Genomic DNA, 144179 nt, shown 5'->3' on the forward strand with positions numbered 1-144179 from the left:
TTTTCACAATGCAGATGATTCACTTATCTTTTTAAAATTGAATAAAGTATGAGCACAGAAGAGTAATACTTTAATCACAGAAGCTAGCAAAAAGCTATGGATGCTGGGTGGATGGATGAGGGATTATCAGCCATAGGAAGGTGGTTCAGAGCTAAACTAGGAAAATCACTCAGATAAAGCTGTAGTGTGAATTTTTTCTTGCTGCTCATTTTCATCAAACAAAGACCAGTTTTAGACTCTTTTGTTAGGAACAAAGCACAGGAGTTCCTCTAGTATGCATGGAATAGGGCAAACAGGAAGGGGACATTCATACAAGTTAGCCTTTCCTGTACAGGTACATACATACATATTTTGGGGCTAAATATAAGCATTTGAAATGCTGCAGCAATTATAGGAATGGTTGACAGAGAATTCACAGTGATTTCTTAATGTACCTGTTTGAGATTGTTTTCCCTAACAAAATAGCATAAACTTCTTAAAAGACATAAATATGTCTTTTTGAGCTCTCTGAATATTTTGAAATCACTCTAACACCTTCCATTTTATTTAGGAATTCATTTTTTTCTGTCTCTCCCAGGATCAAAGTAAATAAATTTCCTGACTTTGTAATTGTCATTATGAAAACTTCCTCCATGCCTTAACTTACACAAAACTCAAACAAAACATCTTTACATTATATCTGATAATTATTACATTTTAAAGGTTGGGAAAATATCAAGTAATTTTCAGGAAAAATTAAAGTTTATATTGAAGATTTCAGGTGTTAAACACTGTTGAAATGTGAAAGTCTTTGCTTTCATGTCAGACTTAATGTAGAATTTAGATCTGTGGTCTAAAATATGATAAAATATGGGTGACATATTTTCTTTTGTAGAAAAACTGGAAAAAAACCCACTTGATTTTATTCTCTCTTGTAACTCAGTCATAAATAATGCCTGACTTGCAATTCTTGGCATATTCAGAGAACTTGAAATTGTTTATTGAGACTTTAATATAGAGGTAAGATAATGGGCTTTGGCTCTAGCACGCTTATGTTTCAATCCATCCATCTCTGCCAGGAAGTGATTCTGTGACTTCAAGCTATAACTTATTTTTCTTATCTCGATATCTTTTTCTTTATGGTTACAATTATTATAATGATTGAACAGGAATATACATTATAATTCTGTACCTCATATCTATAAATACTAATTATCATTCTAAAGGGGTGTTATCAGTTTTATATGAGATAATAAATTCAGTGAGCATGCTGCACATTGAAAATGTAAGTACTATTATGACATTAGCTGCATTGAAAATTGTGTTAAACTAGAGCAGTCGGTACCACAGTTTGATAGCTCTGCTGTGCTGCATAAGAACTTCAGATTTCATCCTATCTCAGGAAGTAGGAAATTATTGATAATCTACCCAGGAGAGTACCACAATTTATATTGTCTTTCAGCACAACCACTGCACTTGCTGTGCAGAGGGTGGACTGGAAGTATGATTAGGAAAGTGCTTAATGGATTGTTTCAGTGGTCTCTACAGAGAAAAACTACGAATGAGAAGGGCTGTGAATGATGCATAGCTTTTAAGAGTATGACAGAATAAGAGGGAGAAGACTCAACAATGGCAGGATTCAGAAATATTTTTGTGCTTTGGATATGAAATGTCTCCCTTTGACTTACTGTTCAATTGATCATTTGGTCTCTAGCTGGAGGGCTGGCTATGGATCTCATGTAACTTTTAGAAATTATAGCTTCACTAGAGGATATGGGTCACCAGGGCAGGCTTGAGGCTATAGAACACAGCCCTGCTTTCTGTTTGCTATGTTTCCTAAGTATGTGAGCAGGCAGCCTCCTGTTCCTGCCACCATGCTGTCATTACCTGCAGCCATGTCTTCCACACCATGATGGACTGAACCCCATTGGAATAGTGAGCCAGAACAAGCCTGTTTTCACTTTTTCACGAGTATTTTATCACAGCAGTGGGATGACAATCGATACATCACTGTATTAAATCAGCCAATCCAAGAGGAGGAAAGCTACAGGGAGGCTTAATTATGTAAGATAATGTTGATACTGAAGTAGAGTTTGACTGGTCTGCACAAAAAATCATATTCATACAATTATTTACGTGGGTATCAACTTCGATCTCAGGATTCCTGAATGATCTTGATACAATCATATAATAATTTATATATAATAGATAAAATTATGAGACATACAAGATTGTCTATAAGAATTGGCTGTAATGAGAAGAGAGCTAGGATTGAATGTTGAGAAAAATCAAACTAGAAAATAGAGGTAGAAAAATAGTGTGTAAGGAAATACTGATACCAACCAAACCAGTGCTAAATGCAGAGGACTAAACCCTTTGGTTATAAGTAAGAGGAGAGAACTAAAGCAGCATCTTGAGAGTATCAAGCATATAATCATCAGGACATTTGTGGAGGACTCATAGCATCAATATTGACTGTGATCAGACTGTAGATGTTAATCCCACCGTTTGAGAATAAGACCATTACCACAGTTAAAGATGAATTTGAAGCAAGCTTTAAGTAAATACTGGCCAGGTGGATGGGCTCTGGCCAGGCCCATCTCTGTTTCCCCAGAAAAATGACCCCAAATCAAGTTTTGCAGTGGCTTAATTATTTCCCATACAGTCCAATCAATGGCAAGCATAAATCCTGATATACCTCCAGCCTACATCCAATCAGGGGCTAACATACATCCTGACACATTTCCTGCTTGTGAAACTCCTGCCCACTTGTGATCAAGCATATATGGTAGAGATGGGTCAAAAAAACTTGATTAGGGGAGTGAAAACATGTGTCTTATTTTCTCCCATAAACAATAGCCTCTAGCATTTCAGTAACTATTTGTCCTTGGGCAAGGGGCTTGCAGATCAGAGGCATTTTTGTTTCATAGATCTCTGAGGCATAGTAATTCAAACTTAAAATATAACTTTCGATCTCACACAGAGAGGTGAAAGAGAACAAAAGATACCGGTGGACTCTTTCCTTCAAACATGGAAACCATAATATTCCCAATCTTTATCCTTCTTCCAGAATGTGTTATAGGTCACCACAGGTGGCCATGAGGTCCTTGAGACTTTGGGATTCCATAAGCAGACTGTTGCAGAAGGGGAGGTTCCAAGTTCAGATTATAAAAGGAAATAAAATGATACAAAAGAGAAAAGAAAGTGTCTCTGTCTTTCTCTGTGTTTCTGTCTGTCTCTATTTTAGAGAATTCATTCATACAATGAAATAAGAGTTATCTACCCCATTTCTCCCCTCAAACTCCTTTCTACTCCTAAGTTCATATACTCTTATTTTATCTTATAATTAATTTAATTTTACATATCAGCCACAGTTTCCCCTGTCCTCCCTCCTCCCAACCCCCAGCCTTCCCCTCCCCAGTCCACCCCCATTCCCACCTCCTCCAAGGCAAGGTCTCCCAATGCCAAGGGGATTCAGCTCAGCCTAGTAGATTCAGTTGAGGCAGGTCCAGTCCCCTCCTCCCAAACCAAGGCTGAGCAAAATGTCTCAGCATAGGCACTAGGTTCCAAAAAGCCAGCTCATGCACTAAGGACAGGTCCAGTCCCACTGCCTGGGGGCCTCCTAAATAGGTCAAGCTAATCAACTGTCTCACTTATCCAGAGGGCCTGATCAGTTCCATGGGGGCTCCTCAGCTATTGGTTCAAGAAATATTGAGACCATGATTGGAAAAAGCACAGGGACAAATAGCCAAACTAGGGGAGACATATGAACTATATATTCTTTTTGAAAATCCACTCACTCCAATTAGCACTACCTGTGTGTGCATGAGCGTGGGACCATCTACTTGAGTATGGGAAATCTAGCAATGGCCATACTCTCAAAAATAAATAAATAATAAATAAATAAAGGAAGGAAGGAAGGAAGAAAGAAAGAAAGAAAGAAAGAAAGAAAGAAAGAAAGAAAGAAAAAGAAAGAAAGGCTTTCCTTTCTCCAGCAACCCTGTTTCCAGTAGCTCCTCAGTAACGGTGGGTCTTGAGCAGGTAAGCACAGCTGCTGTGAGTTTATGATTGCAATAGCCACATCTTGAAGATAGCCTCCACAGTACTCCTCTCATCCTGTCTCACATTTCCTAAACCTTTTAAGTTTTGAGGAAGTCCAAAAGACACTCCCTGACCCCTGAGGGCTTCCTCCCTCACCCTGCCCTTGAATTTTTAGTCCCTAACCTTGAGTAGTACAAATGAAGTACCTGAGGTGGAAATAACTTTCTTAATTTCCTTTAATTTTAGTAAATTTATAATTATGTCAAATTTAATCTTTTTGTTTGTTTGTTTTGTCCCACACGGAGTCTATGGAAGAGCCTAGGCTAGAATTGAACTCATAATCCTGCTGTTTCACTCTGCCAAGTGCTGGTATTATCAGCATGTGCGTCCGTACTTGGCTCATTCTTAAATACTCTGTGGTAAATACCTTAATTTATCTAGCTTGTTCCCTGTATGTCTTTTTGTAACAAGTTTCCAAGAGTAAGAAATCTTTTAATGTTTCAAAAGATATGAACAATGAATTGTTCAGCAAAGGTGTTTCTTGATAACCTTTCAGAAGAATCATGCTTGACTCCAATACCACCTACGATGCATAATTGCTAGATTTTATTGTAGCTGTTCTAGCACTGCAAAATTTTATAATATTTAATTTTAGATGATTTAATAATTATAAACAATGCTTCTTACTTCAGTTTCAATTTCTCTTGATAGCTAACAAGGTAAGTCACATTACATTAGGGGAGAAGAAATCAGTTTTAAAATCTTCATAACAAAAGATCTACTGGGAAAATTTCAATAATTACAGTGATATAAGAATCCTTTTTTTCAGTTATTTGTAGCATTTTTCTAATGTGATTTCTAAATGTTTGTATAATACTTCAAGCATAGAATATAGCACATAAACACTTACTAAATTGGTGAGGATTATGTTTTAATATTTTCATGTTTGGGGCAAAATCTTTAAACTGCATTTCAGAGTTTTTAGTTGCACATGGTACAAAATTGTGGCTTACTTGTTGGAATCTCTTTTCATATCTAGCATCTATTCCTCTTCTGAATGCCTTGTTCTGATTCATTTTATCCATGAGCACTAATGGATTCATAAATTATAAATCTGTTATACATGTTAATATTTTTCTCTTTATCTGTAGCAACCTGGCAAAAAAGGGAACAGCTATTTTCCTGGACACTGGGAAGTGAGGGCATTATGTGAGGCTTCTAGATAAAGTGGATCACAGAGTTTGACTGGGAAGCAGGCAGGTTTGCTCAGTCATTCTGTAAGCACCATGTTTCTGTAAGGAAAGATAATGTAGCAAGCTTGTTTTTATTACTCTGGTCTGGAGCTGCTATTCCAGTGGTTGTAATCAATTTACATTGATTTTTTTTCTATATTATAAAATTTTTGGACAAGTTGAATTCATAGCAAAACAGTTTATTGATATGCTCAAGAAGAGAAATTTGTCAAAGTAAAATATACAATATCTTTAAAATTTTTATAGGATCTAAATAATTTAGAAGTATAAAATGTATTGTACACATCTTGAATTTTCTCATAAAGCCACTATGTTTAGCATGTTAAATTTAGAAATTAAGTTTATTCAAGAAAAAGTGTAAATATACCAATTTAATTTGATTTTAATTTAAAAAATAGTAAACCATGAGCTTTATGTATCTAATTTAAATTTACTAAAATTAAGACATAATTTTATACATCTTTTAATGTATTAACTAAACTAAAATTTGCAAACAAGTGTTTATTAAATAAAAAATTTTTAAAAATCCATAAAAGCAAAAGAGCAAACAAATAAACAAACGAACAAACAAACCCCACTTTGCTCATCTGTCTTTCCTGTCTCTCTATTACCTCTTCAGTTGTCTTAGTGGCACTCGGAGATGCTGTGTATCATGCAGTATTCTCTTTTGTACATACAGCTTTACTTGCGAATGTTTGTTGTCTAATGTGTTGTAGGTCAGGTTCAAGGCCTCTGGCTTCTGGTACATCACCAATATTGGACTCTCACCAAAACTCCTCTCAAATATCCCGCTGTTGCCCTAGTCATGGAGATCCTGTGGCTATGGTTTCGTAGGACTAGTCTCTTCATGTGCTTGAAGAGTTCATAGATGGGGTAGATGCTGGGGAGTGTCTATTCAAAGTTCTGGATGTATGCCTGAATGGTAGCAGAGCTGTTTTCTTTGTTGTTGCTTTTTGTTTGTTTGTTTGCTTGTTTTTAACTAATAATCTAATTTGTATTTTTATTATTCTTATTTTATTTTTATAATATTTTTTTAAAGTTTTCCTTGCCAGGGCGCGGGATGATACAAGGGTGAAGGGCAAATATGAAAGGACTGGGAAACGAGTAGGATTGTGGTGCATGATGTGAAATTCCAGGATAATTAATAAAAATTATATTAAAACAATTAAATATGAAAACAAATATTTAATATAGATTTAATTTTTAATAGAGAGATAAGTAAAAAAAATCACTAATTTTAATTAGTACCCCCAAGACAGGAAAATACATCCTTTACCTTTTGAAACAAATTATTTATCTCATTTATTTATCTCATCATTTAATTCATTTTCAGGATGAATATAAAGTGAATGTGGTCTACTCCTAATGTATCTAAATCAATTCCCCTTCTGTCATTTCTCATTGATAGTAATCCACATTTGGGATTTTTATGGCTGAAGAAAAACTGTATTTCAGGAGTACCCAGGGAGGCTAGCACTTTAATAACTCACCCTTTTGTCAAGTTAAAGACAATAAAAGCAGCAACCAACGCTTAGATCTACAAATATTTCCCAAGGGACAAGACTATTTTAACTCCAGAGGAAAAGTAAAGATACGATTTCAAAGTAAAGATGGGTTTGGAAATCACTATAGTCCTTTTATACTTTATTTTGCTTATCATAACTTCCTTGAATAATATTGTATTTCTAGATTTAAGTGTTGGCTATATAGTTATACCCATTTTGCCTCAATAAAGGAAAATCTTTTAAAATTAAAAGCATCATCCATCTTCAGAGAAGCTTCATTCTGCAGCAGATGTAAACAAACACAGAAACTCACATTATGCTGAGAGTGAGAGATCTTGGAATATTCAGCCCTCAAGCATGATGCTTCCATCACATCTCATTCCTCTCAATGATCAGGGACCCCTGTGGAAGAGGAAGCAGAAAAAGTGTAAGAGCCAGAGGGGATAGAGGACACCAGAACCCTCTAAATCAACCTAATTGATAAACATATGAATAAAAAGACTAAGGCAGCATGCACAGAGTCTGCATGGGTCTGCACCAGATGAGCCTCAATCTGAAAGGAGAAGTGGGTACATGCTTCCATCCCTAACCCAGAAGCAATCTCAGATTGATAACCTTTTGCAAATGAAAATTTAGTTTCCTCCAAGGGACGCTCACTTGGGAAACAAACCACTCTTAAGGGTAGGCTGCATGCCCATCAGTAGATGGCCAACAGTGTCTGGCGGTGTAGCCTAGTCTGGAATCAGCATATGACTACCTGTCCAACAGGTTTCCTTGGGGGCAAAGCACCTGTGGAAAGGGACTCTCACTTGACAAGGACCAGTTGTCCATGGGATAGTGTAGGAATTTGCAAAATTCATGCAGATTACAGGCTGTTTTCTCCCTCATTATAATGATGATTCTTTGGGTGGTTTTTAGTTTTCCTTTGTCAGTCACACATGCAAATAGCTGTAATATTTCCTGGAAATTCTGCTCTTTCTCAAATATTTTCCCCTAAGTTTCAGCAAGAGGCTAATACTTCTCTAATCTCTTATCTGGAATTACCAACTAAAAATCCTAATCCTGGGAACATTTCTGACTCAATAGAGACACTTAAGTACATATGAGAAAACAGCGCTCTGAATATTGACCATGTCTCACAGTCCTGGAAGGGAGAGTAAGGCATGCAGTGTAAAAGCTTTAGGAATATACATAGTACCACTGTTGGAAGTAAGTTCCCTGGACACCAAGCATATAGAATCAGTGGTGGGATCTGGTATGTTCCAAGAGGAAAAAATGCAATGTAAAATATGGTATGGGAAGATCAATCTTTTACCATACACAGGAGCTTTTGTTGGTGGAGGAAGTATGGTATAATGAGATGGGAAAAGAGTGCTTTATCAAAGTCTGCCTTTTACAGAGAGATTGAGACATGGGACACTCTTGTAGAAAAGGGAACTGTATAAAAGCATATCATGTAGACAAGAAAAAAAATTTTTGGTTTTAAATATTGTTCCCTTGTCTATTACTTTTTAACTTTGTAGACACAAGTCCGTCCAGCTGACATAAGTGCTGCAAGAGCAGGATGTGTCTGGCTTGATATTCAGTTAAGCCTGCAAAAGTGCTGAACTCTGTCTAGAATAAGGCTATGCAGGGGTGGGAAAGTGAATTTGGGGAAGTATAAAGGGGAACAATGGGAGCTTTCATAATGATTACAGTGTATTCCTTAAAATATGATGTATTTCTTAAAAGTTAAAAATAGGAGCCAATAATAAAACTGTTCATATAACTCTGGTAAGAAAAACTCTAAGTATAAATAAAGATGGCTCCAGCCATTTGGGCCCAGTTGAGTGCAATCAACTTGGTGGCCAGAATTTTTCCTTGTGCCAACATGCCTTTACTGCCTCAGGACCTGAGCTGAAGCCGAGGCTGGACCTTGGCACAACAGAAAATGAACTCAGTGGCATCTTTGGAGGCTCCTTGTCTCACAATGTCATATCAGGGTTTTTTTTTTTTTAATCTTTTAATTCTATTTCTTCTTTCTTTCTAACTACAGGTCTTTTGTGCGCGCGCGCACACACACACACGCACACACACACACACGCATACACAGACACACACGGACACACAGACACAAGACATACACAGACACACACACATACACACACAGATACACACACATACACACACAGACACAGACACAGACACACACACACACACACACACACACACACACGCGCGCGCGCACACACACACAGACACACACGGACACACAGACACACACACATACACACACAGACACACACATGCACACACACACAGACACACACATACACACACAGACACACACACATACACAGACACACATGAACACACAGACACACACACATACACACACAGACACACACACATACACAGACACACAGACACACATACACACACAGATACACACACATACACACACAGACACACACACATACACACACAGACACACACACACAGACAGACAGACAGACACACACACACACACACACACACACACACACACACACATGCTTCTAGTTTTTTATAAGATTCCAAAGTGTGCAAGTGAGTCAGTCTCTGCTTCTTTTGTTTCCCCTCTCTCTTTTTTTCTTCTGTTTGTTTGTTTTGCCCAATTCTGGTATATTAGATTTAGTTTTATATCACATCATCATATCATATCATTTATCATATCACATCATTATCCTTTAGAAGTCTGAAAGGCAGAAAGGGTGGATCCAGATGGGAAGGGAGGTATGGAGAAACTGCCAGGTGTGGTGATATTGTGTTCCCCAAAATATTGTGCACCCTAATAAACTTATCTGGGGTCAGAGAACAAAACAGCCACTAGATATAGAGGCTAGAAAATGGTGGCACACACACCTTTAATCCTAGCATTCCAGAGGTAGAAATCCCTCTGGATCTTTGTGAGTTCAAGGCCACATTGGAAAAGACCAGGTATGGTGACTCATGCCTTTAAACCCAGAAAGTGAGCCTTTAATCCCAAGGAGTGATGGCAGAAAGCAGAAAGGTATATAAGGCATGAAAACCAGGAACTAGAAGCTTTTTAGGTGGTTAAACTTTTAAGCTTTTGAGCAACAGTTCAGCTGAGATCCATTTGGATGAGGACTCAGAAGCTTTGAGTCTGAGGAAACAGGATCAGCTGGGGAATTGGCAAGGTGAGGAAGCTGTGGCTTATTCTGCTTCTCTGATCTTCCAGCATTCACCCCAATAACTGGCCTCAGGTTCGATTTTATCAATAAGACCTTCTAACAATTCTACTACAGCCAGGATTCAAGGGCAGGGAAACTATAGCCAGAATATATTATGTGAAAAAAAATCTATTTTTAATAAAAGGAAAAAGTAAAGCCAGAATATATTATGTGAAAAAATCAATTTTTAATAAAAGGGAAAATAAAGCATAACTTCAGGGGCAGAAGATATAGTCCAATCCATGAAGTGTTATTAGTCTTACAACACAAGGATCTAGGTTTAATCTCCAGCATTTGCATAAAAACAGGAACAAAAGCAAAACCAAATACCAGGCATGGTGGTAGATTTTTGTGAGTTCAGGGCCAACCTGGTGTACATAGTAAGTTCCAGGCAAGGCAGTGATCCACAGTGAAAATCTATCTCCAAAACAAAGAAACAAACAAACAAATAAATGGACTATGAGTAAATCAAAATAGGTAGGAATTGCACTAGTTTTTCCCCAAAATTTCTTCATACCATATTATTTTGGGGTACATATCAAGACTGAATATGTGGAGAATATTTTTTCTCTGGTTTAAGGGACCAATTTTGTCTGAGTTCAGATATGTGGCATCAAAGGTGACATAAAGGAAAACAGTGATCAGTTGGCTGTGATCATCTGAGGCTAGGCTAGGAGACTTTATTTGATTGCATCTAGGATTATATATATAACAGCCACAGGAATATGTAGCTCTTTGCCTTCAGAAAGGCCTTTCTGCTATGAGTCCATGTGCACAATCTGCTTTTCCATCCCCCATGTGCCTTAACAGCACAGCTCTTATCTAATGAGAAGAATCCCAGGAGGCTGACACTTCTAATAGTTGCATTGTTTGTGCTCAGTTGCAGAAATGGTGATGATCTGTTCCTGTGTAGCTTAACATCTTTGTCTTGCAACATTTGTAGGAATCACCCTGGGGGAGCAAAAGCTGAGTCACAGAATCATAACAATTAACCAAAGGGATTTAATTCTAGTATTTCAATCTTATTTTCCATGCTGCTAGCAAAAGTCTGCAGAAATGTTCTTTGCTTTCATGTTATTTTCAGGGTAAAAAGCAGATTGACCCATAGAGGTAGGTCTAGGGATTTTTCTGACCTGACTGCTGCCTACCTTATTAGCATCATCTTTTGCTATGATTGCCACAAGTTAAAACCCCAACCACATAGAATTACTAGCTTCTCAAAGCTAATACTCATTCCTGCTTCATGGCTTCTTACTAGCTCCTAAAATGTACCATGCCACCTCCCATATTCGGCCAAATGGCAAATACTGTAGTATTTATAACCTGGAGTCAGCCACTCTCAATTTCTGCATTTCCATAAGACCCCCAAACTCCTTGTGGAGTCCTACTCCATCACTAACCACACCAACATTGGTGTTTTCACTTCACTTTCTCATACACCAGAAACATCTTGAAAAGAAGATCCACACCCTGACCCTATGCATGCTGCTAGGCACATGATGATTTCCTTGGAGAACTTAGCTTCTTCAGTCTTACACTTTCAAAATTGATAGGTTTCTTCAATGTGCTTTGTAACATGAATCTTAAAAGGTCTTATTAATTAAAAAAACACGGAGCCAGATATTGGGGTAAATTATGAATGATCAGAAACAAAATGAGCCACAGCCAACCGCACCTCACCAGCTCCTCAGCTGATCCTGTTTCCACAAATCCTCAGACTGAGTCCTCACCTCTGAGGGTCTCAGTTGAACTGCCACTAAAAAGCTTCTAGTTCCTGGTCCTCACACTTTACAAGCTTTTCTGCTTCCTGCCATCACTTCCTGGGATTAAAGGCATGTGTGCTTCCTAAGCAAAGACATGAGATCTCAAGTGCTGGGGTTAAAGGTGTGTGCTACCATGCCTGGCTCTGTTCCCAGTGTGGCCTTGAATTCAAAGATCCAGATGGATCTCTGCCTCCCAAATGCTAGGATTAAAGGTGTGTGCTACTATTGCCTGACTTCTATGTTTAATATAGTGGCTGTTCTGTTCTCTGACCCCCAGATAAGTTAATGGTGGTGCATACTATATTAGGAGACACAATATATCACCACAGTGCTTCATTTTATAACTAGTTGTACGTGTTTATAAGACAACTGTTCTATGTCCTTGCATGGTTTTCAAGGATTGACTTGACTAGGGCCAATGAGGAACTGAACAAAATACAGACACAGAGAAACACAAAAATGGCTGGGATTAATAGTCCCAGCTCTCTTATGGAGAAACCACAGAATCATGGGAGCTTTGCTTATTTATTAAATACAGTTGAACTGAGAGACTGGGTTATTGCATATGGTTGAGCAAGGATGTGGGGCTATCAATACAGATAAACAAGATTTAGTTTAATGGTATACATCTTGATCAAGGAGGTAGGTTTATCTAATCTCAGTATGAGCAGTCTCTGTAGGTGAGTAGTCTTTATGCCATAACTATCAGATGGAGAAATCTGTGGGTGGACATTTCCTGTACACACTATCAGTATCTAAGCATGGACCAGGAGAGGAAGCTTTTCCATATCTCTAAATCTAGCTAGGAAAGGCTTTGATGTTTTCTCATGGACCCGAGGCTAGGGTCTTTGACATGGCTGTGTCAAAGTACAAGCTCACTCAGGACTTTACACACACAGGGCTACTTCTGCTCCCAACAAAACTGGCCAGCAGTTGTAATGAAATCAAAAGTCACGAACCTATCTGTCCCAATACACACCCAGACTGTACATTGCCAAATTTTGTTCAGTCATGGAGTAGACATATTATGTGCCTTTTGATTCTCCTTGTCCTACTTGGATTATGGGCTTTTCTGGGGTAATTGATGATATTTGATGTTTTTGTAAATACATCAAATCTTACTCCTAGTGACAACCATAGTTCCTGTGTGACCACTGTATGTAGAAGATCTGACAGCTGTGAAGTCAGGATAACAATGAATTTTTCACGCTCTTTTAAAGTGACAAGTAGAAAACACTGCTGTGTATTTTCAGCTTCCTGGTAAGTACATTTTGTATCTTCTTTCAAATATTTTCTAGTCATCATGCTGGATAGATTGATAAGTCCAAAGTCATTTGCTCACAGGAAAATTTAGCAAGGTACCTCAATCTTTTTCAGGATAGAATGGAGTTTAAGAAAAATAAATGGGCATGGATGAAAGAAAATCCTGATGCACCAGGGCATATGCTACTTAGATTAAGGAGAAAAACCAAATAACGTTCCTGGGCATGAGAGCATTTCACTGTAAGATCACATACACATATTTTTTGGTGACTTTGCAACAAAACGACAAATGCCGCTGACACAGAATTCTGCAAATAATGCAGGCTCTTTCTTAATAGTCTATAGTTCATTGTTCTTTAACTTGATCTTGCCTGAGCCAATAGTGATGCCTGTGGAATGGGAATCTTAGCAGAGATGGTAGTTTTGACCTGACAGACCAAAGAGACCACACCCATGGGGACTTTTCTTTGTCCTGTGCTGGTGAAAGGCAGCCACAGTAATTAAAGGCATTAATATATTCTTGGTAGTGACCATATTAAAAAATGTAGCCATCATATTTGGCCTGTGTTGTTCTTTTTCTCCCTTTGGGTCTATTGAGCTTGGGCTCCCCTGCCATCCTGATGCCTACCATTTGCTCAATCTGCACCTGGTATGCTATCCAAGCAAGATGCCCCATCATGGCCCTTCTTTCAAAAAAAAAAATCTCACTCCATTTTGCACATTATCCTTTTAAGTCTGTGGCTATACCATGCTGGCAACATACAAAGTAATGTGATTTTCTACTTGGAATTTGTATTTTTTTATAGATTTACTTATTGTATATACAGTGTTCTGTCTGCATGTATGTCTGCATGCTAGAAGAGGGCACCAGATATCATTATTGATGGTTTGAACCACCATGTGGTTGCTGGGAATGAACTCAGGACCTCTGGACCTCTGGAATAGCAGCCAATGCTCTTAGTGTCTAAGCCATCTCTCCAGCCCACTGGAATTTCTATTTATGCTGTTTTGTTTGCAGACTCATAAGATTGAAGTGGTTCTTAGTTCTCTGCTATTAACAGTCTTAAATGTTTTAGGAATCTGTCTCACAAGGAAGAAAGATAATGATTCTATCCTATTGTTAAGTATATAAACTATACAGTTTCCCAAAAACATTTATTCAGTATTAACTATATGCAAAACTTCCCCTAGAAAACATAATTAGACCTACAATATCACAATTCTGCTTTCTGCCTTTATAGAATCAGATAGCTTTTGTTGTCATTCTTTCCTTCTTTCTGGTTACTAGTTAAACCTTCCAGTTTTAGATGGCCATATGTAATCCTTTTCTGAGTCTCCTTTGCAGCCAGGTCATGATCCATACTGTGAATAAAAGTGATATGTGAAACTCCTCAGATGAGTCTTTATGGGTTAGTATCACATTCTGACTTCTCCCTCCTTTTCTCAGAAGGCTGAAATGAAACTCCTGCCATCACAATCTTTACAGACTATGACCTAGAAGGCAGACCCTGACCATGGCAATGTTAGTATTGAGACCCACCACTTACAATGTGGATACTTCATACTTTAATTCTTTCAGGGAGTTTCTGTTAATCCAGTGTTAGTGTGTCCTTTGTGAAAGCAAAGATATCCTAAAAAACAGCACTGAGAAGGAGAGTCCGTAGGAAGAAGAGAAACATCAAAGCCAATCAGGTGAAATGAGATTGCTTAGTTTGGGAATTAAGTGGGAATGAATATTTCACTATGATGTTGAAAGAAATAGAAACAAAAGGAAACCCTCACAAAGTTTATATGTTCCCAAGAGCACAAGACGAAAGGGTTTTAAACAACACAGAAAATACAGTCAAGGTAGTTGAGGTTGAAGTTTACATGTGACCTCCTAGTTGAACTGAAAGGACTCCTCTGTGGTATACCACAAAAGTGCATAACATTAAATATAAATTGGGAGAGTTAGAACCAACTACATGTGATCTAATGATTTATAACCAGAGAAGGTCCAGGTTTCAGTAACTAAAGTTGTTATTGAAAGAGATTCAGTTTCAAAAAGAATACTTAATCTGAACCTGTGCTTGACAAATCTGTGAATGTCATATTTGTTTTCTCTATGAATTTTCTGAAAATGGTGTCTATGAGGACATATTTGTTTGCACATCCACATTGTCTTTGGCCTCATAATATTGAACAGTTTCTTTCCCAGAGAAATGATAGGATGTTCTTGGTGATCTAATATGCTCTTCGGAATTCCAGCAAATGTAGAAACTAGTTGCTTGAAGTGTTTTCCTTGCACTTACCTCTATAAACCAGGCCCATCCAGGACAATGGGAGGATAAGAATTTATAAAACACCTCAAGAATTTAAGAAGGACTTCGAAAACACACATTCTGAATCTAACTAAATCCATAATCAAGATAAAATGTCATAATGGAATATTTCCTTCACAACCATAGCAATGAAATTAATCTAAAATACAAATCTTAATTGCATAAGATATTAAATGTCTTTGTTCCTGTCAAATGATGTCCTCATTTTTGTAGGACAATAATAATGAAAAAAATATTACAAAATCTTATTTGGGTAAACAGTTATCATACAGTATTTATATAAAGCTATAAACTTGGATTTGAAAAGGTAAAAAAAATAAATGCTATACATAGGACATGTCATATTACCAAACACCAGGATAAAAGCAGTTTCCTCTCCATAAGGGCTCAGGTAGTTTTTTTTTTCACTTTTTTTATTATTATTATTATTATTTTACAACACCATTCAGTTCAACATAATAGCCACAGATTCCCCTGTTCTCCCCCTCTCGCCCCCCCTCCCCCCAGCCCACCCCCCATTCCCACCTCCTCCAGATCAAGGTCTCCCCTGAGGACCGGGGTCGATCTGGTAGACTCAGTCCAGGCAGGTCCATTCCCCCTCTCCCAGACCGAGCCAAGTGTCCCTGCATAAGTCCCAGGATTCAAACAGCCAACTCATGCAACGAGCCCAGGACCCAGCACCAATGCACAGCTGCCTCCCAAACAGATCAAGCCAAATGACTGTCAAGCTCAGGTAGTTTTTGCTCTGGGCAGTCTTCTCGGTATTCCCATTTTGGTGTCTAGGTGAGGTCCTCCTTTTTGTAACAACTGTAGGTTTTCTAATCTCATTTTTAAAACATTATAAATGTGCCTTTAAACCTTTGAAAACTCATCACCTGATCATTATTGACTGATACACAGTAAATTACTTCACAATTTGTTGCTCAAAAAACAGTCTTTTTTTTTTTTTTCTTTTACATGCACAAAGTTGCTGTTCTGGTGAGACTCATTGAAAACTTGTCTTAATTCTACATGGTAGCAGTTGAGAGGCTGAGAAAATCCACTTCTAAGATGGCTTCTTGATGCCTGTGCATTCATTATCTACCAATATAGAACAATTCAATTCAAATTTAGCAAGTGAAAAAGGAATAAGCATGTGTATTTTGCATATAGTTTCTGTGCTCAAGCAACTGAGGGAGGCTCACCTGGGTTATCCTCCTGGGGTTTTATCAGGACCCCAGTCAAGCCATGGAGGTTGTGATCACTCCAAAATTCTACTGAGCCTAGAGAATGTGCTTTAAAAATGGCACACTCATGTGAGCAGCAAACTAGTACAGACTTTTGGGCTAAAGACCTCAACTCACTTGTGGATCTTTCCAGAAGACTGCTTGAATGGTTTCATGAGGTGTTCCTTGGTGTTCTGAGAGCAGTAAGAAGTTGCAATGGCCTTTAATGCTTACTCTAAGACATTGCATACTGCAGTGTCTCCTATATCCTAATGTTATACAGTTCAGCCCATGTCAGCATAGGACAGAAACAAAGGGTGGCTAATATAATGTCCTAGTTACTGTGATCAATACCCTGATTAAAAAGCAACATAGAAGAAGAAGAGTTTATCTTAGCTCACACTTCCTGGTTATAGTCTATTACTGTAAGGAAGCTACAGAAGCAGGATCTTGAGACAGTTGGTCATACCATATCCATGATCAAGAGCAGAGGGAAAATAATTTGCTCTGCTTCCAACTTGCTCTCACAGCTTCCTTCTTCACTTTTATATAATTCATGATCCAGCCTAAGAAATAGTGTCATTCACAGTAGACTGTGTCAATTAACAATCAAGACAATTCCCTATAAATATATCTATAGGCCAGGCTGTCTTAGATAATTCTTCAGCCAAGACTCCATTCTCAGGTGGATTTAGGTAGTGGTAAGTTGTCATTTAAAACTAGCCATCAAATATCAGAAGTCAGGTTTGACTATGAGCTACTTTAAAGCCTGGGTAGTGGCTGGAGATCACAAATAGGCTTAAGGTATTACTTATCTTTCCTGGTAGATGGTATGTTTAACCTCACATCATGGGACCAAGTCTCAAGAGGAATAAGAGGTAAGAAGGCCAAAAGGTAGGAACTAATTCTGTGGTTGGGTTAGTTAAGGCATGTGCCCAGAAATCAATACAATATGATCTCTATTATTTTATCAATGAAAAGAGACATTTATTCCACATTACACACTCCATAGAGAGAATAACAAAGAGTTATGAACATCTTTAAATATCAATTATGATTTTATATAGGACCATCTTTAAATATGATTATTTTCATAGCCTTTTATATATTTGTATTTGTTTCAAGGCTCAGAATTTCTCTAGGTAATGTGAGGGTCAATGAGTTAATCAGTGGACAAAAGAATGACTAGACTTTGAGTTTAGTTTTAAAAATACTGATGATATTATATATCTCGCATACATTTTTACAATTAATTTTTACATGATGTACTACATTCATAAAAAAGAATAACAACTTGCCAGGCAGCAGTGGCACATACCTTTAATCCCAGCACTTGGAGTGGCAGAGGCAGGTCAATCTTTGTGAGTTAGAGGCCAGAATGATGTACAAAGTGAGTTCCAAGACAACAAGAAACCCTGTTTCAAAAATAAACAGACAAACAAACAAAAAGAGTAACAACACATTCTTATATTCAAGCTAATACTCTTATACTCTTAAATTCATATTATATAATTTAAGATGGTAAGCTATTTAATATTTATCTATCAAAAATAAAAATCAACTCATAGAAGTAGTTTTCTCACAATAGCTTTGTAAAAATGTGTCTTGAGTGGAACCTGAAACTATTAAAGTATGAGTATGTAGTCACAGAAAATAAGAATGAAGTTTATAAAATTCCTGTCAGTGAGACAAGACCCTGTAGGACAGAAAGATCAGAGGGAAGCTGAGGGAAAAGTACATAAAGTCTCTAGGACTTTTATAACATATGGTTCACTTATAACCAGCTGCAGTTGGAATAGGTAGTTCCAAATATTTTTTGCCTTATTAAAGAAAATAGAACTAAACTGATTTAGACAATACTCCTCCAACTGAATGACACTTGAAGCTTTTAATTTCCATGTTGCTTAGACATTTTGACAACTGTTTCTTTGAAAAACAATAAATGTGAAATTGTCTTGCTGAGTCCAGTTTTACCTTTAGATAATTTTTTTCTACCAAGTTATAAAGTTTGATATAAAGGCAAGGCAAGCATTTAATTACTATTACTAGAGTAGAACTATTCTAATATAACAGTCTGTAACACTTGTTATCAATAAAATTGAATTTTTAATACTGCTTTGTGCAGAATACACACTTGATTATCCACTCTGTGTCAGCATTGGTTATGGAAGGACCATAATCCATATTGGCTTTAACCCCATTTGCCTGGAGTTCTCAGCAGCAGTCAATCTGAAGTGAGAAATTGTAATTAATAGATAAGCCCACAGTGAAACATCTCATGGCGGTGAGTAAATCATCTCAAAGATTAGATTCTGTTACCATTTCACAACTAGACACAAGCTGCAACTTGATTATGTCATGAATGACTGGAATTAAATGCCTTACATTAATTATCACCTTGAATAACTTTGCTGAACTTCTGTTTTTTTAAAAATAACTGTCCATAAAGTTTCCTATCCAGTAGCAAGTCTTCAAGGAAATCACTCTGAACTCAGAGAAAATCTGTAATAGTTGCTTGTATTAAACACCAAACACCACAGAAGTTTCATGAACACAGTGAAGGCTGATGGGGATTTGCTTACACACAAAAGTCAATAAATACAAAGAAGTTATTTTCAGAGATGATACTTAAACTTTAGCATAAAATAGAAGAAACCAGATTTCAAGGTGTGCTGGGATATTGGCTCCACAGGAAAAGGAAAAAGCAGAGCCTGTGCTAGTTAGAGCTTGTGAACACAGCTCTCAGGCCCATACCTGAATTGCAACAATGAAGCAAGGACCTTGGCACAAAACGAATGTGCACAGATGGACCAGCAACAGACTACAAAGTCAGTACACACTACAGCTTCTTTCTAGGACTCAGAGAAGAGTGAAAATTTCTTTGGAAGGATTATGGGTCCTTTCCAAATTGCTCATGACTCAAAGCACATTATTATTTATGATCAAGCAAAAGTTTAGTGAATAAGCTGTAAAAATGAAAATGACTGTATGATGACAAATTGGGAGATAATTCTAAGAAGGTTGGAGGTAGGGATGCTTCTTGTCGGGGTCCGCAGAGGCTCCCTAGTAAGGCCTTACTCAAGGTCAGAAAGTCTGAGCTTGCTTTGCCCAGTAGGGCTGCATAATAGGATGATTTGGCCAAAGACCTGAGTACCAGGTATTTTGAAGTGTCTGCACTTGTTAGTACTTTTTAACCTTGACATTGATAGGGGGACGTCTTTAGCCCCTTCCCTTGCTGTATAAAAGGACCATCATGATTAAACTTGGTATTGACCCAGGGACCTCCTGAAGCTATCCTGTGTCTCAGTCTTTCTCATCATCTCTGTCTATATTTCTATCTAATACTTTCTTATTCCTCACTCCTCTGCCCAAGAACCCTTCAACAGTTCGGAGCTGTTCTCCTACAGTTTTTTCCACCAAGGCAGAAGTTGTGATAATGGACCTGGATAGGGAGCCAGGAGAATGACAGTGAACTAGACAAGAGGTTGACATGACATAAAATATCAGAGAGAACTACCAGGTTTCCAAATTGACAACCGAGGCTATCCCGTAGGTCAATCAGAGGAAGTGTGTGTGTGTGTGTGTGTGTGTGTGTGTGTGTGTGTGTGTGTGTGTGTGTGTGTGAATCTTGAGGAAAGTGTAATTGCATCATTTCAGGTTCTATTACAGGATAGTTATGAATTATGTAGCTAAAGTGGATTATTCCTCCCATTATATACATCAAGGTATCAGAAATAGAGGTCTGTGCTGTAAAAGCAGATATGAGAGTAAGTGACTCTCAAAATCATTGAATTGATAAGCTCATCTAGTAACTATATAAAGTCCAGAACCAATGGCTGACTTCCATTCAGAATATAGTAAACACAGAAAAAGAAGCTAAAAGCTCTGGAAGGAAACTATTAGAGCACAGTAGTATAGAAATGAGAAAGTGTTTTTCAAGAAGAGTGGTCAACTATGTAGAAAGATGATTCAAAGTCTGATAAGATCCTTATAAAAAACCTTTTCCACTTGAGAACAACTGTGGTATGAAGAAAAGGAGACAGTAGAAGACCCTTTCCAAAAAGTTTGCTATAGAAAAGCAAGAAATTTGTGGGAAACTGGGAGTCATATATAAGATGTGGGAAGAATTTAAGAAAATGGGAAAAAATCCTATGGCTTTTATGTTCACAGGATGTTACAGAATAGAAAAGAGGAAATGATGGTGCAGGAAGGAAGATTGTTGGCAGAATACTCTGCTGCCTATCAGAAGCAGGGAAAGATGACTAGAAGGCTCAGTCTTTAGTTAAGTGCCACAGAGCCTAAAATCAAAGAAAAAAGAAAGATGTGTTGTCTACCATAGCAAGGGAAAACAAGAACAGATGGTGTAGACAGGCAAGGTGTGAAGTGATGGGTTCCAAGAGTGAGAAGTAAATTTCATAGGAAAACACAGAACTGATGTGAGAATCAGGGCCCCACTTGCAGTTTGTAATTATGAATTTAAAGTCAAACAAGTGCTAAGTATTCATTTCCTAGGGTGCAAGCACTTAAGGAAAATAATTGGTTTCCTCTATAGCTGGATTATAATGGGTAATAAGCCAGACAGAGAAAGGGGTAAATGAGCTATGGCTATTTGCTATAGTTATAATTCATATTTTGAAAGGATATTCTAGTTTGAAACCATAACATTCTGCTTCCCCCACACACCCATCAGACATGCCTGTATTAAAAGCTTAGTCCTCCATTTGGGCACAACTGGGAAGTGGTAGAAATGTTTAAGAAATGTTGCTCCTTATAGAGGATTATGGGGGCTCAGGCCTTTATCATTTTGATCTCTGTACACCTTGAGATCAGTAACTTTCCTTAATGTTAGCTGTTAAGCAATTCAGACACCTTTAGGGCCATATTCATATATTAATACACATACAAAATTTCTTTTTCTTTATTTTTTTTCAAACTAACTAGAAAAGTTTAGCATACCCAAAGGCATCTATATTGGCCATTTTAACTATCAGACCAGATACTTCACAGTTTGAAAGTAGGCATATCCTTCACAAAAGCATGTGCCATCTTTCTCAATCTATGACCTGAAATGCATGCTCAGAAATGTGCTCCTCAACAAAGTATGATCTAGAATGTCCCCTCCTCAGTGCTTTCCTATATGAAAATTTCCATGCTGCCTTTGCTCAGAAAGGGAAACAATGCTACCTTCCCCTCATAATTCATTTTTTTTTTTTACTCATTTATCCTGGCCATGCTTGTTTTGGCTTTGTGCTAGCTAGCAGGATTTAAATCCAATACCACATTCCACATTAGGGTATGCCAACAGCCCGTGGTCCACCCAATCAGTCTGTGCTGACTGCAGATCAATGTTAAGCCATTTCATCCTGGTTTTTCAAAACTCAAAATCCAAGAGTTCCCTGGTTCTGGAAGTTTCCACCTAGATTTCAAAGGAACACTGGGTGGCCAGGGAGGCCAGGAAGTATGCTGTGGGATCAGAATCCCTGAAAGCAGCCCCTAATGTGGCAATGTTGTGACCTATGAAAATGAAATTGAAGCTATAAGGGAGATCTCAAGATGACAGAGAAACCAGAAAGGTGGAGCCTTAGTGGAAAGAACCTGCAGGAAGCATGCAAAGCCAGCCTAGCAGAGGCCTCTTGAGCTTAACTTCCCAAACTGGGAGCTTCATCTTACATCACTGTGGTCTGCATGCTGGACCATCTTTATCATCTTCTAAAAAAAAAAAAAAACCCTCCTATTTGCTGTTTTTTTTCTGTTGCTCTACTACAGTTTTTTTTCTCAATTTTATTGAGTCTAAAACATGGACTCTAACACTTTTAACTGTGTTAGTTAGTTTTCTGTTACTATAACAAAATACCTCAAGTCTGTTGATAAAGGGAAATGTTTATTTTGGCTTACCATTTTGGAGATGGGTTAACCTGTTTGATCTGAGCCCGTTGTGGCAAGAAAACCATGGTTTCATAAAGCTGTGATGAAGAACATTCTCTTAAGATTACAGAGCTGCATGGTTAGACATTGGGATGTTTGCAAACCAGATCTAAGAGTGGCTCCATTTTTGTTGACTCCAGATTCCAATGTGCATTCAGAAGAACAGGTGACTAAGGTGAGGTGCAGAAGCAAACACTAACCGTGGAGAAGGACTGATCTGAGTTTTTGCAGAGCAGAGATATGTGAGTTGCTATGGATGTAGGGTGGAAAGGAAGACACAGTCAGGAGCAGAAATTTGCTATGTGCAGCAAATTAGAGTCCAACCACACACTCCAAGAATATGAGTGCCTTTATTTCAATGATTTGATCCAATCTGATTTACTGCTCTTCAATATCCAGGAATTCAGGACAAATGGATTTTTTCCAATGCATTTTTTTTCAATTACACATTCTAAAATATACATACATTGTAAGTCAGAACACATCATATTGTTCTGGCAAATGCCAAATCCAGGAACAAATCCATGAGCTGCTGAGAGAGCAGAACAAATCCATGGAAGGCACATAATAGTTAGATGCCTAGGAAACCAAGAGTGAAAGGAATTAAAGAGAAAATAACATAGTAATGGCAAGTGGACGTATAATTAGGGGGAAGTCCTATGGGATGTTCTATATGCTGTAAATGTATTGGTCTGATTGATTGATAAATAAAAAGCTAATTGGCCAGGAGCCAGGCAGGAAGTATAGACGTGATAAGCAGACAAGGAGAATTCTGGGAAGAGGAAGGCTGAGTCAGGAGATGCCTGAGCTAATGGCTGAGCAGTTTTAATTAATATAAGCCTCTGTGTGTTTACTTGGGTCTGAGCAGCTGCAGGCCAGGTAGGACACAAGAAAACTTTCAGCTACATTAAAGGTTCTTCAATTATTGACAATATATGAGTTATGTCAAAGACATTTAGGCATCCATATATGAACTGAAGATCTGTGCCTTTCCCAGCCCAACCCATGTCATTAACAATGGCTGACAAATACTCTACTGGCCACTGTATTAGGAAACTCTGGTAATCTTGGCAAGAATAGCTTGGTCAGTGTGGTTATGAAGCAGAGCACATGGTGCTGCTAGGCTGTGATGATCAGATGGCAGATACATACTAAGTGCTTTGGACTGACATGTTTTCAGCATGTGGTGGACAGAACACAAGTACAAGTCCAGACACACTTGTGCAGGTATTTGGTGTAATGATTCATGAAGTCTCTTCATGTGGCAAAAGGACAGCACCATGCATGCTTTATATATATATGAAGAACATTTATTTATTATTTAGTTAGTTATGTTTTTAAAAATAAGATTTCACCATGAAGCCCAGGCTGGCCTGGAACTCTTTACATAGCCAGGATGTCTTCTAATTCATGGTCTTCATGATTCAGTCTTACTAGTACTACTCTTCCAAATTTGAGACAATGAGTCTCCTATTATGACTGAAGCTAGGTGGAGACCAACCTTTTATTTGACTAAGTGTGTGCAGAATCCAATCCAAGTAAAACTACTTATGAGTAACAAGTTAATAAACTAACCATAAATTAAATTCTACTCATCTGCTTTTATGAATGGCCTCATAGTAACACATCATCTCAGCCAGAAAGTAATTTTGTGGTCTCCAGTTTACATACTAAGCATCTTTTTCATTTACAAATACCCCTGGTTGTGCAATGTGTGTCCAGTGAAGCAGGAAAACATTTGCCTCTAATTCTTCTACACACTTGATAATGGGCCATTGTTAAAAAGCAGCGGCTGCACCATGCTGGACATATGTAAATCAGGATGTTAATGAAGAGCTGGGCTCCCACAGTTAAAGAGTTCCCAGGAATCAGCCTCGTGGACATAAAATATGTCATTATGGACTCACAGTCTTTTTCATTAGGGAAATAAAGCACCTGATTTCTATTGGAAAATTAAGAAAATCATAAGAAAGGCTCACAATAATCAATGAAAAAATTATACAATTTATTTCTTTTGAAACAGCTTTTTAGACCTTTCACAGACCTATGCCAAGTCCTTTGTATTCATTTCTAATGATCATCAGAACTACCTTTAAAGTTACTAGTCTTCACAACACCTTCTTTGATTATTTTCCGTGCTACAATTTAGTACAGTAAAATAAATTTAAGTTTTAAAAGACTTGATATATTAGTCTGAAAAACAAAAGCAATTATTAACAAGATGTCATTGTTGATTTTCTAACCTTGCACAAACATAGGTGAGAGCAAAAAACTGATATGCCCTTAGTATGGGATAGGAATATTTCTTTCATGTATTTATTATCATTTAATCCAAAGTAGTCATGTTGAGGTTGAAACTCACATGCCAAAATTCCATAGTCTCACATTTGAATTATCTACTTGCAGTGTTTTGTAACCTTAGTCTCATTTAGTAAGCCTACATTTCCCCTCTTTGATCCTTACAGAACCTCCCAAGTGCTGTCATCAAATGATAAAATGAAGAAATATGTGTAAGCACTTGGTCACTCTGACATGCACTAAACTATAAATAAATATTAACTATTAGTGTTTGTAGAAGTAACCGTCTTATTAAATAAGAAACACAGAGCCAATGCAGAGATGAAAGCCCAAGAGGTCAGAGCTAAGAGCCTTACCCTTCACTGCTGCTGCTGTCCTCTTTAGCCAAGAGACCTACTTCCTGTGTGTTTGTCTTTATATAGACTTTCTGTTCTGCCTTCTCATTGGTTGTAAACCCAACCACATGACCACCTTGTCACTGACTGTTTGTACAGACCTCCAGGTCTTCTATGGTTGGTACTGAGATTAAAGGCGTGTGTCAACATGCTGGCTGTATCCTTGAACACACAGAGATCTGCCTAGCTCTGCCCCCCAAGAGCTGGGATTAAAGTTGTGCACCACCACCGCCCAGCTTCTGCTATGGCTTGCTATTAGCTCTGACCCCCAGGCAACTTTATTTATTAACATACAAATAAAATCACATTTCAGTACAAATAAAATATCACCATAAGTGTTGCTATTACCAACTACAGAGAAACTATAGTTATTATAACCCAACTGTGTAGAAGTCAAGATGAAGCTCCACTTCAGAACCTTGCATAACTTGAAAACATGCAGATTAGAAGCTTAGAACCCAAATAATTGCCAATAGTTCTTTGTGTATATGTGTGTTCTTATTCCAACATCTAAGTCAATCCTTTTGTATTCTGAATGATTGTTTTTTTTCCCCCACCCCACCCCACCCCTCCTGAATGATTGTTAATAGCCCATTTCTAGACAGGAGCAAGGTAGTTATTTTGCATACATAGTGGTTGAAACAGAAAGACAGTAATTTCTCTCACATTTTTGCTCCTAGTGCTTTCTAGGTAACATTTATAGAGTAGATCAGATTTTATTAACCATCTTTTGTTCCACAAGTCCAACTGCTTCCATTTTGTGCCTTGTAGTTGAGGGGAAAAGAAGGAGAAGGATTCAAGATGGTTTAGAACAGAAGCTACATGTTGGCACAGTGATTGTGCATTGCATTGGTTCTGCAAAACTTAGATTGCCTTCTCTCAGACCACAGAGCTCATGTTTTCTGTGTTACTATATTATTACATTTACTACATCCATGAGAAATAAGATATCTTTAAGAAGCAGTGCAGGATGATTTTTTTCTAGTTCCATCCTTTCGCCTACAAATTTTATGACGTCATTGTGACATGATATGGGTAAATAGGAACATAAGGGATCAGGTTGGGCAGGTTGGAGGAGGAACAGACAGGGAGAATAATGAAAGAGATATCTTATGGGGGGCATTTTGGGGCTAGGGAATAATCTGGTGCCAGGAAAACTCCTAGGAATCCATAAGAATGACCCCAGCTAAGAATCCTAGCAATAGCAGAAAGGGTGCTTGAACTGAACTGGCCTTCTCCAGTAATCAGATTGGTGGCTATACTAATTGTCATCAGAGAGCCTTCATCCAGTAACTGATGGAAGCAGATACAGAAATTCACAGCCAAGCACTGGGCTTGGGCTGAGCTTCTGGAGACCTATTGAAGAGAGGGAGTACAAGCCAGGGGAGTTAAGGTTATGATAGGGGAAACCACAGAGACGGCTGACCTGAGCTCCTGAGAGCTCATGTACTCTGGACCTACAAGTAGGGAGCCTGCATGAGACTGACCTAGGCCCTCTGCATGTCACATGCATCAAGGGTTGGATGAGACAACTCAACATGAGGAATGGGTTCCCAAAAGTCCTTATCCAACTGCTAGGAGCTCCACAAACAGATTAAGCTACACGACAGTATGTAAAATAAATGAAAAAAATAATAATTAAAAAAGCAGTGCAGATAGTGAGTTTCAGAAAAAATATATTCGAATATCAGAAAGAATATGGAAATATCTAGCTTAAGAGTTAGCATCAATGGGGGTCTGCTGTGGGATGTTCTGTATGTTCTATGGGAGCCCATTCTTGGGTTCCTCATGGTTTTACCCAGCAGGTCCGCATAGAGGATGATTAGGACCATGGACATGAGTGCAGGTGTCTGAGATGGTCTGCACTTGGCTGTGCTGTGGGATGGTCTTTATGTCAAGTTGCCATGATTGGTCAATAAATAAAACCTGATTGCCGTGACTAGGCAGGAAGTATAGGCAGGACTAACAGAGAGGAGAAATAAAAGAACAGGAAGGCAGAAGGAGTCACTTCCAGCCGCCACCCTGACAAGCAGCATGAAAAGATGCCGGTAAGCCATGAGCCACATGGCAGGGTATAGATTTATAGAAATGGATTAATTTAAGCTATAAGTACAGTTTTTAGCTGTTTGAAACCTGGGACTTATGCAGGGAAGCTTGGCTCAATCTGGGAGGAGGGGACTGGACCTGCCTGGACTGAGTCTATCAGGTCGATCTCAGTCCTTGGGGGAGGCTTTGCCCTGGAAGAGGTGGGAATGGGGGGTGGGCTCGGGGGAAGGGGAGGGGGCAGGAAGGGGGAGAACAAGGGAATCTGTGGCTGTTATGTAGAACTGAATAGTATTAAAAAAAAAAAAGAATAGTTAGTAAGAAGCCTGCCACGGCCATATAGTTTGAAGCAATATAAGTCTCTGTGTTTACTTGGTTGGGTCTGAGTGGCTGTGGGACTGGCAGGTGACAAAGATTTGTCCTGAATGTGGGCAAGGCAGGAAAACTCTAGCTACAGGGGTCTGGAGAGATGGTTCACAGTTAACATCACTTGCTACTCTTGCAGAGAGCTAGGGTTGGATTCCTGAAACCAATGTTGGGATTCTCACAAGTGCCTATATTCCTGTTTCAAGGGATTCAGTTCTCTCTTCTGGTCTTTGTGGGCACTGTGCCCACATGGTGCACATATAGACAAACAGGAACACATACACACACACACACACACACACACACACACACACACACACACACGAGAAGTTAAAAAACAACAAAAAAGCCCAATAAGTCTGCTGTGTGTGGTGATATATTGTGTACACCAATATATTGTGTACCCTAATAAACTTCTCTGGGGATCAGAGGACAGAGCCAGCCACTAGATTAGACATAGAGGTCAGGCAGTGGTAGCACATGCCTTTAATCCTAGCATTTGAGAGGCAGAGATTCATCCAGATCTCTGTGAGTTAAAGGCCACACTGGGAACAGAGCCAGGCATGGTGGCACATGTCTTTGATCCCAGCATTAGTTAACCATAGAGGTCTGGCGGTCTGTATTGACCAACAGGAAGTGATAGAGCTGGGTGGAAAGAGGAAGTGATATAGCTGAGCAGAGAGAGGAAGTGAGATGGCAGGGCACAGAAAGGTATACAAGCCATGCATATACAGGAAGTAGCTCTCTTGGGCTGAGGATTTACTAGTGGTAAGAACTTGTGACTGGCTTCTTCTATTCCTCTGATCTTTCAGCTTTCATCCTAATATCTGGCTTTGGGTTTTTGTTTTATGTTTTGTTTTTATTAATAAGACCACTTAGCAATCTGTGTTACAGCTGTGGGATGGTCTTACTCTACACTATGAATATATGTTGCTACCAATGGTTTATAAAGAAGCTGCTGTGGCCTATGGGAAGGCAGAATAGAGCCAGGTGGGAAATCCAAGCAAAGATACATGAGAAGGAAGGGGGAGTCAGAAGAGATGCTGAGTGCTGCTGGGGGAGCAAGATGTAATGGAACACAGGTAACGCCACAAAGCCACGTGGCAAAACATAGATTAATAGAAATGGGTTGAATTAAGTTGTAAGAGCTAGTTAATGATAAGCCTGAGCCATATGCCAAACAGTTTGTAATTAATATAAGCCTATTATGTTTATTTGGGACCAAACAGCTGTGGGACACAGGAAAACTTCTGGCTACACAGTCAGTATTAGACTCATGAAACTGTTATGTGTTGTGTGTTTTTCATGAAGTCCTTTCCTTTAGGGGCAATCTGCAGCACGGCCATGATTGTGATGGTTGTGTGTGTGCGTGTCTCTCAAATTGAGTCATTAAGATTAGCCATTTAGGGCATCATGGCTTGAGAGAATGATGCCCCTCTTCATCAGTGCCTGAGGCAGGTTGAAGCACTGGCCCTGAGGTCATAAGAGCAGGAAAGCTGTCCTTGCCCCTTATCAGATGCAGCACTTGGGAGAATGGCCCCTACACCTCACAGTAGAACACAGTAGAGCTGGACCTAAAGGTGTAGGTATTGGAGAACTGACCCTAAGGACATGGAAAACTGGGTGGGGGAGCTAGAAAACTGGGCCTGCCCCTTGCTTACCACTATAAGGGGTGAACTAGCCAGGGTAATACTAGAGAGCTCACCCTGATGGTAAGGACAGGGCAGAGCTAGTAGGCTAACCAATCTTTTGACTACCCAGGTCCAAAACCAGGGTTATGTGTTGGCCCACCCCAACATCCACCCCATGTGTGACCTGCTGGAGCACGAGAGTGTGTATAGGTTTGGGTCTTGTGGAACCAGGGCTGCAGGATCTCCAGGACATAGGGCAGCAAAGGGATATCCAGAGTCCCACTGAGTGTCCAGCATTGATGGTGTAGCAGAGACCATTGCCCTTGAACCAGACCAATGATTCTTTTCGATAAATGAATGCAAGTAAAAATATACCACTAGAGGTTTACTGAGTGACTCACTGGGTCACACTGCACCTTCCATGACGAGATTTTTCCTTTCTTTTTCTTTTTCCTCTTAATTTTTATTTTGTTTTATTTGGGGCCAGGGGATGGGTGGGATCTGGAGGCATGATGTAAAAGAAACTAAGAGTAAATAAAAAGAGAGTTAAAAATTAACCACAGTGTTAATTTTATGGGAAATTTATTTAGCTTAAGGAATATGCATTAACAAGGATGTTCCATCTCTACCATTTTAAAGCAAGTTGAATACAATTTGCAGAGGATCTTAGCACTACATGTTCTTAGGGTTACACTAAAAAATTATGCATAGATGTTGTTTTGTTACAAAAGTTGATTTTGAGGGGTGCAGTGGGTAACAAGAAAGGGTTGTAATGCCCTGAGTGACAAGTAGTGAAAAACTGAACCATGTGCAGATGAGCTAGTGGAGAAAGATGTAAAAATTCCTACTTGAAAGTTACACATAAACAAAAGAGGAAGAAGTTTGAAATGGGGCTCAGAACCAGCTTTGATGACAGCTGGACACATTTTTAAAAGGCAAATAATTACTTAGGTATACATTGGCTTTAGAGCTGAGGCCATAAAGATCATTTGAATAATACTGAACTACATGGTGGCACTAAAACTTAAGAAATCTTATTAAAGACATAATCACTTATAACTGTGGCATAAGGACCAGCTGTGTGCTTCTCAGTAGCTCTTCTCAAGCACCATTTAGAAATATAATTATTATTATTTTTTATTTAACCTAGAATAAAATATAGTATTTTGAAGAAATAGAAAAGTGTTAAAATAAATACTTTGAATTCGCCTGAACTTATCTTCACTTAAAATTTGTTTAGCTTTGGTGTAAGATTTTCTGACTCAGTATAAATAGAATTTAGTTGATTATTGCTGAAACACTGGCAGAGTGAAAGTTTTGTGTATGATATAACGGGTTATATTTATTTTAGTAAAAGTCTTGTCCAGAATTGGGGTCTTGGAAAACTTAGTGCACTCCTCTGCTGTCACCCCAATCAAGCAGCATTCATCCCCAACTCTCTGCGCCAGACATCCTAAATGAGGCCACACAAGTATGTAATTTAGATGAGCCAAGATTTTGCAGGTTCTATCTCAAATCAACAGCTCTACTTCAGCATGTTTTTTATAAAAACAAGCAAATTTTACTCTGATTTTAATATTTCAGAACACTAATTGTTCAGCTACTCTGTTCTGTCTGTCTCCTTACCAAGATTCAAATGGGCAATTTCAATTACAAATGTAAATAAAGTGCACATTTTGATTTTTTTTTTTTTAGTGGCACAATCATAGATAAAGCAACCTTATGCTAATCAATACTTCAACTCTGTATTTATATCACAGAGATATTTTCAACTTTAATCCCATGGTTTGGGACTGGAAAACAAGAATAATCACACTTCTCCACACCACTGTTCACTTTTCATGTAGAGGTTTGTCAGCATGTCAAGGAAGGAATCTAATAAAATGAGTTTTCTAACTGGTGTGATTCTCACATTTTCTTTTTAATGAAAAATTTTAAAAGTGTATATATTACCCTCCCGCTTTACAAAGCACATATAAATATAAGGCCTTATTTTTTCTGATTGAGAAATCAGGGCATGTTCAAGAATTTGTGACAACATGAAATTAAAATTCTCAGTTCTCTTGTCTATAAAGTTAGAGTGAATCATCTGATTCCAAGGATTCTTTTTAACACAGCAATTCTCAACCTGTTGGTCATAATGCCTTGGGGCAGGGGGGCATCAAACAGCCCTTTCACAGGAGCAGCATATCAGATATCCTGCATATTAGTTATGTGCATTACAATTCATAATATTAGCAACATTATAGTTATGAAGTAGCAACAAAATAATTTTATTGTTAAGGGTCACCACAACATGAGGAACTGTATTAAAGGGTCACAGCATTAGGAAGGTCATTGCTCTAACATGACAGATGCAATAGTTAGAAGAATGTCTACTGAGGTAAAAAATAGGAAGCGTTTTTCTAATACTGTGAAGCTCTATCAATTGCAAGGAATATTCAGGAAACATCAGACACATTCGTTGTGCCAGTTATTAGAGGTATGAAAATAAATAGGGCTGAAATCTTTATCCTGAGTCTCTCTTGCCATGCACTGTGGTGAACACCCATAATCCCAGTACTCAAAAAGGTGAGATAGGAGGATTGTGAGTTCCAGGCCAGCTTGAGTTACTATATAGCTAGACCTCTCTCAAAAAATATAAGAAAAAAATAAATCTCTCATACAATAGCATAGGAAATAATATCAATATAATATCATAAATAAATTGATTGGAAATACATACGATATTCACAGGGCATTGTGAGTACACAGAGAATTGTACATCCTATATCTGCCTTTGCCCAGTTACTTGCTCATGAGATCCTTAGGATGAGTAGGATCTCTTCATGGAGTTAACATTGTGAGAGAAGCAGTTTTGCCTAAGCAAGGCAATGTCTAGAAGTAAAGACACTTAGGAGAGAAGTGAGACCATTGGTTCCCCCAAGGTTGAGTAGGCCTCATTTCTCTCAGGCCCTCACAACTATACTGATAAAAACTTGAACCTAGCACAATAAACAGGGTCTAGGAATTTATAAAGGTAGAAAGAAAGTGGAAAACATAGGACCCCTCCAAGATTTAGGGGTGACTTAGTGCTGAATTACTGTAATGTCTATAATTACTTCTCAGACATTACAGAAAACATGCTGTGACACTTCACACATAGGGCCACCAATAGACACAGACAGGAAGGCTTGAAAATCAGCTCCCTTGATGTGTATGGTCATCAGGGAAACTTTCTGTGTTATACTTGCCCTTCTTGAGTCTGTCACCAATTTCATCCATCTCCCATATCCTCTTTGGTTTGAATAGGGTTCCATGCTTACTGGGAAAAAAGTAATATTGCCTTGAAAATGGATTCTACAGGACAGTGGGAAGCTGGACCAGAGAGAACTCAGTTTCCTAAGGGACTGATTTCCTTGGTATCACTGTCCTTTCCCATGAAGATACCATGAAGCTAAAAGCAGGGCTAAAATGGAACAACCAAGAGGCTGTCCACTGCTCTCTTCCCTGAGGCTTGTGAGACTTACCAAGCACAATGCTTTGCAGGCTTGGAATCCACTATAGAACCAATATGGAAGCTGAATCATCACCCACTCATGTGGTCACACAGTATCAAATAAAAAGATAAGTTCTTTTTCATGAGGTTCCATTTGTTAATTGCTCATCTTAGTGTCTATGCTATTGATGTTCTGTTCAGGAAGTTGTTTTCGGTGCTAACGCATCCAAGGCTATTTCTCATTTTTCTGTCTGGTTCAGTGCAACTAGATTTATGTTGAGGTCTATTTCCACTTGGACTTGAGTTTTGTGCAGGGTGATAGATATGGATCTATTTGCATTCTTCTACATGTTGACATTCAGTTATACTAGCAATGTTTATTGAAGATGCTTTCTTTTCTGCATTGTATAATTTTGGCTTCTTTGTCAAAAATCAGGTATCTATAGGTGTGTGAATTTATGTCTGGGTCTTCAATTCAATTCCAATGATCCACCTGTCTGGTTTTATGCCAGCACCATGTGGTTCTTACTACTATAGCCCTGTAGTACAGCTTGAAATCTGGGATGGTGATACCTCCAACAGTTCTTTTATTGTACAGGATTATTTTAGCTATCCTGGGTTTTTGTTTTTCCATATGAAGTTGAGTATTGTTCTTTCAAGGTCTGTAAAGAATTGTGTTGGTATTTTAATGGTAATTGCATTAAATCCATAGATTTCTTTTGGTAAGATGGCCATTTTTACTATGTTAATCTTACTGATTTATGAACATGGGAGATCTTTCATCCTCTGATATCTTCTCCAATTTCTTTCTTCAAAGATTTGAAGTTCTTGTCATAGAGGCCTTTCACTTGCTTGGTTAGAGTTACAGCTAGATATTATATTACTTGTGGCTATTGTGAAAGATGTTGTTTCTCTGATTTCTTTCTCATCCTCTTTATTGTTTGTATATAGAAAGGCTTCTGTAATGCAAAGTGCACAATCAATATGACAAAACAGTACTAACAGACTGGGAAAAGATTTTCACCATCTCCACATCTGGCAGAGGGCTTTTTTCCAAAATATATGAAGAACTCAAGAAACTAGACATAAAAAAGAATAATCCATTTTAAAAAATGGGGTACAGATGTAGATGAATTTCTAAACAGTCTTATTAAATAAGAAACAGAGTCAAATACAGGGATAAAAGATGTAGAGATCAGAGAAATAGTGAGAGCCACCAGCTAACCTTAGCTCACCACCCTCACATAGTTTCCCAAGAGAGCGAAATTGTTCCTATTTAACCTATACCTTTATTGCCTTGCTGTCCTGCCTTCTCATTGGCTCTTAGTACAGCTACCTTCCTTCCTTGTCACTGCCTGTCTGTACAGACCTCCAGGTCTCTATGGTTGGTACTGGGATTAAAGGCATGTGTCACCACGCTTGGTTGTTCCCTAGTGTGTCCTTGAACACACAGAGACTCTGCTTGCCATGTGATAGGATTAAGGGCTTGTGTTACCACTGTCTGACTTTTGTTTATAGCTGGCTATGTCCTCTGGTCTCCAGGGAAACTTTATTAATTAAGATACAAATAAAATATCACCACATTTCAGCACAAATAAAATATCACCACATTTCCCTGTTTTTTTCTAATAAAAAGAAAAAGAATAAAATAGTTATAACTAATATAAAAAACTATATATAATAAGTACAATAATGATATACAATGTATATATAAGCAATAAATACATCAACAATGTCTAGTCTATTTGCAATTGACAAACTCAGAGAAAGTATTCCATTATCTATCCCATTTTGGTAAGTCCAAAATATCCTTGATTCACTTTCTATGCTAACTTATATTGCTAACAGAGAACTATCTTATAATATCTTTCAAATTTATATACTTTACACCTCTTCAGTGAGTTTCTTTTCTGAAATTTCTTAACAAGGAAAAATATAACTATATCTAATCTTCAACTCCCTCAGAGATCCAAGAAGGAAATAATATTACCTAAGAAAGCAGGAAGTGTAAAATGTGACTTCCAAAAAAAAATGTGAGCGACAGAAACAGTCAGCTGCCTGGACAGTCACTCGAGGTTTCTCTGCAACATTGGGGCATCATCTTCCACCTATAGGCTTAGTGTATCTGACAGGTTCATTTGTGAAGTAGGATGTACATTTGGTGAGAGTAGTCCACATACCAGAAACACCTGAATTCCACTAGTGTCCTGTCATGATTTAGGATTTTACATTCTGGAAATTGCTGGTGTTTTTAGAACTTGGCTGTCTATTCTTCTTGGCTTGTGGGTGGCTTCATCTATTTTATTAAATGCCAGTCTACCATTGAGAGATTAGACTCTGTTAGCCTAGTTATTCTTTCAAGAATAACTATTTCAGCTACTGTTCCACTGCACACCAGAAGCCATTGTCCATTCCCTGTTCAGCTGTCTTTGAAGAAAGGGGCTCTGTACCTTTTCTGGATTGCAAAGCCACTTCAGCGATGGTGCCATATTGTTCTGGCCTCAGGGAATGCCTATTGCTAAAGCTGCAACCACACTTGTCTTGGCAAGGATTGGTAGTCTGTAGCTCAAGAATTGTTTTGTTATCTGCAATTTTACTATGTGAAAGTTAAAACCTTCCTTTAAAAAAAAAAGAAAAGGGGAAGTGCTGTGGATATCATTCTGTATAAATAATGCACTGATTGACCATTAGCCAGACAGGAAGTATAGGTGGGACAAAGAGAGAGGAGAATTCTGGGAAGCAGAAGACTGAGTGGGGGAGACACTGCCAGCTGCCGCTGTGACAAGCAGCATGTGAAGATGCCGGTAAGCCACGAGCCACATGGCAAAGAATGGATTAATAGAAATGGGCTGAATATAAGAGTAAGAGCTAGACAATGATAGGCCTGAGCTAATGGCCAAGCAGTTTAAAAAATATAAGCATTTGTGTGTTTATTTTATAAGTGGGTTCTGGGATTGGCAGGGTTTGGCGGGAGCTGGAGAGAAATTCTCCAGCTACAGTGGTCCTTTGTTTTGTGTCCTATCTGTCCATTTTGGGTAGCATACTGTCAGCAGTTGATTTGAAGTCACTTTGTTGTCCAGTGGCTAACTTGCAACAATGAAAGTTAACTCCATATACAATTTCTTCGATGCCCATATAGGCTCTGAAGTAGATTGGTCCTGCCAGGAGCCAACATGTCTCATAGTCATAAAAAAAGAAAAACAATTAAGTTAATAAAGCATTTTAAATGCCATATTCTGTAGATCTCTGAAGGGTTTGAAGATGACCTGTCTAACTAAAATATCTCTGCTTGACCTTGAAAAAATACCTAATATGACTCCAAGTTCAATTGTAATGTCTAACTACTAACTTTCATTTCTTTATATCCTAATAGTTGGTAATAATAACATTCAAGGATTAGAAAATTGTATTACATTGTTAAATGAACTAAGTACAATATCCTTAACAAGATTAGAAATATACATATAGAATTTTCTAATATCAATCTCAATATATATAATTTATATACAACATATAATAATCCAATCCAATGTAAAATATTTAAAAGTAGCAGTTGTCTTTTAAAATTAGATTCAATAATCTACCTTTTTATTTATATCATATATATATTCTCTCTTTACTTCTTAGAGTAGATTCAATAATGTACCCTCTATTCTATCATTTCTATATATCCTTTTTGGAATGTCCCTAATTTTTTTTCATTTTTTTCTGTCCCATATCAGAAGATAGCTCTTTCTTCTGGCATGATACAGAAATTTTTGCATTTTTCTTTTAACAACATGCTTGTGTTTAGAGAAGGACAGAGCCATTCTCTAACTCCAAAGCCAGCTTTAGTTTGTTTAAACTGGGACTACAAAAAGACCATTTGTGTTAAGTGTCTATAGAGAAGAGCAGAAATATTTAGGAAGACTTAAGAAATTTTATAGATGATACACCAATAGGCCAACTTACTCTTTTTCTTGGGACATTTTTTTCTAGATGATTTGTACTTTTTCTTCAGATGTCTCATTTGTCCAGTGTTCTTCAGATTCCTTAGTTTTTATTCTCCTGGAAGACAAAAACAAAAACCTTAACCCAAGACTAACTTTGGGGAGGTTCCCTTTGGCAAGTTATATCTGATTAAATGAAAAGCATTTGTTAGTGGTATAAGCTGGTTTAAATTGAATGGTCATCCTGGTTGATGAACTATCACCTCTTCTAATTAAGAGTTCTCTCTTGTGCAAATCAAACTTTTATCAATTTTGATGGTATCCACAGCTTATCTTCTCCTATAGAAACAAAGCAAAACCTTGTCCCCAATGTAACATATATCCTGGTTTCCATTCTGAGGTCAGCACGTCCTTAAAGTATATAGGCTAATTTAATTCTGTAGTTCTTTTCTACTATCCAGTGTCCCTCTGCATCTGTTGTTCCTTTCCCATTAGCACTGAGAAAATTCAAAGTTAATAGGGCATTATGTAATCTATTTCTGAGGGTTTATTAACATACAAATAAAATATCACCACATACAGATCTAAACAGAGAGTCTCAGAATATCTAAACAGATCTCACCAGAAGAATCTGAAATGGCCAAGAAACATGTTAAGAAATATTCAACAACCTTATCCATCAGAGAAATGCAAATCAAAACAACTATGAGATTCCTCCTTACATCTGTCAGAATGGCAAAGATCAGAAACACTAGTAACAACTCATGATGGAGAGGATGGAGAGCAAGGAAACAACTTCCCCATTGATGGTGGGAGTGCAAACTTGTATAGCCACTTTGGAAATCAATATGATGGTTTCTCAGAAAATTAGGAATTGATCTACTTCAAGACCCAGCTATGCCACTGTAGTTAGAGTTTTTTCTCCAGGTCCCGCCAAGCCCGGCAGTCTGACAGCCCACTTATAAAATAAACACACAGATGCTTATGTTATTTAAATTGTTTGGCCTAATGGCTCAGGCTTCTTGTTATCTAGTTCTTATATCTTAAATTAACCCATTTTTATTAGTTTATAAGTTGCCACATGGCCCGTGGCTTACCAGTACCTTACATCTCACTTGTCATGACGGTGACTGGCAGTATCTCTCTGACTCAGCCTTTCATTTTCCAGAATTCTCTTTTCTGTTTGTCCCGCCTATACTTCCTGTCTGGCTACTGGCCAATCAGTGTTTTATTTATTAACCAATCAGAACAACACATTTGACATATAGAACATCTCACAGCATACCACTCTTGGGCACATTCCAAAAGTAACACAATCAAACCATAAGAACATTTGTTCAACTATGTTCATAGCACCTTTATTCATAATAGCCAGAACCTGAAAACAGCCTAGATGGCCCTCAACTGAATAATAAATAACAAAAATGTGGTACATTTGCACAGTGGAGTATTACTCAGCTGTTAAAAACAGTGACATTGGCTGGGCGGTGGTGGCACACGCCGTTAATCCTAGCACTTGGGAGGCAGAGCCAGGTGGACCTCTGAGTTTGAGGCCAGCCTGGTCTACAGAGCAAGATCCAGGGCAGGCACTAAAACTACACAGAGAAACCCTGTGTCGAACCGCCCCCCCCCCCCCAAAAAAAAAAGCAAAACAAAACAGTGACATTAGGAAAGTTGAAGGCAAACAAATGGAGATAGAAAAAAATTCATCCCAAGTGAGGTAACTCAGATCCAGAAAGACAAACATGGTATGTACAGAGAGACTAGATAACAAAGAGGGGCCAAGGGGGAGGATTCATTATCTCCCTGGGAAGAGAAAATAGAAGCAATTTCCTGGTTGGATTTTTGGCAGATGGGAATGGGAACATAAGGGATTGGGTAGGGGTGTGTTGCAGGGGAGAGTGCTGAAGGAGCTGACTGGAAAATTGGGGCATTTTGGGGTCATGTAGAAATCTGCAAGGGAAACTCCCGGGAATCTATTAAGGATGACCCAGCTAAGACTTCCAACAATTGCGGATATGTAGCCTGAACTAGTTATAGTCTGCGATCAGGCAAGACTTCCAGTGGAGGAATTGGGACACCAACCCAGCCACATAACTTTTGACCTAGAGTCTGTCCTGCCTATGCGATTTGCTAGGGTAAGGATGTAGCAAAGATTGTGGGAGTGGCCAACCAATGACTGGCCCAGCCTGAGACCCATACCATGAGAGTGAGGCCACCACCAATACTGCCTGGAGCACCAGGTCCCAGGGGCTGGATGGCCTAGAGACGTAGGATAGAACCAAACACAACTGGAGGAGAAAAAAAATGTCAATGTAGTGGTGCCTAATGATATTCTGCTATACTCATAGATTGGTGCCTCGCCCAATAATCATTAGAGAGGCTTCATCCAGCAACTGGTGAAAACAGATGCAGAGACCCTCAGTCACACATTAGTATGAGCTTGGGGAATCTGCTGAGAGAGGGAGGAAGGACTGTAGGAGCCAGAGGGGTCAAGGACATCACAAGAAAACTCACAGAATCAACTAACCTGGGCCTATAGGAGGTCATAGAGACTGAACCAACAACCAGGGAGCCTGCATGAGACTGACCTAGGCTCTCTGCATATATGTGACAGTTATGTAACTTAGTCTTTTTTGTGGGACTCCTAACAATGGGAGCAGGGACTGTCTTTGACTCCTCTACTGGCTTTTGGGACCCCATTCCTCATACTGGGTTGCCTTGCCCAGCCTTAATATAAGGTGATTGCTTAGTCTTACTATAACTTGATATGCCTTGTTTTGTCAATATCCATAGGATACCTGCCCTTTTCTGAATAGAAATGGAAGAGGAGTGGATAGGGGTGGGTGGAAAGGGAAATGGTAGGGAGGGGCTGGAGGAAAGAAGGGAGGGGAAACTGCTGTCAGTCTGTAAAATAAATAATAATTAATTAATTAAAATATGTAAGTTCTTTACTTAAATAATGAGACAATAAAAGCAAGACAAATCAAAACAACAGAATAAAGAAGAATTAAAGAAAAGAGCAGTAAGTAGGCTGGTGAGATGGCTCAGCAAGAAGGTGCTTGTTTTCCATGGGTAACAGTCTGAGTTTGACTCCTAGGACCCACATGTTGAGAGGAGAGAACTGACATCTGTGAATTGGCCTATGACCTCCATGGATGGGTTGGTGCACTTGTGTCCTCACAAATATGTGCATTATATGAAATAATTAAATAACAAAGGAGAGTAATCAGTAAATTGAAACCAGAAAAACCACAGGGAAAATCAACAAAACACATATTTGATCATTTTAGAACATCATTTTTATTAATAAATATAACAAAAATCGAAAGAAAAACTAGACAAAATACATAAATCACCAATATTAATAACTAAACTGGAACTATCACCAATATATGGCCATTATAAGATTAAGAAAGATATAATAATATGAACCATTTCAGGTCTATGGTATGACAATATAGAAGGATGAACCCAAGCACTTATGAATCATAAACCACCAACACTCAACCAAGTTTGAACAAATAGCCTGAATATCCCAGGGCTGTGAAAGAAAGCAAAATTTAATTTTAAAGTTCCTTTTAATGTTTGATAGCTTTTGAAATATAAATCTCCAGAGTCAGATGGTTTTGTAGTTGACTTTTAAAACTTCTGAGAATAACTAATGTCTCTTCCAGAAAATATAAAAGTGGCAGATGCTTTCCAATTCACCTTATAATATCCTCATCACCTAGGCATCAATCAGACAAAGATTAAACAGCAAAGGCTAAAAAGATTCCCCAAAAGTTTATTGGAAGAAATCTAACAAAATGTGAAAACTAATATACCACAACCAATGATTTATTATTCATCCCAGGAATGCAAGGCTGGTTGAATGCTTGAAAATCTATCAATTTTCATAATTAACTCATGTAGAGAAAAGCAATTTACAAGATCTTATACCCACTAATAATAGAAAAGAATGTTTAGCAAATTAAAAATAGAAGAGATCCTCTTCATGGGGTTAAACAACATTTTTGAAAGTCCTATAATTAAAACCCTATTTAGTGATGACAAACAAAATTTTCCCTTTATGATTGTGAACATAGCAGTATTGTCTACCCTTTTAAAGACAGTGCTAGATTCTTTGCTCACTATAGTAAGAAAATAAAAGTCCCAGAATAGATAACAAGGGTGGATGTCATCTATTACAGCATTAGTCACTGTATGCTCTATACTCTAGAAATATCTCTGTACTATTAAGAGTGGGAACAGGACTTCTTTTGGAGACAGGAGGAATTCAAAGAATTTTGGTGTCTACTTTTTGCTGACCTATGCAGACCTGTCTTTGAGACCTGGGATTTGAGGACTTGAAAGAATGGGGAGGACTACAGTCTAATTCTGTAGACAACCTTACTTCAGTTTCAGTGTGTTTTATACCTTTTATAACAAAGAAAGCAATGATCCAAGGAGGGTCTCTTGAGTTCAGAAAAACATGCAAATAAATACCAGTAAGCACATATTAAATAGTGACAGAGCAGCCCTTTCTCAGAACTTTCTCTAGACATACCAATTTAAACAGGATGCCTGGCATATACTATAGATTACATCTGAGAAAGCACAAAATCAAGAAATAAGCCACATGTAGATTCAGGGTGTCCCAATAGATTGGGTTCTATAGGTATGATCTGACATCCAACAAGAATAAACATGTCCTATAAATTGAATGTAAATATAACAGGGGAGCAATGAAATCAAGTCCAAGAATAATCCAGAGAACAAAATTCACTTGAGGTAAATGGCTCTATGCCTTTTTCCCTGGAACTTCTCTCACAGTTCAAGGTTTTGTTCACTGTGCATCATTTTGACCATGTTCTGACATCTTGGGTTTGCTAATTATATTTAAAATAGATGCATTAAATTTTGTAATGTAGAGTACAGAAAAAAATTTAAAGTCTTCAAAAATCTTTCTATCTAACTTTCTATTACACTTAAGAAGTGGTAGTTGAGAATTGTAACTTTCTGAGTGTGTATGTATGTGTGAGCTTCTGTATTCAGTGCTGATGACAAATGAAAGAATATTATACCAAATATTTATTATACAATGCCCCTTGTGTCTTTCAAAGTCTATAAAAAACAACTTATAACAATCTCTGAGACTTTTCATAAAGTGGTAACAATATTGTCATGTTATATATCTCCTGAGTAAAAAATTAAAATTTTATGTAATATATATACATATATACATACACACACACACACACACAATCAGCAGTTATTTCAAGTACATAATGAAGAACACTAAGAAGAAAGAATTTCAACAAATTAGGAATTTTTAGAATGAGAACATTGTACACCTTCCTTCCAAAACCAAAGATTTGAAAAATGACACAAATGTTTAAAGGAAAATAAAAATATTACCTACTCCAAATTCAGTAAGAAAGTCTATTTCCTCACTTTGTACTTAAGAAAACCCAACAGACACAAAATTGTTTAGACTAGCTATGGGAAGTTGCTGATTGCCACTGTTGTGCCCATGTAATGAGAACCCCCTGCCCCACAAGACCATCACAGAGCCGATATCCGATGCAAAACACACAGGGGTTTATTGATAACAAGCAAGCCCAAGCTTGGTCCTTGTCTAACATGCAACACAGTGGGTGGAGGAGGATAAGCTTGAGCTCTCAGGGTGAGAGGTTTTTAAAGGGAAAAACCACAAGCAGGGTGGTACAAGTCTTTGCATCATATGATTGGGTGAGAGTGTGTAACCTTTGAATTTACTGGTTGGGGGTTACAGTTATCATTTTGGGCAGGCCTGGACAAGTTCCAGGCTCAGTATTGAGTGGCCATGTAGGCTGACTGGCCTAGCACATACTGATTGTGGGGGCTGACTCAGTGGCCCAGGCTCTGTTCTTGAGCTGCCATGGAGGCTGGCTGGCCTCACATGTTCACATTGACCCATACACATAGCTTTATGTTGGTGAGGGGTCCCAGACAGTAAACAATTGGCTGAACCTTGAGCAGTCAGAGTATGAGTACAGGTAGAAATGGAGCTTCTGCAAGGACTATGTTTTTTTGTCCATGGCCCTCCCAGAAACTGCTTGCTCAAGTCTCAGGAAACTGAAATTGAGGACTCTTCTCTGAAAGAAGACTGAGCAGCCTGTTATGGCATCTGCTTGGTCCTCTCACCTCCAGAGTCTGGGACAGTGATGGAGGAGAATGTGAGGAAGTCCCACCTATGCCCCTCAACTGGAATCCACTGACACCAAACATAAGAGTAGTCTCTTGGATTATGAGAAAGGCAGTGATTCTTTCAAACCCAAGTATAGGAAGGACTGGAATTCAAGCTTGGGACATCTCATCACAACCAATGAGTAGTAGAAGTAAACTGACTAGAACTCACACAGAAACAAATTATATTCAAGACTTGCTTTTAAAGCTTTAGCAATCATGTGACATTGTTCTTAAATAGTCAACAAGGTAAATGGTTCTTTCACAAGAGAAGGAAAGTAAACTCAGTCCAAGTCACCATTATTGGCAAACAATGTACTAGCTCATCAGAACAAGATCATGAAGGAAGGATACAAGGAGGTAATCCAGACATCCCTGCTCAGAAACAGCTCCTTCTATCACCAACAGACAGCCCAAGCACTCAACACACATCCTTAGTTTCTGGAATTCTCAAGAAAGCCTTTCCTTGAATGCACTAAACACAAATTTACTCATCATTAGTCTCTACCATGGGCCTCTGTTTTATCTGTTTCTGCCATCTAGAGTCATCCTGGGTATTTGTCTTCCTGCCTTCATTACCACATTAGGATGTGATCTCCTTGATGGCTAATTTATTTCTGTCATGTTAAGCTCCAAACTGCCAGAACTCAAATCACTGTCTGGCACAGTGGTGAAGGTTGGTTTTCACTGATGGCACAAATGAACAGGTGAGTAAGGTAGACTACCTGTAAGATTTTGTGACAAATAGACTTAAACAGTATTTTACCATACTTGAAACTTCAACAGAAAAAATTGGTACTTTAGCAAAAAATTAACAAGTTGTGTAATATTAAGATATTGACAACAGATTTTATAAAGCAGAGACTATAATGAACTAAATGATGGAGACTGAAATACAGAGAGGAAATAAAGAGAAATAATTCAATGTGGGACTTACATCCAAATCAAAAGAAGTAGAGAACAGTCAAAATTTAAGTAGAGCAAATCAATGGCCTGGAGACCTATATGTACACACACTGGGAAGTACCTGAGTAAGAGCAATATTGAGAGCAGACATAGGGACTATCACATGCAGTTCTAGTTTGCTTCTCTGTTGCTGTGATACAGCAGTGACCAGAAGCAACTGGAAGCAGAAAGGTGATATTTGGCTTACAGGTTATCTTCATCATTCAGGGATGCCAGAGCAAGAACTGAAGGAGAGACTATAGAGGGATGCTTACTGGCTTGCATCCAGGCACATATTCAGCAACCTTTTTTATACACCTCAGGCCCAGCTGCCTAAGATTGGTTCTGCCTACAATGGGCTGAGCCTTCCTACATAATTAACAATCAAGCAAATACCTACAAGCCAATCTGAGTGAGGCAATTTTCAGTTGATGTTCCCTCTTCCCAGATGTGTCAAGTTGACAACCAAGTTAGTCTTCGCATATGTCCAGACAGGAGAATGCATTAATAAGCAAGAATAAATCAAAATACGATAAAAAAATCATTCATAGAATAAGCTTCCATTTATAGAGGACTCAATCCTTTTACCAGAAAAAAAGTGATAATTATCTCTTCTGTACCTTACAAATTTCACATTTATAAAATCAACATTTTGAACTTCATTATTTAAGATTTATTTAAAATTAGTCTGTCCATATGGCACCTCTTTTGATGCCACTGAGAATCCTGCTGATATCAGAGTCATCTCTTCTAGGAACTCTGGTCAGTGAGCCTTACTGAAGTTTGCTGCTGCCACTGCAGCAAAATCCAAGTGCTGGCTACCTCATGCCCAGGACCTTCACTAACTAACCAGATTCAAGCAGCCTTCAGGGAGCCATAGCTTCTACTGGTGACTTAGGTGGAAGTTTCTGTCCCTCCAGCAACTCTCAAATATCCAGTAGCTGCTTCCCAAATTACCACACAGAGGCTTATATTAATTACAAATGCCAGTAGCTCAGGCTTATTACTAACTAGCTCTTACACTTAAGTTAACCCATAATTCTTATCTATGTTTAACCACATGGCTTGGTGCCTTTTTTTAGTATGGCATTCTCATCTTGCTTCCTTAGCATCTGGCTGGTGACCCCCGACTCCACACTGCTCCTTCTCATCATTCTCAGTTTGGCTTTCTCACCTAACTTCCTGCCCAGCTACTGGCCTGTCAGCTTTTTATTAACCAATAAGATTAATACATATTCATAGTGTGGAAAAGGATTGTTCCACAGCATGACTGATGCCAGAGCTGACTACCAGCCCCTCACATAAGTGTTTTATGTCAACCTATCCACTATTGCTCTGTGTAACACAGACTCTGCTTGGCGCTATGTGGACATTGCCATCTCAACAACAAGGAAACTCACTTGGTGGATCTGTTGTGGTATATGCTGGATCAGGAAGTTCTCCCTGATGTCTACTTATACAAAGACCTGGAGACTGAGAAGGAGGATCAGCCTGCCGCAGAAAAGGCTGTGACTAAAGAGAATTCCATGGTGAATGGACAGTGCCAGCTTCTGTGTATACTGCTGTTTACCTAGAGGTGACAGACTGATCTGAGGATGTGCAGGGGCCCTCTGTGCCCATCCAGCAGTTCCCTATTGAAGACTGGAGTGCCCAGTCAACCACCAGGGACTGGTCAACAGTTCCCACAAAGCATGCCAATGAATAGGTTGGAGCAACCACTGAGTTGCTCTGCAAACATATAAGCAAAGGGAAAGGTGGAAGAAATATGAAGTTCCTAAAGGTGTTTTTTAAAAGTTGAATTTACTTATGTTTCTTATCTAAGATGCATTTAGCTTCAACAGCATGTACTCACCTCAAGGGGGAAAAAAAGTAGTCCTACTTAGAGTTATTATCAGCAACTTTTGTATTGAGCTATTTGGAGAAGCCAAGTGTGTATGTAACTATTTGGAAATCAGGTCTTCAATCAGCCTTGTGCATATTGGAGATCATAGATCACCTGAAAGAGCTGGTGTATGTTTTTTAAGATGTCACTTTTTTCCCCCATGGATACATTTTAACATAGATTTTCAAAAAGGGAGTTGAAAAATGGAATGGGATGTCAATCACAAATCTGGGCAAGTAGCCATGATCAAATTGGGTGTCATTGAATTTGCTCCTAGGAAATTTCACAGGAAACTTTAACCTTTAAAACAAAATATAATTTTCATAGGCAGATAGCTAAGATAATTTAAAGAAATTTCTCTTAAATTGATGTTAGCCTAATGGAAAAGCTCTTCTCTACCCAGTTGCGAATTGATGTGAAGGTAAAGCTAACACAATGCCAATAATTGTGTGTAGGTAACTTGCTTCTCAGAGTGTTTAAATGTTGAATGTGTTGGAAAGCCCACATTAGAAATTATAAGGGCCAATCCCAGCTGCTAGAGTACAGTCTCTAGCACTTATTCTCTTTATAGTTAAATTGTGCTTATTATTTTCTCTCTTTTTTCTCCTTGTATTATTATTTCTGGGAGTCATATCAATTGCTACAATGGTGGAATTTGTAAACTTTCATTTCCTAGATTTATTTTCAATTTTTATTGTGTGTTCTATCTTTGCTGCTATAACAGTAGCTTGCTCCATTAAGACAACACTAATTAAAATAGAAAATTATGAGCACACATATTACCAGCCATAAATATCACTTTTGAAAGTCATTGTGTTACCTGTAACAGTGAAGTGTTTCTAATCACATCAATATATCTTAGGAATATGATTTCACTATGTGCACCAAAAAATAATTTTCTTAATATACATAGAATTGGAACATAATAAAACCTTCAATTTGTAAACTTAAAGAACCTCAATATTCTACTCGTACATAATATAAGTTCAAGCCAAAGAACAATAAACTTTTAAAGCTAAGCTTGAAAAATGAATACATAGCTTGCTGACTTGTAGTGTTACAATTAACAAATACTCTAGAAGAATCACTTTTTATTAAGAACTTTCCATTTGAAAAGGAGTCAGCCATGCTATGTGGAGTTGCCTGACACTCTAACATTCATACAGAACTCTCAGCATTGATGTCTGCACATCATAGCCCAGGAGAAGGTGAATAGAGCAATTTTTAAAAAGCCACTATGAAATTTCTAATAAAATTCTTATTTACAATAATTTTTCTCCCTATAATCTCTATGAGACTATTCTTAAAAATTAATCTGCCTAATGAGTTGTGCCTAATGTATGTTAAGAAAGACCAGATAATCAGTGATCTGCAACATTACTTCCCATAACTGAATTACAGCACAATGCAGTTACCTTATTTAGACAAAAAAAAAAATATTCAGAGGTAATTTTGACTTCATTTCTCTTCCAGTATTGTTTTTCCTTCTGGTTCTGGAACTGAACCCAAGGCTTTGTGAATACAGGTGAGCAGTTTACCATTGAGGCCTTGGTGCTCTTCAGCATTTTAAGATTCTACCATATCTGGGGCTCACATAGAAACCATAATTAATGGCAGGTACTATGTTCCTAAATTCTGCCATGTCTCTGTACTTAATAAATTGTCTTAAAGACTAATTCTGGGATGGTTCTGAAAGGAACTATTGCACTGAGTCACTGTTTGAAAGGAAGAGTGTCTTTCTACTTCTACTGAGAGGCTCTAGCATGACTGTGGAAAGGAAGCAGGAGTAAGGGGCAGACTTAACTGGAGAACTGACCAGAATGTGTCCTCATTTTAACCTACAAAATCTTGGGAGCAACTTTTCTTTGGGTTTTGTTTGCATTCCAGCCTCTGTGTAAAGTGCACTGCTGACTGCTTTGGTTTGGATATCAAAACTCCTTCCCAAGGCTCAGATGTATCAGTCATTAACCTAGGGTGGTAACACTATTCAGAGGTGTTTGGATCCTGAAGATTCCAACTTTGCCTTGATGGGCAATTCGAAGTGGGTATGCATTGGTGGAAGTATCTCAGTGGAGGCACACCTTTGAAAGACATATTTTGTTCTTAGATCCTTGCTGTCTCTATATCTCTCAGTCAGCATGAAAGATACACCTTTGCTTCACCACACACACCTTGATTCGAATTCTGCCTCAACAACAGCCTATAGCAATGGGAACAACTGGGTATGGAATGAAAACACCTGTCTTAGTTAGGGTTTCTACTGCTGCGAAAAGACACCATGTCCACAGCAATTCTTAAAGAAAAAATATTTAATTGGGGTGGCTTACATTCTCAGAGGTTTAGTACATTTCATCATGGTGCAACATGGTGGTCTGCAGGCAGACATGGTGCTAGAGAAGTAGCTGAGAGTCCCACATCTTGACTCAAAGGCAACAGAAAGTGGTCTAAGACATTGGGCATGGCTTGAGCATATATGGGACCTCATAGTCTGCCTCCACAGTGATATACTTCCTCCAAGGCAATCCAAGTTTCAACTTCATAGCTTCATGAAATGGCCTCTTTAGGAGTCCATTCAGGGACACCCTTGACACATGCCCTTTCCTCAGTGGCTTTCCTTAGTTGCAGAGGCAAATTTGATAGCCCTTTCTTCTGTTCTTAACTCCAGAACCATGTGTCCAAAGCTGCCAAGTTCTGTTGCTTATTGGGGCTGGAACATGGCCGCATTGTTCAATTACACCTTCACTAACTTTCTGTTTTCAATGGTTTTTCCACTACTGCCTAGGCTTCCTGGTTTTTGGTCTTGCTTTGGTTCAGTATTTCTTCCCTGTCACTCTGCCATCCCATATTATTCTGAATCTTTACTCTGTCAGAACAAATGCTTTGTGTATACAACAGCTTTCAAAAGTTTCTGAGTAAATAAGGAAATGGCACCATGCTTTGTAAATGAAGCACTATACAATAGAAAGTATATCACAATGTAACAAGTTATTGTGATTTGTAACTGCTAAGAACTTAAAGTGGAAGAAAATAAATTAAGTAGCATAAGAAATGTACTAAGAATTTCTAGAAGTCAAAAGCTTGCCATGTTTTTTTCAGTTGAGCATCATAATAAAATCACAGAGGAAAGTGTATAGATAAATTGGGAGTAAAAAGGAGAGTGAAAGATATTCCATCACAGGATAATTGAAGTGGGAGAAAGCCACAGACATGGGGGTTATGAGAAGATACAATAGTTTTGATGGCATAATGAACTACTTCTCTTCAAAATTTTTATTAAGAGAATCAAATACAGCAGTTAGGAAGCCCCCAAATGATCCTGAATGTCTTCTGGTGTTCAAGTGTGGAACATGCTTTTCTCAGTTTTTCTTAATTCTAGCGTTTTACTACAACACATGTCATACATTTGAGGTCCATTTGAGCAAGATAGGAAAGCTAAAGAGAATCAGAAGCCATACCATTCTTTTCTCTGGCAGTGGCCACTGATTGCCTGGGCTTCAGTGGATGGGAAACTTTATAGTAGTTTGGCTGTAATCATTGAGAATAGCTTCCTGTGGCTGCTTGTCCTGTTTGGCAGAACCTGGTGGGGGCTGGTAAAGTTTCCCCTGATGTTTGTATCTTGAGTCCTTCCAGTGATTGTGTAACCAATTTTTCCCCTCTAGTGAAACCTTCTTTGATTAAAAATAGAGTGATTTCTGTGCTCTAAATAGAAACTTGATTTGGGACTGATGGTGCTGACATTATTTAATTATTAGTATTTTTCTAAAAGGGGAGGTTATGAATACTTCCATCTGTTTCACAAGCTCTTGCTCTTGTATATTCTAAGAAAAGTGGTTCTGATTTCTTTCCCATGGCTCCCATAAAATTATAGATAACTCCATCTCATAAATAACCCTGGGACTTTACTATTTTGCACTATCTTGTGAAGCATGAATCTATTTAGTCTTATTAATAAAAACAAGGAATCAGATATTGGGGTAAAGCTGAAAGGTCAGAGAAGCAAAGGAGCAGCCACAGTCACTTCTTAACTCTCCGAATCCTCAGACCAAAGGGGCTGAGATACTGCCTCCACCCACTTTATATTCCTGTCCCCACCTTCCGATTGTGCTGGGATTAAAGGCATGAGCCTCCCAAGTGCTAGGATCAAAGGTGTGAACCATCCAAGTGCTGGGAATAAAAGTGTGAGCCATCAATGCCTGCCCTCTATTGCTAACTAGTGGCTAGCTCTGCCCTCTTATTTCCAAGCAAGCTTTATTGGTCAGAACGCAAACAAAATATCACACAACCATCTTCCTCATACGCATGAGGAAAATTTCCAAGACTTCAGATGTCACAATGAGTTAAAATGGAATCATAGTTAAGAAGTAGAGCATTGTGTTTTATCTATCTCTATCTCTATCTCTATGCTTGTTTTTTGTTTTTTTAAGAGAAGGTTTCTCCGTGTAACCCTGGATGTTCTGGAACTCACTCTGTAGATCAGGCTGGCCTCGAACTTAGAGATCTACTTGTCTCTGCCTCCCAAGTGCTAGAATTAAATATGTGAGCCAATGCATGGGGCATATGAATGTTTGATAGGTAAATGAATGAATGGACTGTCTAATTCCCATGTCTGGGTTTGTTCCTACATAATTTCAGTGTAGGACTTGTGTCATATTTTTATCTCTGTTAAAAAAGAAAAGATGAAGATCAGCCTAAAAAGAGGAAAGGTCTGTTTTGGCCACATTTTCAGGGTCAGGTGTTATTGTATTGCTTTGAACCAGTGGTAAGGTGGACATTGTGGCAAACAGGTGCTAAAAGAAGCTGACCAACTTCATGGTAGCTTGAAAGCAAAGAGAGGAGGGACTGAATTTGTAATACTACCTCCAAAAGGACACCCCCGGAAACATCACTTCTTTGCACTAATTTCTACTTCTTCAAGGTTGCAGAGTCTCCCAAGAGCAACACTGACTAGTGACTAAGGCTATAGGACATGGCCTCTGGGAATATTTAAGATCTGAACCACAGCAAGCAACTTTTTCTAGAATAAGATTCCTGCTGTGACCTTCAAAAGAAAATGGTTATTACGTTAAATTGCTTTAGTCCCATCAGAAAGCAGATTGTTAATATAAAAGTCATTTTAAAACCAAGTGGGCTTTTATTGCTTGAATTTGTGTTTTAAAGTAGCTTGCTCATTTTTAAAATTTAAGTCTTCTAAAACATGAAAATAATTCATTGAAATTTTAGATAACGTGATACACTTAATATACTTCTTTGGAAAGGGATGATAATTAATGTATATTAATATAAATTTTCTTTATAAACATTATCTTTCGATAAAAATCCAAATCTTTATCTTCAACACAGAATCATTTACCTTTATAATCATATCCTAAATCCAAACTTTTAAATTAGTTTCATTTATCATCTTGTCTTTATTTTACTAATAATTCTCAAAAACAACTGTATGTGTCTATAGGACTTTAAGGCTAAAGTGTTCTGTTCACAGCACTCTACATTTAAAATGAGGTAAATCCTTTGCTTCTTTACAAAAGAAATTTGTCCTATTTTATCCCTATATTTTTTATTAAGTAAACCTATATCCAGTTTACAATTAATAATGATGCCCATCAATGAGTCTCTGTTCCTTTCATGTGTGCATAAATTATGGTGGATATTCTAAACAAGAAGAGAATCAAGTATGCTGTAAGACCTGTAAGCAAAGAAAAGAGATGATGGGAAATCTGGATCACTACACATTTTTGGGTTTTCTATATGATAAAGAGAGTGAATTCACTGAGTTGCAATAGATTAGTTTATGTTATAATAAATGATTCCCATTTCAGTGTCTTGTGCTTGTGGTTTTATACTTTGTCCATGATATGTGTCCCTTTCATTCAGCAAAGAACTCTCTTCTTCACTCCTCTCTGGATCTGCCAGGGCAGAATAATGGAGAAGGAACTGTGCTGGCCTGAAGAGGGGACTCTCAAAGTTTTATAGAGGAAGTTAAATACAGAGGCTTTGGAATAACTGACATCATTAAGCAAGATGGCCTTATGATCCCTCTCAGGCCCAAGTATTCCTGGAAGATAAGTAGAATAAGGCCTTAACTTAAATATTTTTCTATATTGTTTTAATGAGTAACATTATTTAGGATACTCAATCCTTTAGAGTCATACATATATAGAGAGTATGAGTTTACTTTCATAAAGAAATTAAGAAAACCTGATATTTTTTATTGTGAGATGATTATTATGAGATAAGGTCATCTTCAATCCAATTTTTATTTATATTTTTATTCATTGTAAGATCAGTGTGTGTGTGTGTGTGAGAGAGAGAGAGAGAGAGAGATGCATAAATCATGAAGATAAATCAGTCATCAGCAACTCTGTGAATTTATATTATACTTAAAATATATAATATTTGTACCACGACATAAATTATAATATTATATCTTGGGTTGGACAGGTAAATGTTAAGGAAGACATCATATTTTGGGGATATCATGAAGAATATGTAGCATTTGGAAATTGTACACAGAGAAAGTGCTTATTTGAGACAAAGGAATGCTAACATGGGCTATTCTACATAGGGTGTCTTGATGGTCCACATTAGAAACAACAAAGAATACATGAAGGAAGCAGAGAGAATATATAGATACAAAATAAAAATATATCAACAAAACAGAAGCATTTAACTATAAATGTTTCATTACAGAGGTTCAGGAGATGGTTCAGTGGTCAAGAGGTCTTACTCTGCAAGCATGAGGACCTGAGTTCAAATCCTCAGCACCTACATAAAAAGCCAGACATGGATACTTGTGCCTGTAACCCAAATATTGGTAGGTGCATCCCGAGAGTTTCTGAGATAATTCTAGCTGAAACATCATGCTCTTTGTTCAGTGAGAGATCTTGTCTCAGGGAAGGGGGGAGGAAGGTCTAATATAGGAATATATCTGGAAGCCCTGTTCTGGCCTCTACACGCATGTGCACATGCTTAGCACCTGCACTTTGTGTGAATCGCTATAGTCTCTCTCTCTCTCTCTCTCTCTCTCTCTCTCTCTCTCTCTCTCTCTCTCTCTCTCTCTCTCTCAGTCTCTCTCTCTCTCTCTCTCTCATACACACACAGACAAAAATAATCTCATCTCATAAAGCATCACTTCCATCAAGTTGTGAACATTATTTAGGGGATTTCAATATTTTAACACCACATAACTGGCAAAATTAAAACATTTAGCAGTGAATGAATTTTGAAACCAATACACTCAGGATGAAATTTCAAAAAGATGCAAGGGAATGTAAACTCTAGCAATTTTGACACAAATAGACATGGGTAAGAAAGCAGACACAGACACTCTGTCTTCACTCACTGTCTTATTCACTTATTATCTTTGCAAGTATTTAAGAAACTACACACACACACTGTTGTTGGAGGGCTTCTCTCCAGGTTCCACCAAGCCCCGCAGTCCCACAATCCATTTATAAAATAATCACTCAGACGCTTATATCACTTATAAACTATATGGCCGTGGCAGGCTTCTTGCTAACTGTTCTTTTATCTTAAATTAACCCATTTTTATAAATCTATACCTTGCCATGTGGCTGGTGGCTTACCAGAGTCTTTACATGCTGCTTGTCCTGGCGGTGGCTGCAGTGTCTCTCTCCTCAGCCTTCAGCTTCCCAGAATTCTCCTCTCTCCTTGTCCCACCTACTTCCTGCCTGCCAACCTACTTCCTGCCTGGTCACTGGCCATCAGTGTTTTATTTATATAGAGCAATATCCACAGCACTTCCCCCTTTTTTTTTGTTCTTTTAAAAAGGAAGGTTTTAACTTTAACATGGTAAAATTACATATAACAAAACAATTATCAAGCAAGAATTAGTTACAATATTAAAGAAGATGTCCTATCTATCTTATATTTGTGAGTTTAAGGTTTTATATCTAACTTATCTTTTATCATAACTGAGGAATTTACAACTATCTAGTCTTTAACAACACACACACACACACACACACACACACACACACACAGGTAACAGATATACAGATAGATAGCCATAAGTGGACATGATAGATTACTTTGCATGTAGTTGGGGGATTTTTATTTTATTTTAAAAAATGAGTCTTAGAACATAATCATTGTCTGAGGGAGAGATACTCTAGAAGTCTGTGGCTGGAGCCCTTAGCCTAATAAGGAGTCAGAGGTATTTCTGGAGGGAAAATAAATATTTTATGTCCCATATGCTATTTTTTGCATCCAAGTTGAATGATTTTAATCCTGCCTCTATTGTCAATAATGTGGAAGACAGGATAGGTGTCACTCACTGGATAGAATCCTAGAAAACAACTTTTGTTTTCTAAGTATCGGTCAGGGTTCTTGGTTATGTCCAATAAAAAGCCAAGTCTAGTTGATTACAGATTATAATTTATTTGTTGGAAAGTATTCAGGTGGCTAGGAGAGTCATCACAAATCTTAAACCAAGAAGTGCATTAAATAATAAATAATATGGAAGGGTTTTAGCCAAAATCTCAGTCTAAATTTGCTGTAGCATTGCTTTAGTAAGAACCCATTAAGCACTACCCATGAACTGAAGCACCATACTTCAGTTTCCAGATAACCCTTGCCCACAGCTTTCATGTTTGCCTCTGCAGATAAGACATTCCTTATGGGCTCCACACCTTGCTGGTTCACTGCCATCATGCAGGGGTGCATCTGTCCAGTTATGATGTGGACATCCTCTAGAGTCATCCATAATTCTCTGCACCTGTATTTACATCTATGTATAATCCCTTCCTCACAGAGCAGAAACTCAGATTTACTAGAGAGATGAAAAGCGCAAGATATATGCAAGTTTGTGTGCATGATTATATTCCCTGGGATTATAACAGCCGTCTTTAGGGGAAAGACATCCTTAAGAAATGAGTCCTGCCTAAATGCATGTAGCATGATGGCCGATCCTTTTGCAGGATCCTTATGACAGCCCTGGATAGCAGCAAGGTAAGCACCAACTAGATTTCAGACCCTAACAGTGACATCATATGCCTGCCTTATGTTAATCCTCTGAGTATGAAATCACTGTTACACAGCCATAGAAAGTGAATTCCCCATGTATTACTTGACTTTGGTCCCATTTCTCAGCTATGAGAGATGTTGAGAACTGAATATCTGGACTCAGATTCTCAAATATAAGACATTTCAGGTTGGGTGTTCACTTGTTGTTTCCTAGCATTACCTTAATAAAGTACTACAAAAAGTGCAAAATATATATACTCTTAACAATTCTGGATATCAAAAGCCCCGATTTCAAGCAGTTGGTACAGCCAGGCTCCATCCAAAGGCCCAATGGGATATTTTTAATCTAACTTTTCCATTTTTTAGTGTTTCTTAGTATACATCTCTACCTCTGTCTTCACACTGATTTTGTTTGATGCCTTTCTTGCTTTATCTGTTTCTTCTAAGACTACTCCTGTAATTTAGGCCCCACCCCAATACAGTAGGTCATTTTCTCAACCTGACCTTTGTTGTCCTTAAGTTTAATTTCTATCAGCACAATTGAGTTTTTTGACCCTAAATATGAAAAACGTATACATTAAAGTCTATAGAAATATAGAAGGGAGTCACTTTAGATACTCCAAGTAATTACACAAAGACCCAGAAAACCTGCTCTGAGTAGGAGAAGGCAATAGAAAACTGCATGTTAAATATAAAATTGAACTCTGAGAGTTTCTCCACTAATCTTTTATTTAACTTCAAATTATGAAGTTTGCTCAGAGCTTTTCTAAACTAAATGATAGTTGTGACAACATGGGCTGCAGGTTTAACCCAGGTTCTGACAGGAGCTCCAATAAGGAGCCTCCAGACATTTTCTTCTGAGGTTCTACTTGTTCAGAAGAATTGAATCCTGAAATGGAGGTGTTTATAAATGAAAAATCACTTGGGCTGTAACTAAACATGAGGCAAAACAAGCAATGGGACTGTCAATGTGCTTGCTGTCTAAGCTTGACAAACGGGAGTTCAATTCCTAGAACCCAACAAAATTAGGAGAGAACGAACTTCATTGAATTGCTCTCTGATTTCCACACTATGTGCACTGTGACACACACATGCATCCATCACACACACACACACACACACACACACACACACACACACACACACACACACACAAATAATGCATCAAATCAAATTAAAATAAAAAAGCATAGTTGTCAATATTTTGATTCAAAATTTTCAGGATATTGAAGGCAAGCATGAACAAATTCGAGTTGATTAGTATGTACCCTTATATGTCTATATTTTCATCTGACTTTTTAATTGTTGACCACATCTCTCTTGAACAAGAAGCTGGGTATTATCTTTTACTTATTTAGCAAATGCTTGAGAGTAATATTGACTTGGGAGTGATTAAATGTCCGTCTCTGTTATTCTTAGGGTAGCTGATTTTCTGTTTTTTGAGCATTAAATTTAGAAATATTTTGTACTGTCACTGAACATGATGTAAAGTTCAATGGTATTGACCAGATTCACAACACAACATGGACCCTTGACAAACAGCGTTGAGAATTCCTAGTCTGCCTGACTGTCCATACAGTATGAAAAGAATACACAATAAAAGAAGAAATTTAGTCTTTGGCAACAGAAAACTGCCTCAGAATCTAACAAGTATTGTAGAATCCTACCAGCATTCAGCTTGAATGCATTTTTTTTGTCTGTATATTGCTAAGGCTGATTTAATACCAAATTCTACTTTGAGGTAGAGAATCTAAAATATCATCTCAATTTTGGTTTGAATATAAATATAATACTGATCTCCATATATATTTTTGGACTGGGCCCAAATTGTTTCTAATATTCACTTACTCTACCTCTCCTCCCAGCTACTTCTCTTCCACTGTTTCTCTTCAAATACAGGTGGGCCTTGCATGGACGTCAGCCAGTCAAGGTACATCAAATTGCAGTGAGACGAGGCTCCTCCTCTCTACTAAGACTGGATGAGGCAATCCAGTAAGAGGAATGGGTACCAAAAGTAGGCATCAGAGTCAGGGACAGCCCCTTCTCCCATTGTTAGGAGTCACACAAGAAGACCAAGCTACACAACTGTCACATGTATGTAGATGACCTAGGTTCCATGCAGACTCTCTGGTTGTTGGTTCAGCCTCTGTGAGTTTCTATGAGGCCAGGTTAGTTATTTCTATGTGTTTTCTTGTGCTGTCCTTGACCCCTCTGGCTTCTATTATCCTTCCTCCCTCTCTTTAGCAGGGTTCTTTGAGCTCAGCCAAATGTTTGGCTGTGGATCTCTCAGCCAATAAATATTTAACTTTATTCAAATATAGTCTGTCAGTGTAAATAAAGTCAAGATTTGCATAAGAGAAGCACTTATACTGAAAGAGGAAAGGTTTGGGCAACGAGTGAACTGAGAGAGAGTCACCAATTTGACAATTATGTTCCTCACACAACCAGGTATTTGGAAAGTAGTCAGCTGATATTGACTCAATAATTACAGATAACAGATGTGTATTTCTTCTGTCTTTTTAAAAATCTGTTCTCAACTCCCAGCTACATGCCTCCTTTCCACATTTCTAGGAGAATAAGGGCAATGTTCAATTCTTTTAGCCTGGATCCTGCACCCTCTCCTGTGGGCTGTCCTGAAGACTCAGATCTGTACCCCAAAGTCTGTACACATCACTGTTCTTACTCTAAACATCTGTGACTAAATCAGAAAAGGAGCCAAGGGATGGAAATCATGCTGGATTTTGCTCTTGATGAAACTAGAAACCATTACCATGTTATCTACAAGTGTTTTGTACAGGGCCTCTTTGGCTTCAGATGAGGCTCTGTGCTTGCTTGCCAAAACCACTGAGATTAAAAAATGTTATAAGGTGCAATGTTCCTAACATTAAATATTATGCTGGGACCTGACCTATTTGGGGCATATTAGGATGCTGATAGATGAAAAATCCACCCAGTACAGAGCCTGTTTCACAGTAAAGTATTGACTGATTTATGCACTTTATTGAAAATCTGTGTCCAAAGAACTCTTGCCACCCAATCAATTTTATTGTAGCAGCAGTCTACACAGTGTTCAAAGACTTTGGAATTTGTGGCTCACTGTCCCTGCTTAGCATCACCAGAGTGTTTCATTGCATACATGGAAGCCCAAAAAAGATCCAAATTCAAAATGTGAAGTTAAGTTTCTATGGAATATTTTCATGCCATCGTAAAGTTGGAAAATGCTTAACTGAACTCATAAACTCGGTTCTATGTGATTTTTCTTAGTGGTAACAAACAGGTATTAGCAAAAAATCCATAGGTAAGTCAGCCTGGAGAAAGACTGCAGTTGTGTGTGTGCACATGATATTTTGTATGTGTGGAGCAGGCACTGGTGAGGTAAATGCAAGGACCGATATCTGGAACCTATATAAAAGACATACCCCAGTAAATGGGGGTAAGGAAGAAAAAGAAGAGTTTGTGTTTATATATGACAGCTTATTCATGACCTGGTGAAAGCTACAGAAGGTCACTAAGCACAGCTTCTGGAGCTTCTCACCGACTGGTAACTTTAGAAGACCCTCTTGTCTAAATATTTAGGGCCCATTAGTATCTCATGCCAGACATATTTTGATGAGTTTCTATTCTTAAAAGCCCTAGACTCTAATCTCCTGTGCTAAGCTTACTCCTGATGCATCTCATATTTTATATGTTACTCATGTACTCTGTCTTTTGAATTTTAATACATTTTTTCTTTCATTCATGACATCTGCTATTCAAAACCCTAGGCATCTGTTAAGACTCATCTTAGATGATGACACCTGTGAAGACCTTTAAATTCTCCAACTAGATATGAGCACTCAGATAATTCACTTTTCATGACACTTAAAACTTACTCTTTTTATGATGTTATTATGTTTAAAGTACATTTTAATTCTATACATGCTAACTGTCCTAATATATTTTTTCTAATTAGATAAATGTTTTGTTGAAATTTTGGGATACATCTGTTCTAAAAGATAAAATATTCCAGCTTAATTAATGACTTGAGGTCAATCTCACATGAGATTTATGCCTCATAGGCACAGCATCCATAGTCCTTCTGTTTCATGAAGCTCTTGTAGAAAAGCCAGGCCCTGTCCTCTAGAACAAGATTGAGACAATGTCAATGACTCATTAACATGCTATTCTGATGCAGCATAGCATTGACATCTGCTCTGTGCTCAATAGAAGAGTCAATTACTGTAATACTGTTGTTATTGAACACTGCACATGACCCTTTTCAAAAGCAGCAGTTCAAATTGGATCTCATCCTATAAGGCAGCTCATCCTCTGCTCTGCATTGGTGATGTGACATGAAGCCTATCAGTAGCACTTTAGAGTTCATCATATGCTTCTGAAGCTCATACAATATTGAACATAGTTTTATTACATGATTATTTTGCTGTGCCACCAAAGACAGCAAGCTGGAGGTGTGGCAAAGTGGAGCCTGTTTAATGACATGACTCAGTGTGTGGCATGACATGCATATTTCTTCCCGGTGGGGGGGCACTAATGTCATAAGCAGAAAGTTAAAAATCAGCTCTTTTGTAGGAAAGTAAAGCCCCCTCCTGTTGTTGTAATTTGCATAGAAGACAGAGGCAACTAGAAAATTGGTGCACATCTAAAACTATGCTGCAAGGCCCAGCAGGGCATTTGTACAGTACACTAAAGGAGATCAAATACCTGGGTGGGTGTTGGAAATACATACCAACATATTTTCTTCTGATTTTTGTACATTTTTGTGGAGGGACAGTACAGCACAAAAACATTTTAAAAAGTGATTAACTGGCCCTTTCCTGTGATCAGGAAAGACTTCTAGTGGAAGGATTGAGACACCATTCCAGCTACCTTTGACCTACAGCCTGTCCTGTCTATAGTATGTGGAGCAGGGAGTAAGGGTGAGAGATTCTGGGAGTGGCCAATCAATGACTGGTCCAGCCTCATACCCATACCTCAAGAGTGAGCCCACCCTTGACATTTCCTGGAGTGCCAGGACCCAGAGGCTGGAAGTCCCAGAGTCTCAGAATAGAACCCAATACACCTGGATAAAAATGCCAATGTAATGATGCCTAACAATATTCTGCTACACTCATAGATTGGTGACTACGCCAATTGTCAACAGAGATGCCTGGCAATATTCTGCTATACTCACAGATTGGTGACTATCCCAGTTGTTCATCCAGCCAGTAACTTATGAAGACAGATGCAGAGAACCACAACCACATATTAGGCTAAGCTTGGAGAATCTGCTGAAGAGAGGGAGGAAGGATTGTAGGACCCAGAAGGGTCAAGGACATCACAAGAAAACCCACAGAAACAACTAACATGGGCTCATAGAAACTCACAGAGGCTGAACCAACAACCAGGGAGCCTGCATGGGACCAACCTAGGCCTTCTACATATATGTGACAGTTGTGTAGCTTGGTCTTCTTGTGAGACTCCTAACAATGGGAGCATGGGCTATCGCTAAAGCTTTGGCTGGCTCTTGGGAATCTATTTGTCATACTGGGTGGCCTTGCCCAGACTTAATACAAGGGAGATGCTTAGTCTTACTTACTGCAACTTGATATGCCATGCTTTATTGATAATTATGGGAGGCCTGACCCTTTCTGAGTAGGAGTGGATGGGGGTGGAATTGGAAGGGAGGTAGGGGAAGGGAATAGGAAGAAAGGAGGGAGGGGAAACTGTGCTCAGATGTAAAATAAATAAACAAAAACATAAAAAGTAAATTATTTAGAATTATAAAAATGGAATCCCCCAATTTTCAAAAGTCTAAGCCCTTAAGAATTCAGCTATAATATACCACAGATGATCACAAAAAATGATGAAGACATCCCACTTCACCTCTCCCCAGACTAGAGGGAGGCTTTCTGGAAAGAAATGTGAAGGATAAGAGATCAAATAACTCAATTCATGGTATTCAAAAGGCATAGGTGTGTCTACCTCTGCCCCTTGTTAGGATGTGTTACAACAGCAGTGAGGTCCATTAAATAAAAACTTTGGTTAAGAGAATAAAATCTCTAGCTTAGATAGAAATTAAAAATCCAGTTGGGGTGGCTCAAACTTTGCCAACAGATGACCTTTAAAAAGATAGATTCACTTTAAGCATTTCTAATGAGCATGGGAGAGTAATTTTCCTTTAATGAGATAATGTACTTCTTCCAAGAATCCCTTCTACCCCAGCACTGTTCACATGCACAATGACAAGGTGCTACCGGACCTACCTACCTTTCTGAGGCTGGAATCAAAAGGCTCAACATTTTCTTTTTCTTTTTTCTTTTTTCCTGTCTAATTCTTTCTGATGCTGGCCAGAACCAAAGAATGCTTTTTTCCCCCTGACACTTTGGGCTTCTTTACTTTTTCTTTGAAATTCCAGTCTCCACCATGTACTGGGTGTCCACTCAAATACCATGTTTTCATTTTCTCTTTCTCTCCTCCATTCTTCTCATCTGGGAAGCTGCTGGAATTTATAGCTTGCCTACTCTGAAGTGTTTTCTTTTTAAAGTTAAATAAAAATTTCCTTGGACTTCCATTTGAATCAATTCTTAAATTATTTTATTAATGAGATTAAGAACCCCTTCAAATGACCCTGATTTCCCCTGTATCATCAAGAGATGGACTATTCTGAAAACATTAATACCCCAAAGCACAGAGGACTTGTAGCTATATTCTCAGCTTGTAACTTGGAGTAAGTAACCATGCACCAAACAAACTTATACAGAGAAAGCAAAGACAAGAAACATGACAGCACCCTTCAGAGGTACAGATGCAAGAAGTGTCATGACAGGGTAGGATGGAGTACACAGCATGTGTCTTGCATGCAAGCAATAGTTTTGCTAGAGTTTTCCCCAGTCCTGCTTGGCCCACAGTCAGGACAAATCTCTCTCATCCACCAGGCCTGCAGCTGTTCAAACCCAACCAAGTAAACACACAGAGACTTATATTACTTACAAACTGTATGGCTATGGCAGGCTTTTTGTTATCTAATTCTTCTATCTTAAATTAACCCATGTCTATTAGTCTATAAGTTGCCACATGGCTTGTGGCCTTCCTGTACCTTATATCTTGCTTGTCATGGTGGCAGCTGGCAGCATCTCTGTGGTGGTATTGTGTTCCCCAAAATATTGTGTACCTTAATAAACTTATCTGGGGTCAGAGAACAGAAAAGCCACTAGTTAGGCAGTGATAGCACACGCCTTTAATCCTAGCATTCCAGAGACAGAAATCCCTCTGGATCTCTGTGAGTTCAAGGCCACATTGGAAACAGCCAGGCATGGTGACTCACACCTTTAATCCCAGGAAGCCAGCCTTTAATCCCAGAGAGTGGTGGTAGAAAGCAGAAAGATATATAAGGCGTGAGGACGAGAAACTAGAAGCTTTTGGCTGGTTAAGCATGTGGCTGGTTAAGCTTCAGGCTTTCCAGCAGCAGTTCAGCTGAGAGCCATTGGGATGAAGATACAGAAGCTTCCAGTCAGAGGAAACAAGACCAGCTGAGAAGTTGACCAGGTGAGGTTAGCTGTGGCTTGTTCTGTCTCTCTGATCTACCAGCATGGACCCCAATAACTGGCCTCGGGTTTGATCTTATTAATAAGACTCTTTAAGATTCCTGCCACACATCTCCTTCTCTGTCTTTCTGTTCTCTCAATTCTCCTTTCTGTTAGTCCCGCATATACTTCTTGCCTGGCAACTGGCCAATCAGTGTTTTATTTATCAATCAAGTGTTAATGGCTAGTAGCTAGGCAGAAAGTATAGGCGGGACTAACAGAGAAAAGAATTGAGAGAACAGGAAGGTGAGAGGAGGAGACACCAGCCTGCCATCCAGGGAACATCATGTAGAGACAACAGGTAAAGCCACAGAACACATGGTGACATATAGATTAACAAAAATGGGCTGAGTATAAGAGTAAGAGCTAGACAATGGTAGGCCTGAGCTAATGGCTGAGCAGTTTGAATAATATAAACATCTGTATGTTTATTTTATAAATAGGCTAAGGGACTGCCAGGGCTTGGCAGGACCCAGAGAAAAAAACTAGCTACACAATAGTGTGGCTGGGACACAAATATCAGTGCCTGGAGTTTGTGGAGGGAGGAAAAGTAGTGACCTGGTCAACCTGTGACCATAGTTTCATGAGGACAAACTGGTGCCAGTGGTTGTAGAGTGGACAAGTAGCATAGACTTTCTTGTGTTATTCTCTTCCAGCATGGTATGATGTTTTGAGATATTTGATTACATTGTGTAAAGATATGTCACTCTGATTGGTTTAATAAAAAGCTGAATGGCCAATAGCTAAGCAGGATTTCCAGACTCAGAAGATGTTGGGAAGAAGGGTGGAGATGCCAGGGGATGCAGAACAAGCAGCATGGGCTTTGCAATGTAAAGGTAACTGAGCCATGTAAAAGAATGCAGATTAAAAGATATGGGTTAATTTTAGTTATAAGAAATAGTTAGAAACAAGCCTAAGCAATAGGCCAAGCTTTCATAACTAAGTCTCTGTGTCATTATTTGGAAGCTGGCTAGTACGACAGAGCAAGACTCACTACAGTAAGCAAGACTGCCTTCTTCTAATAGAATTCTTTTTTCATTCAGTTTCTAGAAGACTGTGCATTAAAATAGATCGAGGTCATTAACAAGTTTATAGTAATGTTGTAACATTACTCTCAACTTACATATATGGAACTGTGAGTGAAATAACCCTTTCCTCTCAAGTTGCTTTTGATCATGGTGTTTCATCATAGTAATAGTAACTCTAAGATAAATTGGTACCATGAGTGGAATTTGACTGTGATAGACCTTATCATAGTGTTTTGGGAGGATTGTGGAAGGAATTTGGAACTTTGGGAAAGAAAAGCTATTGAGTGCTCAAAGTTTGATAAGCTGTTCTGTGGGAGCTTGAAGATAAGACTATTCAGAGAAATGTAGAAGACAGAGATCTGGCTTGTGAAGTTTCAGAGGTATGTTTGAGGGTCACTTAAAGGCTCTATTGGGGTTGTTACATATTTTGAATTAAGAATCTGTGGCTATGGTTGGCTAAGGATGAAGAATCAGCTGTGATTAACAAGAAACCAGAAACATTAAAGTGAAAACTTTGCTTTATTGTTTAATCCTGGTAAGCTGGAGCTGAGAAATTAGCAGTGATTAAGAAGAGACAGGCATCACTGAGGTAAAATCTTCTGGTAAGTGTTTTATGAACCAGCATACATAAACTGTGTTTCAGAGGCAGAAAAGGGTGAGCCTAATGCTGGGAGCCCAACTTGGTAGTACAAAAGTCACCCAGAAGGCATTGGTTTTGAAGGCATGAAGGGGTCATAGAGCTTGGGCTTGGCACTGTGAGAAACTAGGAGAGACAATGGTGAAGGTGCAGCTTCAGTAGCAGTTGAAGTCCCAGGATTAAAGGAATCATGCAGAGAAGTTGAAGCTTGGCACCTCAAAGACAGCCCAAGAGAGGTTACTGGTGAAAGTCCAGCCCAATTGCGGCAGGAACACCCAGCATTTTGGAGATGCCAATCATGGGATGACCAACAAGAACAACAGCAGCAGTGGAGTGGAGCCAACACATTCAGAAAATTACACAATCCACAGTAAGGCTGAAAGATTGCTTCATCATAGGTCCCCGAGACACTATTATCAGTTACACCACAAGAGATTAGGTCCAAAACAACTAATACACATGTGGGAATTTAAAATCATACAACCCTGGATTTTGTTGAACAAAGGATAAAGTGGCCTTATTACTATTGAATGTGTGATACAATAAAACCCCAGGGGAAGTGACATTCATTGCAGTTAAAGGGTTATTAGAGAGAAAATGCTTTCCTCATTTGTGTTTTAAAATGCTGTCATGTACACAGTACTGATTAAACACTTGCCTCAAATCTACAAGACAGGAGTAAATACAAACTCAAAGCCATTAGCACATCCCTTGCCATAGAGGAGAGAGATTATGATTTCTGCAGCATCAAAGAGCTCTTGATGAAGACTGCCACCAAGATGCCAGCCCCAAAATTATCACCAAAGAAAGATCTTTGTATCTCTGGTGTAGAACCTTTGAATCCACAGGATAATAATCTATGACAGGTGAGATTTGCCTGTGAGATCTCCAAGAACACTTTCATTTTTCTGAAGGATTCTTCTTTCAAATGTGTTTCCAAAAAGAAAAAAAGCCTGTATTAGAGAGGCAGAAATTTTTAATGAATGCATTTCTTGGGTGTTTTCTTTTAAAAAAATTTTAAGTTCTCTGTGAGCACACCTCATTACCTACAGGGCACTTTATTCTCATTCTGGTTTATTTCTTCCCCTCCATCTCCCAAGCTAAGAGTCACATTTAGATGATAATCAACTCAAAGTTCCAAACATTATTTTCTGTTTTCAACACTCCCAAATTATATTCATGAGATTGACATAGGGAAGTTATAGGCATTCCTGTAGAATGATAGAAAGACAATGAAAAGCAATAAGTAGTGTAAAGTCATTTTGGAGTCCAGGTGGATAGAACCACTCAGAGTCCCTTGACTTAGCCTCCGAACCTGGGAGTAAGCCTTCCTGACTCCTTGCTCTGCTACGGGATGTCTTTCTGTATGCTGTGAATATATGTTGTTCCCATTGGTTAATAAATAAGCTGCTTTGGCCTTTGGCAAGGAAACTTAGAGGCAGGTGTGCTGTGGGATGTTCTATATGGCACATGTGTTTCTCTAATTGGTCAATAAATAAAACACTGATTGGCCAGTGGCTAGGCAGGAAGTATAGGTGGGACTAACAGAGAGGAGAAAAGAAAGAACAGGAAGGCAGAAGGAGTCACTGCCAGCTACCTCCATGACAAGCAGCATGTGAAGATGCTGGTAAGACACAAGCCATGTGGCAAGGTATAGATTTATGGAAATGGATTAATTTAAGCTATAAGAACAGTTAGCAAGAAGCCTGCCATGACCATACAGTTTGTAAGCAATATAAGTCTCTGTGTTTACTTGGTTGGGTTTGAGCAGCTGTGGAACTGGAGGGTGACAAAGATTTGTCCTGACTGTGGGCAAGGCAGGAAAACTCTAGCTACACAGGTGAGAAATCCAAGGAGAGAGACAGGAAAGAGAAAAGTGGAGTGGGGGAGATGCCAGACTGCCACCCTGGGAGCAACATGTAATGAGATGGAGGTAAAGCCACAGAACATGTGGTGATACATAGATTAATAGTTATGAGTTGAGTTAAACTATAAGAGCTAGCTTGCAAGAGGTATGACATAAGAAATGGGTTAATTTAAGATATAAGAGCTAGCTAGCAAGAGGTCTGCCATAGACCATACAGTTTGTAAATAATATTAAGCCTCTGAATGATTATTTTATAAGTGGTTGCAGGACCTGAGGGCCAGGTGGGATCAGAGAAAACTTTTGACTACATTGCTTTGTCTCCTGGCCACCTTGTATTCTCAGGGTTGCAGGGCTTTCCTGCCAATCATGAGAAATTGCAGCTTTTGTAGCTGAGATTTTTGTATGTATTCAGTAGAATTTTAGGGGCTCAGAAACTTCTTTAGTTTTTCAGTCTTTCAAATCTTGTCTATGCTAGAAGTGTTTCCACTAACATAATTTTAAGGACCATGTGTGGATGATATAGAAGTTTCATTCTGCTAGACAAAAGCTATAGCCACAGATTTTTGAAATAATAATTTTCCAATCCTAGTTCTGGTTGGTGGTTAAAAGACAGCCCTTGAAAGCTCCCCAGAGGATGTGATTTGATTGAGAGGATCTTCTTGACACACCCTTAATCACTTTTGGATGGACATTCTGACCTTGTGATCTTTCCAGGTCTCATCACAGAACTGTAGGGTCAGAGCACGGGCCTTTTTTCTAGAATAGAGTATAAAGCATACCTCCAGCAAAACTCTTCTTAACCAGCCTCACATTTCTCTCTCCCTGTCCTCATTTACATCTATCCCATCACATTTTATTATAACCAGCAAAAAGAACCACATTGAATCTTGTCTGTACATTTTGCTTGAATATCCCTTTAGCTCTCTAGTCATTGTATCCATGTTTATAAATTACATAATTTCTGTTTTCCCTTACAGCATGGACACACACACACACACACACACACACACACACACACACACACACACACACACATGCAAACTGCAGGCACAATTTCACAATTTGCATTACCCCACACTAAGCATTTAGCACTTTTTCTCCACTTTGCAACAGTGTCAGTGGCATTTTGAGTATTCACACTTCTACTAAAAATATTTGAGGCAACATAAGATTTTTCTAGTATAGTACTCACCATTCTTCTCCAAAAATCATCTTACTCCTGCTCAGTTCCCAGGTTAGTCCTCAGTTTTAGATATTTGTGACAGTCATGTTCTACTCCTAGGCACTGAAATTTGTTCACTTTTTATTGCAGTATAACACGTGGTCATAGTTTAGCAGTTTGAAACACAAGACCCATCCTCCCACTCATTTTTATCAGTCACAAGTCTGGGTATGGCACAGTGAGGTTTTCTACTCAAGGCACACATATTGATGTCCAACTAACTGTCTGCTGGGACTGAGGCATGTGGGCTGTGGGAAGAAGTCAGCTCCTAGGGATTGTGGTGCTATGGCCTCATTTCCTTGTTGGCCATCAGCTGGGGACCACTCTGAATTCCTTCAAGACTCCCCTTTCTATTGGCAGTTTATGAAATGAATGCTGACTCTCACTCTGTTTAGATAGACTCATCTCTTGGATACTTGGTACCAACTGAAAAACAAAACACTAAAGGTTTAAAGGCTCATCTGAATGATCTCTCTTTCTTAAGGTCAACTACCTGTGAACCTAATGACAACTATTATCAATCAAAATTATTGTCCCTAAGGTTAAACAGTGCTTCTTAGGATACAATTTACAATTCCACATACTGTGGCAATAATACTGCAATATGCACACTGTCTAATTCTGAAAACTCATGTAAACTGAGTGAAATTCTTATTTCCAGATATAAGAGCAAGGAGATAATAATAGTTACAAAGTTACTAGAATAATTTTATTCAAAGTTTTACTATTTTAACTAATTTTTTCATGAATCCCAGTGAAATTTTTATTGAAATAACAAAATTCTGTATCCTAAATATAACAGAAATTCATTTTATATGTAATGATTTTATGAAGAAAACTTTTTTTAAACACAAGAAACTCAATTTTACTCAAATATCAGTCACCTTTCATTGTATAAGTAAGCTTATGGAAATATTTACGGAAATGAGAACAACAATGCATGTTCTACCTTGACTGCATGCTTTATATTAATGAATACAAATAGGACACAACAGTGGTAAAACAATTGTGTGTTTATAGCTTCAGAAGAAGACTTGCAGACCCAGTGAAGTGCTTTTCATTGTTGGTTGCCACAAAGTACCTAGTTATATAGAAAAACAAAACAAAAACCAAAAAGCTCCTGGGTCCCAGTCCTAATGCTTCTCATTCAGTGAAGACCATGGCTGTAATTAATCTTGCAGCTGACATGAGCCAGGGTGCTCAAGGAGCTGTGATCTAAAATAAATGAGAAAAATATTAAAAATCAACTGCTGGCAAGAAAGATGCAATGTTAATTTTTAATGTTAACGTTCAGCTATCTGTATCAAACTTAAGGTTTATAATAGAGAAAAATATCTAGGTACTCCATGAATGATCAGAAGGGAAAACAACCATGTAACTCCTTCTCATGTCAAGAAATAGAATAATAGCAAGAAACAGATCCCTCAATGTCCCCTCCAGAGTTTTGAATACTCCCTTCCCAATAATCTTTGTTCTTTGACGGGTGATGTTGTTCTGTATGCTGTGAATATGTATTGCTCTGATTGGTTGATAAATAAAGCTGTTTGGCCAATGGTGAGCCAGAATAAGGTTAGATGGGACATTCTAACTAGAGAGAGAGGAAGGAGAAAAGAGAGCAGAGGAGACGCTGCTAGCCACCGCCCGAAGAAGCATGATGTAAAGTACCAGTAGGCCACAGGCCACATGGCAAGTATATATTTATAGAAATGGGTTAATTTAAGATATAAGAGCTAGCTAGCAAAAAGCCTCAGACATTAGGCCATACAGTTCGTAATTAACTAAGCCTCTGTGTGTTTATTTGTGTCTGAGTGGCTGCAGACAGGGTGGGACACAGGAAAACTTTCAGCTACACCTCTTGAACTTTAACACTAAAGTCTAGTTTTCTCCTTTTTTATGTTTTATATAAATTAAAAAGGGTTTTTATTATTGGGATTATCTTCTATTTTGTCCTCCACCCTCCTTTTCTTTCTTCTCCCCTCCCTTACTTTAGTTCTTCATTCCTTCTGACTTAGTTACTGTTCTACTGCTGTGAAGAGACACTATAACCAAGACAACTCTTGTGAAAGAAAAAATTTAATTTGGGACTAACTTATAGTTTCCATGGTTTCGTTCATTATCATCATGGTTGGGAGCATGGTAACATGCAGGCAGGTACTGGGAGCAGTAACTGCTATCCTCATCTGTAAGCAGAGAGAGCCTAGGGCTTTTGGAATCTCAAAATCCACCCCTACTGACATACCTCCTCCAACAAGTTTTTGCCCACTCCAATAAAGGCACATCTTCTAATGCTCTAATCCTTTCAAATAGTTCCACTTCCTGAGGACAAAGCATTTAAATATACGAGCCTTCAGGAGCCATTCTTATTCAAACCACCACAGCTTCTTTTCTCTCCTTTGTTTTTCAGAAATAAAACTCAAAACTAAGGCCTTTTGGGTGGTTGTTAAGTGCTCATCTCCAACATTAAGGCTGGGATTCTTTGTTCTTTTTGTATGTATGCATAACTTTCTTGAGTGTGGGTGCACTTGTACATGTACAGACATACGTGGGGAAGACTGAAATTGTAATCGGATGTGTTCCTTTACCATTCTCCACATTTTTTTTTTTTTTTTTGATATAGGGTCTTTGCTGGACCTGGATTCATTGATTCTGGTTAGTCTGTTTAGATAGCCAGCTTGCCCAGGAGATCCCTTGTTTCTCTCTCAAGTTTAAAGGTGACCATCATATTTACCCACTTTTATACAAATTCCTAGAGATCTGCACTACAGTTCTCACACTTGTACTGCAAGAGCTTATCCACTGAGAATTTTCCCAGCCCAAACCTGGGATTATTTTTCACTCAAAATTTTGTATGCAAGATTAACCCCAGCCATTGTATGTAACAATGGTCTGTATTTTTTTATGCTATATATTTCCTTAGATGTTTAAATATGACAACTTTCTTGTCTGTTTGTGAACATTTAAAAACTTTCCCAGTTAGAAGCAATTATGGATAATGGCACTGCAAGTATGCTCCCCTATGAGTCTGTCTTTTGGTATATATCAATGTATGGTTTTAGGCAAAGTCTCATATAGCCAGTATGTTTATTTCATAGTACATGCACATGGTTTTCCACTGTTTTCTCATTCCTCAGCTTTTGCCAATTCATTTGTCATTTTTTTTCTTTCTTTTCAGTTTTGCTATTCAGGGGTCTGATGATGGCTTGTAGCATATTTAATTTTCATTTCATTCTGTTGTCCTCATAATAGCAATTCAGATATCTTCACACACACACACACACACACACACACACACACACACACACACACACACACATACACACACTGTGTATCCTCAGCTCCTGGCTCATAACTTCATACCCAGGGCACATCATTGAAAGTAGGATTTTCTTCCCCAAGGTGCATCAGAGAAAGTGTAGTTCTACCTATTTTTCTGTTTTGTGCTGATGTTAAAGAAATTCTCTGATTTGGTATCATCTGATCCTACATTACTGAGTGCCTTTCTTTAAGGGGGTCCTGCCCCATGTCCTGGAGGGAAGAATGCTGCACCCAGAGGCAGGGAGAGTTTGTGTAGGAAAAAAAAATGCCTTGATTAGGTGTCTTGGTCTATTAGCTATCATGGCTGATGATGATTTTATTTAAATATATATTTTATTCTGTATTAGCAGAAGTCAGAGAAATATGAACTGACTTTTTTCTTAAATCTCTTTCAGAATTTTTGGTAGGCAATATGAGTATTAAAGTATATTCTGAAAGTTTTATTTCAGGTGATGCAGACCAGCTTGAACTTTTTCTTAGGATGGACAGAACATTTCAGACAATATAGTAAAACATCCTTTTGTAAATATATGAAGGACAGCATCTGTTCAATTCTTTTGTCTATTTTTTTTCTGCTTGTTTGCCTGAGCTTTGCTTACTGATTTGTGGAAACTCTATAACGTACCGCAAATCCCCTTGGAATATCCTAGCTTTTAGGTAAGTGGTGTTAGTCATTTTGGGGTTTCATTTCTTAAAGTAATATTAATTTCAATACATCCAATGTTGTCTGCTAGTACTTAGAAGCTTTGATCATTTGTCTTTTGTTTTTAGTTTTATTGAATACTGGGACTATTGTGTATATGGGAGTGAAGTAAATTCTCAGCCATTGTTTTCTTTAAATCCAATTAGCCTGATGCCACTTGTTGGAAAGATTGCATGAAAAATATATAGTGATAAATTAGGTGATAAATCTTATCACATAGTGTGGACTTGCTTCTGATATGTGCTCAGTGAAGCTGATTATCTTAGCAGATACAGGCCATGAAGAGCTGAAACCCTACAGGGGCTGGTTTATTTTGGTTGGCTTTCATTCTCAAAGTATCATAACTTTGAGAAGTATAAAACATTCCAGTTTGAGCCTTCTCACTTTTTATGGACTCTGATCTTTAGTTTTTGTTCTTCTCACTTGATCTTTCTAGAAGTTCTACTCATTATCTTAGTTTCTCAGCAACCACTTTCAAATTAAGAAATTAAAGTTGTTCAAAGTGTAAGCATCTTATTTCTGAACTTCCTTCCTCACTGGGATCTTAGTGTGCTAATCTTGTCTGCTGAGAAGCAGTGCACACATGCAGGTCTCATTTTAGTGTTTTTTGTTGTTGTTGTTGCTGTTTTGTTTTTTCCTGAATTTTATGGTCCATTCTAGGCAAAAAGAGTTTTTTTCAAACTGGTCTGCATACTTGAAACAAAACTTTGAGAAAGTAATACAATGCTTCTATTGCCACCGAACTTCCTGAAAGAGATAAGAACCCAGTCAATTCCTGTTTTATGGAATAAACCATATATTAAACCTAATTCTCCAGCAGTAGTAACTCCCCCATATCTATTTAATATTGGTTACTCAGAATCAATTGGTGATGGACAGAGAGATGAAGATTCCGGGCTTCCATGTGGACCTTTGTGGACCTTCCCAACAACAACCTAGTTATCAACTATGCAGCTGTCTTTTCTGGTGCTGGCATGAGAAAGATCAGATGAGTTTGTGTTTGTGGTGAGTGGTAACCAATCCTATTATCAGCTTCTGGTGTATAAACTATGAAAACACCTATGGCTCACAGCCTGGCAAGAAGACTCAAAAAACTTTTCCTTGTTTACTTGATACAAGGCCTGCAGTACTGTTTAAGAGACATGCAGATTTTTCTTATGGCTTCAGTTCTGCAGCTGAGGAGAAACTACATGTCAGCTATGCTCTGCAGCTCACTCAATACAAAAGAAAGACCAACCTGATTCCATCACTTCCATTCCCTCTAACTGTCTTCCTCCTGATAGTCAGCCTTGGTTGTGTTTAAGTAACAAGGTAATATGAGGCGGTGGAAGGAATGAGGGTATATCTTTACTTGTTGGTATGCCAAAAATAGCAAGGAAGAAAAAGATATTGTGAATCCATGTAATATTCATATCTGATATTTTCAAATACTAGAGAAAATTTAGTACATTTATTATTTTATGACCATTGATGGGACTCCAAGTATATAATACATAAAAATTACGCAAGTTGTAAAAGTGCTATCTGCATATTGCTTGAAGATCTCTAAACATATAATCAATATTTAGATTTGTAGGTCTAAGTGCATACTTCCAGAAGAGGCCCCATCATGAGCATTTTAATGCTTTCCAGGCAAATATGATTCATATACACACTAATATTTACAGTTAGAAGTTTGGTCATAGCATTACCCACCTGAGACTTCTCTAGTCACATCAGTTAAAGCAAGTAAAGACTTCTTGATTTTCCTTTCTAATTTTCCAGTGTGAATATTGAGGCACAAATACATAGGAGCAAAAATATTTTCAAATGGAAATGAGTGTCCTGGTGCCAAGGTCAATGTTTGTCTCATTATATCAGCCTGATCCTTTAAACAGAATCTCTGCTTAGAAATATGTTAAGTTCACATGTATCTTTAAGTTACTGAGACCAGAGAGTTGGAAATTTGCTTTGTGAGATCTACCTAAGATGTGTATCACAGCAACATCCAGCACACACTGGCTTTTAGTTTCCAGAGGACCTCATTTTGTGCAGGCACCACAGAGCTTACTTAGAGGCTCTGTGTATAAAAGCTAAGCCATGAAGAAAATATGTGGAAGAGCAATGTGTGAGGCTTACCAGGATCAAAGCAACCGCCTCTCCTTGTAACAGCCTTTAATAGATGATTTGACCACAGAAACCCAGAGGCAAAGTTCATCAAATCCACTCCAGAGTTACCCTCCATAAGGAAAGAGACAAAGAGGCATTTCATATCTGAGATTTACTGATCATTGTGGAATTTAGGGTATCTTTTCTGGTTGTATTGGTACCTTTGAAGAAACATGTGAAGACAACCACCACCATTAATCACTCACTGTATTTTACAAATTTGACTTTACTCATAAGATGTTCACAATTTCATTTCCATCAAGCAATCAAAAAAATGAAGACAGTCATATAACTTACCCATAGTATCCTGGCAGTTTAAAACCCTTGTTTATTTGAATCTAGATTAATTTAATCCTTTTGCTATCATTTCCTTAATATACCGAGACCCTATTTTATAAAACATGGTTATAGGATCTTTTAAAACAAGTAAAGAGAAAAGACTACAGGGGAGAGTTTTCTAGTATAAGTACCAAGATAATGCTGTATTTTCTCTATCCCCCAGGGGATTGGGGTGGGAAGGAGGAGGATCAAGTAAAAATTCTGTTCATCTTTAAAAGTCATATTTTGAAATTAGACTAAAGAGCCAGGGTGACCAGTAATTGGCCTGCCCATTTGTTGAATCATCTAGCTTTTAGGGTAGCTGAGTCTATTAATATGGTAGAAAATGCAAGGAACATTAGAGGTCTAAAGAGAAAGTGTAACTTGAGAATATGTGCTGATAAACTTAGGATAGTAGAAACACATGGAACGAGGACACTAGCCCTGATTAGCTGAATTTAATCCAGAAGCATCAGGGCCAGAGAGATATGGTGAACATGATCCAGAAAACAAAGGCTGCCATATCCCATGTATACATATGGAAGGTTTGCAGGCCTATATTATTTATATCTTGGGACATGATTTAAGTACACAAGTATCAAGTACAACTTTATAGTGTATTGGGCACCACAAACTATTCTTTTTAGTATTCTGAAATTCTATAAAATCACCTGTGTAAGAATCTTATTGTGATCTATCCTTCATTTTCCTTAAGTGTGCAATGATTATAGTTTTGCTTTTTCTATGATAATTGTTTTATTCAATTTGTATTCTGTCCCACATAAAACATTAACTTAAAAGCATTTACATTCTAGCCATTATAAATCCCAAAATGAACAGCCTAGAAAATGTTCTCTTAAAAATCAAAAGAACAAAAATGGGTACATGGAGGAATTGAAGGGAGGAAACTAAAAGTAGAAATCATTTAATTGTATTATTATTATTTCAAAAATGGCAGAAAATATGCATGCACACACACACAAAAGAAATCAAAATGCAGTGTTGTAGAGTCCCTTCCCAATATGCATACATCAATAAAACAATTCCCACCACCTACGGCTCAAGAATCATTGCAGAAGAGGAGACAGAAAGATTGTAACAACCAGTGTCTCCTAGTGATGTCAGAAGCTACACTCATAAAGTCTCTCTAATACCTAAACATGAGCTGAACAAAGACACAGCAGACATGCCAAAGTGGGTAAGACAAAGCCCACAAGACCTCAGCTGTAGCATGAATCTAAAGAGTCTTATTAATAAAATAAAACCTGAGCCATGTATTGGGGTGAATACTGGAAGGTCAGAGAGACAGAACAAGTCACAGCTAACCTCACCTGGCCAACTGATCTTGTTTCTCAGCTGATCTTGTTTCCTCAGACTGAAAGCCTCTGTGTCCTCATATCCGAATGGCTCTCAGCTGAACTGTGCTGCTCAAAAACCTAAAAGCTTAACCAGCCAAATGCTTAACTAGCCAGATGCCTAACCAGTCAAATGCTTCTAGTTTCTGGTTCTCACGCCTTATATAACTTTCTGTTTTTGCCATCATTCCCTGGGATTAAAGGCTCCCTTCTTGGGATTAAAGGTATGAGTCACCATGCCTAGCTGTTCCCAATGTGGCCTTGATTTCACAAAGATCCAGAGGGATTTCTACCTCTGGAATGCTAGGATTAAAGGTGTGAGTGACACCATTTTCTAGCCTTTGTATCTAGTGGCTGTTCTGTCTCTGACCCCAGAAAAGTTTATTAGGGTGCACAATATTTTGGGGAACATAATACCACCACACTCAACCCTACACAAAGAACTATAGATAAATAAGGAGTACAGAAAGTGGGAGAAACATTCTTCTCTGCAGAAGAGCACACAAACTGTCAAATACCAGATGGTCAGCCTTAAAACTCACATATGAGTAACATTATTCAGACAGAACAGATTATATTTAGAATATATGTAGATACACACATATTGTATATAAAATCAATTAGAGAAAAAAGAGGCCATAGATTTGAAAGTGTGTAGCTAGAGTTTTCCTGCCATGCCCACAGTCAGGACAAATCTTTGTCACCCACCAGTCCCACAGCCACTCAGACCCAACCAAGTAAACACAGAGACTTATATTGCTTACAAACTGTATGGCCGTGGCAGGCTTCTTGCTAACTGTTCTTAAAGCTTAAATTAATCCATTTCCATAAATCTATACCTTGCCACATGGCTGGTGGCTTACCGGCGTCTTCACATGCTGCTGGTCATGGCGGCGGCTGGCTGTGTCTCTCTGCCTCAGCCTTCTGCTTCCCAGAATTCTCCTCTCTCCTTGTCCCAACTACTTCCTGCCTGGCCACCTACTTCCTGCCTCGCCACTGGCCAATCACTGTTTTATTTATTGACCAATCAGAACAATTTGACATACAGACCATCCCACAGCAAAAGTGAGCAAGGATAGTTATCTGGGGAGGTTTGGAAGAGAACAGGGAAAGGACAAATAATCTAATTATATTATAATCTCAAAAATAAAAGATTTAATAAAAAATTATATGGATAAACATTCCATATTGGCACTACATCATTCCTACTCAGAAGGTTTTTCTTCAGAGATAGGTGAGTTAACTACCAGTTAACTTAGATTATCAGTTAACTATCACTAATCACCCAGAATTCAGTAGATTTGAAAACAAACCTTTTGTTTATTTGTTCAGTTTCAAGGCTTGGGATGATAATTTCTCCTATGTGTTTTCACTTGTGTGAATGTGTTAGCTGATGGGTAGCTAATGGCTGGTTTAGCAGGTTAGGCAGAAAGTTAGGTCTCTCTTCATCCTCACATTGGTTCAATGAATCCAAACTAGGAAAAGCATGTAACAAATCTAGCATTTACTGTGCTCAGTTTGCCTCACTGACCAAGGTAAGTTTCATGGCCAGATTTAATATCAACTCACTCATGGAGAGGACAAAGATATCACCTGTAGTTTATCTGTGGCTATCAATATATCACTCTGTCAAAGTCAAAGCTCCCATTCTCTGTGAGTTTGTATTAACCTGGTGTTTTCTCCCTAGAGGAATACTCTGGGAGACCCGCAGTAAGTCAAGCTTAAGGCATGGCTGATATCCAAGCAAATCTTCACCTCGCCATTGATGTCCCTACCACATTGCTCTCCCTTTCTCACACCCCTCTTCCCACCACCTGGTAACTGCTATCACCTTTCTCTGTAGTTTCTACCGTATCAGCCAGGGATCAGACAGCAAAGAGAAAAGGTCTGTTCCAGTTCTCACACTGGTTGCTTGAAATGGATGGCTTGGCAAATCCGGCATTCACAGGATGGCCAGAGGAAGGACAGGCTGTAACTCTGAACTGAATTGAATCTGGCACAGGCTCTTCCACAGGGAAATGGCCCTCTGTTTTCAGAGACTTAAATTTTCTTTCTCTATTTTTTACTTTAGACAGATAGACAGAATTTTCAGACTTACACCTGCTTGAATCAGGCCCATCCAAATATCTAAGAAAATCTCCCTGTGCGGTTATAAATGTTAATTGCTTCTTTGAAATACCTCCCAACTAGACTTAGACCAATGATCAATGGGGTCATCATGCAGATGAACTGCAAAAACAGCACAGCTCTTTGGGATGTATTTCATCAATATATCTGAAATGTGTTGGGCCTTACTTATTCCCCCATTCTCCTTAAAACTGTAATTATAGCTGTAACTTACTCTTTACATAAAACATAGTCTATGCAAATGCTGACATAGTTTGTTTATCCAATGGGGCTCTGACGAAGGCTGCAAATACACATCAGTTATTTTAACAATGCTTGAGTATCCACAGTTGGGTTCCCTTTGTGATAAATTACATTTTGTTTTATATTATATAGCCACAGCTCTTTCTGTAAATACAGCTATCTGTATTCTCATGATTGTATGTTTCCCAAGGGGTAGCCCTGACCTAGTTCCAACTGTAGCTAGAGTTTTCCTGCCTTGCCCACAGTCAGGACAAATCTTTGTCACCCGCCAGTCCCACAGCCGCTCAGACCCAACCAAGTAAACACAGAGACTTATATTGCATACAAACTGTATGGCCGTGGCAGGCTTCTTGCTAACTGTTCTTATAGCTTAAATTAATCCATTTCCATAAATCTATACCTTGCCACGTGGCTGGTGGCTTACCGGCGTCTTCACATGCTGCTGGTCATGGCGGCAGCTGGCAGTGTCTCTCTCTCAGCCTTCTGCTTCCCAGAATTCTCCTCTCTCCTTGTCCCACCTACTTCCTGCCTGGCCACTGGCCAATCAGTGTTTTATTTATTGACCAATCAGCGCAATTTGACATACAGACCGTCCCACAGCATCCAACCTTACTGTCTCTGTTACTGGCCACTCCCATTGGCCTCTATTTAGGTAAGAATGCTGAGATCAGTCTTGATCCCAGTTTACTCTCTCACAACTTACCTCATATGTCAGTAAACCCAGCTGCTTTTCCCTTACGAGCATTTGCAGCTCTCAGCAGCATCTGCTCTACCACCCATGATCCTATTCACCTTTGCTTTAGTTCTTTACTGGATTTTGCTAACAGTCTTTGTGATAATCCTTAAAGATGTGAAGAAAAATCAGGTAAAATTTACTTAAAAGTGTAATTATTTTTAGTGCTTCTGAGGTTTGCTTTTTGCTGCCTAGAATTTTTTTTTCTGGAGCATGTACAATTTGTTCTGCCAATTCCTTTGAGGTCATTATCTCTCATCTACATACACACATGAATAAAACTTCTACAGATCAATGTGTAGCTCACAGGTAAATGAGATAACATATACTATGTGCTAACAAATTAGTTAATAATTACCCAAAATGAAAAAAAATATGGATTAGGTAAATTGCCTCATAGAAGAGATTATTCCAGTGTCGATATTCAACTTTAAAGAAAGGACCCTCAGTTAGTGGTGGGATGGTGCATCGGCATTCCTGCCCACCCTGCTTGGTTTTTTTCTGGGTGAAGCTTGCAGATCTTATGCATGCTGTTTTAATTTATGAATTCACATGGACATCTGCCCTCTGGTGTCTGGAAAACACTGCTCCCTTGAAGTTATCCAGAGAAAAAAAGTCAGATTGTTTTTATATTTCTATTTTTAAGATGTGGCTCCTGGTAGCCTGACTACAGACCAAGCAGTCTCCAATTTCAAGACTATCTGGGCAACACACACTAAATTTGATTGGGAAAGAAAAAAAAGAGTAATATCAAAATTAGGAGGGAAAGGATTGGGGGCAGTGAGTGGGCAATAAGGTAATAGCTGAGGAGGGGATTATGTTCCAAATACATTGTATGAAATTCTCAAATATTTAAGAGAAAAGAAAGTATACCTTACAAAGTACTTGGTCTATTACATTTCCTCAGCTGCAGTATTCTGATTTTGTTTATGTATTGCTATATGAGGGATAAATACGGGGGTGTGACAACAACAAAGACTTTCTAATAATCAGCTCACTATTTGGCTTTGGGGTATGTCACAGTTTGAACCTGTGTTACCTCCTAAGGCACAAGTGTTAATTGCTTGATCTTCAGTTTGTTGCTAAAGTGATATGGTGGCAGTTTTAAGAGGTGTTTCATTGGACATATGCTTTTGAAAGAAACATTAAGACCCTGGACTGCATTTTCTCCTCTTGATTCTTGGATATCTTGGGTTAAGCAGCTTCCTAGGCACATGTTCCTTCATGATGCTTTGCCTTACCAGAGCTCCTAAAGTAATGATCCCAGATGATCAAACTGAGCCAAATAGTGTTTCTGTGTTTAAGTTGATCATCTCAGGAATGTTGTCAACCAACACGGAAAATTGGTATAGGGATGTGTCCTTGTTGCTATGAGCTATAAGATATAAAAGTCTTTAAGATTGTCTTGTTGGGGGAGTTTGGAAAGGATTGTACAAGGAGACTAGAATGCTATAAGAAGAGATGAATGGGAGATTTTGGTAGTATCCAACAATAAAATTATGAAGATAATGCAGATATTAAATGCCATACTTACAAGGATTCATGAAAAAATGAACTTCATTGGAAATTTATCATAGGCTACCCTATGATATTCCAGCAAAAATATGAACTCATTAAATTAATGCCCTGAGACAAGATGCTGTACTAATTTTTCTGCTGAGGGAATTTCAAAATATCACAGCATTAAACAGGAATAGCTGTTACTTGCTGCTTTTATCTGAACTATCAGAATATAGAATGAATACAAGAAGAATAGAAACATTTAGAAAAACTTAAAGTTTGGTCAGGAAAAAAGTCTCTTTTAAAAGTGTCTCCAAGGAGAGTACAGTTGCTAAAGAGATTAACCATTTAAAAACTGATCAAGTATTTTCACTCTGACAATATAAAAATTCCTCAACAGGAACTCAGAAATGGCAAGACAGCATACATACCAGACTCAAAGATACCAAAATATAAACTTTCCATTTGAGAATAGGGCCCCAGGGAACATGTTTGCACAGGATCACCTAAGGGGCTTCTTTCCATGGGAATCATTCCCTGTGTTAGTAATCGAAGCACCCACAAGCTACTGCACTAATGGCTCAAGCAGTCCAGGAACAGCTCAGAAAATCAGTTTAACTTGGCATTGCCACAGTGATACTGGTTTTTCAGGAATGAAGAATGCAAGAATTAGAGGGTCTTGGAAGCTTCCATCTAGATTTCAAAGAAGCCTGTGGTGACAGGATGAACGTTGTATGTTCGTAGCTCCTATAAGAAACCCCCCAATGGTGATGCTTGAATTACTTAGTGTGAATTGGAGCTTCATCAAAGACTCCAGAAAGTTAGATTTGCCAGAGTGTAGAATATCTACTGAGCAAAACTGTAAATGATGGGCAGAGAGAGTTTATGAAGTGACCAGGGTTACCAAAGTACTGTGTGCAAGAAGGTCCTGGCAGCAGGGATGCCCAAGCATCTAGGAGCCCACGTTCTGCCTTGTGTCTCAGGTAAGACATGGGGATGGTTTTCAGTGTTTGCCTTGCTAGGACTTTTGCTTTGGTCCCCATTTTCTTTGGTAAAACAAACCATTCTTCTCTTACCATTGTATGCTGGGACAGGTATGTGACTTCCAGTTTTATTTTTACAGTCTGCCTTGAGTCTTTGAGGAAACATTAAATTTGTACTTTTCAGCAGCTCAGGAATGGTGAAGACATTGGAGAGTCTTGGCAGTGGACAGAATACATATTGCATTGTGAGGTGAACATTAGTCTTTGACAGTTGATGTGGGATGCCTCCAAAAGGCCTGTATGCACATTGGCACTCCTTGGGAAGTGATAGAAGAGGCACAGCCTTATGGAAGGAAGTTAAGTAACTAGAACTATGTTCTTACGTTGGGACCTTAGTTCCTATTGTCTTTGCTTCCCAGCCACCACGTGATGAGCAGTATTGCTCTAAAACACACACCCCAACATGATTTGCTAGTTCACTCTCACCTCAAGAGTCTTGGGACCAGTTGTCCATGGACTGAAACCTTTGAAATCATTTGTACATTTATTGAAAGCATTTTGTTATAGGAAATCTGAGTTAAAATGTTGTTATTCACAGTGAAAATAATGTGCAATTGAAAAAAGTTTTAAATATCTTTCATCATTTATTAAAGAAGTTTTCTTGAGAAAGTCTTATATTACCTGTATCCCTATACATAATATGGGCATCTTTGGTATATTTATTATTATGTAAAAGTTTCTCTAAACCTCATGGCTTTAAATAATAACCACTAATGAGAACTATGTCTCATTCTTTTGTGAGTTATTGATTTGGACAGGGTTCAGTTGGGCCATTTCCCTCTTCTGCAAATTGTCAGCTGAGGTTACTTGGTGGAATTCCTTTGAGAGTTGGAGCTAGTTGGAATCATGCTGTTTGACTTAACTTCCTGGTCTGACACCTGTCTGGAGTGAGTTTTGGCTCAGCTGGCTCTAGCAGATGGGCAAGGCAGGCTCAGGTACCTGCTGTAGGATGATCTGCATGTTAAATGTTTTGCTCTGATTGGTTAATAAATAAAACACTGATTGGCCAGTAGCCAGGCAGGAAGTATAGGCGGGACAAGCGGACAAGAGAATTCTGGGAACAGGAAGGCTGAGTCAGGAGACGCTGCCAGCCGCTGCCATGAGTACCAACATGTAAGATACTGGTAAGGCATGAGCCCTGTGGCAAGGTATAGATTAATAGAAATGGGTTAATTTAAGATATAAAAACAGCTAGCTAGAGGCCTGAGCCATTAGGCCAAACAGTTTAAATAATATAAGGGTCTCTGTGTTTATTTTATAAGTGGGCTGTCAGACTGCCCAGGTTTGGCAGGACCTGGAGAGAAAACTCCAGCTACAGGTAACTGAACTTCACTGTAGATCCAGATCTTGGAGAAGGTTTCCTAAGACAAAGGACTTTGTAAGATTGTCACTGTCATGGCCTGGAATCACACAGGTGACCCGCATACAATTGCAGGATGCAGAGACACTGGGACTTACTGCAAGAATGTCACAGATGAAGCCTTACTTTATCTGCTTCATGGAGTAATATTTTCTATGTCTATAATCATTAAGAAAAAAATTAATGTGCATGAGTTGTGTTTATTTGAAATATTTGGCAAAGTTAGAAAGCAAGCATACTTGATACTTTCCCAATGACTGCTATTCCTTAGAGTTTTAAAATCTCTAAACATGAATTAAAATCTCTGACAGATACCATGTAATATTAGTCATTCTCAGGGATTCTGAGATTCTTTCCCCAGGTTTTAATGGCACATTAGTCCACAGGCATTCTAAGCCCTGGATTCTCATTCAATTAAAGTTTGTTTTTCCATATCCTCTAGTGGATTGGATTTCCATTTTCATAAGGCATTTTCCTCCAGATAGTTATTTTGTGACACAATGGGAGGGAAAGAAGTTTGGAGACTGAGGAGTACTTATTTGTAATCTTGTGTTGATGTGGTCTAGGTATGGTAAATACCACAGATATTTATTTATTTGCTTAGTATATCTTTGATATCAAATCCTTGACAACAGTGACAGTATACATCTGATTTATCCAATTCCCTTCAACTTTTCCCTCTAACATTTCTGCCTCATTTATGCCAAGGCCTCTTTAGTTCTGAATGTAGGATTTTATTGCAATAATTTCCAAGACAACTCATAGCTGGTCCTTCCTGATGGCATAAATGTCCTTACCCAGCTTAGCTCTGGAAAGTAGCTTGCTTCAAACTTCTTTGGACTGTGTAGGCTACTTTGGCTAGTTAACAACTCAGCTTTAGACTTCATAGCTATGAGTCTGATCCCATTCACTCTATCCTACAAATTTCAAGAGGTGTCCATCCAAGCAGGTTCTCCAAACTTTTCAAGTATCTTCCTGTCAATGAGAACAAAGTAAGCTTCTCCCATCTCCCTTTATAATTCTTTTTCAGAGTTAAGGAATAGAGTCACAGTGACCATTTCTCCATAAGCTGCTACTCAACCCATGTACTTCCTTCATCATCCTGAGTGGTAAAAACATACCACCACCTGTTTTTAGTTTTTTTTTTTTTTTTTTCCGAGACAAGGTTTCTCTGTATAGCTTTGTGCCTTTCCTAGAACTCACTCTGTATCCCAGGCTGGCCTTGAACTCACAGAGATCAGCCTGCCTCTGCCTCCCGAGTGCTGAGATTAAAGGCGTACGCCACCACCGCCTGGCTGTTTTTAGTTTTTAATGCACACTCCATTATGGACTAGATACCTGTGTCTCTCTAAAATCTATATGTTGAAATATTAACCATTGTGCAGTGTGTCTAGGAGGTGGAAACTTTGGGAGATAATTAGATCATTGGGTTAAAAGCCCATGAATGGGCTTACTACCCTTAGAAGATCTCATACCAAGCTCTTGTCCGTCTATTGTGGGTTTTATACTTGAGGTGAGAATACAATACAACTTTTGAAGTGTGTAACCCAGAGAAGTGTCCTCACTAGGCATTGGATCTGCAGAATCTCATATTCCAGAATTTCAAGAAATAAATGATTACTGTTTAAACCACCTAGTCTGTGGTGTTCTCTTATTTCAACTAAAACTAGCATTTTTTCTTCTATATACAGATGCTTTGACAAAACAAAATAAGCAAAACAAAAACATGGCATCAACTTTTGGGTGTCCATTAATAGGACAGCTTATATTGCCTTAAAGTGGGTAGGCTTCAACAAAATGAGAGGAAGTTACCCTGTGTGACTTATAGAAGTCACATCAAAGTGGTATAGCTGTGTCTTATTTTCTGAAACATTTTGTTCTGGAATCCAAGAACCCATATATTGGAAGAAAATATGAAAGATGACCATACTGTGGGGAGCCAAACCAAGTAGAGAAGATGCATGGAAAACTCCAGAAGTCAGTTTCAAGCTTTAGGTTTGTTTCTCACAGGGCCAGAAAAATAAATAAATGAGCAGTTATTTGGGCCTACATTTTTAGTTACTCCTTGACCTTGGAGACACCTGCAGCCACAGAAAGTATACCTAATTTCTTTGCCCATGAAATTTGTCAACATAATAGACACTTTTCTTATTTTGTTTTGGTTTGCTATTTTTAGATAGGATCTCACTATGTAGGCCAGTGTGATTTCAAACATTTGATCATCCTGATTCAGCCTCTTGAGCATTGGAATTATAAGTATACACTGCAATACCCAATACAAATACTGTTTGAAGCTTCAAAGTTTTTGCTCAGTAGTAATTGGAAACTATTATAAGCTCCTTCCAAATCCTATCTTTAAGATCCCAACCAAAGCTGAGTAGGAAAGACACTCACATAAATGCAGCATTATATAAAGCACCAAAGATACAATGGGCATTTAATCAAAGGTATTATACTATTCTAATTTATGATAGTATGATGAAAAATTCCTTTTGCTTCTTAATATTATAAGAGCCAGCCTATATAATTCCACACTTTGCAAACATTTGATTTATTGGCATGTCAGCACACAGCATGATCTGTGATGTGATCTGCTCCATGACCAAGATTAACCCTCATTGAGTTATCTGTGAGATTCAGATAATGATGCCTGATACAGAAAAAAAAAAGACTACATCCAAAATAAACATAGGAAAATCTCATTATATAAGAATCCAAATGCCAAAGTAAATACTGGAACATCATCTGTTCCCACCCACCACTGTCACTCATATTGTCTGTGAAGAATGGGAAGCTCACAGGGAGCCCTGTGGAGACCAGTGTGGTTCTTGGTGATAGTTTCTTGTTTTCAGATACAGTAGCAGGAGCTCCAGAGCATGTAGGGGACTCAGCCATGGTGAGCTTCACCTTCAGTCGTGATTGCCTTTGCTCCTGCTGAGTTGTAAGCACATGGAAAACTTGCAAATCCTAGAGACACTGGAAAAAACTAGTTCAAGAATATCTTGTTTTAGAAAAATGAAGAATGTTATCAGTTTGAGGAATCCAATTTATATACTGAAACCTGACTCACAATCCTATTTTCTGTATTTATTGGATACCCATGCATGTGTTTACTCAACCCCTTTTTGAGTCTGAAGAGCACTCTATAAACAGACATTTCCTGTCCCTACTGCCCAGTCCCAAATAATTATTCAGAGGCTTATATTAATTACAAATGCTTGGTCAATAGCTGAGGTTTGTTACTGGATAACTCTTACATTTAAATCAACCAATTTCTATTAATCTATGTATTGCCACGTGGCACATGACTTTCCTGTCCTCTAGTACGTCTTGCTTCCTGGGCAGCTGGCTGGTGTTTCTCCTGACTTTGCCCTCCTTCCCATCATTCTCAGTTTAGCTTTCCTGCCTAACTTCCTACCCAGTTACCAGGCTGTCAGCTTTTAATTAACCAATGAGAGTAATACATATTCATAGTGTAGAGAAGGATTGTTCCACAGTAGCACTCAATTCAATGCTCCGTGATATATTGGTCCTTTATTATCTAAGCTTCATTTGTCTCTGTTTAAGCTGCTAACCAGGAAAATGTCTTCTCATTATCTTATCTTAGGTTAGGTGCCCATCTTTAATTTCGTGTTTTAATTTTTATTAGCACATGATTGTTGTACATATTTCTGAGGTAGCTATAGGTTTCGGTATGTATACATGTAAGATAGTAAGCACATCAGGGTATTTATCAAATGTGTTGTCTCAAACGTTTGTGTTTCATATCAGAACATTCAAAATCTTCCTTTCTAGCTCTTTTTTTAAATTTTAATTATTTCTTTTATTTTTTGATATTTTTTAAATTTAATTTAATTTTATTTTACAATACAAGTCAGTTCTACATATCAGCCATGGATTTTCTCGCTCTCCCCACTCCCGCTGCCCTCCCCTTCCTCCCAGCCTACCTCTCATTCCTACCTCCTCCAGGGCAAAGTCTCGCCCAAGGACTGAGATCAACCTGGTGGACTCAGTCCAGGCAGGTTCAGTCCCCTCCTCCCAGGCTAAGCCAAGCGACCCTGCATAAGCCCCAGGTTTCAAACAGCCAGCTCATGCACTGAGCACAGGACCTGTTCCTACTGCCTGGATGCCTCCCAAACAGATCAAGCCAATCGACTATCTCACTCATTCAAAGGGCCTGATCCAGTTGGGGGGGGGCCCTCAGCCATTGGTTCATAGTTCATGTGTTTCCATTTGTTTGGCTATTTGTCCCTGTGCTTTATCCAACCTTGGTCTCAACAATTCTTGCTCATATAAACCCCCTTTCTCGCTAACTGGACTCCTGGAGCTCCACCCAGGGCCTGGCCATGGATTTCTGCATCCAGTTCCCTCAGTCATTGGACGGGGTTTCTAGCACGACAATTAGGATATTTGGCCATCCCATCACCAGAGTAGGTCAGTTCGGGCTGTCTCTTGACCATTGCCAGCAGTCTATTATGGGAGTATTTTTGTGGATTTCTGTGGGCCTCTCTAGCACTTTGCTTCTTCCTATTCTTATGTGGTCTTCATTTACCATGGTCTTCTATTCCTTGTTCTCCCTCTCTGTTCTTGATCCAGCTGGAATCTCCTGCTCCCCCAAGCTCTCTTTCCCTCGACCCTTGCCCTTTATTACCCCCACTCATGTCCAGGCTGTTCATGTAGAACTCATCCATTTTTCCATCATTGGGTGATCCCCGTGTCTTTCTTGGTGTCCTGTTTTCCAGGTAGTCTCCCTGGTGATGTGAATAGCAGTCCAGTCATCCTTGTTCCACATCTAGTATCCTCCTATGAGTGAGTAAACACCATGTTTGTCTTTCTGAGTCTGCGTTACCTCACTCAGGATGATTTTTTTCTAGATTCATCCATTTGCCTGCAAACCTCATGATATCATTGTTTTTCTCTGCTGAGTAGTATTCCATTGTGTATATGTACCACAAAGTTTTTATCCATTCTTCAGTTGAAGGGCATCTGAGCTGTTTCCAGGTTCTGGCTATTACAAACAATGCTGCTATGAACATAGCTGAGCAAGTGCTCTTGTGGTATGATTGAGCATTCCTTGGGTATATGCCCAAGCCTTCCACTTCCCAGAATTCTCCTCCCTCCTTGTCCTGCCTATACTTTCTGCCTGGCCACTGGCTAATCAGCGTTTTATTTATTGATCAATCAGAGCAATTTGACATACAGACCATCCCACAGCACTTCCCCTTTTCTTTCTTTCTTTCTTTCTTTTTTTTTCTTTTTCTTTTTTTTTTTTTAAAGAGGAAGGTTTTAACTTTTACACATCTCCAAAGCCAGCTTGGTATATTTGGGAATTTGGGTGTAGCTTCTCTTACTACTTCCTGATGGAGAGGGGTGCTGTATCTTATGTGGACACAAAGAAAATTTTAGGATTATGGAGTAGTCTGTGAGAGTGTATCGTTTGAGCCAGTTGCCTTGAAATGGTTCTGGATGTTGGATCATCTGGGCCTTGGTGTCATCTGAGACCTTTCACGGGGTCTTGGCTGGTCAAACCTGATGTATCTTAATCTGGAACAAATCCATAGCCTCGGGCTTTCTGTGGGAACAAAAGCAGAGCCTCCTGTCCAAAACAACATATCCTTACATCCAAATTTTGAAGTCAAGGTACCTTTAAAATATACATTTTGGCATAACTCAACAGCTTTTGCAATCAAATGTTTTTCTTCAGTTACGAATATTAGAGAGAACATAATCCAGATTCTCTGTGTCGTAGCCATCTTTATGTGGCTTATTTTTTATATTACCTTGAGCCTATTGCTTTAAACTGCAGCATTCTAAGACTGAAATGGAGCTGTGGATGATGGCTCTGCCCACCTCAGCTTCCCAACATGGTGGTGGTAAGTTTACTGCCAGTTCTGGGAGCCATCGTGGGTCTATGCTTTTATCCAGCAGCATGTAGCCCAGAAACCACTTTTTTTTTTAATATTTGCAAAGGCTAAATCCACCCCACATCAGGAGTGTAATGTGCCACTTGTAGATTCCTCATTCCCGCCAAGCGCAAATGCCAGGAACCAGCCAGTAGCTCAAACCTGAGTTTTGCGGTGTCTAACTGCCTGCATGAGACATGAAGCAGGAACCTGGTTTTGGCTCTGTTTAGAACTGCTTATTAAATATTCTCAGGTTTAAGGTGGAAATGCTTGCTAACATGTTGGGCACCATTTGTAGCTAGAGTTTTCCTGCCTGGCCCACAGTCAGGACAAATCTCTGTTACCCACCAGTCCCATAGACACTCAGACCCAACCGAGTAAACACAGAGACTTATATTGTTTAAACTGTTTGGCCTAATGGCTCAAGCTTCTAACTATCTAGCTATCTAGTTCTTACATATTAATCCATTTCTATAAATCTATACATGTGGCTCATGGCTTATGCTCATCTTCACATGCTGCTTGTCATGGTGGCAGCTGGCAGTGTCTCTCTGACTCAGGTTCCATTTCCCAGAATTCTCCTCTCTCCTTGTCCTGCCTATGCTTTCTGCCTAGCCACTGGCCAATCAGTGTTTTATTTATTGACCAATCAGAGCAATTTGACATACAGACCATCCCACAGTCCTGGCACCTGCAGTGATGGGTGGTTAAGAGATCTTTCATTACAAAGGCCAGGCTAAACCGAAAGCTTCCTGTTTGTCCACTATGAGAAGCAAGGAAGGATAGAGTTGAAGTGTGCTGAGTTGAGAGATTGTCAGCAGTGATGTCAGGGAGTATAGCCAGATTAGAGAGTGGAGACCAGTGAGCAGTGAACAGGAAATTGGAAGTCACCATTATTCTTTCTGGAAGCCAAAGGAAATCCTGCATTCACATGCCATCACACCATGCTTATCACACACCCTCCCTTTATTTGTAACAGTTTAGAAATAATGTGTTCCTATGTCTTGTTTCAAAAGCTTCCAAGACCTACACACTGCCAGCATTTCCTCTTTATACTCTGAGCTATAGAGACAGCATCACCTGTATCCCTGAATCTGATGTTCCCCTTGCTTTTGCTAAGTGTCTACACAAGTTTCTCTGAATTCTTATCTTTCCTTATTGGTTCCTTCACTGCTTATCTTGGCTTAGAAATCAGTTACGGGAAGCCATTCTCAACATTTCACCTTAGGGAACCCATTTCACATGAACTTTACTTCAGTGAGTAGTTGATATCCTCTCACACAATTTTATCAATTTACCTATGTCTCCCAGTCAACTGTAAGCTCTTTTGGGTTCAGAGATCTGTATTCTTACATCATTCTCCATAAAATGCTGTCTGGAAAATACAGTAGTCTTTCAAGTTGATATTTAAGCTTATTTAAATGTAGACTAAAATTACATGAATTGTGTCATTAGGATGATAGTTACAATGAAACACACTGGGTTAATACAATGGCTTTAGTATCTCTGTTATCTGAACTTGGTATCTTTCTTCTAAAGGAAGATATGTTTCTTAATTTCCCAAAATGTTTCTCATACTTAGAGCCATTCTCTTTCCCCTCTTTTCTAGGAAGAAAAACTATCAAATATGATCTTGTTCCTTCATATCCTTCTTAGCACACAGCACCAATTGACATATTACTACGTAAGCCATCACCAGCCTGCCAGTGAGCCTTCCTTTCCAGTAAGAGCATGTGCACAGTATCAGTGACTTTCAGAAGAAATGACTTAATTAAGAAATGTGGCTGGTATCTTAAGAAACTTCACAAAGGCATGCCAGTAGAATGCGATATTTTTTTAATCAGGTAAAACCTGATTAAAGATAAAGTCTTCAAATAAATAGCCACCCTTGTTCATAGAGTCCACCCTGTATTCATAATTATCAAATGAATCTCACACAGGAAGGAGATAATGAGTTGGGCACTTGAACCCATTTAGTTTACAAGAATTAATCATCCCCTTGTAGATGATCACACACAATAACAGGCATCACAGATATTTATTATGGCAGACAATAGTCAGTAGGGCCTGATCCATCCTTTAGTTCTGATTCGATGCTACCTGGTGGCTTTCTTTTTCTCCCCAACACAATCTTATAGATATCACATGTAGTCAACTGCAGGGTAGAAAAAACAAACAAACAAAGAAACAAAAAACCAAAAAAACCACTCCTCACCAGCTGCTGAGAAAGGAAGATTTGGAAGTTCCTCCTCCTTGGTCTCTTCACCAAACAATGAGAGTTTTCTTCTGTGAGTTTTGAGACTTTCTTCCCAGTAATGTTATATTCAGAATTCTTATAGCACATCACCAAGTTATTTTTATTTTCATGTCATACATGGAATTGTTAACTTCTCAAGGATTAATACTTATATTGATTTTGTATATCAGAACCTGGCACTACTTACGCACTCAATAGGGCTGCATGTAAAACAAAGAAAGCACATTCTCCATCTTCTACTTCTATGGGTGCTTTAATTACATGTAAAGGTACCTAGCATATTAACAGGAGTGCTGACACACACTTCCAGGAAGGAACAAGTTAGTGTACCTCACATGTTTATGGGAAGGTTCAAACACTGCTCCTGTGACTTCTCACTCATATGCTGTAAGCATGTTTGCTGCTGTGATACTGTTTTATTGTTTTGTGGCTCCCTAGAGATCACAACTCACAGTTAAACAAATATGAAAATAACTTAAGAGTGCTACTTCAATATTTAAAATTATCAGATTCTGGTAGCAATCTGAAATTGAAAATTCTTTATCTTGTTCTCTTATTTAATCTTACTTTGTTCAGGTGTGGTTTAAAACTTGTGTTTTATCATACTCATCTTAAATTTATCTGTTTTCTGTACATTTTATGTATAGTGGCTTTTAATTTGAATTTCTAAATAAATTAGCTTCAATAAAATTCTTGGTCATATCCTACAGATACATTTGTTCACTCTTTGTTGGTTCATTCCATAAGCATTTATTAAATATCTGTTTTCTAGAAATCATTGCTATTTAGAGATATGGAGATCAAGATGGAAATTATACTTGGAAAAAAAGTGCTGTAATAATAATAAGACTGTTAGAAGTATTTTTATTTAAAAGTTAAACAAAAATAACTTCTGAGCTATGAGTAGCCTGTGCTGGGTCATGTGTCTGGCTAGAATGATGGACTATGTCCCAATGATACCAAAGAGGATGAGCCTGTCAATGGCCTGAATTAGGCTATGAACTACATTAACTGACTGTGGCTAAGGGTAGCGTCAGTGTATAAAACAGTAGCTTTCAAGATGATTGTGAAAGTGTGCAAGAAATAACCAAAAAGGCCGAAGCATAGCTGGAAAATACATTTTCCTAGCAAAGGTTGTCATGACAAATCCATTCAGTCAGTGGACACAGAATGGATGTTTTCTATAAACGAGTTTCAGATGTATTTTTTTCTGTGATTGAAAGTTTACACAAAGTCTATGTACTTTTCTATTATCTTCTTGGACAGTAGTTTCAGGTTCTTTATAGTTTTGTTATGTGTTTTTGTGTCTAGAAGACTGTTATGGAAGTGGATGATGGAGTCAGGGAAACTGCTGCTCCATTTTCTGGTTTGAGAATGATCCAGGCTCTACTGATAGTAGAGGTATGTTAGTGCTAACTTCCTACCATCTCATCTCTGAGTTTGTATAGGGAATACAGCATCCCAACTACCAGCTTCAGGAGCTCATCTTTGCTGGGAGTTTAATGGCAACAGAGCTGATATCTGTGGTTTCTTTGCATTATCTCTTGATGACTAGAAATATGTGGATCAATCAATCATTGAAACCTCTGGCAAAGTTGATAAGAACAAAATTGGAAGATGTCCTAAATTTAATGACAAATAGTGAAGACTGACAGATGGGGATGTTAACCAGTTAATAGCCATGGACTAAACACAACTAAAGTCTATTTTAAACCCTTTAATGTACCCTGAAATCCTCAATTAAATTCCAACATGCCCCACACCCACCTTAGCATCCTGTTTACACCTCAGCAACTCCAGAATTAGCTGTTTCTTTACCTGTAGACCACCTCCAAGTCATTGCTTCATGTTACTTGCTCATACTTATATCTAGTAGATGGCAGGACTAGCTTTCCTCTAGTCTTTACTTCCTTACATCTGGGTAGAACAGGTAGCCCCACCTGTGCTCTAGTTGCTGTTGTTAGTTTCAGGAATTTGTCTCAGAACCTCACACTTAAAAAAAGACATTTGTTGTTTATTTGCCAAGTTCTACATACAGGGCCAGAGTATGAATACCTTCTTTCCAGGTCTCTCTGGTCTAAGATCTCACTAAGTTTGGGCCATCAGTGGAACCTTTGGGAAATCTGAGGAGGAGAATTTTCAGCTTCTTCTATAGAGTGAGCTGGAAGGAACTTGACAAGACAGCCTTTAGTCTTAGCTGGGTTTACTTTGTATCTGCTCAATATCCACTCTGCTCTTCTTTCTCTGTGTGGGGAAACTGCAGCATCAAGCCAGCATCACCCAAAGGTGCTATTGTGTTTTGTCTACCATAGTGAAATTTCTCTATGAGAAGTGAAAATTCATTCACTTTTCTCCATTTAAAATAAAAACAATGCTATTGCTTAGAATCTTCTATAGAATCTTCTTAGAATATCTATACAAGCTCATAAAGCAAAATTCATAACATCCAGTAATGTGTTTGTTATTTCATCTTTTGTTCAAGGATCTTAGTAGCCATAGAAACATAGCTGTAGTCAATCTGTTCCACATTAAAAATAACTTTTGCTACTCTACATCATTTTAACCAGGAAAGGAACTATGTTATCCTATAATTGAGACAGTCATTATTTATAAGAAGAAATACATAAAAAATACAAAACAAAACTAAAACTCCAATTTAGCTATTGTTCTTAGTGGGCAAACACACACACAATCAGTAGGAAATGTCACCCCACAAGGCTGGAGATACATAATTCTGGGCTTGTGCATTGTGGTGATATATTGTGTACCCTAATAAAATTTGCCTGAAGTTCAGAGAACAGAACAAGCCACTACACTAAACATAGAGGTCAGACAGTGATGGCACACACTGTTAATCCTAGCACTCAGGATCTCTGTGAGTTCAAGGCCACACTGGACTACATGAGATTGACTCAGTCTAGGAAAGAAAACAGAGCCAGACAGTGGTGGCACATACCTTTAATCCCAGCACTGGGAAGCACACATGTCCTTAATCCCAGGAAGTGATGGCTGGGCAGAGAAAGGTATATAAGGAGTGAGGAAACAGGAACTAAAGCAGTTCAGCTGACATCCTTTTCAGTGAGGACTCTGAGGATTTCAGTCAGAGGATTTGTGGAGTTGGTGAGGTGAGATGTGGCAGTGGCTTGTTCCTTTCTCTCTCTGATCTTTCAGCATTTACCCCCAGTATCAGGCCTTGGGTTTTTTTTTTCATTAAAAGACTGTTTAGAATTAAAACAACAGTAGATATCAGTTCAAGGTGTCTTCATGCAGTTTTTCTTTCTGATAAAGAATAATCAGTATTTGTAGGTTACACTGAAAGTTTAATGGAAGAAACAAAATGGTGTCTATTTGTCTCCTAGGCATATTCTCAGTTGATTTATTTGTGAAGGTATAAATGAATACTCAAAAGAAAATTTTCCTTAATGGGGCACTAACAATATAAAAATGTATCACACAGTAACAGTAAGTTGAAACGACAAATTGAAAGTGAGGAGGGAAATGGAAGGTATCGAGGTGAGAGTGAAGAGAGTGATTTTGGCACATCTTAGGAATGAGACTTTCTACTAATGGCCCAAAGCCTGGAAATGTGGTAGCCCTGAAGATATCTGGAGGAGACAACATGAGACACCTTATGATGAGACAGATACATGTCTGGAGCACGAAGAAGTCAAGAGGGTCCAATGTGACGGAAGCTGAGGGTAAAAGTGGGTTAGGAAATGTCATAGCACGGGATATAAGGGGTCACACAGGGCAATGGCCTTTTCTAAGGACTAGGGATTTTAAAATACCAAGTGAAGAACTTTACAAAACAATACAGATTAAAAATGAAAGGAAATATCTAAACTATGGATGTCCAAACACCTGTCTACAACACACACTGCATATAAAGTAAAAGGTTGACATAATTTTGTATTCTATCAAGGATAAGTCAAGGACACACAGTCTTTACCACTTCAGTATTGTGCTGAAGGTCTGCCTGGTAAGCCTCAAAGAAATAGCAATCAGTTAATGATGAGAGAAAGAATTAAAAATTAAACAGCCTGCCAGGATAGAGGATGAGATGATTGCTAATAACAATCACCTCTGTGTGTGTATGCAACAATAACAATAAAAGAAAAAAAAGGCTATCAATTTGATAGTGCAGGAAAGCATAGGAAGAGTTAGAAGGAAGAAACCTAGAAGGGGCTATAAAGAAGAAAGGGAAAGTAGGTAAGAAATGTAATTCTAAAGCTGGGCAGTGGTGGCGTATGCCTTTGATCCCAGCACTCAGGAGGCAGAGGCAGGTGGATTGCTGTGAGTTCAAGGCCAGCCTGGGCTACAGAGTGAGTTCCAGGAAAGGCTCCAAAGCTACACAGAGAAATTCTGTCTCAAAAACAAACAAACAACAACAACGAGATATAATTCTATTTTAATTTAAATTGTATAAAAATAAAAACTAAAGTTGTAAATTATGAAATACAATTTTATGTAAACTATAGTATAAATGGGAAGGGGTAAAGACATGATATCCAATAATAAAGCCAAAAAGTAAGTTTATAACCTCTGTGAAAAATATTGTAATATTTATTTAAGAGTGTAATAGAGGAATAAAATATATAGAATGTTCATGTTCTTAGCTAGTAATGTTAATTTTAAAAACATCTCCCTAGAATAGTTCTAAACTCTAGCCCCACTGAATCTCTGTGAATTTTTACAAACTCGTTTTTAAGATTATTTGAGGTAATACAGAGCCAAAATAGCCATAAAGAATAATATTCCTTTACTATGGTAAAAAGTACTATGAAGCTATAAAGATTTTAATGGACTGGAATTGGACCAAGAATAGAATTTTGGGAAAGAGAACAGAGTTGAGACAGTGTGCAATGAAGAGAAGCGATGATGTTGGCCCCGTGGATCATTACACAGGAATAGATTTTCAGCGCATGGTTTGGGATCATTGTTTGCTCACTTAAGAAAAAATATGTTAAATGAACTCGTATCACTGTAAGACTTAACCATAAGTCAATAAAATAGAAATGGAGACCTATTGATACTATAAGATTTTTTTTTTAACGTCAGGGAAAAGAAGAGTTTTAACAAAACATGCAAATCAGAAAGCAAATTATTGATGAAAATATTATTGAAGCAAAATTAAGAACTTCAAAAGACAACATAAAAAACATACATTCAGGCTAATAATTTCATAAATGTCACAACATGTCTAACCAACATGGGTAATGGCCTCCCAACCAATCAACAGCAGCAACAAAAGAAGTCAGCAAACTGAAGCAGAACAAGCACACGAAGGACTTTGAATGTATATTGAAGATGTTCCAGCCTAGTAGCATCACAGAGGCACACTAATGCCTCAGGAGTTACGGCTTAGGACCCAATGAATATCATGCACATTGGGCAATCACAAAGCTCATCCTTGGATCATGACTTGACAAATGTTGCTGTTTTTATGAAGAGATTCTACTGGTTCCTGAAAGTGGCGCAATTCCACTCCCACCTATGCACATTGGGTGATTCTGCAGAGGGCAATTGAAGTCAGTAGTGCTTGTGATGGAAAATAAGCTAATGTTTTAGATGCTGATTGATTGTAGGATAAATACCTGTGTTATTATCATGGACTAAAACTGTACTCTGCAGTGGAAATGAATTACTTCGACTATTGATTAGATAAATCCAATTCTCAGAAGCATAATGTTGCTAAGAATACATCCTGTGAACACACATGTTATCTGGTAGAACGAATATCAAATAAAAATAATTCTGTTGCACAGATTTCATGTTTTTTGTGAGCTATTTTATTCTGCACCCCTCCTCACTCCTGAAGAACTTCTAAGTCTTCACCAGAGACCCTACCAGGTGATTTATGGATAATATCTCAGCTAATGTTCCAGGGATAGTGATGCATTCTTCATCCTTTTTATTTGGGATGCAATCTCAAGATGATTAAATAATTTATGAACAATAATCCACTAATATGAGGGAGTACATAAGAGAATTTAGCACCTCATCTATACAGTCAGTCACTTGAGCTCTTCCCACAACACACAGCCAGTCCACAAGGACTCTGGGGTCATTAGGCTCCACTGATGTCTCCCAGACACAGTGGCCCTGACTGAAAATGCCAGATCAGGTATTTGTTGTATTGAGGAACAAACAAGATTTCTAAAAAATGTTACCTGACATAAACATTGTAGGTTTTTTTTCTTGTTTTTAATTGATGTTTAGTTTTCTGCTTCTATTGAGTTTTCTGAAACTTCAGTTATAGCCATGGATGGCCTGAATCTCAAAAATCCATTTGATAATGGCCAGTAGCCAGACAGGAAGTATAGGCAGGACTAATAGAGAGGAGAATTGAGGGAACAGGAAGGCAGAGAGAGAGACTGCTGGAGCCTCTGCCAGGACAAGGAAGATGTAAGGTGCTGATAAACCACGAGCCACGTGGAAAAGTATAGATTAATAGAAATGGGCTAATTATAAGAGTAAGAGCTAGACAATGATAGGCCTGAGCTAATGACCAAGCAGTTTAAATAATGTAAGAGTCTGTGTGTTTATTTTATATGTGGGCTCCGGGACTGGTGAGTCTTGGCGGGAGCTGGAGAGAAATTCTCCAGCTACAGGAAACCACACTTTTTTATGAATGGAAAAACTTTAAACAATGTCCTAAACAATGGTAATGTTGGTACATGTGTGATGACTAGTGACAATAAGGGATGTTGCAGTTACTTCTCTGTATTACCAGTTCACTGATATAGAAGATGATTTGGATGAAAGTCCTGTTGCTTTCTGGGGGAAGCATTTTCTTTTTAAGATGGTTTATTTAAACACAGACTGTGCTTGGTTTAAGGCTTTAAAGCATTATCTCTCCTGTTCTTTCGAGCATCTGTGCATGTTAAATAATCACTGTGCTTTAATAGCATCTTAATTTATAAGCAAGAATAATTTGATAAGCAAGCCCCTGCACTATCCCCTGAGCCCTCTATCCACTAGATCAGTGATGTTTTGCTTATAGAATCACAAGGCTTTTATTGTAGAATTAGTGAACATTTATTGGCATGTCATACATGCGGTTTATTTTTGAACCTATAAATAATGAAATGAAGTGCTTTGATCTTATTTGAAAATGATTTCTAGGTGGCATGAAGGAACTGATGCCCAGAAAGAGCTAGATGTAAGGCCTGCTGATGGTTTTCATGGCAATTGTCAGAAAATGGTACAAGTTAGTCCACTAGTCTACAGTAAAGGAGAAGCAGGCTTTCTATTTTCTAGACCATTCAATTAATATTGCTGAAATAAAAAATTTAAATAATTTTATAATCCTCCCCTCTCACTTTTTTCCATTCTTCATTATCTTCTTTTCTCTCTCCTCTCATTCTCTTTTCTTGTAATTCCAAGGGCACATTAACAAAGCTGAACTTTTGAACCCAATTATTGCAATATATATATAACTTCTTGTTTTGGATTGAGGGAAATAACTTTACAATGGTTGATGCTGACAATATACTATTGTATTGAGTTACCACAAATCTTATAATATCCAAATATCAAATCCAAATAATAGAGAAACTTCTATATAGCAGAAGGCCTGAAGAATAGGAAGTGAACAACTTACATAGCAGTTCTAGATCGAGCCCAGCACAGCTGCTGTTCAGTTTCCTCTCCTACAAAATGGGTTTTAAAATCTCAAATGAGAGTGTGCTGAAACGTGTCAAACCTTGTGTCCAAATGAAGTTTCACCATGTAAGAACAGAGACTGCTTTTTTCCACTTTGTGATGCTTATGATTATATGCCTATGTATTTGTGATTCTTTTTGCCTATTTGCAGAAGAAGAGTAATTTGAAACAAGAAGTCTTCCAAATTGACTTTTGATGACAAATTGTTTTCCTTGGTGCTGGAGATGCTTATGAGTGTATCTTCTGATCCAGGACTAGCAGGCAGAGTACTTAGCCTTTGAATGGTGATCTTGCTCAGTGTTTCTCTTTTCAGCTACAGGGCAGTCAGGAATATCTTAAACTGATGTTGTATTAAACTCAAATGACCAATGCAGGTGATTTAATTATTTATCTGAGCTATCAAATGAACCATATGTTCAGAGAGATGGTAAATCTATATATGTCTATGTTTTTAAAGACTGGCTCTCTTTGGCTTTATTTTTACTATTTTATATCCACTCCCACATTATGATCTATATTCACAGATGAGGGAAATCTTTCATTCCTTGATCTTTGGACCTTCCACAATGTGGATATAACCAAGGAAAAATCTGTCTAGATGCCATATTGTTTTCCCTCAGTGGGAAAAAGTGAAGAAGATCCTGTACTGCAGTGGATGAGCTTGTGGGCATCAGCATCTTCAATGTGCAAATTTTTGATAAATTATGCAGATTGAAAGAAAAAGTAAAAGATTAGGAAATAATCTCAGAAAGGATATGAAGACTTTGAATATTGTTGAGCAAACTCAAATTTACTGTTTGTAGACTGAAAGTAAGAAAATTCTTCCATCTTTGTATTTGTATCTATTAACATACTACATATCATTCCCCCAGCTATGCATTAACCTGTTCTGACCACATGATATAGAGTTTCAAGAGGAGAGGACAGTAGTCCATGTCTATGTTAGTGTTTTATTTGCTTTGAAATCCTTCTCAACAAAACAGCCCTTGAATTTCATCAATGCTAAGTTCTCCTAGTAGGTTTGTCTGTTTGTATTCCAGACACATTCCTGGATTTCTGAAAGTAAGGGAAGGACAGGGACAAATATTCTTTAGCAGTTATTTTCTCCTAGTAATCACCTGTTTCTTATATATGGCTAAAATTTTTGAAGATGTCTCCATATTCTTAATTTTCATGATCTTGTATGTTTTCTCATTCTAAAACTTGCTTTTGTGTAGATGGCATTAAAATGTATAGTCAGACTGTGTTTCCTTTAACTTTCAGACTTTTATATGAAAATTTCTATTTTTACTTGTATGTTCAATATCATACCTAAAGAGACATTTTGGTTTTTTCCAGCTTTTCATACTGTCTACACTTAGAAATGGGCAAACGATTAGTCATTCTTTCCTACCTGTTAACCATGTTGATTCTACGTTAGAACTCTGCCATGTCCATTTGATTTTTATTTGATGGATAGGCCACTGGAGGAAATGCCATCCTCATTTACTACTTATATATGTATAACCCAACCCCAGTACTGATCATTCATTTTCCTTAACTTGATATGCACTCACATTTGCTAAATCTAGTGATCAGAATCATCCTCACCTATATTTTGTGTGTGTGTGTGTGTGTGTGTGTGTGTGTGATTAATTGTGGGGATTGAACAAACCAACGCACAATGCAGAGGACTTTACCTCTGAGTGACACCTCATCCCTTCTCACTTGTTTCCAATCTTGAAGGAATCCCGTTTGTTCTTTGGGATCTCAGTCCAAGCGTCACATTTTCTCTGAATTGGTCCTGAAGTGGCCTATAAAGATGCTGCCTCCTCCTGTTGTTCTATCACGTTCTGACAATTTCTGCTTGAGCCATTATCACTTGGACTCTCCATGTGAACCCATGTTTCTCTCTTATCCTGCTAGTAGACTGTGAAATCTTCCAGGCAGGATATTTTTTTTCCCATTTATCTTTCTTATCTTTAAATCAACCAGAGTTTTCCATGAATTGGTAAAAGCTGTTCCTTCATCAGTATTATTTCTTGCAGGAATAAATTTCACTGCACAGAGGAGTCAATTTTTTTTCAATTTAATATGTTCCATCAAATAATTCTTTAACATTTTAAGGCAACTATTAATTTTAGTTATAATTTTCTATCAATGATACCCTCATCAATATTAACTGATAGGAGTATCAACCACCTAAAATATTTTCTTAGCTGTTACTCTGCAGATATGAAATAATTTAAAAAGTGAGCTATTAAGCCCTTGATGTAGTTTCAAGGCTTGATCCTTATGTTTGTGCACTGAGTTTGAAGAATTTTCATCAGAGAGGATTTGTAGCTTGAGTTTACGGGGTATTCCAAGGGGCAGCCCCACAAGCAGTGAGATGTTTTAATCATCTAATGCAGACAAGAAAAACCCTGAGGGCTGAAAGTAAGCAGGGTAAGAAACTATGATTGCAAGTACAAAGATCAAGATCCCTCACAAAATTGAAGTTTTTTAAACTTTAATCAGGACAGAGACCATACAGTAAAGAAACACTATAAAGTATAAGTAAGGAACAGTTAACGTTGAAATAGAAACATAAGGCTGAAGGTCAGCAGACCTGAACTTCACAATTTGCTTAATGGGAGGCCTTACTCAAGCACCCATATACTCTGTGACCACTGCAGAGTAGAATAAGCAATGAAAATGCTTTCCCCTACTAGCTCATAAGAGCAGAGGATAAGGGAGGTAAATGAGTCTTAGCAGTTTCAAGAAGCAAAAACATCATTTATGTGAACAGCTGTCCTTATTTGCAATCATGTTGTTTTCGTGCATGTGTGAATATTTGTGTGTGTGTGTGTGTGTTTTCGTGCATGTGTGAATGTTTGTGTGTGTGTGTGTGTGTGTGTGCGCGCACATGCGTATGCATTCCTCTGAAGTAGAAGAACTTCAGGTACTATCTTCAGGAAAGACAGGACTGTGGTAATATGTTGTGTACCCCAATATATTGTGTACCCTAATAAACTTTTCTGGGGATAAGAGGACAGAGTCAGCCACTAGATTAGACATAGAGGCCAGAGAGTGGTGGCACACACCCTTAATCTTCTCACTTGGGAGGCACAGATCTGTCTGGGTCTCTGTGAGTTCAAGGCTACACTGGGAACAGAGTCAGGCAGTGGTGGCATATGCCTTTAAACTCAGCACTTGAAATCTCATGCCTTTACTTGGAAAGCACACATACATTTGACCTTCCAAACTTAGGAAATCCTTTTAAGAATGATAAATCCTTTAATCTCAGGAAGTGACATGGCTGGGTGGGGAATGGTATATAAGGTGTGAGGAGACAGGAACTAAGCAGCAGTTTAACTGAGACTCTCAGGGATGAGGACTCAGAGGCTTTCATTCTGAGGATTCATGGAAACAGGATCAGCTGAGGAATTGGCGAGGTGAGGTTGGCTATGGCTTGTTCTGTTTCTCTGATCTTTCAGCTTTCACCCCAATATCTGGCTCCAGTTTTGTTTTCTTAATAAAACCGTTTAGCAATTTGTGCTACACAGGATCTCTCACTAACCTTGCACTTGCCAAGTCAGCAAGAATGGCTGGCCAGGCAGTAAGCACCAGATATGTTGTTTGTTATCTCTACTTCCCCAGTGCTAGGATGGCAATCCTGTACCACCATGCCTAACATTGTTATGTGGGTTCTAGGGGCTGAATTCAGGTACTGCTACTTGCAAGGCAAATATTTTATGGACTAACCCATGTACCTGGCTGTAAAATAGTATTTAATAATATTAGCAATAACAAACAATAATAAAAACTATTTTATTATAATAATGTAATAATGTAGTGATTCTGAAATGAAATAATTATAAAAAAGCTGACTGGCAATAATTTATCATTCTTAGAAGGATTTCCTGAGTTTGGAAGGTCAAATTCATCCTTAAGTATATGGAGCTACCATGTATTCATTTTCCTTACTAAAATATATTTTGTCATTTTGTAATATTTAATGTATGTGTACAAGCACACATACATACACAGATGTTTATCATGGAAAGTATGTGGAGGTCAGATGACAACTAGTTGATTCTATAGCCTTCTTAAGCCATGAAACAATCTTGGGAATAAAATCCTCATCAATGCAGCAATACACTTGTCTGAGCTCCTAGCTGAAGTGCCTCTTAGTGCCTACACTGACAATGACAAGAAAACAAGCCTTTATTTTGTTTTATCCACTGTTAGTGCTTGTTTGCCTGTTTCTTGGTATTGTTATTTTCAACTGAATTGAACTTGCAGATACTGATATATTTAGAGTTTAAGGAAGTCAAGATTAAATTAAACAGAATTGAGACTCAACACTGTGATAATTACTTTTCATATGACCTTTAACCATTTCCAAATATTAACCTTATTTAATTATTGCATATATAAAATCAATCAATCATCATCAACAACAGAAAAACAAAACTGCACTTCAAAGGGCTCTGTTGAAGACTAAATTCACAACATGTACCTACACTATGTACTACAGACTGACACTTGGAGGGAGTTGCTCAGTGTTAGCATTTAGTACCTTAAAATGATCCTCCAAGGATGAATAAGAAAAGAACAATTCATTTGTTTCTCCTTATACAGCATTGATCCCCTTCTATACCTAGCTTCAAGGCAGGCAATGTAGTTTTCTGTTAAAAGACTACCATTCCCAGACTGCCTTGAAGTCAGTAAAGAAGGATTATGGGAGGATGTATGCTGCCAAAGGATGGTTGCAGCCATCTTTTTCCTTAGGCATTCTCTCATTCACTGGCATGGCATGGGATATATGACTCTACTATTCATGTGGATAAGATTAAGCCTCCTTGCTGTGTGTCCACCAATAAGCATGGTCCTGCCTAATGTCAGATGTGCCTATCTTTTTCTGCCTTTCTATCTCTTTAAGATGCCTCAGAAATCTAACTTAATGGTACAGAAACCCAGGATGGAATCTGGAGCACTAGATCCTAGCCGGTGACTCTAAGAATTTTCTCCAGGACCTTTGGACTGCTTTCCATACTTGCATAATCCTAGGATATGTCTGTTTGGGAGCATAGATGCTGCCAAGCTTTCCCCAGTCTGGGCCCCGAGTGAGCCTTGCAGGGCCTCCTGTTTCTCCTAGGCAGCCATTTCTTTAAACTCTCTATCTCAGTCTCTATCTCATGTTCCTCTGTTGTTCCATGATAGTTTGACTTAGGTGGGAGGCCACACTACATTCAACTAAAACAAGCACGCAACAGAGCAAAACACCAGGACAAGTTAATCTGTTACACCTAAGTTGAAGATATCCTGGTTAGGTCTGGAATTCACAGGAACTCTGTCTTTGGGCTTGATCAGTCAAAGGTTCCAGGAGCATTCCACTGGCTAAAAGTGACTGAAAATCCTGGCATTCTCCATGGCCCCATAGCTGAAAGTTCTGAGAAACTTTTGTTGGCACTGTGGCCTCCTTGAACCTGGGGTGATAGGAGATACAGACTGTCTTATTTAGGGTTTCCATTGCTGTGAAGAGACACCATGAGCAAGGCAACTCTCATAAAGGAAACCATGTAATTGGGGCTATCTTATTGTTTCAGAGGCTAACTCCATTATCATCACAGCAGGACATAGTGGCATTTGGCAGACATGGTGCTGAAGAAGAATCTCAGAGTTCTACATCTTGATTCATAGGCAGTAGAAGGAGTCTGTGTCCCACTAGCCATTCTTGAGCTTATGCAATCTCAAAGCCCACCTCCACAGTGGAATAATTCCTTGAACAAGATCACACTTACTCTACAAGGCTACTCTCTATGGAAAAAGCATTCAAACACATAAGGCGCTGACGGCCATACCTATTCAAACCACCACAGAGAACTGACCTCTCATACACACACTTTTCAGGCCTGTTTGGTCAGTCCAAGATCAGAGGGGTACCCCAGGTGGGTAGATTTGACCCCTGCTTTTGCCTTGGCCCTCACTCACTATAGGTTGTGGTGGTATAATCACCTGAACCTGAGAAAGAATTGGCCTTGGTAGAAAAGAAAGTACATGAAGGGCACGTGGATCATATTGATCCAAAGCTGGATTGCATTTTTGTTATTTTACCTTCTAGGCATTCTCCTACTGGAATATTAATGCAGAGGAAAGATATTATATTGGAATGGATATTTTACCAAAGAAACCAAATAAAAAATTAAAAACGTATGTGGAAAAAATCTCTGACTTGATTTGGAAAGGAAAATTGAGACTTTGTCAATTAGCAGGAATAGACCCAGCAGAAATTGTCATACCTTTAACTAAGGAAAATACTGAAAAATTATGGACAGAAAGTGAACCTTGGCAAAGAGCTTGCAGTAATTTTTTGGGAGAAATTAACAGCAAATATCCCAAAAGCGATAGAATTTATCTTATAAAGAGAGCTGATTGGATCTTGACTCGAATTGTGAGGGGGAAAAAACCATATGGAAAAAACCAAATGGAGTTCCTACATTTTATACGGATGCCAACAAACAAGGAAAGGCAGGTTACTAATCAGAAAATTTAAGTAAAGTGGTTCAAAGTCCTTATAATTCAGTTCAAAAATCAGAATTATATGCTATTCTGTTGGTATTAATGGATTTTTCAGAACCTCTCAACATAGTAACTGACTCACAGTATGCTGAAAGAGTAGTATTACATATTGAGACTGCAGAATTCATCCCTGATGCTTCAGAATTAACTTCACTATTTATTCAATTACAAGATACAATCAGGAAAAGGTATCATCCTTTATATATAACTCACATTCGATCCCATACTGGTCTGCTAGGCCCTCTAACAAAAGGCAATGATGAGATTTATAAATTATTGATAGGAAATGTGGTGGAAGCCTCAGAATTTTATAAAAAACATCATGTCAATAGTAAAGGTTTAAAAAAGGATTTTTCCACAACCTGGCAACAAGCCAAAGAAATAGTAAAGAAATGTCCTACTTATTCCTTCTACAATCAAACGCAGGATGTAACCCAAAGGGTACTCAGAGGAATGAAATCTGGCAGATGGACGTGTTTCTCTTTGCAGAATTTGGAAAATTGAAATATGTACACCACACCATCGATACTTATTCAGGATTTCAATGGGCAACTGCTTTGAGTTCTGAAAAAGCTGATTCTGTAATCACTCATTTGCTAGAAGTTATGGGCTTCATGGGTATACCTGCACAAATCAAAACTAACAATGCTCCATCATATGTCTCTGTTAAAATGAAACAGTTTTTTGCTTATTATAATATAAAGCATATTACAGGTATACCACATAATCATACAGCTCAAGCAGTTATAGAAAGATCAAACAGAACTCTAAAGGATATGCTAAATAAACAGAAAGGGGTAACAAAACCCCCCAGAAATAGACTGAATAATGCTCTATTAACTTTGAATTTTCTCAATGCCAATGAGAAAGGAACAACAGCTGCAGAGAGACATTGGATAATAGAAAAAACTACAGTGTTAAATCAGCCTATATACTTTCAGGATGTGCTGACCTCAGAATGGAAACCAGGGTATGTATTACGTTGGGGACAAGGTTTTGCTTTTGTTTCTATAGGAGAAGATAAGCTATGGGTACCATCAAAATTGATAAAGGTTCAATTTGAACAAGAGAGACCTCTTAATTAGAGGAGGTGATACTTCATCAACCAGTATGAGCATCCAATTTAAACTAACTTGTACCAGTAACACATGCCTTTTCATTTAATCAGATAATAACTTGCCAAAAAGGAACATCCACAAAATTAGGCTTGGGGAAAAGTTTTTGTTTGTTGTCTTTTAGGAGAATGAAGGTTAAGGAATCTAAAGAACACTGCACAAATGAGACAACTGAAGAAAAGGAACAAATTATCTATCCCAGGAAACAGAGTGAAACAGCATATGGGTATATATTATCTAAACAATTTCATGTCTTCCTAAATGTTTGTTTCTGCTTTTCTCTAAAGTTTTAACACTATTGGTCTTCTAATAGTCCCAGTTCAATTAAAATTTAAAGCTGACTTTGGAGTTGGAGAATGGCTCTCTCCTTCTTTAAACTCAAGCATGTTGTTAAAAGGAAAATGCAAACTCTCTGTATCATGCCAGAATAAAAGAGCCAAATTCTGCTATGGGACAGGACAAAAGCCAAATTAATTAAGGGACTATTCTATTATTAATCTCAACTCTTTGATTCTATTCTGATTATTTAAACTTTTCTTAAAGTATGAATTTTATATCAAAATTTATAAGATTTATATATATATATATATATATATATATATATATATATATATATATATATATATATACACACACATTTTAAACTTTGTTAATATATGAATGGTCATATAGAGTACTAACTAATTCTAGAAAAAAAGGCTTCAATTAGCTACATATATATGTCTTTGTGTTTGAGTCTCATCAGTTTTCTGCAGGAAATCAAGGCCAGGCCTAACATCAACTGAAGTCTCCAGGAAGAAGATGGGGCCCCACAACAACAACAATTCCACATGGACAATAATAATATCACTAAGCTGACAAACATCATCTACAGATCAACTTTGAACTACAAGGTGCTCAGAGCAATTTTGAGATGACTAGCTGAGATGATCCAGTCTCAAAGACTACTTGAATAAGGACTTGAGATAAACCCTGAACTTTGGCATTATACACAGTCTGGATAATGAAGGATATAGTTACCTTTCCTAGAATTTGACAATTAACCTAAAATTTTTCTTTCAGGATAAAGATAACTTCGCCCATACCCAGCAGGAAGCAATTTTAAGAATACAACGCCCACATTCCCAAAGAGGTGGTGTGGGGCGGGTGGTTTTTTTGGTCTTTTTAATAGGTTTTGGGCCTGGAATAATTTTCATTGTTTAGGGGCGTTGGTTACAAGTCCTTGTCAAGGGTTAGGAAAAAGGCTAAGCAAAGCAGATTAGATTTAAGGTTCTTGTTTAAAAAAAGAAAGAAAGAAAGAAAAAAGACAATTACTAGTTTTAAATACTTTACATTGAATTGGATTGCTTTATATTGTATACAGATTTGAAATTGATATTGTTAGAAAATGCTATATGTATATTTCTAATTATATTTATACCATTCACTTAACAATGTAATGCAATTTTCTGATCCTTGAATGTTATTATTACCAACTATTAGGATATAAAGAAATGAAAGTTAGTAGTTAGACATTACAATAGAATTTGTAGTCATATTAGATATGTTTTAAAAATTGATCAGAGATATTTAAACAGGTTATCTTTAAACCCTTCAGGTCTTGATAGACAAAAATCTCTGAACAGGTACAGTATACTTGAAACTGTGTTTAGTTGCTAATAAAAATAAAGAAGAAAATGAGTATAAAAAGTTATAGGAAAAATAGTTTTAAAACAATAAAGTCTTTAAAGAGAGAATAAATTAATATAAAAAGAACAAATGAAATAAAGATGGGAAATATCAACACAAAGTATCTGGATCCTACATAGTGCTTTATTAACTAATTTTTTATCTGCTAATGAACAAAAACCAACAGTTGCTGATAGATATTGGATAGTAGAAAAAAGAAACTACTAAATCAAATCATCCAATATATTTTAAGAACATCTTAAATTCAGAATGGAAGCCAGGAAGTGTGTTCCATTAGGGGAGAGGTCATACCTTTGTTTCAACAGGAAATGAAAAACTATGGATTTCTTCAAAATTAATAAATACTAGATTTGAATGGGGGAGATCTCCTGAAAATCTTGGATTCAGACATAAAAAAATGTTTATCATTGTTTAGGGGGGGTTAGTTGAAAGTTGTAATTGGTCATGGTCAGTGAGGAAGCTAAACAAAGGAGATTAGATTAAGGGATTTCTTTCTTTCTCTTTATTTTCTCATCTGTCTTTCTCTTTTATTTAATGTTAAAGAATAGGGGTGTAGGATGAAAAGAAAGAAAAGGGGGGGTATAGGAATGATAGGATAAAGGGGTAGATTACTGAATTAACTAAGAATCAACTATTAGTCTCAAATATTTCACATTAGTATGGATTGTTGTATATTGACACAAACTTAAGATTATTTTTATTATAACATACTGTATATATGTTTCTAATTTTGTTTGAGGTATTGTACCTATACAGCTCATTTAGAAATGTAATATAAAGTTCTAGTCCTTGAAAGCTATTATTAGAAACTGTTTAGAATAATTGAGAAATGCAGGTTAGTGGTCAGTCATCTGTAGCAATCAAAATTATAGTCATGTTAGGTATTTTTTATAATGTTAAACATATATATTTTAGATGATAGGTGGTCTTCAAACACTTTAGAGATCTACAGAATAAGGAATTTAATAACATAAAAAATTTCATGACAGTGAGATATATCTGTTCCTGGCACCATCAAACTACTTCAGAGATGATGTGCATCAAAGAACCTCCATATGGAATTTACTTTCAATGTGGCAAGTCTAGTAACTGGGCAAAAAACAGCCCTTGCCTCAACTACTGACAGTGTGCTGTGCAAATTGGACAAGCAGGACTCAAAAAAGTTGACTCCTGAGCTTTGCCAAGACAAAGTAGGGCAGTCCTTCAAAATTCTTGCTTCACAGAAAAGTCTGTCAGATATTCTAGGCCTCTAAGCCAAAAATGGATGTTCTAACATTGCAGAGAAACTTTAGGTGACTGTCTAGGCAGCCAGCTCATTTCTATAGTTTTGGAAATTGCTTGCTTCGCACTACCTGTTTACTCAGATAATATTTTATCCTTCTCAGGTCTCTGATAGGGGTGAAGAGTAAATTAGTTATATTCTTACAGTTTCCTTTGTTACCAAATTCAGAAAAGAAATTGGCAAGGGAGATATAAAGTTTCTAAAGGTTGAGAAACATAAAAGCTTAAGTTGTTTATCTAAGAAAATGTTTTTAGGTCTAAAAGGATATTTTTAGGCTGGTAATACAAGTTATGATAGAAAGTGGTTTAGATACAAAACTTTGGACTTACCAAAATAGAATAAATAATAGAGTACTTTTTCCAGAGTTGCCAAATACCAATGGACTGGACATTGTGAATGTAATTTTTACCTGATAATTGTTCTTATTGCATATAGTTTTACTGTGTTAGAGTTAAAGCCTTTCCTTTTTATTGAGACAAAAGGGGGAAATGTTGTAGGGCAATCTTTTTGTATACTGTGAAGATGTGTTTCTTCCAAGGAACCTTCTGATTTGTTTAATAAAGAGCTGAACAGCCAATAGCTAGGCAGGAGAGGAGAGGTGGGACTTCTGGGCAGAGATAGGAACTCTGGGAAGAATCTGAGTCATGGAGGATTCACCAGGAACATGTGGAAGAAGTCAAATGTATAATACGGAGGAGAGGTAACAAGCCATGTGGCAGAATATAGATTAATATAAACAGGCTAATTCAAGTTTTAAGAGCTAGTTGGGAGCAAGCCTAAGCTAACACCAATATTTCATACTTAATAATAAGCCTCTATGTTTTTATTTGGGATCTGGCTGTCCAAAGAAAGTCTGACTACACACTGCTGACACAAATTTAGAACTTTTGAATATCTAAACTGGTTTAGATGACCCCATAAGACAGAATGGTAGCATGGTCAGAGACCTCTCTACTGTTGTGGAATAATATTTTTGTACATTGTAAATATGTATTGCTCTCATTGCTAATAAAAAGCTAATTGGCTGATGGCTAGGCAGGAAGAGATTGGACAAGACAGCCTGAGACAAACAGAATGCTGAAATGAGGAAGGGTTTAGTCAGAAGAGTTGACAGCAGACACAGAGGGAGCAAGATATGCTGGAAGACAGGTAAAGCTATGTGCCAAATGGCAATACACAGATTAATAAATATGGGTTAATTTAAATTGTAAGAGCTATTTAGTAATAAGCCTGAGCTATCATCCAAACATTTATAATTAATATTGATCTCTCTATTGGTTACTTGTGAGCAGATGCTGGGACAAGAAAACTGCCAACAAATGGCACCCAAATATTCAGCAACTATATCCACATAAAATCTGAGACAGTTTAAAAAAGGATTCTAGAAACTAGACATCAAAATACCAAATAAATCAATTAAAAATAGGGTAAAGAGCTAAACAGAATTCTCAACAGAAGAATCTCAAATGGCCAAAAGACATTTAAGGAGTTGCTCAACATCTTTAGCTCTCACAGAAATGAAAAAGACTCTGAGATACCATCTTACACCTTTAGAATGGCTAAAATAAAAAAATGCTAACAACAGCATATGTTGGAGAGAATGTGGAGTAAGAGGAATACTCCTCTACTGATGGTGGGAGTGTAAACTTGTACAGCTACTCTAGAAATTAGTATGGGAGTTTATCAGAAATTGGTAATCAACCTTCCTCAAGACCCAGCAATACTACTATTGGGCATACACCCAAAAGATGCTCAATCATTCCACAATGACACTTGCTCAACCATATTCATAGGAGCATTATTTGTAATAGCTAGAACCTGGAAACAACCTAGATGACCCTCAACCAAAGAATGGGTAAGGAAAATATGGTACATTTACACAATGGAGTATTACTCAGAGGTAAAAAACAATGATATCATGAAATTTGTAGGCAAATGGATAAAACTAGGAAGAATCATCCTGAGTGAGGTAACTGAGACTCAGAAAGACAAGCACAGTATGTACTCCCTCTTAAATGGATGTTAGATGCAAAACAAAGGATAGCCAGGCTATAATCCACAACCCCAGAGAAACTAGGTAAAAAGGATCACCCTAAGAGGGACACAATGGAGGGCCCCAGGAAGGGAAAATAGTTAAGCTCTCCTGGGTAAACTGGGAGTAGGTATAGAAGGGAAGGGATGGGGGATGGGGACAGGATGGACTGAGATGGCTGAGTAGAGGGAGTGACAGTGAGGGAGAACAATGAAAGAGACATCTTGGTAGAGGGAAACTTTAGGGGTTTAGGGATAAACCTGGTGCTGTGGAAATCCCCAGGAAGCCACAAGGATGATACTAAGACTCCCAGCAATAATGAAGAGGGTTTCTGAATTTACCTTCCCCTTTAATCAGATTAGTGAGTACCCTAAATGTCATCATAGAACCTACATCTAGTAACTGATGGAAGCAGATGCAGTGATTCACAACCAATCACTGGGCTGAACTCCTAGACTTCAGCTGAAGAGAGGGAGGAGGGATCACAGGAGCGAGGTCAAGATCATGATGGGGAAAACCACAGAGACAGCTGACTCAAGCTGGTGGGAGCTCATGGACTCTGGCCTCTCAGCTGGGGAACATGCATGGAATTGAACTAGGCCCTCTGAATTTGGGTGACAGTTACGTGGCTAGATATGTTTGGGGAGCCCCTGGCAGTGGGAGCAGGACTTATACCAGATACATGAAATGGCTTTTTGGAACACGTTTCTTAGGGTGGGGTACCCTACTCAGTCTTTACAAAGGGGGAAGGGCTTGGTCCTCTCTCAACTTAGCATGCCATATTTTGTTGACTCCCCAAGGGAGGCCTTACCCCTCTGAGAAGTGGGTTGGGGATGGAATTGGGGAAGTGGGGGGCAGTAGAGGAGGAAGGAGGATGAAATGGGATTGGTATGTAAAAATGAAAAAAAAAAAAAAAAACTCTTAAAAAAAGGATCCTAATCACACATAGTTGCCAGCCAGAGCCTTGAGAAAAACTAAAGTGAACTGGGAAATTGTAGTCAGAAGTTTCTGTTCAACCCATTATTTCCCAAGTAATGTCTCACATGATGGTGGGATGGATTCTCTTGCCTGGTGGAGGATCTTAGAGTCTTAACCTATATCCTAAATATCTCAAACAACAGAGAGGCAACAATAGCAGTTACTCTGTCCTCAATGTCTTCTTAAGTGATACATGAAGACACTATGAACAGGGAAACCTTGAACCTAAGCTACCACCTGACTGGTATGGGGCGTGCATGCTAATTCAATTGGCCATGTCCTTTACCTTGGCTTTCAATTCTTCCTCTTAGCATAACCAAGTCAAGGGTCCATGACCTAGTCACCCACATTCTCTGATTAAAAGAGGCTTCTTGATACTCTGTCATCAAAGTCACGAACTTTGAAAAGTTATTCAGAATATCTAAGCAGTATTGTTGACTATTTTGTATTTGTAGAATCAACAAATGATTCTATTAAGTGATATCCAAAGCCATCATATTCTTCAGCAGGAGATGGCTTGGGTGAGGAAGCTTCTCTTCTACTTGGGCTCACCTGTGATGCTTTGAGAATATAATCTAGTCTCTACCCAGAGAGAGAACTCTAGGACCAGTGCCTGCACTCTTTCCTTAAAGCCTACAAGAAGTATATAGGCTTTGACAGTGAGGCTTTTAGATGTTTTCTAAGCAATTCCAAAAGCTAGTATTTGCTAAAGTTCATCTAATTTGCTTATCTTGCTTTATAAATTTTGCCTCTAAACAATCAATCTAGCTTTAAGTATAATGATATTAATAAATATGCTTACTGATGTCAGGATGTGATGGGCTGGTGATTTGTCCATTAACAGAAGAAATAAAGAATTGGCTTTAGCCTTCTTTGTTAATTCAATCTGTGTTCATTGTAAATTATTTATTACAGATTTGAAATGACTTACTTCCTTCATCTTTCTTTTGTTGGTTGAACATATGGAATAAAAACATGGTAAAGAAAAACTTTAAATATTCTGTTAATAGGATTATTTTAGAAAAACATTCTGGTTGTTCAGTATAAACTTTGTAAAATAAATCATTTATTCTCAACATGGTTGTTACTGACTCATGTAGTAATTTTGAGTGTTTTGGAGTGTTCTAGAGAAGTGCCCTTGAGGAGTAAGTCATTCACCATCTTTGGCAGTACACTTTTTTTTGAATTGGATATAGAGAACAAAAAATTGTTTCTTAGCCGGGCGTGGTGGCGCACGCCTTTAATCCCAGCACTCGGGAGGCAGAGGCAGGCGGATCTTTGTGAGTTCGAGGCCAGCCTGGGCTACCAAGTGAGCTCCAGGAAAAGGCGCAAAGCTACACAGAGAAACCCTGTCTCGAAAAAACCAAAAAAAAAAAAAAAAAAAAAAAATTGTTTCTTTTGGGGGAATACAACTTAAAATTAAATAGTCTTTTTACATAGCCAGATAACATAAAATATATTTACTGTATAGTCTTAGAATTTAAGTATAACAACCTAATGTTAACAAAATATGTATTGTCATGTTTTAAATTATTAGACATGGTGATTTAAGGCAATACTCCAAATTTTTAGAATTTTGGAGTGATATCCCCCTCTCTGCTCATCTGGAGCCTTACAGTTTTGTCTGTGAGCTCAGAATTGTGGCACATGCCTCTTTGTGTAGATTCTACAGGTGAGTCCAGCTCCTCATTATTAGGTAGAGGCAAGGTTTCCCACTGTCTTTTTCATCCCAGTCTAGTTCCTTTTTCTGCAATTGTGTCTGACCCTCTCTGCAGAATATTCTCCACAATAGGGAACAGTCCCTAACAGTATAAGAACATTGTCTTAGGAAAATGGTCAGACTTGAGGCTTTAAATTAACCTTCTGAAGATTTATTTTATAGATGAACATTTTAGATAAGGAAATTCAACTGGAAGAAATGAGCAATCTCTGAAATGAGTTTTACAAATAATAATAAGTAACAGAAATTACTGAAGCTCCCTGAGTTCTATTTGCAGCATTCTTGTAGGAGTCCAATTCACTGCTGTTACTTAGAGTTCTACATTAATTTTCAGAAATGTTTCATCTATAACAAAGAAAGAATAATCTTACTTTCAGTAAATACTTCACATTTCCATTTCAGGTGAAAAGAAATAGAATGGAAACACAGTTCCTAAAAAAAAAAATGTAAGCTGAAAATAAGTAAGCTCTTGATGTTCAGTAGAAATGGCAGCTCAGATGGAAAGCAAAATTTTTGTTTATATCCAACATCAAATTTTATCTGAAAAATTACCGAAGTAATGAAAAATTTCCTCCAGAAGTCATGAAAAGACTATGACTAAAGGAGTTTTCAAATTCTGCTGTGGAGACACACCCTTTAGTGCATGTTTCAAAAAATACATGGTAATCACCTTGGCTGTATTTTGTTAGCCTAATGTCATGTCACATAGTTTGACAACATTGTGTAATACTGCAAGGAAGATTCATTTAGAGAAGGTAGAAGAGTTATATTCTTGTTATACAGCATACAGAAATGAAGGGGAATCACTATATTAAATGAATGCTTATGATTATGGATTAGGCATATTATCTATGCTTTAATGATAATTGTGATACAATGTGTGCACATGTGAGTATCTGCACATAGAAGTGATTCATCGTCTTTTAAGTGTAAAAAGTTCACATGCAACTAATAAGAGAAAAAGGTAGAATGATAACCTTAATCAGTTTTCCCAAAGTCAATAGTATTTAAAACAATGTAGCTTACCTTTCAAGGACAATTCAGATAAAATAGTTTATATAAATATCATATAAGTTGATGAATACATAGTCATAAAATTGGTAAACACAAGAATATTCATGAACATAAAACAAGGGAATCCAGAATCCGTGGCTAATGTGTAAAATTAAATTAAATTATAAACTTAAAAAAATAAAAGGAATATAAAAATGTATAAACTTGACAGTATTTTATGAAAAAGAGAATTTAGAATTTACTCTAAGTCAATAGTTCTCATTTTTATTAGACCCCAAACCCCCTTTATACATGAATGTCATTCATTCCTCCTTTGTTTATCTTGAAATGAAAAATCTAGATATCAAGAAAATGAGCATAACCTTTTAAATATGAAAGAAACAAATTAATAAAAATATAGCAATATTCAACCCAGTACATAAACCCTCAGAATAATTACAACAGGAATGGGAGAGTTGATATGTCTTCCATGAATGAATGAGTGAATGAGTGAAGTGAATCCCTGTTATTTCATACAAAAACCTATAGCAGCTGTGACTGCAGACCTATGGGGACAGTGTAACTCAAACACTGAGCTACATTGTCAATGATGACATAATTTTCTGTAATGTGGGAAAAAAAATTGAGGAAAAAAAAAAGAGACAATTTGCACAATGCTTGAATTTCTGGAAATTCAATATACAGTAAAACTTTGCCAAAATTTCTTCACGTTTCATGCTAAGTTAGATTCTAAGCTAAAGGAATTTGAATAAAAAGGGATTTAATCCATCTAGATGACTGGTGGACATTTACAAGTCATTCAAGAGGCACAAAAATTCTTTGGGGAGAAACAAAGCCCAAACACTAGGACAGGAAACAAATCCACTCCCAACACTGACTGTGTCTTGCCATTCTGCTCAGAGAAGCAGTCACATCTGAAAAGTCCTTTAAATGTCAAAGTGCTTCTTTAGAAGATCACCTCTCTTCTGGAGAACTGCTTTATGATCTGGAGTCCACGGTTGGAAATAAAGCCATCTTTTTAATGATGGTGTGTACATGTGAGAATAGCTAACTTCCAGAGAAAGAGATGACACCAGTTCCAGGTGCATTATTATGGAAATGAGGGGTATGGGATATCCATACCAAGTTTTCTATCACAAGGGAAAAATGGGCATTAGCTTAAGCTGAGGGCATGGGTTAGATGTTTAAGAGGAGGAATTTAGATATCAAAAGAAAAATATGAAGACAGAGCCATCATAAGTTGTTTAGAAAAACGTATACACACCCTATAATTACTGATATATGTGTAGAAGCTGATAAGGGCAATATATATGCTAATATGAAAATCTCAGCAATAACTAAAATGTCCAGCAATGGATAATTTGCCAAATTAATTATAATGATGTATGACATTATAGTCATGTTATTAAAATGTTTATCACTACATAAAGTAGAATTTTGAATTAAAAATGAAATTGGTTCTTGAGATATGATTCAGATGTTAAAAATACTTGATGCACAATCCTGAGGACCAGTGATTAGATATAAACATTCATGTAATGGGCTGAAAAATCTCACAATGCCTGTAACTGTAGCTGTGAAGGATCCTACAACCTCTTCTGTCCTTCATGTGCTCATTGGTGTACATTCCTGCACATACACATGTACATGCACTCACTCAGACACATACACAGATAAATAAATCTTCAAAAATGTGATATAGATACAATCAAAGTATTTACCTTATAGTATTTATATGAAAACACACACATTGATCTGTTCTTACCAATTTCATATACAAAACCCAGTGGTGCAATGAGTTATTGGAATAGAATATATATTAACTTTACATCTATAAAAGATTTCTAAATGAATTAAGATATGTGTATAGAAGGAAACACAATTCATGTTATAAGAACAATAAGGATAGCAATTGTGAGATAATAATTACAGGAAAAAAAGAAATCAATATAAACTATTTTCCCTATGATGGATTCAATGAGTACTAATGGCTCTGAAGAAGATAGAAATTTTGAAGCAAACTATTAAGTAGATGATTACTGGTGAACATTATCCATGTTAATGAACTTAATTTTGATTTGATTATTCACAACAAAGGAAGATATAATTGTAAACAAACCATTATGTGGGTTTAATTGTATACTGAGAACACTGATATTCATCTCATTACAGGAAATTTCTCTTTTAAAGATGTGAATGAGGGACTAGAGAGATGTCTCAGCAGTTAAGAACACTTGCTGCATTTTTGGAGGACCCTAGTTTAGTTCCTAGCATCAGTGGTGAGCAGTTGGCAGCCACTTACAACTTTATTTCCAGGGGTACAATGTCCTCTTCTGGCATAACTGTGTACATATGGCATACAAACCTAGACACACATGTGCATAAAATAAAAATGTTTTAAAATGAAAGAAAAATCATGTGAACAGTATATAACTTTTAAGTTTAATGATTCATTTGTTTACAAAAACATTCAACAAAATATTAGTAAACTGTTAGTCTTTGATTCAACAATGGACTAGAGAAATGAATTGTGTCATTCCTGTTCTATAAACAAGTTATACAAGTTCTAATTCAGATTGTCGTACATAGCATTTTGTACAAGTGATTATGTTTAAGTGACCCATGGTTTCTGGTGTCAACTCTTGAAATAAAATGTGTCACTCTGCATACAGAATTTAAACTTGCATCCTTAGAATTAAAAGTTCAGACTTACCAATTCAATAGTGTCCTCCAAATAAACACCTATGAAATGCCACATCACAAATTCCATATACAGTAATCCTTAAAACCTCAAAGTCAAATATGTTTTTCATTCTTAGCTAACTTCATCAACATTAGCATAAACTTACTTTAGTGTCATTAATCATTATGAATAGGTAAAGTGCCCCTAAAGTGACAAAATAAACCTGAAATTCAAGGACTGGTAAGAAGCCATAATAATAGCCGGGCGGTAGTGGCGCACGCCTTTAATCCCAGCACTCGGGAGGCAGAGCCAGGCGGATCTCTGTGAGTTCGAGGCCAGCCTGGGCTACCAAGTGAGCTCCAGGAAAGGCGCAAAGCTACACAGAGAAACCCTGTCTCGAAAAACCAAAAAAAAAAAGAAAGAAGCCATAATAATTTTCCAAGCATTTTAAAACTCAAGCTCTTCACTTAGCAATAGATGTCCAAGGGCTTGACATAATCAAGATGAAACTCTGTTAGACATTCAAGAATGGATATATTCGGATTCTTATGTCATTAACAATTCCTAGGCTGAGATTCATCAGCCAGTCATGACTCTAAATTACAAAGAATTTTGTGATTCAAATCAGAAAAATATCCTGAATCATCATAAATACAGAAGTGATTTTTGACTTTGATGGCACTCACTGTTAGTTGGAAAAATAACATCTCAAAATCAAGAGGCAACATCACAATATTAGTACAGAATCAGCAGGCTGTCGCTTCTTCCAGAACAGATTTTGTTTCCTGTTGCAGAATACTAAGCCTTTGTTTGCCTCATGCACAGTTTAAACCTTTCTACATCCCCTTTGATCTTTATGTGTTTGGGGGGGGGTGCTTATTAGTTTCCCTGGAAGTTGTCATCAGACCATCTCAAGAGCAGCTCTACCACCATGAACACAGCTGCAACACTCTGCAAAAGTTGTGGAAGTCGACAAAATGGATAGAAGTAGGAATTATTGGTCATTAATACACAGAAATACTGTCAGTGAATAGTAACACAATTATCTTAATAGCCAGATCATTTTGGCTATAGCCGACTTCTTTCCACATCAAATCAAGTGTCTGTATCTACTTCATAAATGAACTTATGGCCAGAACAAAATGGCAGGAAGATTTAAAAAACTAATCAAGGAAGCTTCTTGGAGGAAAAATTCCATAGCTTTCTGAGATAGAGTGATTACCTTCAAATGACAACTGGCTTAAACCTAGAGGCTGTAGATTAGAGATAGTGGAGGAAGCAGAGAAAAACAAAAGAAGGGATAAAAGAGGAGGAGTGGCTGAGGAGAAATAGCAGAAAACAAGCACATACAGACTCATCAGTTTTACATTTAGTTATTTCATTGCAGCAGGAATCTTAGAAGGTCCTGCCAGGTTATCGCCTCCAAGGCTCACCACTAGTGCCTACCTGCCAGGCAGGTCTCATGTCTTGAAGTTTGACAGCTTCTTAAAATAGCAAACCCATGAGCCTGTGAGGGAACACTTTCATTCAAACCATAATAATCAAAGTTTTACTTTTATGTGCCAAAGAAGGATAGCCTGTGTGTTTGGTTAGTAAAAGACACTTCCTGGATGCCTTTAAGCAAAGAAAACGGTGTGAGGATCTTAGAGGGGAGAAGAGCATGTTGCTAAACAATAGAATCTATACATTTCTTTATGGTTTTCTTTTTCTTGAACTTACTTAAGTTTGTTTTGTTCACATCTAAAAGAATTCTGAACAATATATCAATAAGTATTTTATGATTATTCTGAAAGGAAAGACTTTAAGCAGAAAAAAGTAGAATTTCAAAGGGAAAGACACAGAGATGATGTTACTGGCATCTGAAGGTGAACTTATGTTTTTCATAAAACCCTTGAAATCAGAAAATAATGTTATTAAAAAATTAAACCTAGCTATCAATATGTAAGGAATAAGAATTAAACATAGGAATCCATAATAACTTTAGAACATGGACTTCATTCTTGCATGCAATCTTCTTAATTACAGAGAATGTTTATGGTCATATATATGCCTGGACAGACATAGTAAAGGGCTCAGTTGAAATGCTATACTAAGCAGCATCATGTATTATCTTTTGAGGGGGGTTGATTACTTGATTCAAGGAATCAGACTCAAGTCCTTTGGTTTAAGTACCATGGACTATGCACATCTTGCCCTCTTTTCTCCCAGGCTTTCCATTAGCAAATGTGGATGATACAGAAGCCCAGAATATCAAGGCACAGATGTGTTACTATAACTTGTTTCAAGTCTGCTGGGGATAAAACCCAGATGAAATGAATGAGACAGTTTTCAGGAATCTGAAAGCATTGTACTTTAATTACAAAATTTCAGGTTAAATAAGCTAACAAAAAGGAGGACAGGAAATTAAGACAGAAGCAGGCTAGGAACTCAGGGACTTCTGTTGCCACTGAGCAGATGCTGGGATGGAAGTCATGTTCCCTTAGAGAGATGATTGCATTTGCTAAAGCCATATTACCTGAATAAGCTTCGGAATTCCATCATATGGGCTTGTTTTTTATACATGCAGTATTTATATAATGATTCAAGTGTATTATGAAGAAACAAATTAACTACCTCTGTTTCATGATGGAAAGATATAAAATGGAACGTAGTATTACACAGATAACATAAGAGAATGATTTATTTCTATTCTATGTAAATTATTGCTCTGTAGTTCTACAAAGCACATTGAGATTTTGATTTTAGGACTTAACACAGCCACTTTAGCATTCCTCAAACCCTCAGGGTTTCTCTGTGTAGCTTTGTGCCTTTCCTAGATCTCACTTTGTAGACCAGGCTGGCCTCAAACTCACAGAGATCTGCCTGCCTCTTGCTTCCCAAGTGCTGGGATTAAAGGTGTGTGCCAGCACCGCCCAGCCCATGGGAACCTTTTTAATGATGATGTTGGCCCTTTGATTTATAGTCAAACATTTTTTTTTAATTTTAGAAGTAGTAATAAATACATCTGCTTACTTCTAAAACTATTTCCACCACTCACTTGTATTCACCTGTTATTTCTTTCCTTAAATGACTTTGTTTTGTTTCTATTGAATTCTTTCTATTCACAAAATAGAATCTCACAACCGTGTTATAGTATTTTGAGTTTCACTTGGAACCCGAGTTAATTGGCCAACAGTGACAGCAAAGTGTTTGTGCAGAGGGAACTAATATAAATCCCAGAATATAAAATCAAAGTGTCTGCTTAGGAAAGAAATGTTAACAAAACAGTATTCAAAATAGCATACTCAAATAAAAGCAGCAGGAAGCTGGTGGTCAGAGGCAGCCTGGAAATCACATTAATCATCATTCCATTTGAACCTTCCAAGGTCATGTCAGCCCACTGCCTTCATCTGTTCTGTGTAGGTGACATTTCTATGAGGGAGCCCAGAAGAACAGATTAGATCAGTGTCCACACTGGAATAAAGAGCACCCACAGTTCACAGATGGGGATCTTCCTTCCCCATTTTGAAGAACTCTTTCAGTTACAACAACTGCAGAAAATTAATGATCTAAGTTTGCAGAGGCATTTTCATAGAAACTTAAGATCACTTGCAAAAGAGGTCTAGAATCCACGAAAAATTTACATTCACAAAGAATGGTCCTCAGAAGGTGCCAATCCTGAGCCTCATAGGAACAATGTATCTAGCTTGCCTATGAGGAAATAGATCAGTTATAGCACCTCTTATGATTCAATGCATAGGTCCAGCATGAAGGCACATGCTTTTAAGCACTTAGGAGGCAAAGGCAGGAGGATTTCGAATTATAGGCCAAACTGAACTGTTAAATGTGATCCTGCCTCAAAAAAACAACAGCAATTTTTTAAGCTAAGAAAAAATATTGGATGGATTTAAGAAATAGTTATATTCTAGAGTCAACTTTGACTTTGCTTTTCTATGGAAGAAATTATTTGAACCTCTTCCAATAAAATTTCTTAAGTTTACATGTAAATTTATAGTCTTAACTCTGTTTTAAATAACAGAACATGGTACATTCTCCTAAAAAAAAAATAAGTATTTGTTCTGTGATTCTGTTAAACAATACCTATGTGTGAAAAGACATTAGCAGCTTTTCACCTCATTTCAGAGTTTCAGTCCTTTCTCTTGACAGTATTAAGAAGAAAGGCAGGAAATGATTTTGTGTTTATAACCAAAACTATACTCTTAATGCCAGGGTGTAATAATCATGACAGTTATTTAAAACAACTGCTCCCATTTCTTACCTAAAATGTTTTACAGGTTCTTGAGAAAAACTCAGGCATCTATATTTATAATATTTGAAATATAAAGGATATGGATGTAGACTAGGAGATAACTCAGTTGGTAACACTGTATATTCAGAGGTGTGAGTGCCTGAGTCTAATCCACAGGAGTCATATTAAAATCAAACAACAACAACAAAAGAAAGCAACAATGAACATCCTTGCTCTGGGATGGTAGGGGAAAGGAGGATCCCTTGTTTAGCCAAATCAGTGAGTTCCAGGTTCAGTGAGAAGAGAGATGCTGCCTCAAAATCTAAGGTGGAGAGCGACTAAGGAAAATGCCCTGTATTAACCTCTGGCTTTTACATGCGTACAAAGATAAGCACATCATATATCTCCTCCTTCATATGTGTAACCACACACATACACACTCAACTCCACATCACATCACATGTTGTGATGTGCACAGCCCCTTAAACCTGTCCTCCAGCACATGGCTAGACTTGGTACTAGAGTATATGAAATTGACCATGTGATTATAATTATGGCTAGAAGGCAGGACCAGACAGACTTTGGTATTTTCTCTTCAGGTATAGTGGACATCACAGGGAAAAAACAAATGAAAGGAATGCTGTAACGAAACTCTAATACTAAAACCAAACTATGTAATGATGTCTCTTCCTACAAGTTAGGTTTGAATTGGGACATTATAACTTCCAATCGCTCAAAAATTTCCTAAGTGCCTGTGAACCAACCAGACTCTGCTCTTACTAATTTTCCGTTAATTTCTATGAGAATATGAATAGCACAGAGAAAAACCTGGGGGCCATTTATGTTCAGAGACTGATTGGTCTCATGAAGCTGATCAGTTTAGAAATTTGTCTCAAATTATCAATATTACTCTAGATCCTCATGGGGATTCAACATGATAATAGACTTGACTTGATCTCCACCTGCTGTGGGAGTTCTTTTTAGATGCTATGAATATGTGTTGCTCTGATTGGTTCATAAATAAAGCTGTTTGGCCTATGGCAAGGCAGCTTAGAGGCAGGTGGGAAATCCAGGCAGACAGATAGAAAGAGAAAGGAGAGACAGAGAGACGCCAGCCTGCCGCCCAAGGAACTACATGCCAGCAGACCGGTAAGCCACGGAACATGTGGTAAAACATAGACTAATAGAAATGGATTAATTTAAGGTATAAGAGCTAGCTAGCAAGAAGCCTGCCATATGCCATACAATTGGTAATTAATATCAGACTCTGAGTAACTATTTTATAAGTGGTTGTGGGACCACGGGCCAGGCAGGACCAGAGAGAAACTTCTAGCTACATCCAACTTATTTAAAAATATTTAGTAAGTCTTGTCCTCATGCTTTTGAAAGTCATATGAAAAGACATTATTTCTACCTTTATAAAGTTCGTTTCTTTGGTAGCCAGTGACAAGCAAAAAAAAAAAATTGAGGCCCAAAATGCTAATGAGTTAGAATGCTGCATATTGTATATAAAGTGACTTTTTTGTTTGTTTTTTTCAAGATAAAGTGACTTTTTAATGAAAAAAATATACATTCATCATTTTCCTACATGCAACAATATTTAGTGCCCCCAAAGCAACTTACCTATCTCATTCTAAGTGTCTCTGTGTGAGATTATATATGTGAAATATTTATGTGAGACAGCAACAATCAGGAACGCCAGGAGGATATGGGAGAGGCCCCGAGTCTGTGACCTTATAATCAAGAGGAGAGCACCATGGGACTGAATGATAATGTCTATTGATTAGGAGTGTCAGTTATTGAAAATCAGATGTTAAAAACATAAGGATAAAAAACTTATATTGTATGGCTAGGTGGCTACTATAATTGGAAGCTGAGTCCAACTGAATATCCAGTGTGAGTGTTCAGAAACAGAAAGAAGGCTTTCAGTAGTAATACAGTACATAGCCTTGCTGAAATCATTATTTTTTCACATTGTGCTTTTGAAAATGCACACTTATCTGAGTAACTGTGATAGGAAGGATGATTCTATACACTTCACAGCTGATCTTCACAGTGATTGTTACTGTGATAGCAATCATGGGTGAAGAGAAGTGTTGCAAACAGTTGGCGACTGGGCTATCAGTGACCAGCAAGAAGAACAAGCCAGTAGGTCAAAAGGATATGAGGAAACTTACAATGGTAAGTAAGGTAACATGGTGTCAAAAGAACCAGAGAAGGATTTGCCTTGGGAGGAGAATGGATAGATTCTAAAATTACTTATCAGAGATCCAGTTTAAAACCAAGATTGCAGTCTTGCATGGGCTGACTACATGTTCGCACACTGGAGGAAGAGGTACAAGCTGGAACCAAGCATTCTGGAAAAGGCTCATCACTACAAAAGCTCATCATTGAGATTTTGAAATTACTAAGACTTTAAATTGAGTAGGGGAATTGCTATGAAACAATGAATATTAAGAACATAATGAAAATTAATTCATATATATGAAAAGCAATTGACTTGATAAATTACAAATACATTTAAAAGAAAATAGAAAGTATAACTTTTCTCTGTTCTATTACACATTTCTTTATATGTATATCATTAGGATTGAAACAGAAGCTGAAGATGTTGTCTTAGTAAAAGGATGCTCTTCAGAGGTAAGAATTGTTCATCCAATGCAAACAATAACAAAAATCCCAAACACTTTTAATTTGATTGTTAAGTGCATATGCCAGAAGATGGAGTCATTAAGACACATGCACAGAAGGGGAGACTTGACCTGGGCGACTTCACCAACACTGGTCATGGAAAATGTCCATTGAGGTCACCCTCCCTTACCACCACAGAACTGTCCCTTCCTTCAGTTTATTAAGACCTTTATAAACTGCTAAGGCAGCCTTAAAGATGATAAAATTAATCTTTTTTAATTCCCAATGATACTGAGGAAAACACTTAGCAAAACCATGAGAAATCCATTATGAGGTTCTTAAGCATGTGGTGAAAAATAAGTTTTCTGGAGTAAAAGCCCAAGTAAAATGCTTGAATCTATCAAGTTGATTAAATGGAGAAAAATACTTCATGAAATATTAGTTTTTGAAGAGATTAAATATTGAGAATTAAGGCTAGCAGAATGAATTTTAATCCTCAAATTATGCACATATTAATGACAAAAGGAACAAACAATTTATGACCCTGGCATGGCCACTTTCCTAACAGGGAACTTATCAGGCTGATTAGAAACAGACTAATTTTTGGGTAAGGAATTTCTACTATCTACTGACTGGCTTCTAAATATCATGATTTTTCAATCAGACAAAGTGGGTATTTGCTTTTAAGCTTTTTTTTTTTTAATTTGTGAGATAAATGAAATGACACAGACAGCAACACTTTGTAATTATAATTTTCAAATCCATAATAAAAGCATAGCCATCTTATATTCTTAAATATCATATTATGGAAATGTTGAAAGTCAAGCCTTTAAGAAGTGCATAAGAAGCAGTGAGAAATCAACACAGAAATGCATTTCTTTGGTCCATGCTATGGTGTACAAATAAAGATAAGTAAAACAGAATAGATTTCTGTTGGGGTATATTTGATCACACTGTGTGAAGATGTCTCTGTTTTACCTCATCTGCCTAAGGTATTTTCTGATTGGTTTAATAAAGAGCTGAATAGTCAACAGCTAGGCAGGAGAAGATAGTCGGTGTAGCTAGAGTTTTCTCCAGTCCTGCCTGGCCCACGGTCAGGACAAATGTCTTTCATCTGCCAGTCCCGCAGCTGCTCAAACCCAACCAAGTAAACACACAGAGACTTATATTACTTATAAACTGTATGGCTGTGGCAGGCTTCATGTTAACTGTTCTTATATCTTAAATCAACCCATTTCTATTAATCTATAAGTTGCCACGTGGCTCGTGGCTTACCAGTATCTTAACATCTTCTCGTGGTGGCAGCTCGTAGCATCTCTCTGCCTCAGCCTTCCACTTCCTAGAATTCTCCTCTCTCCTTGTCCTGCCTATACTTCCTGCCTGGCTACTGGCCAATCGGTGTTTTATTTATTAACCAATCAGAGCAACACATTTAACATACAGATCATCCCACAGCAAGTAGGACTTCTGGAAAGAGGGAGGAACACAGGAGAAGAATCTGAGAGGAGAGGGATTTGCTAGCCAGAACAGGAGGAAGTCGGGTGTACTATACTGAGAAGAGGTAATGAGCCATGTGGCAGAATGTAGATTAATATAAACAGGTTTATTCAAGTTTTAAGAGCTAGTTGGGAACAAACCTAAGCTAAGTCTAAGATTTCATAATTAATAAGAAGTCTCCATGTCATTATTTAGGAGCTGGCAATCTAAAGAAAGACTTGTACAGATTCCAACCATCTTTAATGAAGGCAAATAAATATATATCTATGAGTAAATGTAGTAAAGAAAGGAAATCACTGTTATAAATAGTTATGAAGATGGACTATAAGTTAAAGTGCAAAGGAAAATCATTTAATTCCAAATTTGAAATAGTACAAAAAGGCTGCTTTATTAGATGATAATCTAACTGGAGTAAAAATAGCAGAAAAAAAGTGGTATTTTACAAAATTAACTTACAAAAGATAGCAGCATGTCTATACACCAACAACAGACTAAAAATGTGAACAGGGACACACTCCCATTTATTTTATTTTTGTTTATTTTTGAGATTTTATTTTAATTATAACAATTTTTCACTCACTTTCCTCCCTTCAAGCCCTCCTTTATACTCTGCCTAATTATCCTTTAAATTCATGACCACTTTTTCACCACTGTTTATTTTGTGCATATGTATATTTATAGGTCTTTTGTAAGCAAATTTTGTAGAATATCACTTTTTTTTTAAATTGTTGATTGTTTCTAGATTTTTCTAGTAGAATATTTAGGATTTCCTATGTATAATATGATATCTTCTGCAAATACTGATAATTTGACATCTTCCTTTTTAATTTATATCCCTTTAATTTCCTTTTCTTGCAATATTATTCCAGATAGTGATTCTAACACTATGTTGAAAAGGAGTGGGGATAGTGGGAAGTCCTGTCTCATTTCTGATTTTAATGGTTTGCTTCAAGTTTTTCTACATTTAGGATAATGTTGGCTGTGAGTTTGTCATATAGTCTTTATCATGTTGAGGTGTTTTATCAAGTCTTATTCTCCCCAGGATTTTATCACGAAAGCATGTTGAATTCTGTCAAAGGTTTTTTTCTGAATCTACTGAAATGATTTTTGTCTTTAAGTCCATGTTATTATCCATATTTATTGACTAATTTATTTAGAACTAGCCCTGGATTTCAGGGATAAAGCAAACTTGATTGTGATAGATGATCTTATTTTTTTTTTCAAGTTATTTTGTAGATATGTATTAGGTCCGTTTATGTTACCTGTAATTACCTCATGTTAAATGTAATTTAAATATAAGGTTTCTCAATTCTTTTCTGTGTGTGACGATTGTGAATCTATTGGAGGAAGTGGCATGTTGAAATTGTGTGCTATTATTGGGTTTGTGTTAATCTGTCTTTAATTCCATTAGTACATGTATCCCATTACATACATTAGTATTGTGTAAACCAGTAAAGCTTACCTGGGGATCAGAGAACAGAGTCAGCCACTGAATTAGACAGAGAGGTCAGGCAGTGGTGGTACACACCTTTAATCCTATCACTGGGGGGTGGGGTGTGGAAACAGAGATCTATCTGGATCTCTTTGAGTTCAAGGCTACACTGGGCTACATGAGAGAAACAGAGCCCGGCAGTGGTGACACATACCTTTAATCCCAGGAAGTAATATGGCAGGACACAGAAAGGTATACAAGGCATGAGGAAACAGGAACTCACTCTCTTGATGCTGAGGATTTTGTAGAGATAAAAACTAGTAGCTGGCTGTTCTGCTTCTCTGATCTTTTAGCTTTTACTGCCTCCCCTCTCCCCTACCTCCCCCCCCAAAAAAAAATAGAAGGCAGAGAAAAATTCAACATTATATCAATAAGGGCTATAGTGTGAACATTTGTCTTTGTTGACATGCTGATGGAAATATTCCCCATTATGACACAGAAAGATGTGGAAACAGTGCTAGAGTCACCATAACTTGGTCAGTAAAGTGCCTTTCTTGCAAAAACGTGGACATACGTTTGACCATCAGAGCCCATGTAAGGAGCCGATCATGACAGTTACTTACTGCCATGAAAATTCAAGGAAGGTGAAGATTTTGAAGCTTGCTGATCAGCCAGCACAGCCTACTTGGTAAATTCTGGCCAGCAAGAGACCATGTCTTAAAACATGTGCATACAAATGTACATGTACACCACCCCTCACAAGTGTGTGTGTGTGTGTGTGTGTGAGAGAGAGAGAGAGAGAGAGAGAGAGAGAGAGAGAGAGAGAGAGAGAGAGAGAGAGAGAGAGAGAACCTGAAAGATCTGGTTGGAATTCTAGTTGGAGTTCTTCCTCATTATTCATGTGAGTTAACATGTAGATGGGTGAATGTTGGCTGTATATTCACTATGGTCATGTTTCTTTTGCTTTCTTTCTCTCACCACATAGCACCCTGTGTCACCTTAGGACTAAACCAGGGAGATATTGTGATCAGATATAGGCACTCAGCCTCCAGCTAGAACTGAGCAAACATACATCTTTTTTTTTATTGTAACCTACACAGTGTGTTCTGACCCTTCTGAGGAGTGCCTGGCATGCACTCCTTTTCTGTGGTGCCCTTGAGGAACCTGGATTATTATTTTTTTTTTTGTAGATGGAATCATCATAGGTGTTTCCTGGCAAGGATTTTGGCAAGAATTTTTTTGTAAAGTCCAACACAGCATAAAAACTATTTGATTCATGTAAACTCCATAAAGAGCAACAACATACTAAAACAAAAATCGTAAACCTGAGAAGCTTTATCTGTGAACCAATGGCCCTTTCTCTACTCATTTGACAAATATAATTTTAAAATATATCTTTTAATCCAGAAAAAGGGTTTTGGGAAACTTTTTGGAATTCCAGTGTTACCAACTTGTCTTGATAATTTATTTCATTGTTTCAGTATTTCATAAGATAGGTTAGTATCTTAGTTTCATTTCTATTCCTTCAACAAAATATTGACAAAGAACAGCTGATGAAAAATGGCTTTCTTTTTGTTTGTTCGTGTATAATACTAGGTTGCCATCTATTATTGTGGGGGAAGTTAGAGCATTAAGGCAGAAACTTAAAGCATTGCATCCACAGACAAGAGCAGGGAGAGGAATGCAGCCTTGCTTGTGTTCTTGTCTTACAAGATTCAGGAGCTATAGCCTAGCGAATGACATTGTCCACAGTTGGCTGGGTTTTTCTATATCAATTAACAACCAAGACAATGTCCTTCAGTCATACCCACAACCCAACATGATCTAAATAACTCTTCATTAAAATTCTTTCCAAGTTATTGAAGGCTGTGAGAAATTGAAAGTTGGAACTAATCAGCATAGTTAGTGTTCCTGTTACAAAAATTACACTAGCCAGATAGAGTAGAAGAGAATTTAACAGAGGGTAATTGGTGTTGACAAAAATTATTAGAAGACCTGGAACTCCTATTGACTTAAGATTGGACTTTGGGGAAGACTCACAGAACAACATGGAAGAATTGTCTCTCTCAAAGCCATCATACCTGTGGACAGAAATTCAAAGACCACAGAAATCATATCAGCAGATAGCCAGAACATCCCACCACTTTTTCCACAAATGGAACCAGCCCTCTGGATAGGCCCCCTCTTTTTTTGTAAGAGGCCATCAAAACTTCATCATGGTTTGTTTTGATAGGTAGTGGTTAGAATGTGAGTAATCTAACATTCCCCACCCCATAGTCACAGGATTTTACTCTGGTAGTCACCATTTAACCTTTCCAAGAGCACTGAACTTTTTCAATAACAGGAATTAAAACAACATTGCTTTCATTTATTTATTTTACATTTATTTCCTTGTTTGATATGTGGTACAGGTTTGTGATTAGGCAAGCATACAACTTCAGTGTAAGGATATGTGGGTCCAAGCTCTGATATTAACTGTAAAGGACTGGGAAAAACTAAACATGTTAGATTTTAATTTCTTCATCTGTAAAATTGGCATATTAATAATGGTGACTATTCATAAAATTATTTTGCAAATTGTCCTGAGTGCTTAGATTGGCACATGCCTCTTCACAAACTCAGTGCTCTTTCCTTTTCCTACAATGCACCATCTACTTATCTCAGATCTACCATTTCTCTCAGAGAAAAACTAACTAACCAAAGCCATGATTTCTGGTCAGGCACATCTATCTTCATCTCTGACATGGTGCTTACAGGTTATCATTTTTCTGAGTTCTCACTACCATTGATGCTGACAGCTCACACCATGTTTATTCTTCCCTGAATTATCTCTGTGCTCTTAGAGTAATTCTGAAAATACATGTGGTCATCTCCTCTTTTCCATCTATCATCCTAATGCTAACCACATTATCCCCTGCCTATGATAGTTCTTCACTCATATACCAAATATTCATGTCTTTTTTATTATATATTTGTTTCAATTCATTTTGTACACCTGTGACAAATGAATACCTTAAGCACAATTAAAATGTTATTTTCATGCTCAGAAAATGTGAGTCACTTTCTCTTACACATCTCATTCAGTAAATCACCTGGTCTGAATCTCAAAGCACTTTTCCATGTAGTACCTTCCATGTTTCCCAGCTTTACATACAAGAGCTTTCCTAAGTTGTTCATTTTATCTGCTATACTTTACTAGGTTCTCTTCATGAAGAACTTGGCCTGGTACACCTTTCCAACAGTGTCCTCTCCAGAACTTTGTTTTTTTAATTTTGTCACTGGTGATGGTTTATTGAGACAGGATCTTACTGTGTATTCCAGTGTGGACTAGAACATGACACTCCTCTTCCTCAGCTTTCTAAGTTCTGGAATCGCAGTTGTGCCCCATAATGTCTAGCAAAAACTCTTCTGGGTCTGTGTATAGTGATTTCTTCCAAGGAGAGCACCTTCCTTTCTAAGATAGAAGCTTTTTGCCCATCTATGGATGAACCAAATATGTGACTGATCCAAGGTAAAAAGGTGACCACTGGTCAGGAAACTTCCTTAAAGATTAGATAGCAAAGTCATTGGAAGCATGTAGCCTGTGCTGTAACTGCTCAGTTTCCTTCCTTTGATGTAAGAAAGTGTCTATAAAACTGTTAACAAATAGGTAGGACTAGTTTACAATAAAAATTCATTATACAATCTTTATTTTGAACAACACTTTATTTGAAAACAAAACCAAATTTTTAAAAAAAAAACACCCACAAGTAGTTCACCATCCCTAAGGTTTTATATTGAACTTGATATGGAGACCAGTGGCTACTGGGATTCTGAGACATGTCATATTTGAATTTGTTGATAAACTACCGATAATAATTTGCTACATTTCATGGCAGCAACATGTTTGTATGTATATCTTCTCTTTCATTGTTATAGGTTTGAAATGTGTATGTTGTAAACTTCTACATCCAAAGAATTTACTGCAAAACATTATTTCTATTTTTTGTATTATCTGCTTATAATTTTCTCTCCTTATAAAAATGATTCTTGAGGCCAGGCAGTGGTGGTGGTGCATGCCTTTCATCCCGGCACTTTTGGAGGTAGAGGCAGGCAAATCTCTGTGAGTTCAAGTCCAGGACAGGTTATAAAGCTACACAGACTTTTTTTTTTATTAATCATAGAAAAAGGTGCTCAGCAAGTATCTATCATCTATTTCTCTATCATCTATCTATCTATCTATCTATCTATCTATCTGTCTGTCTGTCTGTCTGTCTGTCTGTCTGTCTGTCTGTCTGCCTGCCAGTCTGTCTGTCAGTCTTTCTGTTTGTCTGTTAGTCTGTCTGTCTATCTAGCTATCCATCCATCTATCTATGTAATCTATCTATCAACAATCCCTCTATATATCAACTCCCTACCCTCCCAAATGCTGGGATAACAGGTGTTCATAACCAAGCCTAACTAACTTTTTGATAAATAAAAAGTGGAGTGCAGAGATATCAACACACTGATTTGGAACTTGTAAAAAATAAGATTCTAATTTCATTTGCCCTTTTCAGCCTTATTTCATTTCTTTGCAGCAAATACTTTCTGAGAACCAAGAATGTAACATGGGCTATGAGATTTTTACTGTATGAAGCTACCTGTCACATTGCTGGTAGTGATCTGAAATAACCAGAATATTCACTTTGTGTGAGGCTTTGTTTCAAGTAATTTACATATATTAATAAACATGGAAAGTAGGAATTATTATTTTTATTTTGCTCATAAAACTTAGTCACACAAACTTCCTCTAGGATCAGCATCTAGGAAGCCATGTGTCTGTGTCTAATTCTTTATTGCCATTCAATAAATATTTTCTAAATGCATAACAATGCTTGCTTCTTCCTACCTCTTCTTCTGTTTCCACTAATGATTTATGTCTTATAAAAATAGGCTCCACACATAGCATCAAGATCCATGCTATATGTGAGCAGCTCTGTCCTAAAAATTTAACTCTCACAAACTATCTCATTTACTCCTTTAATTGCTCATATTTGTTTTCCAGTATGGACTAATTTCTTTCCATACCAGTCTAAACTCCCTCAGAATAGGGAATCTTTAATATTAAAAAATAATTACAGACATTGTTTCCCAGGAAGCAATAAAATAGTCCACTGCTTGTAACTTATAATCAGTATTCTCAGTACTGACAAGCCTGTGTACCATATCAATATCTGAAATCAGTGTTACAGTCTATATAGCAGTTTGTCATATTAACTACAGTCTGCTTATTTTACACATTATGTTTCAAATTACTCGCAGGTAAGACTTTAGTTAGCTTTTATCCTCCATTTCAAGTATTTAAATTCAGCTTCCCTGTTATGAGCCATGATTTGGCTAAGAGCAGCAGCTATTGCTAATTCATCATGGTAATTCTCATGAAGAATGATCAACAGTCATGTGTAAAATTAATTAATTAATTAATGAGCACATGAAAACACAGTTTGGCCACTTGTTGTTAACTAGAAATCATCTCAGCTTTACATTTAAATACTTCTACAGCCTCTGCCCCAAAGACTTTACCATGACTGCTTCAGTCTGGACCACCATGGCTTTCAGCAGCATTGCCATAACTCTTCACCTCATCTCACTTCATCCTCTTCTTCACTGCCATACTGTGGAATTTGGTTTCATTTAAGGGGTGGTGCTGTTTTCTGTGTATCCAGTAACCCATGATACATGCATACCTCAAAGTCTCTGGGCCCATAATTCCCCTCCTCCACTCCTGCCTTGCTCAGATTTCCCCTGGCTTCACTGAGTTGCCTGTCTGGATATACTCTGTGCTGCAGTCACACTGCATTCAAAACTTTCAGTACACTCTTCCCCCAGGCGAAAGCTATAGACAGGACATGTTTTTCCTTCTTTGTGAAAGGGCCTATTCCCTGTTTGTATGAAATAGCCTTCTCCATACAGTTGGGCCTATGTCACCATATGAAACCTTTCTTTATATAACAAGTTGAAGTCAGTAATTTCCTCTGTTCATGTACCCCACATTTCCATTCCTAATATTTTTAGCATTGATAAAAAATTGTTGCTTACCATTGAACAAAGAAATATCTGCAGACAACAACTGTCAAATATTTCCAGCCTTTATCACAACATCATAGAGTCAGTTCACAATGAGCACATTTTTAGCTAATGATTTTACTGGTCTTAAAGCTTAGAATTTTATCTGACACCAAAGCATAGAACCAAGTACAGTAGAAGAAGAATCTTCCCAAATGAAATATTTGAAAATTTATTTAAAAATCATGATTTTGGGTTACATTCATATCCATATTCTTTATTTGGAAAGAAAAATGTCATACGTAGGAATTAAATTGCTTTAGCAAATAATATCCGGCATTCGAAAATGGACAAGCTGCCAAGTAGGCTGTAAGAAGTTCTTCATTAAAGCAGGGTGTATAAAGAAAACCACATTAATGTTTGATGGCTATAGTATAAAATTAACTATGCAGTTATATTAAATGTACCATGAATATATTAATTTTTCTAAATTGTATTTAATTGTTGGTGTCTGGTTTTCCTATTTAATGACTGCTAATTGCAAACTCAAAAAGTATTTACTGTCATGTTAAGGAACATACCAGAATAACTGTTTCAAAAGAAAAACACCACACTGAAAATTGAAAGCCTTTTTGCTTTACTAATGGATACAGTATAACAGCCTTCCAGTACACTTCTATCCAGTACAGCTATCAGTCTCGATGGGAGAAACTGCAATCCAACATGAAATCAACTTCTACCAAAGCATTCTGCCATCAGTGGAGTCTAGGCACCTCTGGTTTCTAAATAGGGATGATGGATCAGAAGCCACCCCAGGCAATTGCCATGTCACCAGTCTTTCCAGCAGAGGAGACCTGGCAGAAGACATGATGCACAGTATCAAGACTCCAATATAGATGAAGAAACCTCGTAAGTAGCTCCATCCATGTTTAAAATTAAAAAGCTTTGGCTTTACCAGACAGTAGAATGAAGTTCATGTTGATTCATAGAATTTCACAGAAATATGACATGTAACTGAAATAAAATCATGATCACACATACCAATGAGGAAAATAAAAAGGTAGTCAAGTGAGGTAATCATCCTTAACAACTGGCAAGTGTTCTATGTCTAGAATAATGTCTAAAGATAACAACAGCATTGTGATTCAGCCATCAGGTGCTTGCTAGACACTGGCTAAATAAGTAAGTGAACAAAGTCTGCTATTAGTTATGCATACATGTATATGTATACCCCTTGAAATAATGGGGGTGGGGTGGGAAGAGGAGTATGATTCTTCACTGCCTATTTAGGAGTCCCCAGTGAGGTCACTTGGAACTTTAAAATGCTCATTAAGAACTGATAAAAACAAAGCAAGACAAAAATAAAAGAATTCTTTAGCTTGGTGAGATCCCTATGACTGTGACAAATTATCTGAGGTAATTATCTTAATAACTGAAAAGATTATTTTCACTAAAGTTTCAAGCTTTCAGTCTTCCATTTGTTCCTGTTGCTCTGGGTCTGTGGCAGTACAACATATAATGCATAGACACTCCTAGAAAGAAGACAAAATGGCCAACTGTATAGGAAGATGTTAAATATCACCAAACATTAGGGAGATGAAAAATACCTTAATGAATATCTCCCAAACCTGTCAAGATAGCTTTTAGAAAAGAAGCAATAAATTGTGTTAGCAAACAGTGGAAACTGGAAGCCTCCTACACTGCTATCTAAATTTGTGCAGATACTATGAAAAAGGAAATCAAAGCTTGGTTCTTCAAAACATTAAAATTAAAACTACCAAAAATCCAGCAACCTCACATCTAGAAACATCCCCTCCAAAATGAAATTAGGGTGTGTAAGAGATAACAGTCTTCCCATGCTCACTGCTAATAGGGCCAAAGATATGAAAACAAGACAAGTGCCTGTGGTGGTATTGTGTTCCCCAAAATATTGTGCACCCTAATAAACTTATCTGGGATCAGAGAACAGAACACCCACTAGATACAGAGGCTAAAAAATGGTGGCACTCACACCTTTAATCCTAGCATTCCAGAGGCAGAAATCCCTCTGGATCTTTGTGAGTTCAAGGCCACATTGGAAACAGCCAGGTATGGTGACACACATCTTTAATCCCAGAAAGTGAGCCTTTAATCCCAGGAAGTGATGGCAGAAAGCAGAAAGGTATTTAAGGTATGAAGACCAGGATATAGGCTGGTTAAGCTTTTAGGCTTCTAGCAGCAGTTCATCAGAGAATCATTCTGAATGAGGACTCAGAGGCTTCCAGTCTGAGGAAACAAGATCAGCTGAGGAACTGGCGAGATGAGGTAGCTGTGGCTTGTTCTCTGATTATTCAGCATTCACCCCAATAACTGGGCTCAGGTTTGATTTTATTAATAAGACCTTCTAAGAATTCATGCTACAAAGTGCCCTTATGTGAATAAATGGATAAAGATGTTGGTATACACCACACTACAATGGAATATTATTTAGCCTTGAAAGGATATTATTATTATTCAATATTAAAAAAAACCTCAAAAACAAAGCATATGTCAACCTTGAGAACAATATGGTAAATGGGATAACCCAATCATAAGGGAATGAATCTGGCATAATTCTATTTACAGGGGAAATCTGAATTATCCCTGCTCTTGGAATCAAACAGAAGGTGGTTATCAGGAACTGGCACATTAGGACAAATGAGAAATTACTAATTAATAGGCATAATATCTCAGATAAAACAGGATAAGTATGGTCTAGAGATATGCTGTGCAATATTATATCTGCAGTCAGTGATATTTTATTATACAGTTAAATTTTATTTACATAAAAGTTTGTTTTGCATATTTAGAGTAAAATGGAATTTTAAAAGTAAAGTGTTTTACTTTAAATAGTTTTTATTCTATTTACTGGAATTGTTTAAAATTTTAATAGTTCATTCAATTTCTTGATGATACTATAAAATTACTTGAAAATTTAGCATATAACATAAAATACTGGATAAGGTTATGTTATATCATTGATATTCAAACATGAAGTTTTTCTTTACTGTATGAATTTGAATATGAGTGATATGTTACCCAACAACAAAAGGAAATATGTATTGCATTAATAATTTATTAAAAATGCTGCTGACTTTCTGTTGAATGTATTCCATAAGAACAAGTGTACTTTGTGACTAGACGGTAAAACATCAGCTGGTTCTGATAATTTATTTGAGGATACAATCATGCTAGATGTGGCTCTCCATTGCTAAAACCAGAAAAACACTTTTTATCTTTGAAAATAAACGTAGTTAGAACTACAAAACCTTTGTCTTCTCAACCCAACACGAAATACCTAAAAAACACAAATATTTTGAAGAAATTTCTGCAGCATTTTTGTTTAAATTATGAAAAATTGAGAAATAAAGGCAAGTGTAGACTGACTATGTGACTATATGGTAAATGATGTATTTTCATTTTAATTAAATGAATAAAGATGTAGGCATGCTCTTAAACTGAGAATGACATCATCTAATAGGGTGTTCTATGTCCTATTAAACAAGAAATATAAAACTACATTTTTGAGTGCCTTCAATTATTTATTAAATCTCATACTTCAAGATATAAGGGTGTCATTTTATAGTACCAAAGTCACCTCATTGTATGGTATCCCGGTTTAAAACTTCCCTTCTTTCCCTGGTTACTAACATTCTATGATAAGGGTTATGTATTTTCTCTGTAATAAAATACTTTTCATTTCAGTATGCGTTGTATTTGTTCAGGATGCATTGTGTTTCAAATAGGTGATACACTCGCCTAAGCTAATAAAAAAATCTACCCCGTCATCAAATTTTCATCACTTTTTTACACTTGAAGCCCTAAAATATTATTTTTTATCATCATTCCCATACATGCACAAGCACGTACTTCTGCATATAAATAGTGCATCCTGGCCACCGATGCCCTACTCTTTGCAACTTCACAATATTACTTTGACAGTTGTTTCAAATTGGAGTTTAGTACTCTTCCTCATGCCTTTCACAGCCCCATCATTTTCCATTGAACCAGTACTGCCATAATTAATTTCAATGGGTCTATACTGATGGCCTTTGAGGTTATTTTAATTTCTTGTTAAGGCACACAGTACTTCAAGGAATAACTTTATACATACATCATGATGCTTGTGTTGTAAGATAGTCGAAGGATGTATTCTTTAGAAAAGATTTGTGGGAAAAATAATGTGTGTGTTTGTTGGTTTTATATTTGATAAGATAAAAATCATTGTCCAGAGATGTTTCTCTGATTTACACTCATTCTATCATAGAACGACTATAATATTTATTTTCTGTTCCTGCTATTCTCATAGATGAATGAACTTTAGCATCATTTAAGGACTGCAGAGAGAAAGTAAGCCATCACAAATGAATAAATGACTCTCCACAAGCTGAACAACTGCCTGTGACTGGCACCAGGCATAGGAGAGTTGTTGCCAACATACTAGAGGAGGCACTCCCCAGCAACAGTCCCCAATCCCCACCCAAAGGAGTTCTTTATCTGACTTGTCAACCATAAGTCAATCAACCTGTTTGGACTTATATAACTCGAATCCATGTGATTGTGGGAAGAATTAATATACAGTTTTTCATGAAGAAATAGTTGATTCCTTCTCATTCCTGCACTGTATCTCATAATATGATTATTCCATAATTTACATTCTACTACTGAGGGGCATTCAATTTAGTTTTTACAAGCATGCTTTTATGAATACTTAAACATGCCTTTCAGTGAGCCTGAACACACGTCTCTGTTAGGCATGTAGCTAGAAGTAAAACTACTGGGCTGTAGAGATTGCATATGTTCAATGCCAGTTAAATACCTTTAAATTATTTCCCAAATGGCTATGTAAATTTGCACTCCAGCTGTGTATATGAGTCCAAGTAGTGTTGTATCTTAATTTATAGTTGAGACTATCTTCCTCACTCTTGTTCTGATGTGACTTGATGTAGTATTAAATTGAATTTTTCTCAATGTGAAGAAAAATGGACCTTTACTCTAAGAACATTGATTTGTCTTTTTCAGAATTCTACTGGCTGACCCTTCAAAATACATAAAGAGTAGATCCATTTCCCAGCTCTGCATCTGTCTGGCTCAGCAGTAACTGGGAATCCCTACTGGACCTGTCTCCATTCTATTCCCTTTCAATCTAATCTCAGCAAAACAGACAGACTGGCACTGTAAAATCTTCCTGTGCTTACACTTGGGACTCTGTCTGCATTCTGTCCCAGTCATCAACTTCCCTCTTTTTCATGATTCAGCTCCAATCCCATCCATTGCCTTTTTTTCTGCCAAATACCTCAAGCATGCTCTGACCTGGAGGCAGCTATGTTAACTATTTTTTCAATACTGTTAAGAAATTCCTAAGATATTCTTATTGCTAACCCCTCAGCACCTTCATGATTTTTCTCGGATGTTACTTTCTGCATAAAGCTCACCCTGACCACAGCTACCCCTGACTCATGCGCTCTTGACACCTGCTACTGTTATTTGCTCACATAGAACTTATTATCTTGTACACAATATACCCATTCTTTGTGCATTTGGACCTTTAATAAGTGTGTTACAAATATATGCATAATTTTCCCCAAATGTCATAAAACAATGTATAAAAGGACTTATAAAATAAAATAAGATGAAATTTAAAATATGAAGACCAACCAAAGAATGTTTATGTGTCTCTGTTTGTATATGTGAGTTCATTTGTGCTTTTGTGTTTTTATATGTGTTTTATAGGTCTGGACATAATGAAATTCTTTCCCAAGAATTTAACCGAGGATATTGACATATAGAAAGGCACTTAAATATGTCATAAAAATAACTTTCAGCAGTATATGAGATAGAACTCAAACTAAAACAAGTTGGAAATGGTTTCCATCCCAGGTCAGGCTGTGAAGTACATACGAGGAAAAGATAAAGACTCACATAAGCCAGTTTCAGAAATGTGTATGCTTGTGGCCTGATGGCCAGCTCCTGAGATTCCTTTCCCTTCTTAATTTATAATACAATTTCTAACATTACAAATCCAATTAAAAAACATATTGTGCAAAGACAAAAAGAGAACCAAAATAAATCAAAACTCAAGATGTATATTAATAAAATATCTATTGAAAGTGCTTAAATTTTGTATGCCAGCTAACTTTGGAAAAAATATAGGTATTTGAAAATTTGCTATTAGATAAATTACATGTCCAGAGAATAAACTGTTATATAACCATTAAAATATAAAATAACTTTAAAGTTACAGAAAGGCTTTTATGACATACTGATTTGTAAATAGAAATTTTGCTTAAATATGGCATACTTTAATTAAATAATCAATAACTCTTTGATCATTCAGTATGTTCTTATTTGTAGGTGGCTAAGGTTATTTCCAAATAATTTACTTTTATCTGTAGCTTTTTGTGTGTATTGCTGATTGTGACTATCCACAGTGATCAGGACCTACATCATTAACCAGAAAAATCACTTTCATGAAATAAGCTGCTCAAAACAAAAAGGATAAACAAGACCAGAGACACAGCAGATGCTAGAAAGGAGACAAGGATGAATCTTGAGATGACTTAACCACCTGATATGAATTCCTAGACATTAATTAGTAGCTTGACTTCACCCATAAGAGGAACTGATCAGCAAGAAACTGATGTTTTCTCTTAGGGTCACTTTAAAAATGACATTTTCATGTGACTAGCAATATCTTCAGTTTGAAGTATTCTTAAAAAGACTTGACTATTTAGTGTTATCATTTTTCTCGGTAACTTCTTTCCTGTCCTGTGATCACAGTTAGATATCTCTCTAGGGGGCCTCTGAAACCTAAAAGCTGAGCTTAAGACTCCCAGTGTGGTGTCTGCTCTCTGGTTATCTGTACCTTGCTCCAGAATTTTTAGGGTTGAAACTAGTTCTGCTTCCTTCATTGTAGTATCCTTATATTTAACTCATCGTTAGCATGTTAGTCCACACTAATCTTGTATTGAACAAAATTTTACAAGGCTGTCTTTTATGTGGGTGTTTGGTGGTGGTACCATCACCATCACATCAGGCAACGACTCAGGAAAAGTCAAGTTGGGAAGCTTTATGGTTTCTAAAACAAACCTTCTGTGCTTAGCTCTTCAGTGACTTGACTCCATACTATATACTACCTGGAAAGGTAAATGAATGCTTTGCTCTGCTCAAGTTCTATACTGTACATCTCAAAACAACTTGGTAAAATATTGAGTTATAGTGTTAATAAATTTGGTCACTGACAATATTCTAGCATGTGGATATTCACATTACCGAGACTTTATAAAGATTCATGTGGCCACAGAGAACACAAAGATAGCAAATGTGCAGTTTGACAGATATTTTCTGTGGCTGGACATATAGTTCAGTGGCTAAATGCTTGCCTTAGCATATATAAAACTCCAAGTTAGGTCCCCAGTACCACACTTATCAAATAAAAACTTATTTTCTGAAAACCCAGGATCAATATTTTCTTACAAAGTTATTTTGATTTCATTGTTGCACAAAAGTTGCCAATTCAAGCAACTATATTCCTGCAACAATTGTTCTATTCTTAAATTACAGAACTTAGAAAAAGCTGAGGAGTAATGCAAACTCAACCCAGAATAGTCAGAAATGTGCTCCAGGGTTTCTCTTTTTTTCTCTCCATCTATTTTCCATGTTTCTTTACATATTAATGTTTGTCATTTCTCTTCTTTTCAAAGTGGTTTGATCTATGGCATTGTTTTTTATAAGGAGTTGAAACTCTGAAACCATCTGTCAAAAACATTGATTTTTACTTATGGATGAAACAACTTTAATCTCTAAATTTGGCTATAATTATATAACTTTCATGTAGACTTTATTTGTATAATACACTTCTTATACTTGGATCAAAATCAATATATATTTGTTTTTTCAAGACAGGGTTTTTCTGTGTAGTCCAGACTGGCTTCAAACTCAGAGATCTGCCTGCCTCTGCCTCCATAGTGCTGGGATTAAAGGCATTTACCACCATTGTCTGGCTTAGACTTGAATCAAGATTAATATAAACTCCTGAATTTAATGTTAATTAGATGGCAAATGTTCCCAACTCTGCTTTTCTTGCTAACTTGTCACACCAAGATCTGCTTTTGCATTTGAACTATGTCAGAATTGACAGTTGCAATAATAATAATGTGGCTATTTCATATTCCTATAAAAGATTCTGAATATGAGGACATTAGTTAGGAACAGAATTCATATTAATTATTAATGCATATAAAATGTCTGGTAGTTTATGATTTTTCATTTGTTATCATTTGTTCTAGTCATTCTTTTTTAACTAAAGGGGAGCAACTGCTCTTGTGTATGTAAACTTCAATATAGCAGCAATCATTAGCACTCACTGAACACAGTAGTCAGCTATTGATTTTAAATATTTCCACCCAATCCAATGTGGCCAATTGCTGAGTTATTGATTTGCTTTCTGCCAGGTGACAGTTACATATACACCTATAAGGTTTTTTTTCAAATTTAAGGATGAACATATTTTCCAGTGATCAGATAAATCATTTTGAAGGACACAAAACATTGTTTGTCCATGTCCTTCACTCTTGAAATTCTTATTATCACAAATTGTAGGAACAATATTTTAATAGTAGCTAAATAGTTAACATATGTCTTTATAAGAAAGAGTGAAATATATAGAGAATCATTTGTATAAAAGACAACCACTGCCTGAAAAAACACTGAATATTCAAGTAGTTCAATAGAATTTGTGATGAATTGTTTAGCGTCTCTCCAAGAAAGCACTGGCCACATCATTTTAACTGAGCAGCAAATAGATTATCTGAGTCTCAAAGACACAAACAGCAAATTCTGTGCACAGTAGGTCTGCAGTCATATCCAGCTCTCTGGACTCACTTACTTAACTTAAAATTACTTCCCCACATCCCTAACGAAGGACTGGGGGGCAATGCGCACTGACTGCCATGCCTGGCACAATTGTATCTGACCGCTCGTAGTGGTTAGTCCTCTCATGCTCTTCCTTTTAAATTCTTACTGTTGAAACTCACACATATCTTAAAATTTTTGTGTTCTGACATTTATAAAGCAATATGCTGTATTAATCTACTTTCTGTTACTTTCTATGATTTCATGAATTATTTCCATTTTAATATCTCTTCTTGTTTCAATGTTACATTCTGTCTACTGTGCCTATAATTTTGTGACCAGAGCACCCTGTGCATTCCATTTTCTATTCTGAGTTACCTATGAGAGTGTCTGTATTGTTTTGGATTACTATACATACATGAGTCTAGACAAGGACACTTGGATACATAACTAAATTCAAATTCATAGATAAAATTCATTCTTTTAAAGTAAAGTGAATATTTGGGGTGGATAATTTCAAAGTTTGACCTCCTCTTAAAGAATAATGCTACAACCCAAACCACTTTGAAAAGAAGAAAAATGAAAAGAAAAATCATTTCACTGGCTTAATCTTTGGAAACATTTCCCAAATAGAAATATTTCACTTTTTTTATTCCATGTGCTTATGGCCCAGGATAAAATGCAACTTCCCTCCCTTTTATTTAGCTTTGGGTGGCTAAAAACACACAATCCTCTTATTTCAGCCCATTGAGTACTAAGATTATAGACATACCTCCTAGTTCAAACAGCACCTTTTTCTTTCTCTTTCTCCTTTCTTTCTTTCTTTCTTTCTTTCTTTCTTTCTTTCTTTCTTTCTTTCTTTCTTTCTTTCTTTCTTTCTTTCTTTCTTTCTTTCTTTCTTTCTTTCTTTTCTTTAAGAGTTTGTCTATTCATTCATTTTACATATCAGCCATGGATTCCCCTGTCTTCCCTCCTCCCACCCCGCAGCCTTCCCCCCAATCTCACCCCCTATTCCCACCTCCTCCAAGGCAAGATCTCCCCTGGAAAGACAGCAGAACCTGGTACATTCAGTTGAGGCAGGTCCAATCCCCTCCTCCCTGCGCCAAAGCTGAGCAAAGTGTCTCAGCATAGGCACTAGGTTCCAAAAAGCCAGCTCATGCACCAAGGACAGGTTCCGGTCCCACTGCCTGGGGGCCTCCTAAACAGTTCAAGCTAAACAACTATCTCATTTATCCAGAGGGCCTAGTCCAGTTCCATGGGGGCTCCTCAACTATTGGTCCACAGTTCATGTGTTTTCACTAGTTTGGCTAGTTGTCTCAGTACTTTTACCAATTATGGTCTCGATATCTCTTGCTCATATAATCCCTCCTCTCTCTTGCCGATTGGACTCCTGGAGCTCGCCTGGGACCTGACTGAGGATTTCTGCATTTGCTGCTATCAGTCACTGGATGAGAGTTCTATCATGACAGGGTGTTCGGCCATCCAATCACCAAAGTAGGTCAGCTCAGGCACTCTCTCCACCATTGCCAGTAGTCTATAATGGAGGTATCTTTGTGGATTTCTGGGGACCTCTCTAGCATCCTGCTTCTTCTTATTCCCATGGAGTCTTCATTTATCATGGTATCTCTTTCCTTGTTCTCCCACTCTGTTCCTGATCCCACTCCCCTAAGCTCCCTTTCCCCTGTTGCTTGCCCTCCATTACCCCCCCCCAACTCCCAGTTTGCTCATGTAGATCTCATCCTTTTCTATGTTGCTGGGAGATCCCTGTATCTTTCGTAGGGTCTTCTTTATTAGGTAGCCTCCCTGGAGTTGTGAGTTGCAGTCTGGTTATCCTTTGCTTTACATCTAGTATCCACTTATGAGTGAGTACATACCATGTTTGTCTTTCTGAGTCTGGGAACTAGAAAATAGCATCTTTTGCTTATTTCATTCTGTTTGAAAGGCTCTAGCAGGCCAGACCATGGTAAACACAGGCCTGAGCACAGCAAATAAGGTGCTGACAGGTTCTGAGTTTTACAGTTCTCACCCTTGTTAAACCAATAGATTACATTCCTAAAGCTAGCCATTAAGTTCTGTCCCCTTATTTGGCCACTGACTCATTCCTGAGACTAATCATCAAGGTCCAACTGTCAAAACCTCAAGGTCTACTAATCAAAATTCATTATTTTGTCTAACCTAGTTAAAATACCCAATCAGAATATATCAATACCTAGATTCCTCTAATAAAGACTTCTCCCCTTTTCCTCCTAAAATAAATACCTGAAAAGCTATTTGCTACCGTTTCTGCCTGGTTCATATTCAGTCATTTTGTCTCTTTGCCTTGCTTAATAAAGGATCTCTTTGTGTTTGGTTTGTGCTTGGAAATTCGTGTTTGGGTGCAGCCTGTGCCTATCTGGGGTCCAGAGGGAAGCACCCCACAGTACAGGGGCCCTTCACTGTTCACTGTCCAATTCTGTTTGCTGTCTGTTCACCTAGGCACAGAATAAGTACAAATAAATACTGTAGCCCTCACCCATATTGTAAAATTAATTTAGTAGGGAACAACAAATATAAATAAATTCATGCAAAATTACATATCTGAATCAGTAAATAATCAAATCTACATGTATCGGAGAGTAAGCTTGTGTGACGCAAACTTTGTTCTAAGCATGACAGATAATAGTAATCAAAACACACAGTTTGTCTACCTTGTGGAATTCACATTTCAGTGATAATTTAGAAATTGAATGTAGTCTCCTAAATAGCATTTAAGAACCTATTCATTTATCACTTCTGTTTTTTAGTGCTGGAACAACAATCTCATGCTTCATGCTTTGAAGATA

At 37.6% G+C, this 144179-nt stretch overlaps 1 long non-coding RNA gene and 1 pseudogene across 1 annotated transcript; one reads left to right on the top strand and one right to left on the bottom strand.

The window, feature by feature from the left end:
- Positions 1-43156: 43156 nt before the first annotated feature.
- Positions 43157-45560, top strand: LOC143274070 (small ribosomal subunit protein uS2 pseudogene; annotated as a pseudogene).
- Positions 45561-67940: 22380 nt separating this feature from the next.
- Positions 67941-73255, bottom strand: LOC143273784 (uncharacterized). The gene is made up of 2 exons (XR_013051965.1): positions 73082-73255; positions 67941-68160 (listed from the first exon to the last, which is right to left on the bottom strand). It is a non-coding gene; the product is annotated as an uncharacterized LOC143273784 (long non-coding RNA).
- Between the last annotated feature and the right edge of the window lie 70924 nt (positions 73256-144179).

This window comes from Peromyscus maniculatus, chromosome 6 (assembly GCF_049852395.1).
Source record: "Peromyscus maniculatus bairdii isolate BWxNUB_F1_BW_parent chromosome 6, HU_Pman_BW_mat_3.1, whole genome shotgun sequence".
Lineage (NCBI taxonomy): Eukaryota > Metazoa > Chordata > Mammalia > Rodentia > Cricetidae > Peromyscus > Peromyscus maniculatus.